The following is a 124,217-nucleotide window of genomic DNA, read 5'->3' as shown; positions in this document are numbered from 1 at the left end:
AATACAAACTTATGGTTACCAAAGGAGAAAGGACAGGAGGAGGGATAAATTAGGAGTTTGGGATTAACACATACACACTACTATATATAAAATAGATAAACAACAAGGACCTACTATATAGCACAGGGAACTATATTCAATATTTTGTAATAAACTATAAGGGAAAAGAATCTGAAAAAGAATTGATATATATATATATACACATACATATACACACACATATAACTGAATCATTGAATCACTGTGCTGTACACCTGAAACTAACACAACATTGTAAATCAACTATACTTCAATTTTTTAAAAAGGAGTATATGCAATTTAGCTGATAACAGTTACTTCTTCTGGACCCAATTTCTACAGAAAGGGGTGTGTGTGTGTGTGTGTGTTAAGTAGGAAGGATGTACCAGGGGGCTCAGCTAAAAGAAACTCTACATTTTAAAAATGTCATTTAGAGAATAGCCTGTTGGGGGTTGCCTGCAGTTGCAGTTGCAGTTTCTAGAATAAAGTCATTGATCACCTGAAGCTCCATCTCCCTTTATTTGAGGGAAGATCTCCAAGATGGGCCCTTTAGTTACCAGAAGGCAAGAACACAACCATTGTCCTTGAAACAGAACTTGAATGCAGATGATGCAGTCTGAAATTTTTCACTGTCTTTAGATTAAAAAGTAGCTGGTGGGTGAATAAAAAGCAACCGGTTGATGAATTCCCTGTAAGGATAACCAACTTTAGTATGGGCCACAATTTTAATAAGCCCACTTGGTTAGAAGCTGAACCCAGAAAACTGAGTCTGGGGCCAAGAGGAAGGAAGAGAGAAGTAAGGTTGCATTGACAGTAAAAAATAACTCAGAGCATTCACTGGCAGGGAGTCCAGTGAGCTTTCAGTGAGGCTGACCCAACTCAATGATATGACAAAACACCTGGTCTGAATCATCCTATGCCTGGCTTCCCACATGGTCACAATATGGCTGCCACTTGCTTCTAGGCCAGGTACTTCGCCATTCACATTCAACACAAAGGAGAGCTTCTCCAGGTACCTTCCACAGAGGAGCTAGGAAGCTTCTTTCCTAGAGCAACCTGCCAACATCTCTCTCATCTCATTGGCTGCAGTTGGGCCATGCCCCATACCTGAACCAATGACAGCCACTAATACATGCTGATTGGCTTAAGCCCACCTTTGGAGGGGGTGGGAGGTGGATTCTGTTTTGCCCCAGGCACAGGAGCTGCCTGGGGAGGGCTGGATACCTGAATAATTGCAGTGCTCTTGGCCAAAAGGAAAAGGAATGGGTGCTAAGGGACCATAACCAGCAAGAAGCGACTGATTAGTAGAAGGTAGGGAGGGGGAGATCTGGGAGGAGAGAAGAGCTTGGTGGGTTGGGGGATAAAGAGATGGCAGGATGCTGTGCGCTGCACATGTGACCCTCACTCCTACAGCACTCTCAGACATGATCTTCAGGAAAGACCACAGAAATTGCGAAGTGCTTGATGTGGTTGAAGTTCTTGTAGAAATTGGTGAAGATGCTGAGTTTTGCTCTGTTTTGGTGAAGATGTTGAACACATGAGAAGCCAGGGACGAATACCAAAGGGATTCAAAAACTGTTAAGCCTGGGGAAGTAGTTAACGGCTAAGCCATATGAGGAGAACTCTGGACTTCCCTGGGATGTGAAAATCAGGAATTTAAGGGACAGAAAGGCAGCCAGCTGACAAAGGGGCTACAGCCATGTAATTTGGGTGTATATTCAGCTATACTGCACTCTTAAGTAAAGGGGAGGGATATTCTGGAGATCCTTGACTGGAATTGGTGCTCTCCAGATGAGCTATTCAAGACTGAATGACTCCCACTTTGAGAAGAGTACCTTAATCTAGCTGCACAGTTCACCCCTAAACTGCATGTGTGTGTTTTGTGAGATGAGAGATAAAAGCCAGGCCCTGACTGAAGGGAATCGATGGGAGGGTTGGTTCCGTCCTCTTGAACAATGTAGGGGCTGCAGGCAAGCCTCGGGAAAATGGCCAGGTGGAAACTGAAGGAGTTCCTACAGCTTAGGGCTCAAGGGATGCTGTAGGGACTCAGAGGCTACCTGCTTTTGGCAGCAACAGGACACGTGGCAGCACCGTCTGGGAAAGGGTCCTTTACTGACCTTCCAGTGATGGAGACCAGGAACAACCTCTGGACTAATACAAAACCCAGAGAGTCTGGGGGACTCTCCAGTGAGGGATGTCCATCTTCTCCCGGGTTGTGGGAGTTATATTCATACGAACACTAAAGGAGATGGGAATAGCAAAAACTAAAATGAAAAGAAAATTTAACAAGAAACATACAAGTTTTATGTGAAGCTCAGTGGCTCAGAGCAAGTATTCTGGCTTGACCCCATCTGTGACCTTGGGTGAAGAAACTCAACTGCTCTGTGCTTTATTTAATTTCTCTTGTCTGTAAAATGGGCATAGTACTACTGTTGTGAGGATGAAATGAGTTAGAATAGATATAATGTCAAGCTGTTAGAATAGTGCCCGGAATGAATGAATGAATGAATACATAAATAGCTATAATAAGGAAAAGGGAATCTAAACGGCACAAACACACTTGAGAAACAGGAGAAAAGGGGGATAAAAGCAACAAAATTGTAGAAGCTGCAAAGCAAATGGGCTGATGGACGAGAGGGATCTGACCTGGTGGACCCACGATATCTGAACCTTTATTCTGAAGTCAGGGGTTCCAGGATGCACACACTTCACACCATGAAAGCCTCTGAAACTGGAGGCTTCAGGAATCTCCAAACGTGGAAGTGAGAGGGGACTAAGAACAAGAAGACCAGACCCCCTCCCCACCCCTATGCTGCTGGTGATGGCCCCTCAATCCTGACCAAACAAAGGATTACTCTATTTTTTTTTTTTTTTTTGCGGTACGCGGGCCTCTCACTGTTGTGGCCTCTCCCATTGTGGAGCTCAGGCTCCGGACGCGCAGGATCAGCAGCCATGGCTCACGGGCCCAGCCACATCGTGGCATGTGGGATCTTCCTGGACTGGGGCATGAACCCGTGTCCCCTGCATTGGCAGGCGGACTCTCAACCACTGCGCCACCAGGGAAGCCCCCCACAATCTCTTTTTACCTCAAATGTATTGAGAAAAATTATTAATGTGCTCAGAGTGGATCAAGAAACTGATTATTTAAATGATTAGTAGGTACTAATTAGCAGCCACAAGTCTTAAAGGTGTGCAGGGTGTTAAGCCCCCAACTGCTCCTGGGCTCTCAGCTGGACCGAGGCTTCCTCACTTTGCCAAATAACTTTATTTTTAAGGACAGAATCCAATTCATTTTCCAAACAACTACCTCCGGAGCCCCAAATGGCGATGGCCGTCACAGCAAGGGGACTCCCTCCCTGAGGTCAATTCTCCATCCCATTTGCTCAGATGCCAAATTTTGTTCCTCCAATACATTATATTTTAGGGAGATTAAAAATTCATATCCCCAACATAGTGAGACAAAGGATCTCATTTTGGCAAAAAGGACCATTTGGAATTATGCCTGGGGGGGATGAGTTGTGAAAAAATCTGTCCTAAAGCAGCAGGTTGTGATGGCCCTGACTACTAAGTTAGCATTGCTGGAGCCTGGAGACTCTCCCAGGGAGACCAGTAATGGTGGGAAATTGCATGTGCTATTAGCCTGTTTTCACACTGGACTTAGCAGCTACTAGAAAGGTGATGGTTCTCTGGAAATTACAGAATAGTTGACTGGATTCTTTTTGTCTCCATAAACCAGTGGAGGAACTGGGATTCTCTCCTTTGCATGATTTCCTGTTACTAATTAGAATATTATAATCTTATGGAACAAAAGGGTGACCAAAGTCTGAGTTCGAAACTCTGCAGTGACTATATTCACCTAGAAAGAATTAGGCAAGGCATTATTTTGAATCCTCAGATCTCAACTGTGTGTGACAGAACATGGAGTTGCATTAGAGTTTTATCATCAGAGTAAGAGGATACAGTCTGGGGAAGCTGGGTTTTATGAGACCCAGATCGCTATGAAAATGTACTACACGTTATTAAATTTTTACCTCAAATCCTCCGAATGCCTGTTTTTCTTTCCTGGACCAATTCCCAGCTCCTCGGTGAACTTGGGTGCCACACATGTTGGACAAATCCATGGAGGATGCTCTGCTCAGGGTCCTCTTCCCACCTGCAGTGAGAGGAGACAAGTGGGCCTCTGCCCTGGGGAAGACAAGGACCGCTCCCTGAGGCAAGCCTCTCCACCATGGAAAGGTTCACTGTGGAGAGGAAAGCGCCTCTCCTGCCAGGAGCTCAGCTGATGTCTCAGACCAAGTTTAAGTGTCTGACAGGAACAATGTTCTCTCCCTGGAAGCCAGCACTTACTGGGTTCTAGGAGCTTCCTGACCAAAGCTCCAGCCTGGCAGCCAACCCCCTGTCTGTCAAGGTGCTGATGGGACCCCTCCCCCCCCGCCAAGAGTCATCTCTCAGGCACCAATGTATTGCACTTTCATTTATCAGGGTTTCCTTGGTGTTATGGGTTGAATTGTATCCCTCACAAAATATGGTGAAATCCTAACCCCCAGTTCCTCAGAACATGATCTTAATTGAGACAGGGTCTTTACGGAGGGGATCAGGGTAAAGTGAGGTCGTTAGGGTGTGCTCTAGTCCAATATGACTGGTGTCCTTATAAAAAGGAGAACTTTGGACACAGACACAGACATGCATTGGGAGAAGGCAATGTGAAGAGACACAGGGGAAAGATGCCATCTACAAGCCAAAGACAGATCCTGGAATGATCCTTTCCTCACAGCCCTCAGAAGGAACCAACCCTGCTGACAGCTTGATTTTGAAAATCTAGCCTCCAGAACGGAGACAATACATTTCTGTTGTTTAAGCCACCCAGTTTGTGGTACTTTGTTATAGCAACCCTAGGAAACTAACACACTTGGCTTTCTCTCCCCCAAGACTAAGCAGGTCAGGAGCAAGGGGGAGCATATCTACATCTGAGTCAGGCCTATTTTGGATGGGATTCAACAGTGGAGTGAAGGAAACAAGCTCAACAAGGGCCAAGCAGTGTTATTAGGAATATTATAAGGGTTCTGGTCCCTCATAGGGGATTGAGTCCTTTGACCCAAAATCTAAATGTAATGGACACATAGACTGTGTGTGTGGTGTCCCATAGGACAGTGGGTGTAAAATGGTTATCCAGAAGCGAGGTCCCCAGAAGGCTCCCACCAGGCTTTGTTCAGGGTGGTGCACAGGTGGTATCATGACTTCCATATTTCTGCCCTACCCAACAGTTCCTATTCAGCATGGTCTTCAGTCAGAAAGTAAACCTCTCTAAGAATCCACCTGTCAATGCAGGGGACACGGGTTCAAGCCCTGGTCCGGGAAGATCCCACATGCCACAGAGCAACTAAGCCCATGAGCCACAACTACTGAGCCTGCGCTCTAGAGTCCGCGAGCCACAACTACTGAAGCCCGCGTGCCACAACACAACTACTGAAGCCTGTGCACCTAGAGCCCGTGCTCCGCAACAAGAGAAGCCACCGCAATGAGAAGCCCGCACACCACAATGAAGAGTAGCCCCCACTCGCTGCAACTAGAGGAAGCCCACGCGCAGCAACGAAGACCCAACGCAGCCAAAAATAAATAAATAAACTTATATAAAAAAAGTAAACCTCTCTGCCAAAATAGCAAAATACAGATTTGTCTATTAAAATAAATTAATGTAAAAATATTAAGCTTCTCAAAAAGAAGTTTCCATAGACATAGAGAGCAGCAGCTTTAGCTGAATTTCATGATCTAAATGATTGATTGCTTCTTCTTAAAATCTGTTAAGAACGCTGATGGCTTGTGAAAAAAGTCACAGACAAGGTTGTACTTGAATTTAACTGAAACAAAGCAGAGATTGGATTTTTTTTAAACCCAGCCAGGTTTTTATAAATGGAATTTAAAATATATAGATAAGAAGACCTTCAAAAGACAAAACAGAAATGAATCTCTCTCACGATGAGAGCTTCACGCATTCTTTCATTCGCCCACACCTTTCCGTTCCTCCCTCCACATAAATTCATTCCTGGCTAGAGTTGCCAGAAAAAATACAGGACACTCAGTCAAATTCGAATCTCAGATAAACAAGGAACACACACACATACACACACGTACATTTAGTATACCAAATGTATATACCTTACACATATATGCATATTTATTAATAAATAGATTTATATATATATTATGTAATATATATTTAGTATAAGTGTTTTCCTAACTATATAATATAAAAATATATTTAATATACATTTTAGTATAAGTATATAACAAATATTGCATTAAACACACTTAAATACTAAAAAATAATCTGTTGTCTACCTGAAATTCAAATTTACCTGGGCATCCTTTGTGTGTGTGCTAAATCTGGCAACCCTGTTCCTGGCCCCAAAGCCAGGCCCCTGACAGCTCCAATGGAAGGTGTGGCGCTGAGTTCTAATGAGGATTATATTTATCCAGGGGGGTGGCTGTATTTCCTCCCTGCTCTAGCGAGAGGCCCTGAAGTTCACGGGGTTACCCCTCCGAGGCAATGACCGTGGGTAGCTGTCGGCCCCCAGGGTGGAGTTTCGGGGCTGAATCCTGGGGACAGTGGGGAAGCCCCCGCCCCGAGGACGGTGCGCCAGGTCTATCCACCTGAGAGACGAACAACGAAAGCGGCAGTGACTCCCTTTGGCCTCCAGGGGTCCGAGGAGAAGCAGCTCGGTCCTGGGAGTGGGCAAAGGGGACATGGTCGGGACTCCGGGTCGCCCGTAGCTCGGGCGTGGCTCCGGCCACAGGGCCTCGCGCCGCGGGCTCACAGGAAGGCGCCCCGGATGTCCCGGCTCCCGACGGCCTGCTCCCGGCCTCCTCGGCCGCTTCGCGCCCCCTGGCGGCGGCAGCTGGACACGCCGCTCACTCGCTGAGTCCGTTCCCGCCTGAATCCCGACACCTGCACTGGAGGTCGAGAGTCCTGGAGAAACTAGTCCTTCGTGGGGCAGGGCAGAAGAAAGTAACCGTTTCCACCGAAGACACCTATTTCAGGGTCTTCAGAGACAAGGGAAGACCTGAGCTCCTGGTAGTAAGTCTCCTAGGGACAATCGCACTGCTCCTGAGAGCATCTTTGCCCTCGTCTTCCCCTCATTTTCCACAGGTATTAGGTAGCTTAATGCTCTGCTGGCCCCATCACTTAGACCACCTTGAGTAAGTGTGATAGGGAATCCATCTTTTTAACTACAAGACTTGCCAACTGTAAGAAAAATACAAGTAGACATCTTGCTCAGTCAAAATTAGTAGTATCTCTTGCTGCAAACGCAAAACAAAAAGATGAAGGTCTTGTGTCTTGTTTTACCTTACTCACGCAATGACGCCATCCTCTCCCCTTCTCACAATGCTGTACAGACGTTCTCTAGGCAGACAGGAAAATCAAGAGACAGATGTTCCAAGTGAAAACCAAGGGCAAGAGATGTCCTTACCGCCAAATGACTGTCTCTCGCCCTCCTTCTCCACCCAATGCAAGTTAACTGACAAACACTGTCAAGGTCTTCATGGTGGGTGTTTTTTTTATGTGTCCGTTTGGCTTGGCCAAGGTACTCTGACATTTTGGTCAAACACTGGATGTTGCTGCGAAGGTATTTTTTTAAACGAGATTAACATTTCAATCAGTAGACTTTAAGTAGATTATCCTCCACAATGTGAGCAGGTCTCATCCAATCAGTTGAAGGCCTCAAAAGGAAAAAGATTCACTTCCCCCAAGGAAGCAGGGAATTCTGCCTCCAGACTGCCTTTGGACTCAAGACTGCATCAACTCTTCCCTGTCTCCCAGCCTGCCAGCAGCTCACTCTGGAGATTCTGGACCAGCCCAGCCTCTACAATCGTGTGAGCCAATTCCTTAAAACACCTCTTTCTCTCCCTCTCTCTCTCATACATAGATATAGACATATCTATATCTGGCTGGCACCCTGCTCAGCCCAGACCCATCCCTCTCACCTACTCCAGAACTTGGCTCCAGCAATACCCCTCTCCTGCCTTATAAGTTTTTCCTCTCCAGTAGATGATTTCCTTCTGCATAAAACATACTGTTATTGCTCTCATCTTTTTTTAAAAAAAATCTTGATTTCATTTCTCTTCTAGCTGCTACTCTCTTTCTTTGGTCATCTTTGTAACAACATCCCTCTAAAGAGTTGTGTGTGCTCTCTGTCTCCAAATCTTTCCTCCCGTTCTCTTTGTTTGCCTTTTTTATTGTGAAATACAACACATATACCAAAAAAAGGGGGAGTGGAGGGTAAAAACAGAACCATACAGCTTAATGATTTATCCAAAACAAATACCCTTGTTACCACCATCCAGGTCAAGAAAAATAGCACGTTAGCAAGAGCACAGAAGTCTTCCTTATGCTTTCTTCAACTTCCTGCCCATCTGCCCCCAAAGGTAGCCACCATCCTAACTTTTATGATCATCACTTCCTTGATTTATTTTATTGCTTTACCTTCTAGGCATGCATCCCTCAACACTGTACTTTAGTTTTACCTGTTTCTAGAACTTTAAATAAGAGGATCAAAAAAATGTCTTCTGTGGCTGGCTTCTTTCATGCAATATCATGTTGGCAAAATTCACCCATGTTGACAAATGTAACTGCATTTCATTTATTTTCATTACTTTATAGAATCCCATTGCATTAGTTATCTATTGCTGTGTAACAAATTATCCCAAGATTTAGCAGGCTAAAACTAATATTAATTATATCACCTATGTCCTGATAGTCAGGGATCATTTGTGGCTTAGCTGGGTGTTCTGGCTTTGGGTGTCTCGAGTAGTTGCGGTCAAGCTGTTGCCTAAGGCTATAATCTCTGAAGACTTAACTAGGGCTGGAAGATCCACTTCCAAATTCACTCACAGGGCTGTTGACAAGACTTGGGCCTCTCCATAGGTCTGCTCATGACATAGATTCCCCAGAGCAAATAGTCCAAGAGAAAAAATGTGAGTGAAGGCGCTCCCGAGATGGAAGCTGCAATGTTTTTTATAACCTAATCTCAGAAGTGACACACTGTCACTGCTGCTGTTTGCTATTGATCACACAGACCATCCTGGTCCAGTGTGGGAAGGGACCACCCAAGGACATGAGCACCAAGAGTTAGGGATCACTGGGGACTATCTTGGCTGCTCCCCACCACAACCTTTGTATAAACATAGAAAACTTTATCCTTTCTATAATCAACCAATATTTGGATTACTTTAATTTTGGGGCTGTTATGAACATTCTTGTACATGTCTATTGGTGTATATGTGCATGCATTTCTGCTGGATAAATACCTAGAAGTGTAATTGCTAGGTCACTGCCTACGTATAAGGTCAAGTTTAGTTACTAATGGCAAACTGTTTTAGGAAGTGATCTACAAAGTTACAACCCTACCAGGAGTAGATGTGATTTCCAGTTGCTGCATGTCCTCAATACCACTTGGTATTGTCAATCTCTTCAAATTCTGCCATTCTCATGAGCATGTACTGATATCTCATTGCGGCTTTCATTTGCATTTCCCTGATGGATAAAGAGCTTGAACAGGTTTTTTTATGTATGTGTTAGGACCTTGGGATATAGTGTTTTGTGAACTGTAGTAGATGTGGAGACATGGCACTCAGCTCCTCCTTCCAGGAAGGACTCGCTGCCCAGCAGCTGAGTGGTCCCCAGACAGCCTCCAGCCAGTGGCTCCTTCAGGGTCAGCCTCAACTGTAGAGAACCACCTTGTCCAAGGTCACGCTCTTCCTGGGGAGCCCATTCTCTGACTGAGCAAGGCAGACTATAAAGGTACAGCCTGACACGGGACACAGGACACATTAATGAGCACCCTCTACCAAGTTAGCCTGGGCTTTGCTGGGCCTACATCGAAGTTCATCTCTTTTCTGTGCCCGATCCTGCTTCCTCCCCCTTTTGTTCACAATAAGCATCTTGATTCTTAATAAACATCTTGCACCACAAACTCCTTCTCAGGGTCTGCTTCTGAAGAACCCAATCTGCGACACAAAGTGTCTTTTTAAGCCTATTGCCCATTTTCCTGTTGAGGTGTCTGCCTTTTTTTTTTCTTACCAATTTTTTGGTGCTTTTTGTTTAGTATGGATACAACTCCTTTGTTAACTGCATGTATGGCAAATATCTTCTCTCACTCTGGGGCTTGCTTTCTTCATTTCTTTATTGTGTCTTTGGACAGAAGTCCTTCATTTGGATGTAATTCAGTTTCTCAATTTTTTTTCCTTTTTAGACATGTTCTTTGTATCCTACCCTAAGGTCATGAATATTTTCTCCTGTATTCCAAAAGCTTTTATTGTTTTGCCTTTCAGTTTTAGACTTATATGCCAGCTGGAGTTAATTGTTGTATAAAGCATGAGACAGAAGCCATGTATCTTTGTTTTCTTTTTTCCCAAATGGATATCCTATTGTCCCAGCATCATATTTTGAAAATGCCTTCCTTTCCCCCACTGCTCTGCAGCACCAACTTGTCACATATATCAAGTGCATGAGTCTATCCACACGTGTGGGGCTGTTTCTGGATTCCCATTCTGTATCATTGGCCTCCTTGTCTGCTCTTGTCCCAATATCACACTGTCATAATTCCCGTTCTGAATTTCAAAGCTGCTTGGAGTGGGGTTTTTGTCTCCAGTTGTTCCACTGAAATGGCTCTTATGAAGATCAGCAACATTTCCTCCTGGTTAATCCAGGGGTCAATTCTCAGTTCTCACCTTTCTTGTCTTCTCAGTGCAGTTGACGCATCACACCAGTGATGATACCTCCTTCTCCTTGAGAGCGTCTGCGGGAACCCCACACTCTTGGTCTTCCTCCCAGCACACGGTGTGCTCCTTCTCTGTCTCCTCCGCCACCTCCTCCTCACCCCAGCCTGGTAGTGTTACCCTTCCTCAGGGCCCAGCCATCTCTCACTTATTTCTTTGTTGATCTCATTCAGTGAGTAAATGCCATTTCAACCCAAATTTCTATTTTGAGGTGGACCTTGTTCTTAAGCTCCAGACATACACACTCAGCTGCCCACCTAACTTTTCATTTGAAGAATCTCAAACGAACACATCCAACACAGAACTTCTAATGTTTCCCCCCAGCTCTGTTCCACGTCTAGGCCTTGATCTTCTCTGCTGACAGCAACTCCATCCTTCTAGTTACTCAGGCAAAAACCGTAGAAGGATCTTTACTCCTCTCTTTCCCTCATAACAGCACATTCACTTCATTAGGAAATCCTGCTGGATTTACCTTCAAGATATGCACATCCCAAATCCAAACACTGCACCCCACCTCCATGGCTGCCGCCCCATTGAGGCCTCCATGCGGACAAAGGGATAGCTATACAGGCATACCTCGTTTTATTGTGCTTCACAGATTTTTTTTTTCCACAAATTGAAGGTTTGTGGCAACTCAGTGTCAAGAAAGTCTATCAAAGCCATTTTCCCCACAGAATTTGCTCACGTGTCTTTGTGTCCCTCTTTGGCATTTCTTACAATATTTCAAACTTTTTCCCTATGATATTTGTTACCGTGATCTGTGACAGTGATCTTTGATGTTACTATTGCAAAAAGATTATGACTTGCTGAAGGCTCAGATGATGATCTGCTTTTTAGCAATAAAGTATTTTTAAATTAAGATATGTATGGTTTTTTAGACATAATGCTATTGCACATGTAATAGACTACAGTATAGTGCAAACGTAACTTTTATATGCCCTGGGAAACCAAAAAAATCTTATGGCTCACTTCATTGCGATATTCACTTTATTGCACTGGTCTGGAACAGAGCCTGCAACATCTCTGAGGTATGCCTGTATAGCATCCATTGCCTTATAACACATGTAAAAATTCCAGGGAGAATTCTGCAGTAACCTTCTAATTGGTCTTCCTACTTCAACCCCTCTCTCCTTAGTCTTTTTTTTTTTTTTTAACATAATAGCCAGAAGTATCCTTTTAAGACATAAAAGGATCAAAACCCTGTCACTCCTCTGCTCAAAACCCAGCAGTGGCTCCCCCTTCACTCAGAGTAGAAGCCGAAGTCCTTAAACTACCTGAAAGACCCTGCCTTCTGCGACCTTGACCTTCGATATCTCTCTGAGCTCATCTCTTGCTGCTCTCCCCTCACTCACTCTGCTCCAGCCGATCCAGCCACTTTGATGGCCTCTTTGATGTTCCCCGCACTTGCCAGCCACTCCTGTCTTACAGCCCGTGTGTCAGGTTTTTTTGTTTGTTTGTTTGTTTTTTGCGGTACGCGGGCCTCTCACTGTTGTCTCTCCCGTTGTGGAGCACAGGCTCCGGACGTGCAGGCTCAGTGGCCACGGCTCACGGGCCCAGCCGCTCCGCGGCATGCGGGATCCTCCTGGACCGGGGCACGAACCCGTGTCCCCTGCATCGGCAGGCGGACTCTCAACCACTGCGCCACCAGGGAAGCCCTTGTGTGTCAGTTTTGCCCTCTGTCTGGAACACTCTTTCCCCAAATATCTGCACGGCTAACTTCTTCACTCCTGCAAGCCTTGGCCCAAATGTCAGCTTGAGATGAGACCCGTCTTGACCACAAAAAGTGAAACCTGTCCTCCATCTGCCTGCCTTGTTTTTCTCTACTTTCTTTTTTCCATCACTCTTATCACCTTCAATCATACTATTTAAATTACTGATTATGTTTATTGTTCATTCTTTTTCTCCTCTTTTAGAATGTACAGCAGGGGTCTTTATTTGCTTTTGTTCTTTTCTGTTTTCTTTGTATCCCAAGCACAGTCTACTGTAAGCTTTGTCCTCCGCCCCTCCCCTCGGCCTCAGGTCCCTGCACCTGGAGCCCATGAGGAACCCGTCAGTGATGGTCTTCCGGGGTAGCCCTGCTGTCGGAAGCAGTGGTTCAAGTAAAGACACGTGGGTTGTACAGTGCAGCCCCTGTGGGGGAAGGTGCCTGGGTCCCAGCTCCAGCTCCGTCACCAACTGTGACAAGTCACTTCTCTTATCTGAGTCTTTGTTTCCATGTCTCTCCCTCACGTCAATGCCTGGCCCTCTGTGGGCGCAGCTGGAAGTGTGATCTACTTCAAACCAGAGCTGCTGAGAAGGGGCCTCCCAGGTTCTCAGCACTTGCATACACGCTGTCATGAACTCCCCACGGTAAGGCCACCCCATGGAGGTGGCACCAAGACTAAAATCCATGGATTTTGTTCCCATACCTACATTCTCTCTGCTTATATTAGGCTGTGGAGAGACTGGGGGACAGGCACTCGGTTCAATCAGATTATAAGTACCTAGCACTAAATGCAAAGAAAATTTTACGAATCATACAGAGGGAGATGGAGGAAGGCTTTTTTTAAAAGATTTTTGTTTCTCGCTCTAAAAATTATTCAACACACTGAAACAGTCACAGTTCTACTCAAAACTCAGTTTTAGTATTAGCAAACCTAAAATCGTCTGAAGTAGAAAGTACTGCCCCTAATGTGTCATTCCTGACGCTCGGAGGGATACCCTGTCATCAAGTCAGCAGACTTGAAAGATGTGGAGGTTCAGTGTATAAAGAAATAATACTGTGAGTCATGACACTAGTTTCGTCTCCAATTCTCAAAAGCACTATTCGGAAGAATCACAGTAATCCTCATAATTTGCATGATAATGGGCCCGGATCAGCATTTTGTGAGTGGGGTAGGGTAGCTGGAGCAAGATCTCAGGACGGTGGAGAAAGAACAACTGCAGAGTCCGGAACCAGGAGTTGGTTGTGGGGAAAACAGCAACTCCGAGACATTTGGAAGGGATGCCCTACTTCCCTTCAACTTGGGGCACCTCTTCTGGTGCTCCCCCTTCTCTCTCTCATATATGTGTTGTCACATCAAGAAGAGGAGGCTCTGGAAAATTTTGGAAAGTTGATGTACAGCACAGCCAGCAACAGGAGTCCCAGGAATATGGCAGAGAATCAAGAAATTATAAAAAGCTGGAGAAACTTTGGATGTGATTATAAAGCAAGTAGACTAATTTTTACAAAGATTTAGATGCAGAGTAATTCATATAAATGAGGGAGGCTAGAGTTATCCCAGTAATATTACTGAATGTCTCCTTGGGAGTCCTCAGATGCACTTTAAATAAAAATCATGATTTTTAAAAAGGCACCCATTGAATTTTAGTCACATGCTTAATTTTCATCGAAATATCAGCAAATTTGACTACCCTCCCAATTCATCATCTCTAAATGACTTTTCACAGTAAAAAAAATAATAAATATTCTCTCAAAGGATGTTCAAATGCCAGCACAACTGTTCAGAAGAATATTTCAGAGGTTCCTCAATTATTTCAACCAAAGACACTCCAAAGACTCCCTGGACTTGGATAGCATCTTAGGAAAAAGGACCCCACTAAAGGAATGGCAGCTGTTCTACAAGGATCCACTCACTTGGAGGCACATGTTCAGTTTGTTGGGAAGAGTGGGATTTGGGGGGCGGGGGGGCAGGACACGTTTTGGGTTGAGGTTTTGGGCAAAGGTACAGAGGCAATTATCAAAATCTTTTATGGTTATAATATATAACAGCTATAGCGCTCATTTTTAGACACCCCGTTTGCACTATCACACTGCTCTGGATTCAACTTGGAAAATCCTGTATTTTTTTTAGTTGGTGCACATGTTAAGTGAACGGTCTTCAGTTGTAACATAAAACTATCTTTGACAATAAAACATTTGCAAGAGGTTTAAATGCACATGATTCTCAAGGAACATGGCCTCACTGGTCCTAACGGTCACTAAATAGAACTCATTCTCTTTGTTTGTTTGTTTGTTTGTTTGTTTTTGCGGTACGCGGGCCTCTCACTGTTGTGGCCTCTCCCGTTGCAGAGCACAGGCTCCAGAGGCGCAGGCTCAGCGCCCATGGCTCACGGGCCCAGCCGCTCCGTGGCATGTGGGATCTTCCCGGACCGGGGCACGAACCCTCGTCCCCTGCATTGGCAGGCGGACTCTCAACCACTGCGCCACCAGGGAAGCCCAGAACTCATTCTCTTTGAAAATAAGTACTCTATACCTCTTTGTAAATAGAAGTTACTATATATTTTGAATTCCAACTTTTGAGAGACAATTTTCTATGAATATCTCATGTTTCTGCAAACCTTGTGAGCAGAGGCACACTGCTTTTGTTCCAGACTATCTTTTTATGAGTGCATAGGAAACAGCCTTGGAAGAAAGAGTATCTCCCTCTTGGGCAGCTTTGCTTCATACTCTTTTTTTTTTTTTTTTTTTTTTTTTTTTTGCGGTATGCGGGCCTCTCACTGTTGTGGCCTCTCCCGCTGCGGAGCACAGGCTCCGGACGCGCAGGCTCAGCGGCCATGGCTCACGGGCCCAGCCGCTCTGCGGCATGTGGGATCTTCCCGGACTGGGGCACGAACCCATGTGCCTTGTATCGGCAGGCGGACTCTCAACCACTGCGCCACCAGGGAAGCCCTGCTTGCATACTCAAAGAGTAAGTTTCCTGAGCTCGAAATTCCTCAGCATGTGCAGCCTCCACCTGAGCTACTCCAATCAGCCCCGTGGAACTTGGGAGACAGAGGAGTAGATGGGGAACAGGAAGCTCACGCAGCCTCCAGTGCCTCTGACTTGGGAGCCTCCTGTCTTCTGCCAGCATCCATGACACTGTGGCAGGTTGTTAGCTTGCACACAGAGTAAAAATCTCAGACCCTTCGATAGTTTTTGACACCTACCATCCAAAAATTAATTTTGTAGATAAAAGGGTTTTTTTGTCCTGACTTACCACCTCTCTCAAGCAATCTAATACATTTGTATTAATAAACGTGGATTGTCTTCGGGAGTTTGTTGCAAAGGGGCTTAATGTTTCTAGCCAGAAAACCGAGAAGTAAATTTAATATGTTAAAGGACACATGTAATAAAGGCTAGGGTTAGACAGGAATACAAAACATTAAAGGGAAGGAGGTAAGCCTAGAAGGTGGCGATAGAAATAAATTATACAGCCATGTCTTTAATTTTGGTTCTTTGTGTCACAAACTAAACCATTCTTTGCTAAAGAAAATTATAGCCCTATCGCCCTCTACCGGAACCAGGCTAGAAACTACAGGGAAATAGTTTTAAAGTTCTTTATGGAATCTGCTCATAATTATCCAGATTTTAAAGTGTACACTTCAGGTGTCCAGTAACCCAACCTGGCAGGTTAATGCTGGACCATCTAGTGCCGAAAAGAGTGGACAGTCCTTCTCATGCTCACCTGTAATTTGTAGCAGCCACTGACTGCAGGGACCACTAACAGAGCTGTAGACTTTGCTGGAAGTCCCTGGAAGCCACACCTAGCACTTCTGCCCTCACCTGTCCCACTTTCCTTCCATGGACAACAGCTGCTTAGAACCCTCCCCTCATCTATTAACCCCATCACCAAACCTACTCTGTTCCACCTCAAAAAAATCACTTTGCTACACAGTGAATGCCAACCCTTCAACTCCAGCAGAGCAGCATCGTTTTGTGAACTCAAATGGTGAGTGCCAAAGGTCCAAACCTTCATTTTTGCTTAAATGGCAGTATAACAACACTTCAAAGCAGCATATCCAAATATTTTGATCATGCATTGAAATCAGAAAAGAATGTATAATGCACCAATAAATGTATTATTTATTTACAAAGTATAGAAGTGTACAATTGTACAATATATTATGTACATTATAAAACACACAAAAATAGAAATTTAAAAGGCTGAGATTAAATACAAACAACTGCTTTAACATTTTCCCAGTGAACTGATAACCTGCATATTCCTGGGATGTACAAGCCCCCACCTGAAACCACAGCCCTAAAGCAGGCCAATGATTGCTAGACTTGAATTTTTAGCTCAAGTTACAGAAAAATGTACAAGATCACAGCTTTTTTTTTCGTTTTGCAAAATAGCTCTAGCATCAAGTTTAAATGTGTGAAGATGCTTGATGCTAACTTTTTAAGACATATTTGGGCTAATCACTGCACAGCTGGTAGGTAAAATGTCACATTATGGTTCACTGATAGCTGTTTCAGTTACCATAAGGCAGATTAAATAGGGGATTTCATGGAGTTGAATAAGAATATTTGGGGAGGAAAATTCTTTAAAGAAACACTTAATAATAAAGGATGAAGGTTTGCCTTTTTCTTTTTTTAAGCCAACAAGTAGCTAGCACCTAAAAAAACTCCTCTGCCTACAGTGGAAAGACAAACAAAAAAAGGCATTCCAAACAATGGTCATTAGCCAATGCAAATGGATTAAAACAGACTGCCACACATCTGCCTGCCCTAATACCTATGAGTCATTAAGAACGCAAATTCTTTGATTTTTACAGCCCTGGTGTCCAATCACAGACCCAGCCACACTGAAACTCAGTAAATATGAGATGAATGATGAACAACCCCTCAAAAAATATGCGAAGTGCTTGCTGAATTACATTTGAAGTAACAATTGTTGCTAAAGACCACTCCAGCATCTGGTTTTGATTGGCTGAAGTGAATAACTGGATAAATGTTATGGTCGAGAATAATATGCTCAGAGAACCTCATTACATTCCTCAACACCCTTGCTCCCTTTTTCCACATCAGTCCATTGGTGTCCACCCGCTCTGTTTCCACCCAGGGCCTGAGCTTCCACCTCGCGGTGAAGCCCTGCAGCCAGACAGGCTCATCATCCTTCTGCACCCCTCAGTGCAAGCTGGGAGAAATAGAATACAGTGATGTTCTACACAGAAAACCTTATTTAATGTACTCAATTTAAAAAAAATATTCACAAAAAAATTTTTTTTAATTTTAAAGGACATGAACACCTTACTTCGAGATTGAGATATGCACGTGGGGCCTCAATCAAGTTTCATAACACAAAAATTTACAACTGAAAGACTTTCAATTGTGGTCTCCTCTGGACAAGTACCTTTTGTTTTAATAGGTACTTCACCAATTTAAAGAGAAAAATATTATACAAGAAGCTTAATTTCATAAATAACCAGTTCCACTTTGTATACGCACACTGAATGTTTTCGTCTATATATTCATCTATTCTGTTGACAAAACGTCAGCGTTTCTTGATGGGAACAAAACTGAAACTGCACTCAGTGAAAGTTTCCATTTGATTAAATGCAAACCAGGGTAAATTAGTTATTAAATCTCAATAATAGAGAAAGAAAGAAGGGATGTAGAATTCAGAGACTCGCTGGAAAGATGAGAACTATAAAATGAAGGCTCAATTCTTTCCCTATTGCAATATGGAAAGAGCTCATTAGAAGAAAATGTATTATTTGGTTAGGAAGTACACATGTATCACACAAATGGCAAAGGAAAACAGGCTAGTAGGGTCTCCTAATGAGGTGATGTTGTTTTTTTAAGCACTGTGGTGAGTTAGTGGGTTGTAAAATCGTCCTCTAGCCTTAAAATCAGAAAGAAGCCAGTTGTTTGAATAACTTACAAAGCCTCCTTAAGACAAAATAGCCACTAGAATAGAAATACTTTTCTTGAAAACTATCTTTCAAGAAAACCAGGAGCGCACAGACTACACATTGTTTCATTTGCTCACTTTCCTTTCCTTCATGCCACCTGCGTTTTCTCTAACCTCTCCTTTCACTGGATGCTACAGGCTGGCTCACTCCCTTCCACCTCACTTAGGTGGCCAGCAGCTTCCCAGCAAAACCTGACTCGAAAATTAAACCCACCCCCTACTTATAAAATGAAACAAATCCTCAGTGGCTTCTGCTTCTCAAGGAAGGGTCTCACTAACACCTTTAAAAGAAAAATAGATGATGGAGGTTCCAGTGAAAAAATTGCTTTGACCATATTATAGGAAATATTACATCCTAAATTTAGAACCAAAAAAACCCCCATTCATGTTTTTGGTTAAGTTTCAATTTTTATTTCCAACTACTGCAGTAACAAAATACCAGTGGTAATTCTGCATGGAAAGTGCAACCTTCTAAGTAAACAAGGTCACAAATTAGTATTCCAAGAGTACTTTGGTCTGTGGAGATTTTGATAGGAGAGGATTATTACAATCAGTCCTATAATAGAGACTTATGCTTCCTCTGTATCTAGTAATACCTCAATAACTCAGCATGTACACATTTCTGCTCTTTACACGCACTCCCTTCCAGGTTGTACTGTGTGAGAGTGTGAGGGGAAAATTCCTCCCAATCATGGGTTTTTCTATAGTATACAGAAATAGCAATCACTTCAGCAGTCATGTACATTATTATTAAATTTTTAGTTGAAAAATAAAAGAATGAGTTATCCTATCATATCCCTTTCTGGGAGTAAAAAGACACACCATTACAAACGTAAAATGAGTCAAACTTCTATTTTATTGACAGGAGTCCAAAATGAATACAAAAAAATGCCTCGTTTGCATGTTATAGTTTTCCTTAAAAGGCTTCTGATAGAGTCAGGTAGATTAAAAGCTAAGAATGTATTTCAGCTTTTATAATGAACCTTTTAAAAAAGGTTTAATAACATAAGTCACCAATATCAGAGAACATATGGTCCCACAATCATTTTTAGATCTATAGCTTATAAAAAGAATTAGATCCTGTATTGATCTGCTAAAATAGAGGCTTAAAAATGTTTTAAGCCATTAAAAGCCATTTTTATAATCTGATAACTCTGGGCAATTAAAAAAAGGAAAATCCCAAAATGTAGCCCTCTATATTATGTGGAATGTGACAGAATGCCAACTTACGACCAAGATAGGCAAAAATAAAATGTTTAAAGCTATGAATGGAGTTGTTATAAATACTCTTGTATCACTGCAAAATGTCAATAAATGAACAGAGCTTACCAAGAGATTAAAACTTGAGCAGATGTTACTTAAAACATTTGTGGTGTTTATCATACTTTAACGTTTGTTAAAACTAAAGCTAAACAAAGAAAAGTCGCTCATTTGTAGATTGTTTTTCATGTACCTTTACTTTCACTGGGACCATAAATGATCAGATAATACATAGCCCACACTTCTGGACAGTTATAACATAGGGTTTATTATCGTTTGCAGATGAAATAAATGCACCATCCCATACTTGAAAGGCTTTCACAAGCCTTAAGCATTTTTCAGACTGTACCAAGGCACCACCACTGCCTAGTTATATTATGCACCCATTTCTAGTAAAGAACTAACACCTCCTTCAACATCAGTTCTGCACTGTTTCTGGTTTATTACACACTTCCAAAACAGCAAAAATCTGCAAATATGTGCAAATATTGTGGTCCATTCATAGTACTGCTTAGTCATCATCTTCCTCCTCTTCTTCCTCTTCCTCAAAGCTATCTTCAAAGCCCTCGCTGTCCTCCTGGTCTTCATCCCCCTCTATTGCTGTATCCCACTGTGGGTGATTTTCTGGCACAGGCTTAGCCTCATGAACTTCCAACTATAAAAAAGAATTAAATGTAGACTTCAGAAACTTGGGGAGGAATAATGGGAGAAATACCTGGTAAAGAAAAGGTTTTCTTTGACTGCAGCAATTATAAAGAAATAGATTTTATGCTTTTAACTCTGAATTTAACATACTTAGAACAGATATTCATCCCAGGAATAAAAAGGTGAATCTACTAACATGTAAGTATAGTTAAATTTCTAATGTAGTTTGATAGTTTGATTTTAGGAGCTTATACTATTTATTCTGTGGCATGAAAGATGAATAACTGTGATTCTTGAGCGAGAACACTGAGTAATGTCTTAATAAGTCTTCTGCTGATGAAGAAAAACTCAAGTGTGACTTCCAAAGAGGTATTTTCAGCCTCCAGACTCATGAAGTAACATTCTACAGCCAATGGAAAGAAATACAGTATTCTCGTGGGGGAAAAAAAAAGGTATGTCTTTGCTGGCTCCCTTCTCTTAGGTCTCCAGTATACAGTGCAACAATACTTCTTCAGCACAATCTCTCTAACGCAATAGCATGCCTCTTATAAAAAGCTCAAGTGAAATGGTAAACACTGATGGGAGTGTGCTTCAAATGATACACAAATGTATACTCTAAAATGATCAAAAACAAATTAGTTTTGGAAATCAATAAACACTACAGTGGAATCTGTGGGAAAACACATGTGCTTTTTAAAGAAAACAGAACCCATGTGGTGAGGCCCTGTAAAGTTACAGCATATTACAGCACATTAAAATGTATCACGTAAGTTATACTCAAGGTTCTAAATCATTATACTCTAATACAACTTAAGTTTATTATTGAAAGAGTAGTCCATCAAGTATATTACCTAAAAGTATGAGATGACCTCTTTTTCTATTATTCTACATTTCAAAACTAGAAAAGCTTCCCCAGTATATTAAGCACTTATTCAAATAGACAACCATATGTACTGCATAGTCATTATTCTTACCTTCAATGGTTTAATCTGATCCAAACCCATATAGGAGTCTGATCTTAGAAACACTGTATATTGATAATTTCCAGGCTTTCCTGGTGCAGGAAACTTCAGTTCTACCTAGAATATAAAATCAGCACTTAAAATCTGTATTTTGAGGAGCGGAAGAAACAACAGCTCACTCCTAAAATATTTAGACCAGAGTATTTAATAGCTAGGGTTTACTCAGATGACACAGGAGGTCCTAATAAATGTTACAAAAGTTCTAACAACAACAAATATATACATATATGATGTTTATGTCATATATATACTATACAAAAAGAAAACAAAAAGAGGCAGAATTGATGGGGTTAATTTCTATCTCCACAATTCAAGAAAGCATATTTAAAGCGACCAAGTTCTATGTTGACCATCACATCTTGACAACTTGAAGAAATGAAGTTGGGTATAAAAGTAAAATAAATGAAATGGACTAAAATAGACTTCACCAGAGAGGAAATAGTTCTTGCCCAATTTTCTTATTTCTACGACAAATGCTGTGAGATAATAGAAAATATATATATTGGTCTCTGCCCTCAGTTCCAGGCACAGAGCTCTTCAAACCCCTGTAATTTCCTAAGTGATAAGAGCACAAGAAGCATCTTTTGTTCTAATATTTGGTCTTTGACTCTGGTTCCTGACACTGAGCTTATAAATCCCTTGGAATTTCCTGGGTAAGAATGAGTTCTCTTCTAATGAGGTGGCTCTTGGTGGGCTCCTAGATGAGGACTGGTCACCAGAAAGCCCAAACCATGATTAGAGGCTTAGAACTTTTAGTCCCATGCCCCCAGTCTCCAGAGAAGGGCTGAAAACTGAGTTAATGATCAATTATGCCTTTGTGATAAGGCCTCCATAAAAATCCCCGAAGTAGGGGTTCAGGGAGCTTCCGAGTTGGTGAACGTGTGCAAGTGCTGGGAGAGTGGATTGCTCAGAAAGAGCATGGAAGCTCCATGCCCCTTCCCACATACCCTGCCCTAGGTATTTCTTCCATCTGGATATTCATCTATATCCTTTATCATATTATTTTCATAATAAACTGGTAAATATGTTTCCCTGAATTCTGTGAGCCTTTCTAGCAAATTATTGAACCCAAGGAGGGGGATCATGCGAACCACGATTTACAGCCAGTTGGTCAGAAGTATAGGTGACAACCTGGGACTTGTGACTAGCATCTAAAGATGAGGAGTGAGGGAACAGCAGTCTTGTGGGACTGAACCCTTAACCTGAGGTAGATATCCAGGTAGACAGTGTCGGCACTGAGTTAAACAACAGGACACTCAGCTGGTGTCACAGCGAATTGCTTGGTGTGGGGAAAAGCCCACAAACTGGTATCAGAAGTGTTGAGAGTGCGGCAGTAGTGTTAGAGTAAAGGAGAAACACATGGGAGAAATACGTTTTTTCTTTACAGATGTCCAATGCCTTACAAGGTCAAAAAGATACGTTATTTCCTATCATATACTAATGAACTTGAAATACAAAAATTTACGAACTCTTAGAAGTTTCTATTCCACTTGGACAGAGGAAGAATACATTTTTATGATGACATTTAGATGTTCTGGTAGTCTGCCTCCACTTTCCAAAATCCAGATTTTGTTGGCAAGATTATATATTAAAATTTGCCATTAAAACAAACAAGCTAGAAAACATCATGGGAGACTTTTTTTTAAATTAATCTCAAAGTTTGGCCCCTCTAACTATAACATCAAACCTGCAAATCATAAAAGAAAAAGACTACTAAATCATACCATCAAACACCCAAATAAACCAATGGATAAACAAATGAGTAAATATTTCTATTTTTGCTTGATAAAAACAGCCACAATAGTAAAACAAACTGGGGAGAAATATCTGTAACACACATCACAAAGGGCTGATTTCATAATATTTAAACAAAAATAAAGTCCCCAAACCAATTTAAAAGACCAATAACCCAACAAAAATGAACAATGGTCACAAACAGACACACAAAGAAATATGATTCAAACACACTGAAAGATGTACAGTTTCCCTCTTAAGAGAAATATAAAATTAAAACTACACTGAATACAGCCAGCATAGTAAAAATTGATTCAGGCAGGAATCATCAACATATGCTAAAATGAGTGGGTTAAAGACTATTGGAGAACAGGGTATTCACATAGTGTCCAAGTATCACCTCACAGATTGGAGGAAGACATACTTTTTAAAACAGAGACAAGCCTTAACTAAATGATCAACCATAATATATTACCAATATCAGGCAAACTAATATAATGTGCCCCTGATGTGATGTACTAAGAAGATTATTACATCATCTACGCAGTATTTTTGCCAAAAATATTTGAGAAGAATGTAAGTGTGAGTAACCAATAAGACAAATTCAGATTAAGGGATATTCTATAAAATACCTTGCCTGGACTCTTCAAAAATGTCAATAGCTGGGACTTCCCTGGTGGCGCAGTGGTTGGGAGTCTGCCTGCCAATGCAGGGGACACAGGTGTGAGCCCTGGTCCGGGAAGATCCCAGATGCCATGGAGCAGCTGGGCCCGTGTGCCACAGCTGCTGGGCCTGCGCTCTGGAGCCCATGAGCCACAACTACTGAGACCACGTGCCACAGCTGCTGAGGCCCGCGCACCTGGAGCCTGTGCTCCGCAACAAAAGAGGCCACCGCAATGAGAGGCCTGCGCATCGCAGCGAGGAGTGGCCCCCCCCGCAACTAGAGAAAGCCCGTACGCAGCAATGAAGACCCGACGCAGCCATAAACAAACAAACAAACAAATAAAAATTTTAAAAATGTCAATGGCATGAAAAAATAAAAAAGAAAGAGGTCAAAACTCCTAGATGAAGGGTCTATGGAGGCATAATGTGCATGCCACGTTTTTATATGTCTCACACACTGAGAGGCAATGGACACACTTGAACATTCATTCTCCCTATGGAGAAATAAACATTTAGCAATATCTATCAAAATTACAAATGTGCAGAGCCTCTGATTCATTAATTCCACCTCTATGAATTTATCCTATAGATATGTTTGCACATGTGCAAAATGACATGAGGTTATTCACTGCAGCAAAAGAAACATCTTGTAAGTCCACCAAACAGCTGAGTGCTGAATAAATTAACTCCCACACAAAAGAATATCATGCAGCTATAAAAACAAATGAGGAAGCTTTTTCTGTATTAACAAAAATTAATACAGAAATTAATTTGCACCATAACTTGGTGCAAATTCCAAGTTATGTCACTAAGAGAAAAAGGTAAGGTGCAGAGCATGGTATATGCTACCTTCAGTGCGAAACTGGAGAGAATACACCTACATATTTCCTTGTAATTTATATACAATACCACATGAAGAATAGATAAAAGTTTGATAACACTGATGGTCTCCAGGAAGTGGAATGGGTGACTGAGAGACAGGGATACAAGATGTTTCAGTGTGTGCACTTTTGTATATCTTCTGAAATATTAACTAGGTGAACGTATTATCCATTCAAAAATAAGTAAAATTTAAATTTAAAAAAATGTAAAAATTACTCTGTCAAAAAATACCCTTAAGTTGGTACCAACTCTAAGTGTCAGATAAACAAGAAACTACTTCATACATGTACTACTTGGTTAGAAGGGTGGGAAAAAACTTTTTGGATTAAAAATCATCATCACAGATCTTGAAATTCAAAGCTTTGCTCTTGTCCACCAAGTCCAGGTAGACAGAACCTTCTTCCTAGAAAAATAACATAAAAAATCAAGAAAATCCAAGGGCAAAATATGTTCATCACAAAGCTATATTAGTGATGTCACTGACAGTGGACTAAGCAATGTAACAAAAAATTTCACTCTAAAAAACGAATCACCAGTTCTTTTTTTTTTTTTTCTTTTTCTTTTTTTTTTGCGGTATGCGGGCCTCTCACTGTTGTGGCCTCTCCCGCTGCGGAGCACAGGCTCCGGATGCGCAGGCCCAGCGGCCATGGCTCACGGGCCCAGCCGCTCCGCAGCATATGGGATCCTCCCAGACCAGGGCACGAACCCGTATCCCCTGCATCGGCAGGCGGACTCTCAACCACCGCGCCACCAGGGAGGCCCAAAATCACCAGTTCTTATATTTGTTTTTTAAGACAAAAGGTATATATATCTGAGCACTAACCCAAAGAGGATAAAAATCATAAATTTTTGTAAAACATAATTAAATTCTGGAGATAAGGTAAGGCATGTGTTCTTAGACAGTAACAGTGAAAACTCCCCAAAATAAGTTGAGAACAAGGTTTTAGAAGACTACCAGGTTATAGTTCAGTACTTCATAAATTTCCAATGAGCTCCCTCCAAAAGATGTCAGAGAACAGTTATAAAATGTGTCTTAAATAAAATGTAATAAGTCAAATACGATAAATTGATTTCTATACTGTTTTCTATATTTAAATAATGTTGTTGGATAATTACCTCTTCCATATCTTTTAGTGTGCACACATGATATGGCATAGATATTAATGTCTGTTCCTTCCTATCTGCGATATAAAGCCACCACCATTCTTGTTTTTCCTGCAAAGAAAAAAAGAGTATAAATAACCAAAAAGAGTTAGAGAAATACAATTTTGCCTTGTCTCATTTTAGTGGTATGGTTATCCCTTGGTACCTAAGGGGGACTGGTTCCAGACACACGCCCCCACACCCACAATGTGGACACCAAAATCCATGAATGCTCACATCCTTTATATAAATTGGTGTCGTATTTGCATATGATTTGTTTCATCTCTAGATTACTTAAAATATCTAATACAGTGTAAATGCTATGCCAGTATCCAGCAAATTCAAGTTTTGCCTTTTGGAACTTTCTGGAATGTACCCCCCTAACATTTTCAATCCACAGTTGGTCAAATCCACGGATGCAAAACCCACAGATGCAGAGGGCCGACTGTATTTTCCTTGTTTTAATCGTTGCGTATCCCCAGCACAGACTCAGTGCCTGGTACAAAACAGATGTCAATAAATATTTACTGAATGAATAAATTGTTCTTAACCATTTGTAGATCCGCTCTCCACAACACTTTTGTATGTAATTTTGGTGTTTCAAATGGCCCCTTAAACGCTATTGATGAACCTCTGTATTAAAAACCCCTGATTAATTGTAAATGACAAAAGATAAGCTAAAAAAGAAAACAGTATGAACTATTACAATATCATTTAGCAAATAATCTTAGTAATGCTACCCAGTAATAAGCAAAAGCCAGAAAGTAGGAGTGAAATGGACTTGGGAAACAATATCAGAAATTAATATATTAAAACACATTACTCATAAGAGAGCATCTCAGATTCTAAGAGCCTGTTTATACCTTTTACTGCACATGATTTTTTTTTTTTCTTTTGCGGTACGCGGGCCTCTCACTGTTGTGGCCTCTCCCGTTGCGGAGCACAGGTTCCGGACACACAGGCTCAGCGGCCATGGCTCACAGGCCCAGCCGCTCTGCGGCATGTAGGATCTTCCCGGACTGGGGCACGAACCTGTGTCCCCTGCATCGGCAGGCGGACTCTCAACCACTGCGCCACCAGGGAAGCCCCCATGGTACTTTTAAAACCAATCAATGAGTGGAATTTATTCGCTTGATTTCAGGAGCTTTGGTGTTGGCAGACTACGCTGCAATGGGCAAAATGCCCCTAACAGATGGGCTATAGCTCAGGACATGCCAGAAGATCAGTGCACACAGTAAGATGAAATCCTGGGCTGACTTCTCTCCAACTCAAAACAAAAGTCTGTGCAGAGCCACTCACTTATTATTAGGAGAGCCAAATCACTTAGGAATTTGCCTTCAGCAGCCCCCAGCAACTAGAGATTGATGTTCTAGAGCAGAAAGTAGATTTATACATGAAATCACCTGCCAAACATGAGTGGTAAGCGCAAGGTTCTGTGGCAAAGCTGCAAGACAGTCTACGGAACAGCTTTGCTAAACTAAGAGGCAACCAGTCCTTGATCTCTAGCCACAGACAAAATCATCCACAAATGCAATACATCAAGCAGATCCCAAATTCATGTGAAAGACAAACAACACAGCGTATAAAAGAGATCAAAAGTTGAACAGGCTACAGTCACAAAGTAAACAAGCACAAGGAAACAAACAGCACTGCAATGATCTGTCCTGAGCTTGGGGCTTGGCTCCTACTGAACTTAGTGGGTCCCTCAGCCATGGGCTTGCCTCTTCCCATGGACCAGGGCAATTATCGGAGCAAGTCTAGTGGCTACAGGTGGCCAGTAGAGAACCCTCAGAGAAAACCCATGGGGAAAACTTAAGAATATTTTCATCCTATTTAAAACATGACAGAAGTGTGAGATTCACAACGGCCATATAGTCATAGGCAAAATATGTATTTGTCCAACTAGGACTGCCTGAACTGCTAATGAAAAATCATCATTAAGCACAACTCTCAGTTATCTGGGTGCAGAAAAGACAGAAGTACTTAAAAAGTTAGCAACCCTCCTTTTAAACAACACATTCACTAAAAATGATTTATGTTGAAATATAGACTTCAAAAATGTGGCCTATCAAGAATAGACCACATTCAGCACATTTGAGCCAATACACACTACAAAGAGATAAAAAGCAACTAAGAAATATCTGAATAGAATAAGGAAAACACTAGGCTGTGTATAACTCACCTCAGGAAAGTAAAGACTATAAACAGGATGTGTTATCTTTGATTTGGTCTCCAGTAGAGCTCGCTCCTTTCGCTGTATACTTTGTTGTAATTCTTGCCACTCCTGTAAAGTGAAAATTAAATCTTTGAAATCAAGCATGTTTTCAATCATTTTCAGGGGTGTCTGTCTTCTTCCAGATGTTATTCCTGACAATGCTAACTACTACTGAGTTCAGTCCCACAGATCTGATCATTTCCCTGCCCCAGGCTTACAATGCTTCTTTTCATAAATCAACTCTAACCCGCCTAGTATGAACTACACAGCCAATCATGACTTGACCTGGACCTGTCTCCTGTCACTGTTTTCCTTTTCCTCCCTGCACTTTTTCTTCTAGTCATTTCCAACCACCTAGCCTTCTCTGACCTCACCAGCTATTTCACTCCTCCTAAACCCTGTTTAGATTTTTGTTTTCTTTTTTCTCTACCTATTAAATTCCTACTCATTATTCTTTCAGGAGCAGCTAAAGTCTAAAGTATGAGTTCCTGAGTCCCACAGATCGTCCTCTACCCCAGAGCTGAGTTGATCACTCCTTCCTTTGTGCCATTACTGCCCCTTGCACAACGGGCACAGTCTCTTTGGTACTATAATGCTTACTTACAAGTCTGCCTTCTCCATCAGGCTACTATCATTCAAGGGCAGAAACTACTGCACATTTGGCTTTGCATTCCTATCATCTAACACAGTGCTTGCAGTGTGACAGATAATGAGTAATTATCTGTTAGTTGTATAATTATTTGTCAACTGAATGAATGTATTTTCTGGTTATCTGAAGAAACTAGTTTATCAAAACCCTACTAACCTAGTCACCTCTACTAACCCTAATACAGTCAGAAAGAAATATGTCAACTCTTTCTCAAAACAAGGGTGGGGGAATAACTTCTTTGATAGGTTTTAATTTCCTGGCAATCAACTTAATTCTCAAAGTACAAAAACACTCAGGGGCCAGCAACCGCTAAAAACAGTCATCCTTATTTTTCTCCCACCATTCCCAAGGGCAAGTACATTATTTCTGTATACCTTTATCCTTTGCCCTTTTCCTTTCCTTTTTTTGGCCTCTGCTTTTGCTTCAGAGGCTATTCAGGGAATCTCTTTTAAATTCCTAAACCATAAGGGTTACTTTTAGATCAATGGTCCAGTCAAGAACACCACAAACATAAAGAAAATGGCTGATCAGGTTACAGTTAATTTACAGTGAGCCTCTAAGGACCGTTATTTGTCCGCCAAATATTCTTTTCTACAGCTTTCTCATAAGTCATGTGCAGCTTAATGCCATGCCATGAGATTTTTTTTCTATTCCCTTTACCCTCACAATCTTAATTCCTTAGTGATAGCCCTTTCCTTAATGTCTTATATACCTCTTGAAACGGGGTGGTATTCCGTAAATGTTAGCTTTTACCTTAACCAACTTCTTGACGTTACAGCCCACAGTAATGTTTCTTCACCCTAAACATTTCCTGGAACTTTTGAGATCCTCTTCCAAGTAACTGCTACCTATTTCATAATCCACCTTTCCTTACTCATATTTCCAGATAACACAGAAAATTGCTTTAAGAGAACAAACTGACTTCACCTCAGACCCAGGTCCTACCCCATCTAACAATTTAAGATTTAAGAAAATTAGGATTTCCAATCTTGTTAGAAATAATTTTTCTTTATAATTACAACTACCATCCCTCAAAAACATTATAAGATTATAAAATATTGCTTAAGACAAGCAAAAAAAGTAAGCAAGCAAAGGAAAAACAACAGAAACCAAAACTATCATCAGAGGTATAATTCCAATTATTTAAATTTATTAGTCTTACTGCTTCATCATCCTTATTTTGTTTTTCATCTTGCTCTCTATCAGAGTCTCTGTCACTACCATCATCTTTTTCACTTTGAGAGTCTCTATTGGTTTCTTCTTCCTCAGAGTCACTGCCTTTGTCAGAAACTTCTTCTTCATCTTCCTTTACTGCAGCTTCCTAAAAGGAAAAAGCAACCACAAAAGCTCTGAATATCTCAATGAATATACCATTCTGAGTCCCTGAAACTAATTTACTGTCATAATAATTAAACTGGCTCAAGATTATAATTTCACTATTCATGCAGAATTTTAGAGAATTATAAACATTTTTATGTATAAATATGTGGGAGTCAGATTGAAGACTTTTAACATTTGGCTTATTTGTCTTTTTGTCAGTTATTTTATTCAGTCTTCATAGTTTGTAAAACAAAAATATTTTATTTCTATTCGCAAAATATACTACCACAATGGCTAAGATGGCTCATCTTTCACAAACACCAATTATACAATATATTTTATTTGAGAAGGAGAAATGAGAAGTTTATAGTACTGTGTTGGGAATTTAATATCATCTTCAATAAGGAGTATAATGCAGTTAAGGAAAGTCACTGTCCCAGACAAAATACTTACTAGTCCATTTCAAGAAGCAAGAAAAAGAATAGCAAATTAAATGCAAAGAAAGTAGGAGTGAATAATACAGATCAGAAATCAATTAAAGAGAAAGCAGATATGCAAAAGGGAAACCCAAACAAAACCAAACATTGGTTCTTTAAAAAGATTAATAAAATTGATAAATTTTATTAGGCAAGACTGATCGAAGAAAAAAAGAGACAATACAGATTACCAATATTAGGAATAAAAGAGACATAACTACAGATCCAAAAGAGATTAAAAATAAGGATATTATGAATAACTTTGTCAATAAATTTGACAACTTAGAGGAAATGGACAAAGTCCTTGAAAAACACAATTTACTAAAACTGATATAAGAAAAAAAGTGGAATATGTTAAATGAATGGACTCTACAATTAAATCCCTTTTCAAACTCCAAGCCCATATGGCTTCTCTAGGTAATTCTTCCAAATAAGAAACAACCTAATCTTATACACCCTTCCAGGAAAAGGAAAGAGAGAATAATCCCTAACTTGTTTAATCAGGCCAGCATAAACGTGATCCAAAACCTCACAAGAATATTACAAGAAAGAAGAATGACAAACCAATATTCTCTCATAAAAATATATGCAAGAATCCTAAACAAAATAGTACTAAATCCAGATAAATATTTAAAAAATACTATGTTATGAGCAAATGAGATTTGTTCCAGGAATACAAGGATAGTTTAAAATTTTTTAATTCATCAGTATAATTAGTCACATTAACAGAAAGGAGAAAAATCATACAATCATCTGATGATAAAAAACCAAACTGGGAATAGAGGGAACACCTCCTTAACCTGATAAAGAATATCTACAAAAACCCTATACCTAACGTCATACTTAGTGGTGAAATAATGTTTGCTTTCTCCATGAGATCAACAATAAGAAAAGGGTGACTGCCATCTTCACTTCTACTTCTAATCAACATTACACTGAAAGTTCCAGCCAGTACAGTAAGGCAGAAAGGAAGAAACCACATAAAGATTAAAGTAAAGCTGTCTTTATTCCCAGATGGCATGATTGTGTATGTAGAAAATCTTTTTCTTTAAATATCTACAAATAGTTAGAATTACTGTCAATTCATCAAGAATCCTTGATATAAGGTAAATATTTAGAAGGCAACTACACTTCTATACACCAGCAATAAACACTGAAGAATGAAATTTTTTTAATGTTATTTGCAATAGCACTAGAAAGGATCAAACACACAGGAGTAAATCTAATGAAAGATGTGTCATATCCTCTGCCAATGGAAATCACAGAACACTGCTGAGAAAAATTAAGGAAGAGCCAGTTAATAAAGATAAAGCATAATTATGAATAAAAAGAGTCAATACTGTTAACCTGTGAATTCTTCCCATACTGAACCACAGAGTAAACACAATACCAATCTAAATTCCAGCAGCTTTTTTTGGGTGGAAATTCTCAAGCTTACTCTAAAATTTTAGCTGGAAATGCAAAGGACCTAAAATAGTCAAGACAATTTTGAAGAAGTAAAATAAGAGTTCGAGGACTTACATGACCATATTTTAATACTTAAAATAAAGCCACAATAATTAAGACAGTGTGGTACTTACTGGCACAAGAAGAGACAAATAATCAATGGAATGGACTAGAAAGTCCATAAACAGATTTGCGCATATACACTTAACGGCAATTTTTTTTACAACAAATCACTATTGCAATTCAGAGAGGAAAGAATGATCTTTCCAATAAATGGTGCTAAAATAAGTGGTCCATAATCCCAATCTCACATTATTCACAAAAATCTAAGATATAACACAGAGCTAAATTTAACAAGTAAAATAATAATACTCATAGGAGAAAACAAAAATATCTTCCGTTCCTTGTGTCCTTGGGATAGGCAAAGATGTCTCTAACAGGACACAAAAGCACTAACCATAAAGACTGATGAAACAGACTTTATTAAAATTAAGAACCATCAAAAGCTCCATTAACAGAGCTAAAAGGGACTCATATCCAGAATACATAAAGGAATCCTACAAATCCATAAGAAGAAAAACAACCCCAAAATAAAAGAGGATATCCAAATGGCCAGTATGTACATGAAAAGGTGCTCAATATCATTAGTCATCAGGTAAATAAAACCACATACAGGAAAAACACATACACACACACACACACACACACAGATACCACCATGATCCATCACAGTGGCTAAAATAAAAAAGAATGGTAAAACCAAGTATTGGTGAGGGTGGAACGGGACTCGTATTTTGCTGGTAGGACCAAAAAATGGTACAACTTTAGAAAATGGGCTCTTTCAACAAGTTAAACATACACCTATTTTATGACCCAGCAATTCCACTGCTAGGTACATACCCAAGAAAAATGAATGTCCACAAAATGACATGTACAAAAGCAGAACATCTTTATTCAGAACAGGCAAAAACTAGAAAAACCCATAATGTCCACCAATCACAGAACAGATAAATTGTGGTATATTCATATAATGGAATCTCTCTCTCTCTCTCACACACACACACAGCTGCTGCTACACACTGTACAGATGAATGTCAAAGACACTACGCTGAACGAAAGCAGCCAAACAATTCCACTTACAGGAATTTTAAGAACAGGCAAAACTAATCTATGGTCCTAACAGTCAGAATAGTGGGGAAGGCCGTGGGGGTGGATGGAGGGGTCACTGACTGAGAAGGGTACAAGAGAGCCTTTTAGGGTGCTGGTAAGGTTTTATATCTTGCTCTGGGTATCATGGGTACACACAACTGTAAAACTTCAGGAGATGTACACGTAAGATTTGAACATTTCAGTGTATGTTAGACCTCAATAAAGATGATAATAGCAATAATCTTTACATAAGATAATAAACTTACACTCCCAACGACTCCATTAGCCTGCTTTTGTTTCTGTTGCTTTGGTTGTGATAAGGGCACAGGTGTAGGTTTTTTTTTTAAAGGTTTCTTTTTTTTTGACTTAGCAGTTTTCTTGGGTCCTTTACTCTTCTGTTGCCATCCTCCTTTTGTTCTGTTCTTGTTAGTATCACCCTGCTGTAAATCACAACACACATGCACACTCAGAAGTTGCAGCGCTAGTTTCATTTGGAAGTCAGAGTAAGTTTTAGATGGAAATGGCTGAACTAATAAATGTTGTAGTAAAGTGAATTACTCTCCCACAGCAATATAAATCAATCGAGAACTAAACAAAACAGTTCTTTCACCATGGAAGATAGATAGGAAAACTGAAGTTTTTACCCCATCTTCTGCTGGCTGTTCCTCTGCAGCACAGATGGACTGCTCCTTTTCAAATACTTCCTACAGGTAGCGAGAAGAAAAATATAAAGCCTGTCAACCTATATTTATCTTTCCGATAAAGCAATCTTTCAATATATATTATCAGTAAGTTTTTTAACTGCTGACAATTGCAGGGGGTGGGGACAAAACCATGGATAGACAGGAGACTTGAAGCAATTACTAAATGATGTATGTGTGCAAATTTAGCAATCACTAAATGACGTTTGTTTTTTTTTTTTTTTTTTGCGGTACGCGGGCCTCTCAGTGTTGTGGCCTCTCCCGTTGCGGAGCATAGGCTCCGGATGCGCAGGCTCAGCGGCCATGGCTCACGGGCCCAGCCGCTCCGTGGCATGTGGGATCTTCCCAGACTGGGGCACAAACCCGTGTCCCCTGCATCGGCAGGCAGACTCTCAACCACTGCGCCACCAGGGAAGCCCTAAATGACGCTTTAGAAGTTACCTTCTGAAACATCTCACATCTGTCTTGAATATATTTTGAGAAGTACATTCTACTTAAATTTATAAATGCAATGCCTTAAAATATGTAAACTCATAAGTCAGTCATATTTCATAATTTAAATTTTTACTTTTATTCTAATAGTAATCAGACATGACTATTTTAAAGTTATGAGAATTTGAATATATTACATTATTCTCTAACATTAAAACTTCATGAGACCAATATTAGTTTATTTATGATTGTAAGTGATATTGCTGATATAACTGATATAACTCAGATATAACTAAGAAGTGGAACACCAAATCTACATATCCTAAAGACATACCCACCCACCAAATAATCCATTTAGAATCAGTGCAGAAGCTATAAATTTAGGATTTGAAATCCAGTAAGAATTTAGCAAGAATCTATATTAGAAGATGACAAGTGATATGGGTTGTGTTTCATAAACTCCCTAGAATTATTAAAACTAACAAGTGAAAACAATAACTGTTGGGCTCAAACTGTTGGCCTAATGCATCGGTCAGCAAACTATGGCTCACTGTCTGCTTTTTTTTTTTTTTTTTTTTTTCTTTTTTTTTTGCTGTATGCGGGCCTCTCACTGTTGTGGCCTCCCCCGCTGCGGAGCACAGGCTCCGGATGCGCAGGCCCAGCGGCCATGGCTCACGGGCCCAGCCGCTCCGCGGCATATGGGATCCTCCCAGACCGGGGCACGAACCCGTATCCCCTGCATCGGCAGGCGGACTCTCAACCACTGCGCCACCAGTGAGGCCCTCACTGTCTGCTTTTTAAACAAAGTTTTATTAGAACACAACTATGCCCATTTGTGAGTTCAGCAGTTGCTACAGAGACTGTATGGCCTGTAAAAACTGGACATATCAATATTTTTTAAAATTAATTAATTAATTTCTTTTTGGCTGCATTGGGTCTTCGTTGCTGAGCGCAGGCTTTCTCTAGATGCGGTGGGTGGGGGCTACTCTTTGTTTTGGTGCGTGGGCTTCTCATTGCTATGGCTTCTTTTGTTGTGGACCATGGGCTCTAGGCGCACGGGCTTCAGTAGTTGTGGCTCGCGGGCTCTAGAGTGCAGGCTCAGTAGTTGTGGCTAACGGGTTTATTTGCTTCGCGGCATGTGGGATCTTCCTGAACCAGGGCTCGAACCCATTTCCCCTGCATTACCAGGTGGATTCTTAACCACTGCGCCACCAGGGATGTGCTGAACATATTATTTAATAACTGGACCTTTATAGAAAAAGTCTGCCAGCCTCTAGCCTAATTCTATCATCTCTACTTCATTTCTTCACTTATTAGTTGGGTTCTAATGCTTAATTATGCTGAGATACAACTGATGCAAGAACTGAAAGATAAATACTTGATTCTTTCCCTTACTCCAGGGCACTTTTTCTTTTTCTTTTACTAATTACCTGAGAAGTGTCAACAGCCCAAGGCCAATTTTGTGCTCATTTCTCAGGCTGGGAATTTCAAAGCCTGTGGGCAGTGTAAGTCTAGATTCTAAACCCAATCCGGGCCACTGGCTTAGAGCTTCCTCTTCTCCCAGGAGGCACCTCTCATCCAGAGTCCATGATACAAATGCTTCCTTACCACTTGCTACCATAAAATCAGTATCTTTGATTTGATATGTCCTACTACAGAATATGCTTTTCCTACCAGAGGTTTTAGACATGGGTTTTAAACGTAGCATAGGTTTCCTACAGATGCCAATAGATCTCAGAGTAGAATAGGCTAAAATCTACCACTGGCTGAATAAAACTGAGCTTAAATACTACAGTCTATTAAAAATGAGTTACGACTATAGTTGAAACATGGGAGTTATACTTGGCTTGGGAGGTAATATAAATATGTAACAGAAACTGAGAAAAACAAGATGCAGGAAACATATACATTATGACTGGATTTAATGAAAAAGAATGAGAAAAGCACAAGTATACATATACATGCATGTCATATAGGCACTGAAAAGGTCCAGATAGTAAACATGAGCATGGAGAAAGATACAAAAAGATTTACACAAGACTGAATTCTGGTCATCTGGGTATGACAAGGAGGTTTCCTGAGGGAGCAGGGGTGAGATAAGGGATCCATGATAAAAATATCATTTAACTCTGTGGGTATTCATGCTTTAGGCTAGCTAAAGGGATGACCATCAAAACTGATGATCTCAGGGCTTCCCTGGTGGCGCAGTGGTTGAGAGTCTGCCTGCCGATGCAGGGGACACGGGCTCGTGCCCCAGTCCGGGAGGATCCCACATACCGTGGAGCGGCTGGGCCCGTGAGCCATGGCTGCTGGGCCTGCGCATCTGGAGCCTGTGCTCCACAACAGGAGAGGCCACAACAGTGAGAGGCCCACGTACCGCAAAATAAACCCCAAAAAACAAAAAAAACTGATGATCTCAGAGAGGTAGAATTTTAGGTGATTTTAATTTCTTCCTATACTTTTCTGCATTGCCTAAATTTTCTCCCCCACAGAGCATGAATTTTTCACATAATTAGGGGGAAAAAAGCTAATTTTACTGTACTTTTAAAAATAAAAATAAAAGGGGGTAAATTCTCAAGAATTGACTAAAAAGAAGCAGGTAGAGGGCAGACAGCGGAAGCAAGAAGAACTACAATTCTGCAGCTTGTGGAAGGAAAACCACATTCACAGTAAGACAGACAAAATGAAAAGGCAGAGGACTTTGTACCACATGAAGGAACAAGATTAAACCCCAGAAAAACAACTAAATAAAGTGGAGACAGGCAACCTTCCAGAAAAAGAATTCAGAATAATGATAGTGAAGACGACCCAGGACCTCGGACAAAGAATGGAGGCAAAGATTGAGCAGATGCAAGAAATGTTTAACAAAGACCTAGAAGAACTAAAGAACAAACACCTAGAAGAATTAAAGAACAAACAGAGATGAACAATACAATAACTGAAATGAAGAATACACTTGAAGGAATCTATAGCAGAATAACTGAGGCAGAAGAACGGATAAGTGACCTGGAAGAGAGAATGGTGGAATTCACTGCTACGGAACAGAATGAAGAAAAAAGTATGAAAAGAAATAAAGACAGCCTAAGAGACCTCTGGGACAACATTAAATGCGACAACATTCACATTACAGGGGTCCCAGAAGGAGAAGAGAGAGAGAAAGGACTCGAGAAAATATCCGAAGAGATTATAGTTGAAAACTTCCCTAACATGGGAAAGGAAATAGCCACCCAAGTCCAGGAAGCACAGAGAGTCTCAGGCAGGATGAACCCAAGGAGAAACACGCTGAGACACAAAGTAATCAAATTGACAAAAATGAAAGACAAAGAAAAATTACTGAAAGCAACAAGGGAAAAATGATAAATAACATACAATGCAACTCCCATAAGGTTAACAGCTGATTTCTCAGCAGAAACTCTACAAGCCAGAAGGGAGTGCCATGATATATTTAAAGTGATAAATGGGAAGAACTTACAACCAAGATGACTCTACCCAGGCAAGGATCTCATTCAGATTCGACAGAGAAATCAAAAGCTTTACAGACAAGCAAAAGCTAAGAGAATTCAGCACCACCAAACCAGCTCTACAACAAATGTTAAAGGAACTTCTCTAAGTGGGAAACACAAGAGAAGAAAAGGACCCACAAAAACAAACCTAAAACAATTAAGAAAATGGTCAGAGGAACATACACATAGATAATTACCTTAAACGTGAATGGATTAAATGCTCCAACCAAAAGACATAGGCTCGCTGAATGGATACAAAAACAGGACTCATATATGTGCTGTCTACAAGAGACCCACTTCAGACCTAGGGACACATACAGACTGAAACTGAGGGGATGGAAAAAGATATGAAAATGGAAATCAAAAGAAAGCTGGAGTAGCAATACTCATATCAGATAAAATAAACTTTAAAGTAAAGAATGTTACGAGAGATAAGGAAGGACACTACATAATGATCAAGGGATCAATCCAAGAAGACAGAACAATTATAATTATATATGCACCCAACATAGGAGCACCTCAATACATAAGGCAACTGCTAACAGCTATAAAAGAGGAAATCGACAGTAACACAGTAACAGTGGGGGACTTTAACACCTCACTTATACCAATGGACAGATCATCCAAACAGAAAATTAATAAGGAAACACAAGCTTTAAATGACACAATACACCAGATAGATTTAATTGATATTTATAGGACATTCCATCCAAAAACAGCAGATTACACTTTCTTCTCATGTGCGCACGGAACATTCTCCAGGATAGATCACATCTTGGGTCACAAATCAAGCCTCAGTAAATTTAAGAAAATTGAAATCATATCAAGCATCTTTTCTGACCACAATGCTTTGAGATTAGAAATCCATAACAGGGAAAAAAACATAAAAAACACAAACACGTGGAGGTTAAACAATACGTTACTAAATAACCAAGAGATCACTGAAGAAATCAAAGAGGAAATCAAAAAATACCTAGAGACAAATGACAGTGAAAACACGATGATCCAAAACCTATGGGACGCAGCAAAAGAAGTTCTAAGAGGGAAGTTTATAGCAATACAAGCCTACCTCAAGAAACAAGAAAAATCTCAAATAAACAATCTAACCTTACACCTAAAGGAACTAGAGAAAGAAGAACAAACAAAACCCAAAGTTAGTAGAAGGAAAGAAATCATAAAGATCAGAGCAGAAATAACTGAAATAGAAACAAAGAAAACAATAGCAAAGATCAATAAAACTAAAAGCTGGTTCTTTGAAAAGATAAACAAAACCAATAAACCTTTAGCCAGACTTATCAAGAAAAAGAGGGAGAGGACTCAAATCAGTAAAATTACAAATGAAAAAGGAGAAGTTACAACGGACACCACAGAAATACAAAGCATCCTAAGAGACTACTACAAGCAACTCTATGCCAATAAAATGGACAACCTGGAAGAAATGGACAAATTCTTAGAAAGGTATAATCTTCCAAGACTGAACCAGGAATAAACAGAAAATATGAACAGACCAATCACAAGTAATGAAATTGAAAATGTGATTAAAAGTCTTCCAACAAACAAAAGTCCAGGACCAGATGGCTTCACAGGTGAATTCTATCAAACATTTAGAGAAGAGCTAAACACCCATCCTTCTCAAACTCTTCCAAAAAATTGCAGAGGAAGGAACACTCCCAAACTCATTCTATGGAGCCACCATCACTCTGATACCGACACCAGACAAAGATATTACAAAAAAAGAAAATTACAGAGCAGTATGAGTGATGAATATAGATGCAAAAATCCTCAACAAAATACTGGCAAACAGAATCCAACAACACATTAAAAGGATCATACACCATGATCAAGTGGGATTTATCCCAGGGATGCAAGGATTCTTCAATATATGCAAATCAATCAATGTGATACATCATATTAACAAACTGAAGAATAAAAACCATACGATCATCTCAATAGATGCAGAAAAAGCTTTTGACAAAATTCAACACCCATTTATGATAAAAACTCTCCAGAAAGTGGTCAGAGAGGGAACCTACCTCAACATAATAAAGGCCATATACGACAAACCCACAGCAAACATCATTCTCAATGGTGAAAAACTGAAAGCATTTCCTCTAAGATCAGGAACAAGACAAGGATGTCCACTCTCGCCACTATTATTCAACATAGTTTTGGAAGTCCTAGCCACGGCAATCAGAGAAGAAAAAGAAATACAAATTGGAAAAGAAGAAGTAAAACTGTCACTATTTGCAGATGACATGATACTATACATAGAGAATCCTAAAGATGCCACCAGAAAACTGCTAGAGCTAATCAATGAATTTGGTAAAGTTGCAGGATACAAAATTAATGCACAGAAATCTCTTGCATTCCTATACACTAACAACAAAAGATCAGAAAGAGAAATTAAGGAAACAATCCCATTCACCACTGTAACAAAAAGAATAAAATACCTAGGAATAAACCTACCTAGGGAGACAAAAGACCTGTACCTGTACTCAGAAAACTATAAGACACTGATGAAAGAAATCAAAGATGACAAAATCAGATGGAGAGAGATACCATGTACTTGGATTGGAAGAATCAATATTGTGAAAATGACTATACTACCCAAAGCAATCTATAGATTCAATGTAATCCCTATTAAATTACCAGTGGCATTTTTTACAGAACTAGAACAAAAAATCTTAAAATTTGTATGCAGACACAAAAGACCCCAAATAGCCAGAGCAGTCTTGAGGGAAAAAAACGGAGCTGGAGGAATCAGACTCCCTGACTTCAGACTGTACTACAAAGCTACAGTAATCAAGACAATATGGTACTGGCACAAAAACAGAAATATATATCAATGGAACAGGATAGAAAGCCCAGAGATAAACCCACGCACCTATAGTCAACTAATCTATGACAAAGGAGGCAAGGATATACAATGGAGAAAAGACAGTCTCTTCAATAAGTGGTGCTGGGAAAACTGGACAGCTACATGTAAAAGAATGAAATTAGAACACTTCCTAACACCATACACAAAAATAAACTCAAAATCGATTTGAGACCTAAATGTAAGACCGGACACTATAAAACTCTTAAAGGAAAACATAGGAAGAACACTCTTTGACATAAATCACAGCAAGATCTTTTTTGACCCACCTCCTGGAGTAATGGAAATAAAAACAAAAATAAACAAATGGGACCTAATGAAACTTAAAAGCTTTTGCAAAGCAAAGGAAACTACAAACAAGACGAAAAGATAACCCTCAGAATGGGAGAAAATATTTGAAATGAATCAATGGACAAAGGATTAATCTCCAAAATATATAAACAACTCATGCAGCTCAATATTAAAAAACAAACAACCCAATCAAAAATGGGCAGAAGACCTAAATAGACATTTCTCCAAAGAAGACATACAGATGGCCAAGAAGCACATTAAAAGATGCTCAACATCATTAGAGAAATGCAAATCAAAACTACAGTGAGGTATCACCTCACACCAGTAAGAATGGGCATTATCAGAAAATCTACAAACAACAAATGCTGGAGAGGGTGTGGAGAAAAGGGTACCCTCTTGCACTCTTGGTGGGAGTGTAAATTGATACAGCCACTATGGAGAACAGTATGAAGGTTCCTTAAAAAACTAAAAATAGAATCACCATATGACCCAGCAATCCCACTACTGGGCATATACCCAGAGAAAACCATAATTGAAAAAGACACATCCACCCCAATGTTCATTGCAGCACTATTTACATAGCTACATGGAAGCAACCTAAATGCGCATCAACAGACAAATGGATAAAGAAGATGTGGGACATATATACAATGGAATATTACTCAGCCATAAAAAGGAACGAAATTGGGTCATTTGTTGAGACGTGGATGGATCTAGAGAATGTCATACAGGGTGAAGTAAGTCAGAAAGAGAAAAACAAATATCGTATATTAACGCATATACGTGGAACCTAGAAAAATGGTACAGTTGAACTGGTTTGCAGGGCAGAAATAGAGACAGAGATGTAGAGAACAAACGTATGGACACCAAGGCGGGGAAAGTGGCGGGGGGCGTGCTGGTGGTGGTGGGATGAATTGGGAGATCAGGATTCACATATATACACTAATATGCATAAAACAGATAACTAATAAGCACCTGCTGTATAAAAAAATAAAATTCAAAAATTCAAAAAAAAGTAGGTAATGAAATTCTCAACAATAATCAATAATTAATCTCTGTATAACACTTTACAGTTTAAGAATGATACCCACACTACCTTGTAATTATAATGTTTTATAGGGAATTAACAAATCATCACAGGAAGAATTAATGTATTTTTCAACTTTGTGTGTGTGTGTGAAAAACTAATGTGAAAACTATAAAAATTAATTTAAAATTACAAAACAACTAACAGAACCTGCAAAATTAACATTTGCAAATCTACAACAGTTTTGACTTTGAGAATGTATAACTTAGAGTGAGAGAATATAAAAGCCTTAACACATAACTTTTTTTTTTTACAACTTTATTGGAGTATAATTGCTTCACAATGGTGTGTTAATTTTTGCTTTATAACAAAGTGAATCAGTTATACATATACATATGTTCCCATATCCCTTCCCTCTTGCGTCTCCCTCCCTCCCACCCTCCCTATCCCACCCCTCCAGGCGGTCACAAAGCACTGAGCTGATCTCCCTGTGCTATGTGGCTGCTTCCCACTAGCTATCTACCTTATGTTTGGTAGTGTATATATGTCCATGCCTCTCTCTTGCTTGGTCACAGCTTACCCTTCCCCCTCCCCATATTAACACATAACTCTTAAAGCATAAAAATACAGACTACTTACTGCCATTGTTTGCCTTGTCAATTTAACCAACACTGTAACTAAGGATCCTACTGTGATGTTGTTGCTATCTTCATCATCCAATACTATAAGATAAAATAAAAATAAATAAATAAAAATCAAGCTCTATGTCAAGGCAAACAGCAAAACCTAACTTATTCAAATCCATCTGGTATTTCAGTATTTCAAACATACAGAGTTTTAAACCTACTAAATAAAAAATAATTTATTGACTATCTACTCTGTAAAAAGCTCTCTAGTAGATGCCTTCAACAATGTACTCATTTAATCCTTAAATCAGCTCTATGAAGCATTATTATTATTTCTTTAAAGAAGATACTGAGGTTCAGAAATAAAGTAAAATGCCCAAGGTCACAAAATGGCTATATCGACACTGCTAAGTTTCAAACCCAAGTCTTTTAAAACAGAGTATGTTAGGACTACAACAGCTTTCTCTCACAGTGATATAAAAATAGGATTCTGTCACTCTATTAAATTGTACAAACTTTATACTCACAAGATCTTACCTATATGAACAAATGTGTGCCTGTAAGAATAAAATAATTAAAACTAGTATTCTGAGCAACAGTAAAGATATTTTAAGGCAAGAACTTGAAAATATTGTTTATATTGAAAAACACTTTAAAAACATTTTTTGCAATGTTTTTTGCAATTGTTTAATTTTTTAAAACCACATTTGCCACACACATCCCCAAAAGTCTAATAATAAAATAAACTTAACTACAAGTCCTTTAAAAACAGAAACAATTCCTAACACATCCTTGTATTCTTGGTCCCCCAAGAATGTTTTCACAATGGCAACTTAGTAAATGTCAAAGCTCAGAACAATGTCACAATGAAGGAATGGAGCAGAATAATCTCTAATTCTGTCACCATTCTAAGATACTATATTCAGCTCTAAAATGGGAACTCACAGGACAATTATGTTGGTAGAAAAATAATCTCTATTTTTTTTTACTCCAAGCAGACAAAGACAGAAGTAAGTCAAGAAAAACACATAAGTGTGGCACAGAGCATGGTGATTTTCAAGATTTAATTAATATAAACAAGTTAGGTTTTTTAAAAATTAATTTTAGAACTAAGCAGGTATCTTATACTAACAATAGATATATTTCAAATATCTTTCATTACATCTAGAAATTTCTTTCATTCTTTGAAAAGTTAAGATCTTCTTGAAAGCTGAACTACAGAACAGAAGCATCCTCAAACCTAAGCCCATTAGGAGGATAATAAAAGTAGGGTTCTCAAAACTAATAAGTATACAACATCTTCCATCACAGCAAATCTGACAGGTAAACTACAGTTCTGCAACGTCTAATTAAAAGTTATTAAATAAAGTGTTTTGAGGACCTTGAGCCAAATAAACAAAAGCCAATCTATCAAAAGGGAAGCAATGGGAAACCTCCCACTTACCCTGTGATTTTATGTCCATGGTCACAAATGGGAAACTCCCAAGGACAGCCATAACCTCTTCATACTTTTCATCTTCAAGGAAGTGCAATAGATTGTGACGATCTGATTCTTTTAAACTCACCAAATCCTGGATAGTCTTAATTTTGTACTAAATTTAAAAAGAGAGAGAAAGAAAATAAATCCCGAAGTCATATAACTTTACATAAAAGGAAAATTATTAGCATGTTTACCAAAACAAAATCCAAAGACTTTTAGAAAAATGTTAAGATTATATACATTTCAAAGCAGAAAATACAACTTCACTGCATTTCACGGCCTTTTTCTCCAAGGAAATTTAAATTTAAGAATTTTTTTTATTACAAAGTTAATACACAGCTACTTTTTTTAATTAGAAAAAAATAAAGTTAGAGGAAAAAAATAATAACATTCATATAAACTCTTGACCCAAGCAAGAACAACTGTCATTTGATTTGTTCAGTTTGCAGACCTTTATTTTTAATTTTAATGATAAAAACCTTGAAGAGTATGAATTTATGTCCATGTAACAGCTGCATGCACCCTTAAGTTTTACTATGCAATACTCTCATTTTTGTTATTTCTAAATACAGCTATCTGTTATTGCAGTAAAGCCCAGCCTGGCTAAATGGATACTCAGGAGAGGGTTTTTTAATTTCTGAGTATTTGGTGCCAGTTATTAATTTTTACTTTCACCGATAGGGATTAGCTCATGAGGCATGTGAAATGCCTGCTTTTGAATTCTCAAGTTTACAATTATGACTTAAAATGTGATCAAATTTATAAGAGTAACACACTTACTCAAAAGGAGACAACTCTGATGCAAATTTCTAATATATATTTATTAGTTCTACCTTAACACTATCAAATCCAATGTCTATCTTCTGCCTACTTTGTCTAATATCAATATATACAAAGTAATGTTTAAAATCTCCTACCAAAATTACAATTTCATTCCACTTTTTCTTATATTTCCTCAAGTTTTCATTTATATTACATTTCTGAAATATCTTAAGATTTATTATCATAATCTATATACAGATTATATTTTCTAAATAAGAATTATCTGTATTTGATCTACTTATTTTTTGAATGCTTCATTTTTTTTGCTCAGACTCAACCAATAAACTATTACCCAAACTTTAAGCCACGAATGAAATAAATGGAACGTATACAGTGCATTTTTACTTAGTACGTTTATTTTTGGCAACATAAAGAACAAAGAAAGTGTTGACTGCTAAAATGCACTGACCCCCAAAGTAAACCACTACAGTAGTAAAATATTATAACAGCTACCTAATCAAGAAAGTATTAACAGAATCACTTGAGGGATAGTTTTAGAGTTTAAAACATTGTAAATCTAAGTTCATAGTAACCATTTCTAGAAAAATTTTCATTCATGTTACCTTTAAGTGACAGGATAAACTGCTTAAAACTAATTTTAAAGTAGCAAATTACCTTTTTATGATTAGAAACCCTTCTAAGATTGTCTTCTTCAATGTGAGGGAGCTGCAGAAGGGGAGACTTAAACTGCTGAAGGCCTTGCACAGCCATCTGGGAAAGCTTCATGCAGTTTTCCAGGGATGCCAAAGTTGGAGCACGAAACTCCCTTTCTTAGAAAGAACAGAAGAAAAGCAAACACAGGTCTGGACTTTTTATATGTTCAGGAGTACACAATTCATCACAAAAACAAATTCATGTGAACATCCTTAACATCTCAAATTTTATGATCACAGTGTCGAATTTCCTTTAGAAGTTACTGGGTAAGACACAGAAAATACACAAACTTGGTCAAATGCACATACTGATGTCATGCCAAAAACTGACATCATCCATAACAACAAAACACAACCAGTATCTCTTTTTTAAGGGTCTCTCTTTCCATTACTGACCATAAATAAACTCTCTCGTTCTTTTTTCCATTATGTAAAAAACACTACATGTCAGATGAATCATCATCACATCACTTAAAGAATTACTTCAAACTCATTGTTAACCTAATTCTAAAACTACTAAGAGGAAGGAAAAGGGTATTTTAAATCTTTGCAAACAATAAATAACAATAAATAACAATAAAACAATGAAAAATTAAATTCAAAAAACATAAGTCACCATACTTTACATATGAAAAATACAGGAAAGAAATAAGAAAAACCATGAACAAAACTGGGAAAACTGATTCATCTCACAGACAGAATTATACTAAGCACCCAAAAATCTTAAAACTATGAAGTGTAATCTGTATGTGCTTGCAAGAAAAAGTACAACATAATTATGCTTCCTTCTCACCTTCACGGCTCCGGGCCATTATTATTAGTTGGCAGATTACATTAACCATTTCTTGAAGTAGGGCAGGGCATTTTTTCAGCATAAATTGCTGATCTGCAAAACAATAAAACACCTGAAACAAATCATTCTTCTTTTATGATTAAAACATCTTTATCACCTGTAATCCAAGACGAATGCTAAATTTTAGTTGTCACACAAATTTTTCACATGACCTCAGAATATTACAGGTTGAACACAATAGTTCCTCGTCTGCAGCACTATGTCAAAAATCAATCAGAAAAGCCTACCTCAAATTAGATGTTTCAAAGGCAAACTTTTAATATTGTGGTCTTGGGCTTTATAAATTACTCCCTACCTTTTTTTTTGGAAATAGCCTTGATCTTAAATTTAATTATAATCTTACTAATTTAAGAACTTCAAAATTCTTCTTCTTGTGTACCTAAATTCCTATAAGTATAATTATGGATAAGTCCAAAGACTAAGACTGAGAATAAATGTCAACTAAATGGAGAGAGGAGGAGGAGGGAGACAGACACTTTCATTTATACTGCATATAATAGTTAACCATTAAGATCATCCATTGGGGTTGGTACTCAACCTCAAAAAAAATCTGTTCCCTGTTTCTTAGATAATTGGTAAAAATTGAGATGGTTTCATATCTGTACAGAACATTAGGAACAGAATTACTAGTTAACTTGCAACTTCAATAAACAATGCCTAAATAGCACTCCTTGATTCCATCATAAGCAGCCTATCCTATCATTAATCACTGAGCATCAACTGACCTTGTTTTCAAAGGCATTTGATTGCATTATCGGCTTAAAGTCGGGTGGGGGAGGGGTGGTGGTTCATTCAGAAAGAAAATTCCCTAAGGATAATAACTTTCTTTTAAAACTTCCAATTGAAATAATGCAAGTGAAAAGAGATGACACTCAAATTCATGACATCCCTGGAAACACCACTGTCCCAATCCACTGCTTTTCTTTTAAGTAGAATAGATGGCTTCAAGTACTCATGAAGCTTTAAATAAAGATTAAACAGACATTTCATTGGTAACTACTGCTGGAGTATGATGGTGGTACTGGTGGCGGTGACTGACACATCTGTTGTCAAAATCCATTTTTTTTCTTGCCCCAAAAGGCTTACAAAATCCTTTTTTAAAAGTCACCAGGAATTATTGTATAATCTGCAACTGACTTAACATTTTTCATAGAGAGTATTCTCTCACCTTGAAGTACAACATTTTAACATTTGCCAAAACATCTGACTTACTAATACCTTCAAAGAATTTGTGAAGTAATTATGTATGTAGCTTATAGATTTGTTTTTAAAAGGTCCTTGAGTAATTATCTGATTGAGCAAAAAAGAACAGTGACAAAAAAAACACTGCACCACGAGGTCTAATTAAATCCACCTCTTCTGTACCACTAAAACCCTACAGACATTAGAATCACAAATACCTTCTTCAAGGGTCTCAGGAATTTTCATTCTAGCAAGATGAGACAGTAAAAGAACTCTGGCCTTCAGGCTATATGGGCAGGTAAGTGGCGGCTCATTCTTCTTTAAATTAATGCTGCCAATTTCTCTGATTAGCTAGAGTAAATAAAATCATTATTTTAAAATGTATACTTAAAAAAGCATTAACTTTATATATTTAAATGTTTATCAAGGAATTTGGGAGACAGGCCTAACCTGAGGTATTAGAATATTATCTGTTGGTCTGCTTGTGGCATCCTTGTTATACTGAGGATCAAATTCAGAGGCTCCAGCCAAGACCATGATAAGACCTAAGAAAACAAAAGAAATATGAAGAAAAATAAATTTGCTCACCCATTAATCTGCCTCCCATGATACTTGATTAATCCTAGAGTGAGGCAGTTTTCCAATCACATACAATACTAAAATCATCTGAACTCCACTATCAGTAAGCATTAATCTCTCTCAGAACAAAAGAAATGTCTCACTTTTTAAAATGTGTGCAATATTACCTATCACAAGTAAATAGAAATACACATCAAATTAAGGGCCCAGAAGCAACTAGGTGCATTAAAATCACTACAAATAGCATCTGTTTCTAGACCTAAGCATGTGTTCCACAGAAATTTATAGCAGGAAGTATTCTATGTGATGTTACTAACTGCTTTGTAAAAAAAAGGGGGGGGGGGCTTCCCTGGTGGCGCAGTGGTTGAGCATCTGCCTGCTGATGCAGGGGACACGGGTTCGTGCCCTGGTCTGGGAAGATCCCACATGCCGCGGAGCGACTGGGACCGTGAGCCATGGCCGCTGAGCCTGCGCATCTGGAGCCTGTGCTCCGCAATGGGAGAGGCCACAACACTGAGAGGCCCGCGTACGGCAAAAAAAAAAAAAAAAAAAAAAAGGGGGGGGTGGGCGGGGACTCCATGGCTAAATAAAGCTGAGAAATAAGAGTTAAAAAGAGTTTCAGGTTTCTTCACTTCATGACTCCTCAGAGTCTCGAGTAAACTAAAATATACTGTAATTTGCAGAAATTTTTATTATGGAACCCTGAAGGGTTTTGTAGGAAGTGTTCCTTGAAATACACATGATGTGAGGTCACATATATTAGTGTTACTCTCGTTGGCCTATACAAGTTCTTTAATGACTGGCACTATAGTCATCAATCTTACCTTACAGCAGAAAATACATGCAACATCCTCACAAAAAGCAGGACGGTACAGAGGTTAAGTGCGTAGTTGAATGACCTAGAACAATATTCTTCACCTCTCTGTGGGCCTCGGTTTCTTCATATGTGCCTGACACACAGTCAGCATAGTAATGTGTGTGAGCTATTACTATTACTACCCTCAAATGTTTGAATGAAAACAACTAAGACAGCTATATAAATGGTGCCAATGCTAAAACCAAGGATATATAACCAAACCCACCAGCTAAACAAAGCTTTTCTGATAGAATTAATTGTGAAAGGCCAAGTACCATCCTCAGAAATGAAATAGAGATCAAGATCACTGATCCAAAAAACACATTAAAACAGGTTACAAGCATGAAACAGTTTCATAAGGGAGAATGTTTATATATTAATATTTCGATCCAGTGTAAGGAAGAGTCATACATGTACATAAGGGAAGGTAACATTCAGTCATTCCTCAGAAATAAAAGATCTGCTCATTCTTCAGAAATATAAGATCAGTTCGTTCTTCAGAAACACAAGATCAGCTCACACAGTCATATGATCCTGAGGAATCTCTTTCTCACTATCAAGAAAGGTGGTAAAATTGGCAAATATGAAATACGAAAAAGTCCACTCAGGTTTTGGAACAAAAATGCATCCTCCAGTGAGGCACAATTTAAAACTTACTTTTTTTTTTTTTTTAAAGGAAGGGAAGGGAAATGTGTATGATTTCCACAGAGCAGAGATTCTGAAAGGCAACACTATATATTCCAAGGATAAAATTTATAATGCTAGCTTTATGGGATCAAAGAAAGTTATTTAGGATGGTACTTTTTTTTTTCCATAATGAATTTTGAAATAAGACTCTGGGCATGAAATATTCTGGCAGTTTTCTTTTAACACACCCAAGACCTCTACATACTTTACACGATTAACACAGTATATATGTACTGGTTTAGGGCTTGGGAACCACATTACCTGAGTTCCATCCTAGCTCTGTCACTTACTGTGTACCCTTGGGCTCAGTTTCTTCATCTATAAAATGTGCTTAAAAACAGCACTTATTTATGGGGGCATACAAAGATTAAATGAGTTAATATATGCACAGTGGCTAGCAATGCCCGGCAATGACAAATACTCAAGAAATGCTAGCTGGTATTATTACAAAATTAGCCCACAAGAAGTTTTACCATAAAATTTCTGGAGGGAAAAAAATATGTATTGATATATACATATAGCTGAGTAAAATGGGAATAACAGAACTACAGATTAAGACATATGATAAAAGGTGTTAGCATTTTCCTCCAGCTTTAGCTATAATGAACTGAATATCCCTAAAACTATTAAATGGAATTTCTCCAGTTGAATATATATCAACTCTACATAAATGACTCAGAAAATAATCTAATATCACAGTTACTTAAATTTACTTACGTTTCATATCCATATTTCGGGTTTTATAAACAAAGTATGTATAAATCTGTGTTGTGCGTATTAGAATCTGGTCTCCACTATAGCGTATTGAGCGATACCACCAAGAGCCCTAAAGCACAAAATTAAACCAGAAATAAAGCATAAAAACTACGATAAATGTTAACTTTGATGCAGAATGGTCAAATTTTCTAAATGTTCATAAACCAATAAAAAGACCTGCTCTTTAGAACAAATGCCTTTGTTACATATTTCAAATGATTTGGTAAATATTTATGCTGCCTGAGGCCTAAACACCAACCTACCTCATTACATATATATGATTAAAACATTTAAGTTTCAGCTAGAAATTGTTTAAAGACAAAATAGGAATGAAACAACCCACTGCTATAAGCAACAAGCTGGTTCCTCACACATAGCATGTCTTCAATAAATATTTGACAAATAAGCATAGGAGCAATTTTATAGTTGATATACTACTTTCATTCACATTATTCCACACAAGTGGATTCTCACACAACAATCCTATGAAGAAGGCAAGACAGGTTAATTGTTAGCCTCACTATGGGACCCGTTGGAACCGTAAGATCAGTGAGAACACCACCAGTCATAAGAGTAATAAACAATAAAATCATAACCTTTATGGTACCTCCGTATTGAGGTACTATGCAACTGTTTTTAAAAATGAGGTTGTTCTACATGTTGTACCCCTATATGAAGCAAAAAAGTCACAGAACAATACATATAGTAAGATCACATTTTTAAAAAAATGTGCACATGTATATATACATAATGCATAGAAAAATACCTGACAAGGAAGCAAACTTAGCAGTGATTATTTCTGACAGAGAAATGGAGTTGGGGGAGGTGGTAATGGAAGATTTTCATTTTAAATTCTAAATACATCTGTACTATCTCATTTATGTGTAATTTTTGGATCAGGAGGAGATTCATTTTAACATATAAAGATATGTCACCTTTAGAAGACCTTTAAAGTATAACTGAATATAAGATTCTTAAAATTCAAGGATTAATGGATTATATTCTAATACAAATTACAATCTTATAAGGAGACTCCAAAGCATGCACCGATCCCGTTCCCTAAAAAATGCTAATAAAAAGAGTTGGAACTTACCACAACAACTGGAAGGATAACCATGAATGCCAATCCATAGACAAGTAAAACCTTGAATTGAAAAGGAAAGAAAAAATTATGGCCTTCATCAGGTAAATTATGACAACATCCATGAACACTTACTTTGAGGCTTACATGGGGGAGGCACTATTAAAAGCACTCCTCATGCAGTACTTCATTTAATCCTTATGTTCAAACTCTAAGAGGAAGGTACCATTATTATTTTCCTTTTGCAGATAGGGAACCTGCAGCATATATAGTCATCCCTCAGTATCCGTGGGGAACTGGTTTTAAGGCCCCCAAGGATAGCAAAATTCAGGGATGCTCAAGTCCTTTATATAAAGTGGTGATAAAAGAGTAGGGCCTCTTTATCCATGGATGCAAAACATGCCGAAAGGGAGGGCCAACTTCAGCTGACCCTTGAACAATGTGGGGCTTGGCTCCCCAACCTCCTTGCAGTGGAAAATCCACCTCTTAACTTCAGAGTTGGCCCCCATTACCTGTGGTTCTGCATCCGCAGATTCAACCAACCATGGATTGTGCAGTACTGTAGTCCGTATTTATCAAAAAAATCCACGTATTAAGTGGACCCACACAGTTCAAGCCCCTGTTGTCCAAGGGTCAACCGTATTATATATCCACACCTTGGCAAGTAGTTAGTGCCTTGGAAATAAATGGTAGAAGCTGGTTTCTTTGCCTAAATATCAAACAGAACACATAATGTTCTGTTTGCATGTAATTTCTATCTATTGGTCTTAGATTTCTGTCCTACTGCTTGATCTCAAATCTGGTAGCTAACTATCTTTTCTCTTCTCTAGTATTCCCTGAATAACCCTAAGCATAATAAACATGCTTATATACAGCAACTATATACCCTGGAAAATAACATGTAAATAAATAGCCATAAAATAACACTAAATAGCCATTTTCAAAACAAAACATGGATTTTTTTATTGCTTCAAAGATAGCTCCTAGGGGCTTCCCTGGTGGCGCAGTGGTTGAGAGTCCGCCTGCCGATGCAGGGGACAGGGGCTCGTGCCCCAGTCCGGGAAGATCCCACATGCCACGGAGCGGCTGGGCCCGTGAGCCATGGCCGCTGGGCCTGTGCGTCCAGAGCCTGTGCTCCACAACGGGAGAGGCCACAACAGTGAGAGGCCCGCGTACAGCAAAAAAAAAAAAAAAAAGATAGCTCCTAGATAATTATTTTCAAGAAAGGAGAAGTAGGGAATTCCTGAACAATAGGTTAGGATAATTCCTGACGTTTTCAGAGTTGCAGCCTCTATCACGGACTGAAGTCTGATATCCTACAGTCTCCTGAAGTACCATATGTAATATATATCATTATGTTAGCACACGTTAAAATTAATTTAGCCTGGGTAAATGTGGAATAAAAGATAACTTAAATTTTGAGCGCTACTTAAGATAAATGTAGATACCATAAAAAAACAGTGGTTCCCTAAACCAAGGGTAGGACCCAATCTGAAACCACCTCCACAAGAAATCACCACAACTGTAAGGAATTCCTTAAACAGTGTGCGGGGGAACCCTACACTAGAACATACTGCCCCAAACCAACAACCTAATAATAGGAAACGATTCTTTTCTCCATTATGCAAAAACAGTTTTCACAATACACAGTTAAATTGAAAACAGCATACAGCATTTTCTTTGTAAAGCTCTCTTTATATTACCAAGATATATCGAACACATTATAGTGTCTTATTTAAATGTACTCACCAAAATTGAATTTTTCTGGTCAACTATCCAAGCTGGCAGGGCAATTCCAAAGCTTGTGGCTAAAATAGGAAGAATATTTTTGAAGAGTCTCCATTTCCAGTTTTATTTCTTTATATCCCCAAATTCCGTCTCCCCACCCCCTCCAAAAAAGCTTTAAGATTATCTTATTATGTGTTTCCATTACACAAAAGTTGATGGACATGGTTTATATTTGAAATTTTAAATTTTTCCAGAAGAAAAAAAAATTCTAAGTATGTGAATTCCTTTTTCCCAGAACACTTAAATGCTTTTATATGTCCTAAGTTTATGTAAACACTATGAATATATGAGAAAATGTTTAGTCAGTAAAGAAAAACAGATTTTTTTCATCCAATTTTTATCAACTACTAACTGGAAACGAAGAATAATGACAGTGACTACTTTCCTCATCAAATCAATCAAAGTTCTATCTTTCAAACCAATCTCTAGAAAGAAGAATAAAGTAAAAATTAATTAAAGAGAACTCAATTTACATATTTGTTTAACTCCTTGTGGTTGTAATTTTCCTATTCACAAACTAAGAAAATCAAAACATTCTTTTCAATCTAGTTAACATTTTTATAATATACACATATCATAACCCCAGTATTTTTTAATCATCATTTACCACACCTTGAGGCCCATCTGGATTTCCAAACTCTTCCCAATTTTTCCGGGACTCTTCATCAGTTAAACTAGCATAAAAGGAACAAAGGTGCAAAATTAGAAAGCCATATCTGAAAAATAAGTACTCATATACACAAACTCCATTAACTAACCAACTTACTTCTTAAAGATAATTTCAGAGAATCAAGAAAAGAACTCTCTGAAATCAGAAAAAAAGGGGGAGAGGAAGATAAGAAATTCAGCATTAACAGAAAATGCTAACTATTGAGCCCAGATACAAATTCCTAGTTGGCCCATGGGTTCTCAGGTTTAGCCAGTTCTAGACAGAAGATTTAATTTTAAAGGCTACTACATTTTCTAAGGAGGCAGGGAGGAAGGATTATAGGTTACTTTTAAAAATCTTATACGCTCAGATATTTCCCAAAATTTCTTCAATGGGCATGTTTTTACTTTAATAATGATATATATCTATTTTTAAATATAAACTTAATACATGATTAATAATAATCCCTCCAAAACTGGCACCACATTCTCAAAAAAAAATAATAACACCTATAAAATTCCACTGCTTTGGAAAAGGTCATTTGCATTGTGCTAAGATCACAATTTTCTCCTAAGCCAACTTCCAGCAAGACTAAGAAAATACCTGCTAAAGCAACAGCTTCTTAACCCAAGCAATATGAAAGTGACAGTGATTTTTTAAACACCTAAACATAAATACAACCCCTGACCTAGGCACCTAGGCAATGGCTCAAGGCACAGGGTGAGAGTAGTTTTATTCCAGGTCCCAGTATAGATGTTAAAAAAAAAAAAAAAATGAAAAGAAATTTTCAATTCCTTCAAAAACTTTACAATGCTGCTAAGGAGACAAGGCAGACACATACACACAAAATGACCAATAACATAATAAGGAAGGCATTCTTGCAGACCAATTGGCAAAAGAGTGTGTTTATGTCCAAATCTAATTTTAGCCATATTTCTATTTCCCAGAACATATGCACTTAAGATACAATGAATTTTCTATTCAACAAAGCTCCAATTGAGAGAGAGAATGCAGAAGAACCTTCATAAAATTGCAAAATTTTTCAATGATTTGAAAATATTTTTAAACTTATCAATTTGGTCATTTATGAAAACAAGAACCTTGATGTCTTCAGTCCTTATTCAACTATAACTCCACTTACACTGTTTGACCTAAGGCTGCAGTAAAATACAGGAGCCAATGAAAGGCATTATTAGAGAGACTGCAAGTTAATAAGCAGCGGTGCTAAGATTCCTTTCTGCTAAGGGAGGAATGTTTTTCAAAAACTTTTGCCTTTGTTTCCCTGTACAATTGTCCACCCCACCCAGAGCTTTAGCTATTGTTTCTTTCAATTTTCTGTCTCCTAATCAGAGTCTTTTCCCCAAAATAATTATCTCTGTCCCCTCCTGACTTTCTAATGATGGCAGCACCATAAACTGTTCTGTTCTCTATACAATGCCCTTAGGTTTTGCAAAATAAAGCACAGCTCTCATCAGAGAAGCACTTGATTTTTCAACCTGCATACACACCTGATTAAAATTCCATTAACTCATTCATTAAACCATTTGTACAACTGTTGTGTAACCATCCTGTATACTCAAAGGAATTATCCATTTTTTAAAAAGTCAGTGTAAGAAAGCAACTGATTTTTGGCTACTTATTAGTGCTTCAGTATCCATTCCTAAGACTTAAGGTACTTAAAAGCTATGTGATTTCAGTATAATTTATATATAACAAGCTTAAACAATACCAATGGTGCTAACATAATTTTTTTAAATTCAGTGAGTATAAAGCTTCCTAAACATGATTATACCCCTTGACTTTGGGGGAGGGAGGTTATATCATAGATCCTATTAGGAATCTAATGAAACCTATGCCCCTCCTGCCCTGGAAAAAAATGCACATTTACAAACACACATAAGTTCTGTATACAGTTTCAGGGACCTCAGTTTATAAATCCTAACCCAGAGAATGCTTTCACTAAATTATATGTGAGGGGCCTGAGTTGGCTATGCAGAGCTAAGTTACATATTCATTGTAACACATGAAAACATACTTTTTAAAAATCAAAATATCTTTAAGGATGTAAATCATGCTGCCCACTTGTTATAAAGTAGTTTAAACATAGATTTTACACCCAAAAGCAAAATCCCAACTATATCCAGAAGAATGAATCAGATATCAATAGTTGGTCTAACTCCTCAAAAATAACCATACCTCCTTTCCTTTAAGTTACAATCTGGTCTGAAGAAATAGGAATGACCCAGCTTGTTTATTATAATGAGTGAATAAGGGAAGAGAAACCAGCCTGAATAACCAAGGCAAATTCTGAAAAACTTTGTAGATGATGAGTTTTTTATAACTGCATTCTACAAGTTGCTTGAATTACGTAACTTAGGCTGGTAGAGTTATACATAAGATTGCAGCTTCAATCACTCAGAACCTATATTCAGAACCTATATAACTAATCTAGTTATACTTGTACAAGTTACAATAACTCAAAGTTCCGGGTCCCATAATCATTTTACTTCATTTGTCTGATAGACCATCAACTATTTAAGACATTTTACATACAAAACATTCTACATCTTGAACATGTAACTGAGTTAAAACCAAAGGCCATATATTATTCTTCTGTACTTCTTAGAATAGTGACCATACATCATAGAGTCAGATTTCCAGTAACCTGAGAACAAAATCATGAACTTGAAAGTGTTACAATACCTGAAAACTCGGGGGGGGGGGAATAACTGTACCAAAAGCACTAAAATTAAAACTACTAATTATTTTGGGGAAAAGAATCTGATTAGGAGACAGAAAGTTGAAAGAAACAATAGCTAAAGCTCTGGGTGGGGTGGACAATTATACAGGGAAACCAAGGCTATCTGACTTCCTCTGGAAATCTTCAGTTCTTCTTAAATTACCTGAAGACAGCAACTAAGGCACTGCAATACTTGTGCAACAAGGGTAAATGCTTAAAGGAGACACACTGAAAACAGGCGAAAAGGAGACACCAACTGAAAGACGGCAATCTGGAGGACGTCTGCTGCGAGGAAAAGAAAATGTAGTGTACACTTCAGAAGCTCCTGAAAGTATTGCTTTATTACAGAATCATATTCACATAGATAACAAGCAATCCACAAAGGGGGGGCGGGCTAGGCAGAGAGGAGACACGGTCAATATACTTTTATTAAGCACAAAAATGCGCAAGATATTTCCCAAACTTTTGTCATTCACATTCCACTTTCACAGCCTGCTATTATATCTGCATATCCTATTATTTACTTATATTTTTTAAGTTAGCTTACAAAATTATATACATCACCGAGTCCTCAAAAAACAGATAACATATTGTCTGTATTTTACTCTTTAATTCAACATAAGAGCTGTGTGGGATATATCTATGATTCCTGAAGAGTCCAGCTAACTTTTTAACTCTTGTAATATTAATACTCAAGGAATTACTCCAAATTTTATATACTCTATCTTGTTTCCCCAAAATTAAACTCATCTTTAGTTTACAGTTTAAATGAGACAAGCTACAAGCCAAAATAAAAGAAATAGATCTAGCCTAACAAAAAGCCTAGAAATGAAAACAAGGTGCAAGTATATCTCTTCTAATCAGGATGCTTTGAAAATAGCTCAATTAACACATCACTTATTACTTAATTTAACCAACTTACATGGCAAAAGCACTACTGTAAGTTACTTAAAATTAAGGTTTGGCTAATTAACACTTCAAGGTTGCCAGGTAGTTCCATAAATGATAGACTCAACATATGAGGCGCTTAATAAAAGTGTATGACAACTATTTTATTACTACTTTATTCAAATAGAAAACTATCTTTACCACTCCTAAAAATGTGTAACAGGTCCTATAATACTTACGCTGCATAAGCTTTTGCTATCCTCATGAACATAACTTCATCACCTCCTTTATCTGGATGATACTTAAGTGACAGCAAACGATACTGTTTCTTAATTTCTGCTACTGTTGCCCCCTAAAAGAAAAGGCTTTGTTTTAGTAAAAATAAGCACAATGCTGTAAAAACATAATCCATCCCACTTTGAACTTAAAATATTGAACTACTCAATATTTTCAGAAACAGAAAATGAAGTTTTCATCCTATATATACCTTGTCCTATAAATTTCACCCACATTATTTTTTAAATAAAAATATTCATTTTGTCCAATATATTTTATTTTAGTGAGCACCTAGTATGTGCCACGCAGTACCCTAGGCACCGACGATTTGAGACTGATACTATATAATGCCATTTAAATAAAATAAAATGATAGTGACATTTAAATATCAAAGAATGATCACAGTAAATTAAGTCTGGCTGAAAAAAGCTCAAATCAAAGGTTAACTTCCTTTCTAAGAAAAAAATCTGAAGAATTTCTGGTTTCACCTGCTTGCCAATATTTTAATATTAAGTAAATACTTAATAAGTTTACCTTAGTTGTTTCCTAATTAGATTCAATTTCTGTGAATAAATTTTTCACATTGATTTTTTATGGCATTAAATTGCCCCCAAACCTTTTAATCTTAAAAAATCTCTCTTGATGACCATGATCATCACAATAAGAAAACTCAGATGATATGCAAAATTTTCTTCTACAAAGCAGAAAACTAGAAGATTAACACACTCCTTACTGTGTATCATATGAATCTCTGGATCAAGCCATCTACTGAGGAGAGACTAGAAGTAAAAAAAAAAAAGTAGCATGGGGGAAAAAATGGAAAGGGCACTAGATTCACCTTGGTTACTAAGAAGTTATGGGACCCCAGACAAAACACAAATTTTCCAGGCCTCATTTTCTCCATGAGAAAAAAGGCTAGATGATCTCTAGCATTCATTTCAGTTCTAACTTTCCACTGATTAACTTAAAAGACCAATTTTCTACTGGGACCCATCACTCAAGTTCAATCAAGAAAGTCAGCTAACAGGTACACCAAGATTAACCTGAATTTCTATGACAAAGACACCAACACACTGCCTTAGTGTCAACTAACACAGGGTCCCATCCAACTAACATAAAATACACCTCCTGCTTCTAACTTTGCATTAAACCAACCTTAGAAATGTCTTTTAAAAATATACTAACTTCTCATCTCATCTTCAGATATTTTTACATTTTAGCAATTACAAACCAACCCTTAAGAGGATGGCAGTAAACATCTGTGGCTTAAAAAATATATATGCATTAGAATAATAATGGATTAGGTACCTTTTTTAACTGACCAGAGTCTGATTTCTTTAGGCACAGCTCAATTTCTTTTAGGCTGTGGGCCCAGAGTATTTTCAAGGGACTATATAAAATACTACTTACGGGATCCAAATTTAATACTTCATAAGGATTGTATTCTTGATATTCTCGGTCTGTTTTGGAAACTTTGTATGTAAGGAATAATAACAATGCCCATCCTGCAAGCAGAACTATTTTCCTGTTTAGAAAAAAGATAAGTGAAGCATAAATAGATACAACTATATGGTTTCCTTTAAGATTCTAAAAGACACTATGGCATCTTAAGTGGTCTCAGGTCACGTGCTATTGACTCCAATTCTATAACCACTGGGTTGTAAGACACAGTAAGGACAGCATCTGTTTTCGCCTTTGAATTCTCTAGAATCTAGCAGTGCCTGGCATATAATATTCTCTCAGTTACTATTTGCAGAATTTTAAGTAAGAAGTTAATGTATTCATTAATTTATTGGACCCATTCCATTACATCAAAATATATTAATACTTAGTATTTAGTTAACCATTTAATGTAAAAAAGAATTGCTCTTGACCTTGTAATTACACTTTTAGTAAGATAAACTATGAAAAATAATGGGTCAATTGTGCAAAGATGAATAAGTAGCCTTGTTTATAACAGTAAAAATTTGGAAACAACCTTAATGTCCATTTATAAGAAACTAATTAAATAAACCATTTATAGGAGACTAATTAAATAAACCAAGATATAGCCACACAATAGAACATTTTTAGCTAACAGATATAGAAAGACGTGCATAACAGGTTAAAAAAAGATATAAAAGAACATATATTTTGAAAAAAAACTAATTTCTTTTCTCTTCAATATGTTCTATTTAGTAAAAATATTTAAAAGATTGATATTACCAGTGTTGGAGAGGCTAAGGTAAAAAGGAACTCTCATACATTCTACACTCTGAAGGAATATCTGGCAATAAGGTTATCAAAAGCCCTAAAGAAGTGTATACCTTTTTAACTATCATCTATTCCACTTCAAGAAATTTAGAAGGAAATAAACTAAAATTAAGTTTATAAAGTATAAAAGGGTGGTTACAGGTATAATTAATAGCTGAAAACACACACACATAAATGTCCATCAATAGAGTACTGAACAGATAAATAACAGTACATCCATAGAGAGATACTATCTAGACACTAAAAATATTTGCTGTGGAAGATTATCTACCTTGTACTGTTAAATTAGAAAAACAGCTTTCAAAGCTGTATGTATAATATAATCCTATTCTTTGTAAATAAAAGTTTATTATAAGTAAAAATATAGAAGATAAATCATCTTAATGGTGGTTATCTTTAATGATGAAATTGAATAATTTTTTTACACCTTTTGTATCACAGTTTGTTACATTAGGTAGGAACTGTTAAACAAAGACATAAATGAATCATAGGAGACCTAATCAAACAAAACTGAAGTGACCTATTTTCAAATACAGAAAGAAAACATTCCGTGTGTTTAAGCTCTCTTGATAGGAACCTAACTTAAACGTGTTTATTTGGAGTTTCCAGGATCCAGTTCCAACTTACCTCCTTACTTTTATCACCCTAGTATTTCAAACAAAATAAATCCCCATATCCCACAGTTCCCTAAGCTTTTCCCACCATTATGCTTTTGCTCTCTTGGGTCTTTCAACCTAGAATTCCCATTCCCCATTGCTGCGTATCCAAACTATATTCATCCTTCAAGACTCAACTCAAATTATCTATCCTCCAAGAAGCAATCCTTAACCCTTGTTAAGATGATCAATGGGGAGACCATGGTTACAGTCACAAAGAAGCACAAACCATGACCTTCCTCCTCTGGCTCGTTGCAAACTCCTTGAGCACGTGGACAGGATCTTACTCAGTTCTGACTAACGTCAGAGTAACAAACAGAGATGGCACTCAGATGCAAATTTCTTTCTATCTGGCCAAATTAATGCTCTAAACCTTATTAAGGGCATAATACTGCAAGCTGCTTTCCATACTATCTGTATGTCCAAAGACGAAGAGGGAGGCCTACCTGGAATACTCCCACTTTTACCTGGCTATCTAGGGAGAGGTAGTTAAGAACATAGGCTCTGGAGCAAAAACTACCTGAAGTCAAATCCCAACTTTACCACTTATTAACTTAGAGATCTTGGCAAGCTGCTTAGCCTTTTACAATTCAACTTCCAACTTTTAGGGTGGGTCTGAGAATTAAATAAGATTAGGTATGTAAAGCCCCTAAAAGGTGCCTCACAGATAGTAAACAACCAATTCATGGTAGCTATTTGCTGTTATTAGTAACTCTAACCCAAGTCTCAGCTTTCAACTAGGACCTCACTTACAAGGAAATCTTCTCTATCTCATGCCAGTTAAGAGCCCTCCCTCTGTTCTTTCATGGCATACCCTCCCCGCCCCTTACAACCCTTACTAAACTCTATTATCATCACTTGTTTACTTGTTAGTATGTTACTCACAGTATATCAGCGCCTAGTATAATACCTGACACATACATAGCACACAATAACTACTTATTTTATGAATAATGAAAATAATTTAACAGTAACTTTTGACTCAAACCCAAAGTTTGCTAATACCCTCAATATGCTAAAGAACACTTGAAAATATATTTTATTTCCACACAAACTTAGTAACTCCACATTTTGTTTTGTGAACTTTCCCAAAAGGCTACAAAGCTCAAAAAACAAAGATAAAAGTAAAATTGAAAACCACTAAAGTAAAATTTTAAAGCAAACAAGGGTAGAAGAGAAAGGGAACAAAACACCTAAAACACACTACACCCTGTGTTAGATGCTCTTCATGTAGCGTCTAGCTCTCTGAGCCAAAGAATAAAGGGAAGAGAGAAGAGGTTCATGACAGAATCCCCAGGCTGATGAAAACTACCACAACCAATAAAACCACGCTCTAATTTCCTGAGAGCCAAACCAAAAGTAGAAACATAACAGATTACATCATGCTCTGTGCCCAATTTTTTAAAAACATGTTTGGTTTCCCTTAAAAGACAAACATTTCCCCTACATACAGCTTCAGTAATTAAGTTGAGGTCTTGTGTTTTTTCTTTTAAGCAACTTCCAGAAATTAGAGTATTACACAATGACTACTTAATTTTGAAAGAATGCTTCAAGGTTAAGTAGCAAAGCGGTTTTGATGGTTCCTGACCTTATCTAAAATTCTACCAGTATTATTTAATTCTTCCTTGTTTAAACATCCATTAATCTGTACTTCTATTTAAGTAAATCTCTTCACTAATTATTAAAGAGAACATCACAAAGTTGGGGTTTTTTTTCTTGAGAACTGAGGTTCAGATACCCACAATGTGTTGACCAAAGCCCAAAACAGAAGAGACTGGAAAGCCAAAAATATCTGCCTTGCTGCCTCATAAAAGTTTAATTTAAAATGAGAAGCAAGGACTTCCCTAGTAGCGCAGTGGTTAAGAATCCACCTGCCAAAGCACAGGACATGGGTTCGAGCCCTGGTCCGGGAAGATCCACATGCTGCGGAGCAACTAAGCCCATGCGCCACAACCACTGAGCCTGCGCTCTAGAGCCCGTGACCCACAACTACTGTGCCCACAGGCCACAACTACTAAAGCCTGCGTGCCTAGAGCCCGTGCTCCGCAACAAGAGAAGCCACTGAATGAGAAGCCCACGCACCGCAACAACGAGTAGCCCCTGCTTGCCGCAACTACAGAAAAGCCCGCGTGAGCAACGAAGACCCAAAGCAGCCAAAATAAATAAATTTAAAAAAAAAAACAAAAAATGAGAAGTAATAGCAAGGAATACATAGTGAACATGAAACTACTCTTGTAAACACTAATTTTGCCTTTTAGTTTCACACCATTGAAGAATTCCTAACACCAAAGCTAAGATTTCCCTCCCTCTACAAAAGAACTAAACCAGGCACATATGTTGAAAACTATCATCATCATTTAAACCAATTTTTTTTTTTCTTTTTTTGTGCGGTACGCGGGCCTCTCACTGTTGTGGCCTCTCTCGTTGCGGAGCACAGGCTCCGGACGCGCAGGCTCAGCGGCCATGGCTCACGGTCCTAGCCGCTCCGCGGCATGTGGGATCTTCCCGGACCGGGGCACGAACCCATGTCCCCTGCATCGGCAGGCGGACTCTCAACCACTGTGCCACCAAGGAAGCCCTAAACCAATTTTTAAAAATAACTGGATCCACTTTTACTAATATCCTCTGCTAGGTCTTGTCCTCCTACCTACTGGATAGATATATGTAGGTAATTCACAGGATATAGTCCTCCAATAATGGCAGCTCTTTCACTTCCCCTCAGTTTCATCTGTTACCTGTAAATTGATGACTTAGGGTGAAGGTCCAAAGCCCAGGCTAACCAGCATATCCCACAGCCTCAAAAAACCAAAGACACCTACTCTAATTAAACATGCTAATGGCCTGTTTAAGCAGATGGCCCTGCAAAAATGAAGGGTAACTAGGTCCCTACTCCACCACTTCTTGCTGCAGGAATTTGGTCAAGTTACCTCATCTTCTTAGTCTCAGTTTCCTCATCTGAGAAAAAGCAAAAATATCTACCTTGAAGTTAACATAAAACTAATGAGATAACATGTAAAATCCTAGCACAGCACCTGGCACACAGTATGTGCTCAAAAAGTTCAATCACCATGAAATGCAAACTTGACCCTGTCACCTCCCGTGCTTTCGATAACCTTTTAAAGATTCCTCCATAGTCTTTAAGACAAAATTCAAATCCTGACACAAGATATACAAGATCTTCCTTCAAGATTTGACTTTTCTTTCTCCCCTCGTCCCCCAAGTCAGAAGTACACTCTCTCTCTTTTGAACTTCTCAACCACTCTGTTCAGACTGTTCTCAAATTTACTAATCACATCTTACCCCTACTAAGGTTATAATTTCTTTACAAACACATGTTTTTATTCATCATTATACCCCTATTTTATATGATACCTAGCAAAGAGTAAGCACTAAGTATGTTTTTTATTGAAATCAATTACTTACTTTACTGTAGGAATAATATTTGGCTGAGGTTTTAATAACCGTAAACGATACCACATACATCTTCCATATACTTTTCTGATATTCTTTAATCGATTTTGTTCTGTCAAAAAAAAGAAAAATAAGGTGATAGTTCAACGGTTTCCACAGTGAAGGCAAAACCAGAGTTAAAACCATACTAACCTTCATTATCATGCTAATATTATATTGGAACATCAAAGTACTCTACTTAAACTTTTAAGAAAAATTCACAAGATAGGCTAAATTTTCTACCACTTAGAACAAATGATCTATCTGGAAAATTTTATTCGACTACCAGGCAATCATTTTTCATGTGAGACTTAACTTCTAACTGAAAAAATTAAAAACTGACTTGAACCCAAAATATTTAGTTATATAATCAGTAATTTCTGAGAAATTCTCTCCTCCTTCCCCTTCTGCTATAAAAGTAACAAAAAGTGCAAAATAGTTGGAATGTGCACTTTATTAAGGAAGCCAAGCAGAAATGATAGTCTTCAAATATGAAAATAATTATGTTAAATGAGAAAAGTCACCCAAACCCATAAGAAGTTAAAATAGGTTTATATAAGAGTTATAACAAAAGGTATTATTTTAGTCCCCCTGAAAAATCTGCAATTCAATTAAAAAGGAATTAAACCAAAGCCAACATATCATATACTGTTTTACTAAGCTCACCACAATCACTTGGTTTGAATAACTCTCCCAAGTTTAAAAAAATTTCGCTAAGTTTTAAAATAAAAATCTACCTTTTCATGAAGATGTTATATAGAAAGCAAAGTAAGAAGCCCATGCCACTCCAAAGCCAAAGACAAAAACAAAAGCTTGGAAGGCCAAGAAGGCAGTGCTAAAAAGCATCCATATCCACACACAAAAAAAGAAGATTGCATGTTACCCACTTTCTGGGTGGCTCAAGACACCCCGAAGGCAGCCTGTTTATCCTTGGAAGAGAGACGAGCTTAACCACTATGTCATCATCAAGTTTCCCTTGAGCAGGGAGTTGGTCATGAAGAAGACAGAAGACAGCAATACACTTGGGCTCATTATGAATGTCAAAGCCAACAAGCACCAGATCAAACGGTCTATGAAGCTCTACAACACTGACATGGCCAAGGTCAACACCCTGATCAGGGCTGATGGAGAGAAGAAGGTATATGTTCGACTGGCTACTGACTATGATGCTTTGGATGTTGCCAACAAAACTGAGATCATCTAAACTGAGTCCAGCTGCTTAAAACTAAATAAAAATTTTTTCACAATATTAAAAAACTACAAAACCAAAGTCCTTAAATGAGATCTCAGGTAAGTAAAAGAACTTTGCATATAATAGAATGTTCCAAAGCTGCCATATAAGAAGCCCACCAACCCTGTTATCACCATGCTTCCAGGAAAGAATCCACATGAGAGAGCTATGTGGCAGGAGGTATAAGAACATGTGTGGTGAAGAGCGATTCATGTAGGGGGAGGGGTGGTGGCAGAAAAGGAGACTGGTAATATGCAGGGAGAATTATCAAGTAAGTTAATATATTAAGGATAACTGCAGTCAGCTTTTCACTGTCAGAGAAGGGAGTTACATATGTGAAAAATTAGAAAACATGAATGAACTCTGTGGTATTAGAGTGCAACTGAAGATATGAGTAAGAACTAATTAATATCTTTTAATATAGAAATATAGATGTAGATCCATACACATACATACACATTCCCTAACTCTATTAAGTGAACCTAGGAACAATGACATCTCAATAGCAGTGAGCACACCTAGCACCCAGATCTTGATTTCTAAATAGCATTCTCCGCGAACGGGAACCTGAGATCCAAGTATCTTCCCACAAAATATTACAAAAGGGAAAGAATGATTTTACAGTGGAGAAGTGTGATAGGCTGAATAATTGCCCCCTGTCAAGATGTCTACCACATCCTAAAACCCACAACCAGTGAATATATTACCTTACACGGCAAAAGGGACTTCACAGATGTGACTAAATTAAAGATTTGAGATGGGAAGATTATCCTGTATTATCTGGGTGGTCCCAATATAATCACAGGGGTCCTTATAAGGAAGCAGGAGGGTCAAAGAAAAGATGATATAACAATGCGAGCAGAGGCTGGAGTGATGTTCTTTGAAGATGGAAGGAGAGGCCACAAACCAAAGAATACAGGCTGTCTCCAGAAGCTGGAAAAGGCAAGAATTCTATTCTAAACCCTGCAGAAAGAACCTGCCCTGCCAACACAATCACTAGCCCAGTAAAACCGCCCTTGGAAGTCTGGCCTCCAAAACTATAAATTTGTGTAATATTAAGCCACTAAGGTTGTGGTTTGTTACAGCAATGATAGGAAACTAATACAAAAAATCTGGTGGACAACATCTTATCAGGTGATAAGTGAACATCACCAGCAATGAGACAAAATGCAATCATATACCATCTAACAGAATACAATGAGAAGAACACAGAATCAGTTTTGTGAAATTCTTCTCTAAGATACATAACCTGAAACTAATAATGAGAAAATACTAGACAACCAAAATTCAGGTCCATTCTACAAAATAATTGGCCTATAATCTTTAAAGTCAGGGAAAAACTAACTAAAGAAGTGTTCCAGACTGAAGGAGACTAAAGAAACATGTCAACTAAATGCGATGATGTGTGATTCTGAAATGGATCATTTGCTATAAAGGACATCATTGAGACAAGTGACAAAACTTGAATAGGTCTGAAAATGAAATGGTAGTAATGTAAATTTTCTGATTTTCACAGTTAAATTATGGACACTTTTGAAAACACCACTGGTGATTTTTAAATCTGGATTTCATTAAATTAAGCCTCCACAGTCTCCCACTTTAAGTATGAAACCAAGGAAACATGTTAGAAGAACATGCTGAAGTCTCTTTATTAACCAGATGGCTTGATCTATTCAAGGGAATAATATTCTCCCAATGTTTCTGTCCAAGAGAAAGTACACATGGTTTTCAGTCCCCAAAGTCTTGCACAATGTGTACATGCACCTTGTATGCCTCACTCTTCCAATCCAAAATTTGTATCTTAACCAGTAGAATATTTAAATAATCAGTAAGTACTACGGGGTATAGTTTACACAGTAACACAGTGATATCCAGCACCACTCAATATTCATAGTACACATTCCAAAATTCTATACAAATGACCTCAAGTCAAAGTAACTATCAAAAGTAAAGTCCTTCCACAAGGAGGGACGGATTGGGACTTTGGGAATAGCAGATACAAACTATTATATATAGAATAAACAACAAGGTCCTATTGTGTAGCACAGGGCACTATATTTAATATCCTGTAATAAACCATAATGGAAAAGAAAAAAAAAAGTACTTTGAGAGTTTTTTAAAGACACTTAGAATAAAAAGAAATTCATTTATCAACTTCTAGTTTATAGAATTACTAGTTTCATGGGCAGCAAAAATTACCTAAGTAATATAATTAACTTATAATATAGTTTTAAAAGAAATCATTCACATTTATAAAAAAGGGAAATTACAAGGTCATAAAACAATTCTGTGATTTAAAAAAAAATAGCAACATATGATGATTGCTCTCAGCAATCATGAAGTTTGTATGTCCACAGGAGTAGTCCAGGCTTGGGGGCAGGTTACTATGGTTGTGCTTCATAAGCTATACAGTGCCTTTGCTAAAACAGTCATATCCACCTGTCATGCAGAATGATCTGTCAGTCTGTAGTATAACTGAGTGAACCTTTAGCACCATATTCCTAGAACCTGAAGAGCTGAAAGAATGTTAGCCAGATCCGGTCTTCAAACCTGTGTGCCTGCTTTTAAAAGAATTTTTTTTTTTTTGCGGTACGCCGGCCTCTCACTGTTGTGGCCTCTCCCGTTGAGGGGCACAGGCTCCGGACGCGCAGGCTCAGCGGCCCTGGCTCATGAACCCAGCCGCTCCGTGGCATGTGGGATCTTCCCGGACCGGGGCACGAACCTGCATCCCCTACATCGGCAGGCAGACTCTCAACCACTGTGCCACCAGGGAAGCCCTAAAAGAATTTTTAAAAATCATGTACCCTCTTGTAGAGTTCTAATTTGACCAATCTAACCAATAGATTTCATCGTAAGTTTGAAGAGTTGCAAAAGATGTTGTTTCTGACATAAGTTGATATTTTAAAATAAAATAGTTTCATTGCTTTTAAATGTACCAATGAAATCTAAAAATCATAATAGCAATTTCATATCCACCATCATCCATTTACAGAAATTTATGAACAAGCTCTTCATTCTACTTCCCCCACATAATTTTATCCTAATGTAATATATTTTTATCCTGGTAAGTCATTTCTTATAATACTGACACATACTTCTTCAAATTAATTTGTTTTATTCCCTGTGACTATTTTTACCAAATTTTTATATTGAAAATTTTCAAGCCTTCAGAAAAGTTGAAAGAATATTACAATGAACAATACCCTTCACCTAAATCCACCAACTATTAACATTCTGCAACTCTTGGCTTTATCTCTAGTTCCTGCTTTCCCTCCCTCTCCCCCTTTTTTAGAGTAAGTTGCAGACATCAAGACACTTCACTTCCAAATGCTTTGGCACGCATGACCAAAGAACATCAGTAATTTTACCACAGTGAAGTTTAACACATCCATAAGGTTTTTTATGTGTTAAAATTTCTGCTGCTACTTTTACCCGTATGTGTGTGTGTGCACATGTGTTATCAAGGCAACATAAATATTACAAATTGATAAATTACTAAAAAGAGTAAAATATCCATTACGCTTTCATTTATAAGCAAATTGTAAATATCCCATATGTTCAAAGAGTTGAAACTCTAAACACTGAAACTTAGTTTTAAAAATAAAAAGTACACTGCTGTCAATATGGCACAATGTTAGGTAAAATAGCTTTATCTTTTACCTTAAGTATATTTTTTCAAAACTTGGAAGTTGCAGATTATCTTCAGTTATTCAATTTATAGAAAAAACATGCTCCATAACCTAACTGACAAAGGCAGTCCTCACTGTTAAACCAATTAGGCAAACCAAACTTGGTCCAAAAAAGTCTGACTTCATTTTTCAGTTCAAATAAATATATCAATATATATTTTGATATTTTGAGGATTATAAAAATCACTGAGAAATAAATTTTAGAATATACCTTGCAATATAGATTACTAAAATTAATAAAGCGAAATGATATAGAGATAACATAATTTACTTAAAAGAAAAAAATGTACCACACTTCTTTCCAAAGTTCAGGGCCCCCTAAAAGTATTCCTAAATCCCTAAGGGGTCCAAGAAAATAGTACCAAGAATCAAAAGGTTATATTCAATATTCCAAAAAGTCTAGAAGACATTATATATCAGTTTTCTAGCTACCCAAAGTCTCTCTGCAGCTAGTTGAGAATATATTACCTCAATGTGATGACACTGGCTCACTCGTTGTTGGCACAATTTTGTTCTTTTATTTAAAAAAAACAGGAAAACACGTTTCTCTATAATAGTGCAGTTTGGTTCCAAGAATACTTCAAAATAGAAAAGGCATGAAAATGATAATTTGGAAATGGAAAACTGGGAATTCAGTGCTCCAGACATCCAAAACTATCGCTTACCTAGTCACCCTAATCTCAAAACAGACTAAGAGAAACTAAAGCTTCTGTTATGCTCTTAACCTGAATCTGAATAGTTAGCCATAGTGTGTCATTCTCAAGGCCAGGTCAGAACTGTTTGGATTTGGGATAGATAAGACACTTGACTAAACACTACTCACCATCACTACCACCCAGTGCACACAATCACAGATTACCTATATTAGAAGGATTTCAGAAACTTGGGTTCAGTTGCCACCTACCCCCTATGCATACCCTGGCAACAGAGAAGGAAACCCAGAAAGCAGCTGAAAATGTTTGGATCAGAGTAGAACCACCCCACCAGAACCAAAGTTCATAATCCTCAGGAATGCCTAAGGATTATATAAGTGCAATGTAAGTGCAAACCAATACAAACCAAGTGGTTCAAATAGATTCAGCTGGTGCTTGACTGGACAGCAGCATACAACTATACGATATGCTTACCTACCTCAATTTTATTTTCCCTTTAGAGTACTGAAACGAGTACCATAGAACACAGTTTTTCAGCCTCAGCACTATGGACATTTTGGACTAGGTAACAGTTGTGGGGAGCTGCCCTGTGTATTAGAGTATGTTTGGCAGCATTATGGTCTCTACCCACTAGATGCCAAGAGCACCTCCCCACTGGAGACGATATTAAACACACACACACCAAAACACATGGCTATAGCGGGGTCATGGAAAGCAGCTGAATGATATGGCCTGAAGATCAGGGACACGGAGAAGAAAGGAAAGGTTGGGAGAATAAACAGAGGTGATAAGGCAACAAATTCTCTTTTTCCATTCCCCTACAAGTATGCTTCAGGCAAAGAGAATCACTATATATTTGAGTACTTATGAACACCTTGAGGGAGGGGGAGGTTGGGGAGCTTGATTATTTTAAAAGAAAAAAGCCAGACAACAAAAAAAAGCTGGAGGAAGAAAGCCCACAACAATCTCAATTAATAGTAGTTTAGCACACTTAGAGGTCATGTGAAGGCAAAAATATTCAGATATTCCATAATTATCCCTGGGGGTATATCTCACAATTACAAGTGTTAAGCTGTCATTGTAAGCAACCTTTGTAAAGACCACTTGAAAAATTTAGCAAGTGGCTACATTATGGAGATTAAAAATATATACTTACAGGATGATCAAACACCTAATGTTATATAATGCTGCACTTGTGGCTTGGAATAAAATTTCCAGTGATGGTATCATATTCAGAGCCCAAAAGTGCTATATCACAAACGCAGATGAAACACACACATTCTGAAAAACTGTTAGATGACTCATAAAATAGCTCTGGTGATCACAAAGACACTGAGGTTGAATACATGAGGAGTTTGAAAATAATTGTTTCCTGAAATGTAAGGGGATAAAACTGTATTTTTAAGTACTATATTTTATAGTATATGATTTTTAAATATTTTAAGTAGATACGACTTCATCCTTTAAAGGATATATATCCATGCTGGCCAAAAACCTTTTTTCACCTCATTAAGAAATAGGAGACCTTGTCAACTTCTCTGCTTAGAAACTTTCAATAGCTTCCAACTGCACCTAAAATAAAATCTAAGCTTCGTACCAGGCTTACACACATTATCAGCACCCCAGCTCCTTCTCTGACTTTATCCCAGATTCATCTCCTCACCTGCCACACTCTTGCCACTTTGGTCTTCTCTGTTCCTGGAATATGTCCAACTCTTTCTTCCCTTGAAGACTTTGTACACTGTTTCCCCAGCCTGAAACAGGCTTTTCCACTCAATTCAGATCTTTGAATGGCTGGCTCCCTTTTGTCACTCAGCTTGAAGAAATTTTCTCAGGAAGATTTTCTCTGAATATTCTACTTCTCTACACAGTATTTATCACTATCTGATTTTGTTTGTTTGTTTGTTTAGATGTCAGTCGTCTCCCCCACACTAAGATGTAAGCTTCAAGAGAGAAGGGATCCTGTCTATATTGTTCACTCCCATATTCCATTGCCTAACATAATGCCTGGCAAATAGTAGGTGCTTAATAAATATTTGTTGAATGTTTTAATTACCTCATTTAGACCTCCCAACCACCCTGGGGGTACGTATGTATGGATGGATGATTATACTTCAAAACAAAACAAAAAAACCTGAGGCTCAGTGAGATTAAGTAAGTTGCCCAAAGTTACAGATGGTACCAAAGGAATTGCAAATAACCACTAAAGAATACAGATGAGACTTGTGCCCAGGTTTAAATTCATAGGCCTGTGCACATAATCACTTTAACTGTCTTTCCTAATCAAAGAATAGTTAGATTGCCTTGACAATTCTCAAAAGCAGCTAAAATATATTATGTCCCTATTCTCATTAACTTAACCAGACCAGACTATATCTCCGAAGCAGAAACTGTAATATGAAGAAATTCAAGTCAAAATATTTAAGAACAAGGAGTAGCTAAAAACAACTGATTAGATGACATCTCTAAATTTCTGAAACAGAAGTTTACAGACCAGGGATTCCCTGGCAGTCCAGTGGTTAGGACTCGGCGCTTTCACTGCCATGGCCGGGGTTCAATCCCTGGTGGAGGAACTAAGATCCCACAAGCCATGCAGTGTGGCCCAAAACAAACAAACAAACAAACAAAAACAATAAAAATTTATTTTTAAAAAAGTACTACAAATAAAACCGCCACAAAGACTTCAGTATTAAAGAGTGTGGGACAAGGCAATGTAGCACATAAATTTGAGGGGGAGGGGACCAGTTCTTTTTTGTTTGTTTTAGCTCAATTTGCTATAGAAGTGTCAAGATCCAGAAGAAAAGCAAACCATCCCTCATATCTGTAGGACACAGGGGTTTTTGTGAGCCATTTGTCTCTAAGCCAGAAGATAATACTAAGGAAAGAAGGGGAGTCTCAACTGCAGGAATGATTCATTTCAAGCTACGTTTCTTTTTTTTTTTTAACAGATTTTATTTATTTATTTATTTTGGCTGCATCGGGTCTTAGTTGCAGCATGCAGGATCTTTTGCTTCGGCACGTGGGCTTCTCTCTAGTTGTGGCGTGCAGGTTTTCGCTTCTCTAGCTGTGGCGCGGGCTCCACAGCTCGTGGGCTATATAGTTTGCGGCACACAGGCTCTCTAGTTGAGGTGCACGGGCTCAGTAGTTGTGGCACGCAGGCTTTGTTGCCCCGCAGCATGTGGGATCTTAGTTCCCCGACCAGGGATCTCAAACCCGCGTTCCCTGCATTGCAGGGGAGATTCTTTACCACTGGACCACCAAGGAAGTCCCTCAAATTACATTTCTTAAACTGAACTAGAGGTGCAAGATAGTGGAGAATTCTAAACGAATTATAGTGTACAAGTGGGTCCCTGAGAAGGATGCTATGTCTCCTTAGCATACTCTCAAACATGACCCAAGACCCTACTAAAGGGTCATCTCTACCCTGCCATCTCATCAGCCGACAACACAGCTACTCTGTTAACTACCGTACTCTTCATCCAATCCTCTACCATTACCACTCTATTTTTCTTTTCACCTTTATCCCAAGTGATAATCCACAGCCCAAGTCAAAGGTTAATTATTTCTAAGACAAAACAAGAGAAAAAGGAATAGAGAAACTCAAATACTGTTACAGTAAAGAAATACTAGCTTTAAAAAAAATGGCAATTTAAAACACAGGATGGGGCTTCCCTGGTGGGGCAGTGGTTAAGAATCCGCCTACCAATGCAGGGGACACGGGTTCGAGCCCTGGTCCGGGAAGATCCCACGTGCTGCAGAGCAACTAAGCTCGTGCGCCACAACCACTGAGCCTGCGCTCTAGAACCCACGAGCCACAACTACTGAAGCCTGTGCACCTACAGCCTGTGCTCTGCAACAAGAGAAGCCACTGCAATCAGAAGCCCGCATGCTGCAACAAAGAGTGGCCCCCGCTCACCGCAGCTAGAGAAAGCCCGCACACAGCAACAAAGACCTGATGCAGCCAAAAATAAAAAATAAAATAAATAAAATTTTTTTAAAAACCCACAAGGATGTATGTCCCACTGGGACCTTAAACACTACATACCCCAAAGTAAAAACAATTCACTGAGCTGAAAGGGCCCACAGACGTAAGAGGTACAGAGAATGTCTTCCTCCTTCTATGGCTATGATTGGCTCATTCCATCATAGCCAATCTAGCCAAAGATTCTTTGAATAAGCTTTTAGACATTAATACAAATTCATACAGTAAACTCAGCATATACATAAGAGCAGAAGGAAGAAAATATTCACCATTCTGACACCCAGATAATAATCAATAATAACATTTTAATGTGTTTCCTTTGTAGTCCTCTTTTGGAGAACATCTGGGAAGGAGGAAGGAAGAAAGGAAAGTTGGCAAGGTTGAGGGTACATACTCAGGAAAGACTTCTCTACGAACAAGGAAATTCCAGCAACTAATTTCTAGGGGCAATGTGCTTCCCTCAATCAGAGGGCTGCGGGGCTGCCTCAATCAAGGCCCTCAAGAACACTTCTGCAGTAATGATGACATCTACTACTTCTCCCCAGTGCAGCAGATGCCCAAGAGACAGTTTCTCAGACAGAAGAACAAGCAGGACATACAAATGCGAATTTAAGGGCAGCACTCTATCATGTACCAGCGTACAAACTGACAGACACAAACACATAAAGCTAAAGTTTGTGTTAAAATCACATTACCTGTAATTTTTAATTTTTTAATTTCTAAATGTCTCCCATGTTTAGAAACTCAATGTAAACATCATTTAATGACTACTAATAACCAAATGAATTGACACCATAATACACCTACCATCCTATAATTCGACATACAAATTGTTCCTGATTTTTTGGTATTATGGGCATTTAAATAGGGTGTTCTGAGACTCAATTTCCAACGTAGGGGTGGGGAAGGTCCCCACACCTTCGACGAGTAATTCTTGGAATACCAGCTAGGTGTCTGAAAATTCAACTCAGTTTTGACACCATCTACCCAGAGTTAGCATCAGACTCCACAGGTTGAGGGCTCGGTCCCACAAGACTGCACACCCACGCCCCCCTACTTTAGATGCCAGTCACAAGCCCAGGTTATAGACTGGGGGGTTCCAACCACCTCCTCCTTTGGTTTGATTAATTTGCTAAAGTGGCTCACAGAACTCAGAGAAACGTTTCACTTACTATATCACCGGTTTACTATAAAAGGTTACAAATGAGGAAAAGCTAAATGGAACAGATGCATAGAGCAAGGTTTGGGGAAAGGGTGAGGAGCTTCCATGCCCTCTCTGGGTGCAACTCTCTCCCAAAATCTCCATGTGTTCACCAACCCAGAAGCCTCTCCGGACCCTATCCTTTTGGGGTTTTATAGAGGCTTCATATAGGCACGGTTGATTAAATCACTGGCCATTGGCATTTGAGCTCAATCCCTAGCCCCTCTACCATCCCTGGAGATCAGGGGTAGGACTGAAAGTTCCAACCCCCTAATCACATGGTTGGTTCTCCTGGTGACCAGCAGAGTCCCTTTTCAGTGCTTCCAAAAGTCACCTCATTCACATAACAAAAGATACCTGTATCACTCTTAACACTTAGGAAATTCCAAGGATTTTGGAAGTTGTGGGCAGGAACTGTGGACAAAGGCCAAATATATACAAGAACCATATATCTGGTCATTCAGATGACCAAAATATATTTTTATAAGTCACAATATCACAGTATATCACACAATATCACAATATCTTTCTTTGGTCCTATAAGTATTCAGAACTATATCCTTAGAACAGCGTCCCAGAAGTGGAATTACTAAATTTAAAATTTTTAACATTTTTATAGCTTTCTTCTAAAAAAGGAAGTAGGACTATACATTCTTTTCAGCAGTTGGCATGAATGGCACCACCATTCTTCAGCAGTCAGTATTAAATCCAATTTTTACTAATCTGTACTCAAACTCTTGAAGGCAGACATTGTTGTCATATACATAATCAGCCCTGCGCTTTCCAGGTGCCAAGAATATAACAAGCACAAAATAAATATTTGTATAGAATGTAGAGAACACCTTTATTAAATAAATATTGGTGGGTACCTACTATGTGCCTGGATGTTTCTGGACACTGAGGATACAGCAGAAAACAAAACAAAAACCCCTGCTCTCACACACCATACATTCCAGCGGAGGAGAAAGCAATAAACAAATTAAGTAAACTATATAGTATATTAGAAGATAAGTGTTATGAAGAGAAATAAAACAGAAAAAGGGAAGAGCTTCTTTGAAGGTAGAAAAAAACTTAACAATTTTAAATAAGGTGCTGAAAGAAGGCAACACTGAGAAGATGGTGTTTGAGCAAGGACATGATGGAGATGGGGGAGGTCGTAATGTGGCTACTAGAGAAAAAGCATTCCAGGCATAGGGAGCAGCAACTATAAAGGTTCAAAAGAAGAAGTGTGCCCCATATGCCCTAAGAATAGCAGAGCGGCTAGTATGACTGGAATGGAAGAAACAAGAGAGAAAGTATAAGAAATGAAGTCAAAAAAGCTCATGAAGGACTTCACAGGCCACTCTAATGACTTTAGCTTCTACTGTGATTGAGATGGGAGAGGCTTAAAGGGTTCTGAACAGAAGTGACATGGGCCAGCTTCGGTTCTAAAAGGATCACTGCTACTATTTTGAGAAGAGACTGCAAGGAGTAAGGGTAGAAATGATGAGACTAGTTAGAAGGCTAATGATAATCCAGGCCATAAAACAGGACGGTGGTGGTGGTGGAGCAATAAGAAATGGTCACACTAGATATAATAATTTGAAGGTAGAGCCAACAGGACACACTAAAAGTCTGGAAGTGGCATATGAGACAAAGAGATGAACCAAGAATAACTCTAAGGCTTCTTGACAGAACAGCTGAAGAAACAGATGTGATTAACTGAGATGGAGAAGACTATGAGTCAAGAAGGTTGGGGAGAGGGGAGACAGAAATCACATCAGTATTTTGCATATTAAGATGTCTATTAGATATGCAAATGAAAATGTGGACTCGGAACTTACATATACAGAAGTCTGGAGTTCAAGGAAAGAGTTCTGGACTGGAAATACAAGTGTTGGAAATATAAGTTTTTATGAGTCACACAGCTGATATTTAAAGCCATGAGACCAGGTGAGATCACCATAGGAATAAGTGTGGATGGAAAAGAAGTCAAGGACTCAGCCTCGAGGTATTCTAAAATTAAGAGGTCCTCACTGGTAAACTATGCTCAATAAATTATCCCACAAAAATAGAGACTACCCACGTGTCTAGAGCCAACTGATTTTTGAAAAGGCTATTGTTCATTCAATGAAAAATGAACAGTCTCTTCAACAAATACTGTTTGGACAACTGGATTTCCACCCCTAGGAATATACCCCAAAGAACTGAAAATAAGAACTCAGAAATTTGAATGCCAATGTTCACTGCAGCATTATTCACAAAAGACAACAGAAACAACCCATATGTTCATCAACAGATGAGTGAATAAAAATGTGGTATATCTGTACAATGGAATATTGTTCAGCCATAAAATCTGATACATGCTACAACATGGATGAATCTAGAAAACATTATGCTAAATGAAATAAGCTAAACACAAAAGGACAAATATTGTATGATTCCACTTATATGAAATATCTAGAACAGGCAAATTTACAGAGACAAAAAGTAGCTTAGAGTTTACCAGGGGCTGAAGGAAAGAGAGAATGAGAAGTTATTGCTCAACAGGTACACAGTTTTATTTGGGATGATGAAAAATTTTGGAAAGATGATGGTTGCACAACATTGTGAATGTAATTAATGCTAATGAACTGTACATTTAAAATGGTTAAAACTACAAATTTTATGTTTTATATACATACTACCACAATACAAATTTTAAAAGAAAAGTAATATATCAAGTAATATCTCAAGTATGTCCCTTACCTTCCTATTGCTACCACCATTGTTTGGGCCCATATTATGTCTTGTCTGCTTCTCAATCTCTATACTGTCTCATCCTATGAGATGTTATTACATTAACTTGCATATAGCACAGTTGCAAAAGTGTTCTAAAATGTTCATAATGACACACTGTCAACCAAATCACACATACACTCTTCAGCTGAACATATAAGGTTTTCTATATGACTTAATCAAGTTTTCTGGGCCTTTTCTCACACTTTTTCACTCTGGGAACTCTGCTGCAACTGGTTTGATCTGTACTTTAAACATGTTTCATGCTTTCCAGGCTCTACACTTTTGCTCATGTGATTTCTTCTTTGCACCTCCTCCCTCCATTCCACGCATTAAATCCTTCTCATCCTTTAACAGTCCAGTCAAAATCAACTTACTCTAAAGAGCCTTTCCTCACCTCTAGATACCCACTACCACCCCCAACTAGATGCAAATACTTTATCCAACTAACTTCCATAGCACTTGCTTTCACTTCTCTTACACTTTCTTCGTTGTGTTTTGGATATAATAATTTGTGTATCTGTCTAATCCTAATTCTCCCACCCCAGCCAGATTATAAACTCTATCAAAAGACTATATTTACACTGCATTCATCTTTGTACCATCTGCTGCTCCTAGTACAGGCAAACAGTGAATGCTCAATCAATAACTACTAGATTTAATGAAACAGGCAAAAATCTAAAGTGAAAAACATCTGGAATCTACACAAGAAAATTCCTTCATCCATACTGACAAATATAATTCCAAAATGTAAGGAACACCTTATGTTACCAAACCCAAGTTTGGGTTTGCTCACCTGCCACAGCAAAGCCAATTTACTGATGCTGGGTTGTGGTGAAGGAAAGTACAGCATCTACTGCAGGTGCCAAGCAAGGAGTAGGGTAGCTCATGCTCAAAAGACCCAAACTCCCCGACTGTTTTTAGGCAAGGGTTTTTAAAGGCAGTATCTGGGGGTGAGGGCTGCAGGATACATGGCTTTCTTCTGACTGGCTGGTGGTGAGGTAACAGGTGGTGTCTCAGGAATCTCAATCATCAACCTTCCAAAGTCACCACAGGGTTGGGGCAGGGGGCAGGTCTTAGTTCCTGAAGAACAACTCCAAGAGATCCTTCAGATAGTTCTGTATATCCCTTGAGGAGGAACTAGGACTCTGTTTTATCCCTGAACTATTGTCATTACTTTTCTTGTTTAACTGCTTTTCCTTTGTTTCTGCATTCCCTCACTTCCCTACTTAGTAACTACCTATGCCTACTCTTTGGAACTCAAGGAAGGCCTAGGAGACTCAAGTCTTTTTCTACAAACAAGAAATGGGGGACACGGAGGGGCTTTTGTACCTGGCAGGGTCCTGCTTGGTTTCAATCCCCCTTTCCTTTGATACTCCTCAATCTTGAGGGGAACAGGTACGGAACTGAAAGGGAATAACGTTTTGAATAGAGAGGTTAATCATAAACTCGGCAGAGGAACTCAGGGTTTAGGGGGACTTGGCTTCACTCATTAAGAGAATGAACAATAATGCCTTTCAACAAACAATGTGACGGTGAGATGGTGTAACAACATTTGTCATCAACAGAGTCTGGTAATGGGACTTTTTTAAAAAGGAAGTCTGAGTACAATATGGATATATTTGTTATGACCTGTAAAGTATAATTAAGGGAATGAACATCTGAAAATTTTATTTTATATGAAAGTAAGCCTATCTTTGTCTTTCAGGTTCTCCAAGATCAAGCAAGAATGCAAGATGACCTTTAAAAACAATTTTATAAATGCATTTACTAATCCAATGTCTGTCACTGCATTTATAAAACCTAAATGTTGTACTATAATTCATACTGCCAAGTTTCCTCTATGACGTGGGACTTAAATGTGTATATGCTCACGTCTGATACCTTTTCTGTCCAGACAGAACACAGAGGGAATGACTACTTTAAAATGACTCAAACTTCTCAGATCTCTAATACCCCTTCAAAATCTAAAATCTTAGGAAGACTATATGTTCTAAGTGGAATATGAACATTCATAAAATATACTCCTTTGAACACAAAACTGATAACTAGCCAGTTTTTTCTGTTAAAAAATCCACTCAACAAGAGATTGAGATAACTCTACTGTAATTAGAAATTATCTAGATAAATCAATAGATAAAGCCAACATTTCATTTTAAATAAAAATGTTCATCCCCATCCTTTTCCCTGCACTCAACCCTAAAACTGATAAAAGTTAATATGTTATTATTGGACCAATCACCAAACAGCTTTTAAGAGGAAGAGAAACAAAACAGAAATGAGTGAAAATTCAAAATCTGCACTCCACTCTCTCATTCCCTCCACGGTACTTATATTCCACAAACAGCCCATGCTATCTTAGAATTCTCTTTCTAACCTGCTCATTCCCCTATATGCTGACATCTCAAAGAACTAATAAGCCTCTGAAATGGACTCCTTCTCCATCTAGTTTTTCCCCACTCAGACACCACCACCTCCCACCAAACCATTCTCCACTCAAAGCTCCACAAAAGCAAAACTGACCATGTAAATTACCCTACTTAAAAACCTCCATTATTTACCCAATAACTTATAGGATAAAGTATAAAATGGTTGATTTGCTCCTAAGTGCCAATCACATTAAATCTTTATCACTTACTGAACATCTCCACGCTTTTGCATATGCTTTCCCCTACAACCCATTTACCTTTTAAGACCTATCTCAAATCAACTCCTCTACATTAAACACCCAAATCCCCAAACAGAATTATTCTCTCCTTCCTCTGTGCTCCCACAGCACCTTCCACTTATAATTTTAATACTTATTATAATGTGTTCTAGTAATTACAGGAGAGAGTATAAGGTAGTGGCTAACAAGAGAAGCTTTGGCATAAGATGGATTTCGGTCCAACACTCAATCTTCCACCTAGTAGCAATACAGCTTTAGACAAGTTGGTTACCTTCTCTAGGGCTCAATTTTCTCATTATAAAACTGGGATAACACGAGTCTAGTTTAAAGTGCCATAGTGAGTGCATTCCGCACCACCCATCCTTGAGGCTAGTCAACATTCAACGAACAGCAGCAAAGCTGAGGTGAGGATCCCAATTATCTGTCTAAGACTGGAGGAGGATGTGGGGTCTCCCCCCCATAAGAAAAGGGACTATGTCTAAAGTCATCCCAAGGGGATGCACACACCAAAATGTTTAATCACTTCTGGGTGATTTGGGTGATGGAATTACAAGCAATTTTTGTTCTGCTCCTTTGATCTTTTCTGCATTGAGTATATGCAACTTACTAAGAAAAAAGCTATAAGCCCCTAAATACCTGATCCATCGGCCTTCCTTCGTGGCGCAGTGGTTGAGAATCTGCCTGCCAATGCAGGGGACACAGGTTCAATCCCTGGTCCGGGAAGATCCCACATACCACGGACCAACTAAGCCCTGTGTGCCACAGCTACCGAGCCTGTGGTCTACAGCCCGCAAGCCACAACTACTGAACCTGCGTGCTGCAACTACTGAAGCCCGTGTGCCTAGAGCCTGTGCTCCACAACGAGAGGCCACCACAGTGAGAAGCCCACGCACCGCAACGAAGAGTAGCCCCTGCTCGCCACAACTAAAGAAAGCCCACGTGCAGCAATGAAGACCCAATGCTGCCAAAAATAAAATAATAAATATTAAAAAAAGCTTTAAAAAAAAAAATCTGATCCATCACCTAGAAGCAGCATCTAGCACAAAGTATTATGCTCTATAAATACTTGCAAAATGAAAATTCTACAGTACATTTAGTTTTACAAGCAAGCATGTTTATATGCATTTATTTCTTTGCTTCTCATAATCACTTCTTGGGTAGGTAGGGCAGGTTATTATTATCACCCCTAGAAAATGAGGATGAGAGTTCAGAAACAACTAAACAGGGACTAGGCTGGAACTTAAAACCAAAACTTCTAACTTCAAATACAGCGTTTTTTACTTTACTACTAAGCACTAAAAGTGAACTCCTACTCACATTCCCAAGTCAGAGAGCTAAATCACTTGTACACTATTTGAGAGGGAGCAAGCAAAGAAGAATAAAGGAATGTAACTTTTCTTAAAAAGTTTCATTAATCCTTTCAAACAATGGGGGAAAAAATCTGAGTACATAAGCGTACCAAATCAAATTGTTCCAGAAAGTCTAAGTAACCAGCAAAAACAGCAGGAGCTAAGAGCCCCAATATGTGCCTGACACTAAACATTTTACATATATCTATTTTATTAATTTAATTCTATAAAACAGATAACTACTGTCTCTAGTTCACAACTGAGTAAACTAAAACACAGAACTTAAATCACTTGCCTAAGATAACACAGTAATTGGCAGATCCAGGTTTCAAAACTAGGCAGTTTTGAAAAAGATCAAAGAGTCAAAAAAAAACCTCCAAAATCTCAGGAAAGCAGTGATATATTTTATCTCAATTCAAAGGATCTATAATCCTTAACCTATGGAAAGAATAAAAGCCCTCTCTGGATTATCTGAATTTCTAATAATTAGAAACAGTTATTTTCTCTTGTCAAATATCATTATAAACCTATTAAAGTTGCTTTAATAAAAATATTCTACTTGCAACTACAAGAACTTTACAGCCCGATTCTACAGTAAGTACTTCTTAGCTTTGTAAAATAAAAAAGCTAAGACATGAGGGGTTTTTTTGTTTTCAGGAAAGTGCACATATCAAAAGAAATACACCACCTTCCAAAATGACAACTCCAACAAAAGACCACTACCTACCTTAGCAACACTACTCAAACCTAGTTACAATTTACAATCACATAGGGACTTTTAAAAAACCAATACATAGCAGCCACTCCAGACCAATTAAATCACAATATCTGGTGATGGGTCTAAGTGTTTTTAAAAGGTCCCCCAAGTGATTCTAAAGAGTAGTTAGGTTTAAGAACCACTATTCTAAGGAAATCCAAACCCTCCATATTATTACTTCAAAGAGCTTCTGCCCATAAAGGTCTGAAAAAGTATTGTCATCTTATTCAGCCAATTTGCAAACAACCAAGAGAGTAAGATAAATAGGTCCCTTCAACTACTAAAAGGGGTATTAATTATAAGCGCACTTAGCCCAACAGATTACACAAAAATCAAGGCAAAAGGATTCCAATGATAATGTTTTGGATAACAGAGTAACTTCAATTAACACATCAAATATGCCAATCACCGGGCCTCCCTGGTGGCGCAGTGGTTGAGAGTCCGCCTGCCGATGCAGGGGATACGGGTTCGTGCCCCGGTCTGGGAGGATCCCATATGCCGCGGAGCGGCTGGGCCCGTGAGCCATGGCCGCTGAGCCTGCGCATCCGGAGCCTGTGCTCCGCAACGGGAGAGGCCACAACAGTGAGAGGCCCGCGTACGGGAAAAAAAAAAAAAAAAAAAATATGCCAATGACCAAGCTATTTCTATTTGTCAAACCCTATATTTTCCAATCTGAAATGACGCCATGCTTTCTGATGGACTCAAGAGCCCAACAATTCCAAAACAGCAACATTGAAACAATTGTCACCTTGAAACTGAAAGCCACCAAGTGTGTCATCTTTTAAAAAAGCTAAATAAAGATTAAACTCAACTTTAATGTTGTACAATTGCTGGGTAAATGTCTTTATGCTTTCATATAGAAGATACACCTGAAAAGTCAATATTGCCATAAGAACTCTGAAATTCAAAATTACATGCCTAGATGTTTGCAGGAACATAATTTGGTGACTTGGACTGATAGAAGGCTACTTATAACCTTTATTCATCTCACTTGAAAAAGTAGTCATATTTTGCTGTTGGGATATTAATTTGATTATTGGTGCTGTTTTAGACCTTTAAAGGATTGTTAGGGTAGGTACTATCTTTCTAAAATTTGAAAAACTCTGTAGCATACCTGTCCTCAAGCGTTTTGAATAAAGCATGTGGATCTGTAGTAGTAATTTTGAATAACACAACAGGATATTTTATTTTTTTTTTTTTATTTTATTTTTTTTTTTTTTGCTGTACGCGGGCCTCTCACTGCTGTGGCCTCTCCCGTTGCGGAGCACAGGCTCCGGACACACAGGCTCCGCGGCCATGGCTCGCGGGCCCAGCCGCTCGGCGGCATGTGGGATCTTCCGGGATCGGGGCACGAACCCGTGTCCCCTGCATCGGCAGGCGGACTCTCAACCACTGCGCCACCAGGGAAGCCCCAGGATATTTTAATATTTGATTTTTGAAGCTTATTTAGTTTTCCTGTGAAACTGTAAGTAGCTAAAAGCACTGAAATCAGTCTTAAAGCATAACAAGTTCCGATTTGATTCCATGCTTCACTGGTAACAGTGTCCCCAAAGTACAGTATACCACCTGGACAACCCAGACTCCCACCACACCCAACTTGAGAGAATCTGTTTACTCAAGTTAGCATAGCTCTTGTGAAACAGAAAACCTTCCCTAAATGTTCTTACTCAAAAGCTACTTGTTACTGTTAACGCTACCACAAACAACCTACTAAGGCCTGGCAGTTCTATCAGTTTTAAGAATATCACCTGCCATATATCCTAGTAGAGTGCAACAAACGGAATCCAAAACCCAAACATAAAATGCCTTGCAAAGAATCTAAATAATTCTGTGTTCTAATCTGACGTCGTTTAATGTGAAAAGATTGAGAACTAAAAGCAAACGGACCAGCTACCTCACAACTGGACTACCTAGAAGACTTAATCCTTCCTTCATACTTGCACTTTTTCCGCCATAAACAACAGGAAACTCCAAAGAAACGGAAATAGAGAAAAGCCTAATTTTTCCTAAGGGGAATAACGGCATTGCTTCCAACCCCCCCCCCCCCAGTGTGAGTGAACAAATGAAAAAGCAACGGGGGAAAGGCACGGGGGGGAGGGGCGGTTGGCGAGCTCAGCTGGAGTCCTATACCTGCCACCCAGCTCCGACGGTGCCCGAAACATCTGTAACGACCGCTGCAACAGGGAAACTGGGCTGTGGGGGTAAGAAGACCGTGGCCTGGGGGCTCAGAGTGGAACCTGCACGGTCGGCTTCCTCCTTGGCCAACTCTTCTCTCACCTCCCAATTCCCATCCTCCCTATCCCACCCTGCTCCCTCCATAAAGAAAAATACCCAATAAAACCGGAGGCAGAGAAGACAAAGAGGCAAAACGAGGCTGCAAGGAGCGTCCAGAACAATGGGGGACAGGGTGCAAAGCGAAACTCCCGAGGAGGACAATGAAGGGGGTGTAGAGGAACCCGGAGAGGCACAGAGGGAAACACCGCCGAGCCCGGGCCCCGCCAGCGGCGGACGCCTGGACTCGAGGCCCGACCGCGCGGGAGGTATCACCCCGGGCGCGGCGGGCTGGGCCGGAGCGGGTGGGAGCGGCGCGGCCCGGAGGGGCCGGCGGAGCCTGCGCGGGTCCACGGGCTGCTGCCGGCGGGACTCACCGGCATTCTGATCTCGGGGCCAGAGGTAGTATGTGGCCGGGATCACGATGAGCCCCACGAAGGAGGTGAGGAAGTAAAAGAAGGTGTTCCCGCTGTCATCGTACTGGAACTGCTGCCCCGCCATGGCACCCCCTCCTCCGCCTCCCTCTTCTCACCACCGCCGCCACGACCCCACTCTGCTTTCGGGGTCCCAGCGCCCCGGCCGCGTGTGGCGTAGCTCCTACGCCGCCGCCGCCTCTCCTCCCCGCCCCCACGCTACTCTCACGGACCCGCCGCCGCCACCGCCGCTGCGGTCCCAGCTCTCGCGAGAAGAGATAGCTCCCTCCCCGCGCGGTTTTTCCCTCCTCCGCCCCCCGCCTCTCCCCAACCAGCTCGCAGAGAGAGACGTGGCGCGCGCAGCCGAAGAACTCTGCGAGCTCCCGCCCTTAGCCCTGCCCCCTTAGCCTCAGCTCCGCCCCTCAAGCTCTGGCAGACCCTCCCTGAAGGCCCCGCCCCTACCCCTAAAGTCCCTCCCCCTCCCCTCAGTTTCTTTTCCGAGGCTCGAGGTCCGGGTCCTGAGGGTCGGTTTACAGGGTCCCAGCCGAGGCTTCCCGGTCGAGCAGTGGGCGCGGGCGGTTCACCTGACTGCGACCGGGGTCGCACCCATTCGAAGCAGAGCCGAGGCTTCCTTGCCTCCCCTGTCTCCCATCCCTACCCACCCTGTCCTGCACTCTCACTTTTCAATTTCCCTGATTGATAAGAATGTTTCCTTAAGTTCCGGATCCGCTCCTCCAGTTTGGAAACACTGGTCCGGCAGAACAGGGCGCGGGAGCAGGGCGGTGGGGAGGGATGGTGAGGGGTTTGGCTGTAGGGGTTTTTTGGCAAAACAACGTTTGCTATTACGAGACTGCGATCTACATTGCGCCCATTTTGCAGATGGAGATTCCCCAAGCCGGTAGAGATGGTGACCTACCTATCCCAGAGCTAATAATATTTATAGCATTTTCTTCGACACAGGCAGTAGGCAATTTATTGCTTTATTGCTTTAAATCATTCAATGGTCGACGAACCCCTTGGAATGAATCAAAGCATGCCCGCTCTCCAGATGAGGAAATGGAGGCTGAAAGAGAGTGCCTAAAGTGAAGCACAGTAAGGAAACGTCTGGGGATTCAAACCCAGATCACGCCGACGCCACAAAGCCAGTGCCCTGACCACCGCCTCGTCGCCGACCCTCGCATTTCCCTGAGAGCGGCCGGCCCTCGCGTGCGGAGTGTGGGCAGGAATCCTCACTGAGAGGAGAGACGGCTGGGGGAGCAGTCGCTCTCCCGGGCCTCTGCCCTCGCCGGCTGTGAGATCCCAGAGGCTGGTGTCAGCTAAGCTGGGAGCCGAGGGGGCTGGTGCCCTGATCCGTGAATGACCCCCACGGTCCCGCGGCAGCCCTGGCTGGAGCCTACCCCAGCATCTCCACCTCCCCTCAGGGGACCAAAAGGAAAGGCCCACCAGAGTCACCTCACAGAGTCGTTGTGAAGATTAAAGGGAGTTATAGTGAAAACTGGAAAACCAATGCAATAAACAAATATTACACTGTATTTTTAAAAACTCATTTTAAGGCTATATGGTCTATTTACTAGGTTCCTTTCAATATGCCTTCCAGTGTTGGAAGAGAAATCTGGTCACATGTCATCTTTTATTTCATGTCCTCAAAAATAGTATTTATCATAATCAGTGACGACTTCCTTCATAATAGATTATATTCACATGTATTCTCTCTTCCCTCTCAAATGTCCTAACTATCCATTTTGAAAGGAAATTTCAGAAAATCATTTGCTCTGCATTCCCCTCCTCACTTTTTTCTGTGTGAAGTTTTCAAAGACTGTATTAGAGGGGAAGAAATAAAACAGAGAGGTGAGGGGGAGAAGATTGGACAATGAAGTCAGCACAACACTGTGATCACCCAAGGCTGATATGCCCAAAACAATCTGCCTTGCTTCAGAAATAAGTCTGTCATAAAATTGGCTCAACCGCCTGAAGTTCCTTTTGTTTATGTTGAATTTGTTATTAAGTCTTGTTTTAATAGTGCTGAACTGGTTGTTTTTTATTACCCTGATTATACATTTTACTCTGCATTTGGATAAAGATAATACATCAGTTTTATAACCTTGTGTCAATATAAATTATTCATGAAAAATATTCCCCTTCTGACTTTTTTTCTGCAGGAGTAATCTTTTCACTGCAGTTTGAGGTCATGCATATGAGTGGTTTGTACAGAACTGAACCATGAAACCAAATTTTGAACAAATCACATTTATTTGCTAAACTCCATACCTATCTAGAATATGAATTTTTTAACCAAATTAAAAGATTAAAGATTTGAAAATGTATAAACACAGTCTGTTTTAGAACTTAATGCTATTCATCATAGATAAACTCAGATCACCCAAATATTCCCCAAAGCAAATCTGAATCATACCTTTAATTAATCACAATTTTTTCTGACTGATTTTTTAATTGCTTTTTAAACAGTTGTTTCTTTTAAGATATCATTTCAGTGAAATATTTAATAGTACTGAGTGAATATGGTAGAAACAGAGCTACGAACACATTTTGTTTAGTCTAATAGGACATGTTAAAAGGCATTTTTGTATTTTCTCTATATGTGTCTGTAAAGGATTATTTTAATCAATTTCATTTTAATTGCTAGGTAGATATTTCCCCTCAAGTGTAAAAAACCTGACTATTTTTTGGTTCCTCCTAGTAATTTGCTTTTTCCTTAAAGTGAATCTTTCCTTCCTTGCAAGTCATGCTTGTAACTGCTGGTGTTGACTTAACATTTATACATACCAAAATACATTTGTGTATCTATAGTCAACATGATTTAATTTTCTGCTTATTGTAGTTAGCCTCAAAGAGACTGGAAAGAACCAAATAAATAAGTAGGTACATGCAATTATTTCCAGTCTTTTCCCCCCGTTTCTACCCTACAATAACCTTCCCTGTCAAAGCCTAGCAAATCATCTGTAATGTTATGCCTCTTATTACTTTGTTTCAGTGCCAGGATTTTCTCCATTAAGAGCTAAATCTCTTCTGATACAAAATGAACAATTCTTTTTATTTGATCTTACAGAGATGAAAAGTTATGCCTATCATAATAACAACAGTAACATCAACAAAGTAACCTTTGTACAACATTTATTATTTACAAAAAACTTCCTCAGCATTATTCCAGTTGAAATTTCAAAGCATGACCCACATGTTGGAACTTTGACTAGGTAAAAGGTACTAACCCATTGCAATCCTTTCATTCCCTAGCTTCCTAAGGCCCTTATGACCCAATGAAACCCCAGTCTTACACTTGGAGAGAATGTGAAGGGAGGTATGGGTTAGGAAGACACTGGAACTGGATTATGCTCCACTCTGAAAGCATGAAAACAATGTTAAAAGGGCTGTGGTTTTCTTTAGTGTTGGGATCAGGTTTGCATTTGGGCTCCTCTCTTTTCATGAGTATGTTGGACTTGTCAATATTGTTCTTGTTCTATACCTACTTTTGTGATTACAAAGCTGAGAATTATTGTAATAAAACCAGTTGCCAACAATGTATCAACAAACTTAGGTTATTCCTTTATGAATTAATTTTATGCATTACCAACATATCTAAACTGCTTAAAGAAAAAAATGATTGACATTTCACAGTGAGCCATAAAATAGCACTTAATGAAATTTCCCACCCAGATTGAAATATAATTTGGAAGAGTGACCATAAATAAACAGGAGAGATCACTATGGGCAATTTCAAGTTTGTATATTTGCATAAGGAGAAAAAAAATTTATCTCAATAGAGATTAGAATTTAAGGGAAAACATAAATCATCTTGTTGAAAAACAAATATTTGTGGATCCTGAAGTTTATAAAATTGGGGAGCCTTAATTAATAAAAAATATAAAATTATGATTATAAAATTAGGTACAAAAGTTCATATTCACTATGAACTCTGGTGATAATGATGTGTCAAGGTAGGTTCATCATTTGCAACAAATGTACCACTCTAGTGGGGGATGTTGAAAATGGAGGAGGCTCTGGGGGCCAGAAGAGGGAGAGAGTAGGAAATATATGAGAAATCTCTGTACCTTCCACTCTGTTTTGCTGTGAACCTAAATCTGCTCTAAAGAAAGTCTACTAAAAAATAGCTAATATTTATAATAATCATAATTGCTATAGGTTTGTGTTCTACAAACAAAAGAATTCTAATAAATTCTATTTTTGCATGATTTCCATCAGGATTCTTTTTAATATGGTAACATTTACAATTGTATAAACTGCATATTGAATATATTTCTACTGAGAGAGATTTTTCCTTTTTGACAAGGCTCAATGACAACCAAATTCTCTGCTTACAATTTTAACATCTCATGAGTAGAAGAATTTTCCACAGAGTAGTTTCTGACTCTGTACGTTTCAAACAATATTTCTCCTCTATTACCTACATACTTCAGGTACCAGGCCTAGTGGAATATATTCATATCATGAATCAAGATGTATCACTCTTGGGCCTCCCTGGTGGCGCAGTGGTTGAGAGTCCGCCTGCCGATGCAGGGGATACGGGTTCGTGCCCCGGTCTGGGAGGATCCCATATGCCGCGGAGCAGCTGGGCCCGTGAGCCATGGCCGCTGGGCCTGCGCATCCGGAGCCTGTGCTCCGCAACGGGGGAGGCCACAACAGTGAGAGGCCCGCATACCGCAAAAAAAAAAAAAAAAAAAAAAAAAAAAAAGATGTATCACTCTTTCATGTTGCAATGCTCGGTAAGTTTGCCCCAGGGGTAGAGGTGGAAGAAGTATTCCTGGAAGTGCTAACAACTATACACAGAAGTAACTGTAAACTACATAAAAATATCACCCTAGCTCCAAAATGAATGCATCCCCTTACTTTCAAATATACAGATTATTATAAGGAAGAAAATCAGTCATTCAACATTTAACATTCATTGAAATCACATATACTATTAGCAAGAGTGGGGCGCACAGGAATGTTTAAGACAGGGTCTCTGACCTCTGGAAACTTGCCTACAGTCTAATGAGAAGGGCATACTTTTTTCAATAAGTAACAAAAACCAGAGGAAGGAATTGATAAATGCTGTAAGGAATATACAAATAAAATTATTTCCAGGTTCATAGGAAAGAGTCCTTTCTTTTGGCAGAGAGAATCAGAAGGCTTCAAGGACGAGGTGGCAATTGAGCTAGGCCTTGAAACTTAAATAGAAATTGAAGGAAAAAATCCAGGTGGAATCAGCTCAGAGAACATTTGAAGAATAGCATGAAGTCCAGTCTGGTTGTAAATGGCAATCACAGAAGTGGGAAAATACTTTTTAAGTCCAGCTTCCAGGTTACAGGCAACATGTTAGCAATATTGCCATTTAAGGAGCTTTGTTAAAGGAGTCCATAAGTGGGAGACATTGCAGTCTCCTTTAGATACCTTAAAAAAAAATAGAGAGAAAAAAACAAATGGTTTTAACTAGCATGGTTTAAGTAAGGGCCTGCAGAAAACAAGAGGGTGAACTAGGTCATGATGTCTACTATTTTCTTCTTCCTCCTTTACCCAGCATATAGTTTCCACTCTTTGATATCAATCAAATCTTAACATCTAATACAATAGTTATGTTCCCAAAAAGATTTCTTTGACATACCTTACCTCACTCTGCTGGCTCCTATATTTCACATCCTGTTCACTCTCTACTTCCAATCCTGCTTTCCCACCTCTCTCCTGCCTCACATCTGTTCTCTACGCAGCAGCCAGGGATCCTTTTCTTCTTTTAACTTTCTATTTTGAAATAATTATAGATTCACAAGAAGCTGCAAAAACAGTAGAGACAAGACCCATTTACCCTTCACTGCTGGCCTGCAGAGGGCTGAGTGGTTATGGTCACTGTGGGGTCCTAAGCTCTCATGGCTCAGTCAGATTAGCACGGACTCAGAATAGCCATCCTAGAGCTGACTGATAGCCAGTGAGGAGGTGTCAGCATCAGTAAGCATTTCCAGTTCACCAAAAGTTTGGTGTGTGCCCTCCCTGCCAATGTTAAATAATCAGATCAAGGAAGGGAAACTTTGACCTACAGGCTGACTAGACTCAACCCTCATTTTAACCTCTGATTCACTGGACAGGTTGGCTAGAGACCATAAATATCAAATACATGAATAAACTTGCCTTCCAGGTTCAGTAGTTGCTTTGCTTTATGGGTAGTGAGACAATGGCCAGACCAATCTGACAATAGAACTCTAACGCACAACCCTTACAGCAAGCAATCCAGGAAGCCAAAACACAACCTCTTCAGCAATTGGCCCAGAGCATCAGGACTAGCTTCCCAATTTTTTGCCCCCATTTGCTAATTAGGATCAACAAGCCAAATACGCTGCCTTAATCAGTCATGCAGGATACCCAACTCCTAGTCAGCCTGTCTCTAGCTTCTCCATCAAAGCACACTGAAGCCTTCACTTTTTTCACCGTAAAGCTTCCCCACTCCCCTGTCTGGCTTTGAGTCTCTGCCAAACCCAAGCAATGGTGGCAGAATCTCTTGCTACAGCAAGGTCTGAATAAATAGCCTTTGTTTGTTTTCATTTGGAAGATCTTCACTTATTTCTACATTATGTAAATACTAAATGAATTGCTTTTAACAGTTGTTAGGTATACATAGTGTGACACACGTAGTGGTAGTCTAGCATAGACGTCTTCATGATTTGCCAAGTGCCCACCTCTACTCCCACAAAAACCTAGACACTGAGGGAAAAACAACCAACCAACCAACCTATGAGATCAAACTCTTCCTTAGCAGGGGTTACCAATGTGATCCTTATCATCAGCCCTTCTGTATGCCTATTCACATGTCATTACCTGTTCGTACGGGTAAGAACTACCAAACTTTGGGCCATATACAGTTGTGCTTTTAAAATTGTGTTTGACCATTATTTGTAGCAAGAGATATATTTTACATTACGGCTCAGTACATTACAAGTGTCATAAAAGAATACTTAACCCTCACCATGTGCAATGTGGTGTGATATTTTTCTATCGTATACTATACATTTATTCATATTAAATGTACATGTAATAAACTATACTTATGTGTGAAATGCTTTATTAAAGAAACACTGGGGCTTCCCTGGTGGCGCAGTGGTTAAGAGTCCGCCTGCCGATGCAGGGGACACGGGTTCGTGCCCCGGTCCGGGAAGATGCCACATGCCATGGAGCGGCTGGGCCCGTGAGCCATGGCCACTGAGCCTGCCCGTCCGGAGCCTGTGCTCCGCAACGGGAGAGGCCACAACAGTGCGAGGCCGGCGTAACGCCAAAAAAAAAAAAAAAAAAAAAAAAGAAACACTGAACTACGGTCTGGAAGATTTCTGAAGATGCATAGAAAAGCTCAATCATAGAATACAGAGAAGGTCTCCTTTGACAGTATGTTCTTGAACATTCTTTTATCAGGTGGGGAGCTTCTCATTTAAAGAAATGCTCTAGCACAGTAGTTCTCAAACTTTAGTTGCAGGAGAATCACATAGAAGGCTCATTAAAGCTCAGAATGCTGGGCCTCACCCCCAGAGTTTCTGAATCAGGCTGTGGTAAAGTGCAGCCTGAAAATTTGCATTTCTCACAAGTTCCAAGGTGATGCTGATGCTGCTAGTCTGGAAACCACACTGTTCTAGTGAATCATTTTTATATATCAAATCATCCTTTTGCACAATGAATAACCACTTCCCAATTTGTCTGTTCGTCATATATTGAGTTTACTGAAGCAACATATGTTGTAGTGGTTGGATGTGTGTGACTATAATTTGTGTCTGAGCAGAAGGTCAAAAGTCAGGAATTAAGGGAGACCATCTGCTTGCCGATTCCTTCCTCCAGCCCTCTCCAGAGTTATTTAACCACTCATTCATTTATTTCACAAATATTTGTGACCCTGTGCCAAGATCTGTGCTAGGCTTTAGATTACCATCTGCCTGAGCATTTTATAAGAAAACAGTTCCCTTCAGAAAGCTGTAGAATGGGGACTTCCCTAGTGGCACAGTGGTTAAGAATCCGCCTGCCAGTGCAGGGGACACATGTTCGATCCCTGGTCCGGGAAGATCCCACATGCCACGGAGCCACTAAGCCCATGCGCCACAACTACTGAGCCTGCGCTCTAGAGCCCACAAGCCACAACTACTGAAGCCCACGTGCCTGGAGCCTGTGTTCTGCAACAAGAGAAGCCACCGCAATGAGAAGCCCACGCACCTCAACGAAGAGTAGACCCCGCTCGACCCCGCTCGCTGCAACGAGAGAAAGCCTGCACACAGCAACGAAGACCCGATGCAGCCAAAAATAAAAAACAACTTTTAAATTTAAAAATAAAAAAATAAAAGCTGTGGAATGATGTGAGTCCCTTTTTCTGTTCTTTTATAGCCATTTTGTTCCTGATGGGTGAGGATCAGGTGCCCTTCCAGAAACAGGAAGATGACAAAATCAGGCAGCTGTTGCAAGTTTTAGAGCTCCTGATTCACTGGTTTTTGAAGGAAGTGTTTTCCAAACCTCCTCTCTGAGGAGGAGCAGAGAACCCAGGTGCTAGTTAAAATTATAGCTCCCAGGTCCTTGGCGATTCTGACACAGTTAGCTGGGGAGGAAGCATGGTTGTTATATTTTTAGCAATTACTCCAGGTGAGTCTTAAAATCAAAGAAGTATGGGAAACCTCATTTTAAAACACACTATTACGTATAAAATAGATAACTAATAACACAGGGAACTCTACTCAATACTCTGTGATGACCTATATGGGAAAAGAATCTAAAAAAGAGTGGATATATGTATATGTATAACTGATTCACTTTGCTGTGCCGCAGAAACTCACATAACATTGTAAATCAGTGATACTCCAATACAAATTTTTAAAAAATAAAATAAAACTATCTTTGAATACAATATAGACCCTAGAATTATATTAACTGAAAGAAGAAGGTATTCACGGTAGGTAAGTGGTCCTCAAACTTCGCTGCATGTAAGAACCACTTGGGGAATTTCCAACGCCTAGGTCATTCCCTATATCAATTATATCAGAATTTTCCTTCCTATCTCCCTCGTGAGTCCAATTGGCAGCCAAATTTTAGAACCAGTACAATCAGTTATGTAAGTTAAACCCCTCTTCATACTGAAGCACTTTTCACAGTCTCTTCCTATTGCAGTTGCTTTCCATCATCATGAAAAACTACATCCTGTTTAAATATTGGGGACTTAAGTATTGGGGCAGGTGAAGTATTATCAGGTGATCTTGAGTGCTCTTGTTCTGCTGACGCCAGCAGCCTATTAGCTTTTGAAAGCTCTGGACTAGATCAGGAACTACCCCAAAGCTTGGTGGCTTTCTCATAAAGGAATGCTTCCTATTATAGCTTGAAATATACATAATAGCCCATACTCAAGGCTCTTCCTCCCAGGCCTTTAAAGGTATAACACTTTTCATTCATACAGAGATAAACTGTTGTGGAAAAGGGAACATTTGTCTTGTTGGAGGTTTTCAGGAACTTTGTTAGCAGACCTATATAGATAGCTATAAGAACAAAGGATCATCACATCCTTCCCAGGGTCTGGCCAGCACTAAGAAGTTGGCAACAACCAGCCACAACCCCTCCCTTTTTAGTATAAAAGAAGTCTGAATGCTAACTCCAGTGAGATGGGTTTTGGGGACAGTAGTCCACGATCTTCTTGGTCTCCTGGTTTTCCAAATAAGATCACTATTCCTTGTCCCAACCCCCTGTCTCTCAATTTATTGGCCTGTTGTGTGGCAAGCACTTTAAGCTTGGACTGGTAACAATCCCACAGCAATGTGTAAGGGTTACAATTTCCTCACATCTTCATGAACACTTGTTATAGTCTTTTTTTTTATTTTAGTCATCCCAGTGGGCATGAAATGATAACTAATTGTGGTGGGGGGGTTTGTTTTTGTTTTTTTTGGCTGTGTTGGGTCTTCATTGCTGCACACGGGCTTTCTCTAGTTGTGGTGAGCTGGGGCTACTCTTCATTGTGGTGCACAGGCTTCTCATTGCAGTGGCTTCTCTTGCTGCAGAACATGGGCTCTAGGCACGTGGGCTTCAGTAGTTGCAGCACTGCGGGCTCAGTAGTCATGGCTCGTGGGCTCTAGAGTGTAGGCTCAGTAGTTGTGGCGCATGGGCTTAGTTGCTCCGTGGCATGTAGGATCTTCCCGGACCAGGGCTCAAACCCGTGTCCCCTGCATTGGCAGGCGGATCCTTAACCACTGAGCCACCAGGGAAGCCCCCTACTAATTGCGGTTTTGATTTGCATGTTCCCGATGACTAATGATGTCGATCATCTTGTCATATGCTTATAGGCCATTTGTATGCCCTCTTTAGAGACAAGTTGATCCAGATCTTTTGCCCTTTTTAAAATGGAGTTATTTGTCTTATTATTGTTAAGTTGTAAAATGTCTTTACTCTGGTACAAGTCCTATATTAGATATAGGACTTACAAATATTTTCTCCCTTTCTGTGGGTTGTCTTTTCACTTTTTTGATGGTGTCCTTTGAAACACAAAGGTTTATAGCTTTGATGAAGTCTGGTTTATCTATTTTGAATTCACTTTTGAAATTTCTTCTCTTTAAGGCCAAAGATGATTGATCTTTGTCCTATTGCCCCAAGAGCTGGCATGTCATTCTTGTCAGGAGCTGCTGTGATATAGGCAGTATGACTATATATTCAGCCTCTTTCTCGTGTTCTGTGCCATGAAATGTGCTGCTTCCTTACTTGAAATTCCATCTCTGCCTCCATCTTCTCTGCCTAGCCAGGTCTTTATTGCCCTTGAAGACTTAGCTCAGACATTTTCTCCTCCTGTTTGGGGATCCCCGTTCCCCCCCACTTCAGCAGAGGGAGCCACGTCCCATTCCTCACTGCAGATGGTGTGCAGCTCTGTCTTCCCTCATAGAAGTCATCAAAGGCAGGAATTTGGGTTTATTGTCTTTGTTATTCGGGAGTGGAGTCTAAACAGGTCTGCATTTGAATTTCAGCCCCATAATTAGCTGTATAAATCTGGGCAATGCAATATTTCTGATCCTTGGTCATTTTTACAAAATGAAAATAATTTCTAAACATAGGATAATTGTAAGATTATAGATATAGTAATAAAGTTAAACTATTTAGCTTGGTGGATTCTAATTTTTTTTTTTTTTTTTTTTTTTTTGCGGTACGCGGGCCTCTCACTGCTGTGGCCTCTCCTGTTGTGGAGCACAGGCTCCAGACGCGCAGCGGCCATGGTTCACGGGCCCAGCCGCTCCACGGCACGTGGGATCTTCCAGGATCGGGGCACGAACCCGTGTCCCCTGCATCACCAGGAGGACTCTCAACCACTGCGCCACCAGGGAAGCCCTTGGTGGATTCTTAATAAGTCCCAGCTATTGTTTTTAGCATTATTATTATTATTTCTTTTTAATGTGGGAGCTAACAGTATCAGGCACATGGTAAGTTCTCAAGAAATGTTAGTTTTCTTATTTTCTAATTCCAGCTCCAATAATGGATGTCTGATGGCAAAGAGAACCATTATAGACCTGTCATATCTCCTGTGTGGGCACCTCAGCTACACTCCTTTCAATGTTTCCAGGGAGCTGTTTCCTGATGCATCTTGGAGCATCTGATGAAAACAATGAACCATACCCCCAGAAAATGCACGTTACGCAATAGTTTGTGTATTATTTTGGTGGGATTTCTGAATGCCTGAAGCCCATCCTGGGTCCAGGGACTAAAGGTTAAGTAGATTTTAACAGATATTTACAGCCAGTGCTGCCCACTTAGTCCTCTTAAAACTGAGCAACTTTTACCATACCATCCAACAATGGCACTCCTTGGTATTTACACAAATAAGTTGAAAACTTATATCTACACAAAAACCTGAACACGAATATTTAGAGCAGCTTTATTCTTAATTGTCAAAACTTGGAAGCAACCAAGATTTACTAGATGAATGGATAAATAAACTGTGCTACATCCACACAATGGAATATTATCCAATGCTAAAAAGAAATGAGCTATCAAGCCATGAAAAGACAAAGAGGGAACCCAGATGCATACTACTAAGTGAAAGAAGCTAACCTGGAAAGGTTACATACTGTGTGATTCCAACTAAATGACATTCTGGAAAGGGCAAAACTATGGAGACAGTAAAACAATCAATGGGTTAGGGAGGGATGAACAGATGGAGCACAGGGGATTTTTAGGGCAGTGAGACTATTCTGTATGATACTACAGTGGTGAACACATGTCATTATACATTTGCCAGAATCCATAGATCTTACAACACAAAGAGTGAACCCGAATGTAAACTATTTATCTCTTTGGGTGATAAAGATGCGTCAATTTAAGTTCATTGATTGTAACAAACATACTACTCTGGTGCCAGATGTTGGCAGCGGGGGAAGCTGTGTGCGTGTGAGGGCAGGAAGCACATAGGAACTCTCTGTAAACTCCACTCGATCTCTCAGTTTTGATGTGAACCTAAAATTACTCTAAACAATAAAGTCTTTTTTGTTTTTTAAACAAGCACCTGGCCCTGTAGAGTGATGCCCGGCAGCTGTGCAACCATCTTCCCAGGAAACAACAACACAACGTACAAATATATTTTTTTGAGAGATATGTTCTCTGGAACTTTGGCATGACTCTCTGGTATCACCGTGGGCATGAAAAATACCGTTCTCTTTGGGGTTTCGAGAACTACTTAAACCAAGCAATAACCAGATTGTTGCAATCTTCCTGGGAATTTTTATTTTTTAGTACAGAGGATTACCAGCAGATGGCAATCAAAGAATATGAAACCTGAGTTTATCCTATTCAAGATATTTGACAACTGGTTGAAGAATGGTAAGATGATAGATTGAAGCTGGGCAGACCACTGTATTCGACCTCTTGAATACCTGTTCTCCATAGAGCCACAGTTTCTTATGCTCCAAACAAACAGGTCTTCTTCCACCAGGAATTGAAATAAATGTCTAGCCACAGAAGAGACACCAGGGACAAACTCCTAGATTTTTTTTAGTTAATCAAATGGGGACTCTATGTGAAAATGAATTAGAAGAGCTTGTTGTTTTTATTTAGGCATTGTATTTCCTTTAGATTTTCTGCTTACATTGTGAGACAGGGTAAATGTTCTTTGGTATAAAACTGAACATTTGTGTAAATGAGTTCCTAATGATAGAAAATAGACAGCTGTAGTAGAATGGAGCTGCAAAATCACCAGAGGGAAGGAATTTGCTCAAAACAGTCCGGTGTGTGTGCGTGGGAATGGGAGTGAGAAGGGTTCCTGAGGGTGTTCTTACCAAACTTAGGATTTTACAACCGATTTTACAAAAATAGGAATTTCTTCTTTCCTCCTTTTGCTTCTGGAGATGTACTAGTAAGTAGATTCTCAATTAAATCAAGCATTCTCAATAATGTGTCTATTAAGCATGGAAGACTTTGTCCCTGTTGGGTAAATTCTGGTATTTATGCTTTCCATTTGCTAAACTCACCATGAGTCCACAGAGAGAGTTGCAGTATAGCAGAGCCTACAGAATATGAATATTGTTAATTTGTCTATTGAGACAAAGAAAATTTCGGTTTATAGTTTACAGTTTGGGCATATTTAATGGCATAAGAGAACCCCGTTATACATGGCATGTGGATCATCGCAGAAAATGATTAATCTGTTTTGTTTTGTTTATTGACAATATCTTTATGAAAAAAGCCTCGTAAAGCACTTGAAAAAAATAGACCTGGAGAGTTTGGGGAATATTCAATGTTTAAGAGAAGCAATGAAGAGTAAATAATATTTTTTGGACTCCTACTATGTATTAGGCAATATTATCTCAAGACAGATAAATTATTTAGTCACATATTTACAGATTATGGAACTAAGGTTCAAAGAGATTCATAATTTGCCAAAGTTACATAGCTAGTAAGTAGCTGAGCTGGCATTTGAAGCCAGGCCTGTTTAGGTAAATGTAAGTACTTCCCTACATTGTAATTTTTTATCTTATTCTGACAGGTGATATTAAGCATTTGAAACCTAGCTAATTCAGAAATTTAACCAAATCAGCTGGATAACTGTGAAAGAATCAGAGTCCCAGGTCATTCCCACAGAGATTCTAATTCAGAAGATTGCAGATGGGGCCCAGGAATCTGAGTTTTTAACACACTCCCCCTGCCCTCCTGCAGTGGTTCTGCAGCAGGTAATCTTCTGACCTCAAACAATTGAAGAAAACACAGGCCCAACTCAGTGGACCAACTTTTCATGATCAAAGAACCCTCTGAGGACCTGATGAAAGCCCTGGACAATTTTTTCATAAAAATGCACATTTTACACCCAAAACTTTGCATACAACTTTAGGGAGTTCACAGATACTCTGAAGCCATGGACACTTGGTCTCCTACATGTCCCAATTAAAAGTGGCCTAATAAGAAGCCCCTTCCATTTCTCCACCGAAAGATGTCACTCTTCAGCCTCAAACAGCCTCAAAAAGCCACCCCAAAAGATGCCAGTGTTTTTATTTTTTTTCCTTTCTCCTCAACTACAAAGGGAAGGGTTTCCCAGGAAAATGAGTTTACTGTTTGTAAAGGAGCTTCCCCTGTAAATAGAGCAGACTCTGGTTTGGTGCTTCAAAAAATTAGGTTGAAACAAATGATAATATTTTCTACAATCACAATGAAAGCTGATCTGGAAATTAAGGTGTTGTGATTAAAACCAACAGTAGGAACCACAGATTAATATGGGCACAACCAGAATGAAGGATCATGAACTTTACGTTCCCAAAAGCCCCTTCTCTAACTTCTTTTCAATCTCTAGGTTTTCTCTTAGGTCTCCACCTTAAAGCTAGCTTTTGCATCATTAAGCAACTAAAGACTTATGCAGCATATCTTTTGAAACATGTACATAAAAGACATTGACACAGAGTCCTCAAAAATTTTTACCATTAATAGGTTCTGGATTCTGTAAAATAGGAAAAGCATAAGGAGAACATGTAGCTCTCTGTGTAGGACTGGGGTCTTGATAAACCTATGTAGCTAGAAGTAAGAGGGGAAGTGTCTGCAAACACCCTGATTTGTACATAAATGTCATATGTTTACTATCTTTTCTGGGGAAAGAGTCCATGGCTCTCATCAAATTCTTAAAGGAATCTTTAATTAAAATTTAAAATGTAATCATTTGTAGGAGGAGTCTTGTCTCACAAGACCAAGACAAGCAAACAGGGCGACAGAGCCATGTGGTATGGGCTTGGTGAGCATCTTCTTCAAACATAATGCAATAGTCAAGATTGTATATGAAGTATGGACACAGCATTGTCAGAGCACGTGTCCTTATTTTGGTGCCCTTCTTCACCACTCTACCAGAAGGTCCACTTTCCCAGAAACATGTTTTCCTTGGTATGAGAACAGAAGCATGTATTTTGGATCAGGAAGACTTTTATCAGTGACAACGCAGATTATACGTACCTCTCTGACACTGAATGTACTTGTAAATCAAGAATCATCATTCCTAATTCATCAGGTTACTGGGAGGCAGAAATGAAATAGCATATGTAAAGCTCCTGGCACAGTGTCTGGCACAGAGTAGCCACTCAGAAACATTTGTTTTTGTCCCTCTTGCTCACCACCACACTAAGATATCCCCCATGACAGGAATGCTGAGCTCACACTATCTACTGCTCAGCCAGGGCTTCACCTATCAGCCTGAAGGAAATCATGTTTCCTTAGGAATTCCCACTTTCCAGTCTCCCCTCCATCACTATTGTAAAGGTAAGCAAGGACCTCAGGCACAGAACATGCCTGAGGCTAACAAGAAGTCACAAGGGATGAAAAGATGTCATCCCTCTCCTTGGAGTTGTCAGACCCTAATAGGGCAGACAGTACCAAAAATTAGTTAGCAGAAGCCACAGGGCATGGAATGCTAACAACACACATATAAGCACCAATATTCTACACACATGAAAACAAGTTGTGATCGAAACGACAAAGCCATGTGGAGTTCATTTAGGAAACTGTCACGAAGAAAATAATTATTGAGCAATATTTTTAAAGTAGGAGAAGGGATATAATTTGAGACAAAGAAAGAGGAGGGGAAAAAGCTAAGAAAGGAGGCTAGAGTGCCATAGGGGCGGGCTGAGGAAGGAGGCGGACATGAGGAGAAGCCAGACTGGAGAGCCTGTGAAACGATGACTGCAGTTCTGTGTGGGGGAAGGCAGGCAGCTAATTGGTAGAGACCCTTGAAACCCATGATTAGGAGTTTTAATTTAATTCAAGAGGCAACTGGAGCTATTGTAGGCTTCTAAGAAGGGGAGTGATATGATCAAAACGATGCTTGAGGACAATGGTTCTTGCCGCTGTGAGCAGGGTGGATTAGATGAAGGAGACTCTCAGGCCGGGAGGCTGATCTGAGGTTCTTCCAGGAATGCAGGGTTACAGGCGCATGGCCTAGAGCAGGGCTCTGGGCGTGGGATGGAAGGAGCAGAACTGAAATATATTATGGAGGGTAAACATTCATTCATTCTTTTTAGAACCAGACACTGGGTTAGGTGCTGTGATAATATGGGGAACAGGCACAGAGGCTGGGATGGGGAGAGACAATTAGACAATTATAATATGGTGAGAAAAGTGCTGTGACCATTGAACCAGAGACATATAAGAGTGCATAGCAGGAGCAGCACTTAACAGAGTCATGGGGAGGGATACAGGTGGTCAGGGAAGCCTTCCCTGAGGAAGTAGAATTTACCCTGGCAATTTAATGAAGGATCGGAAATTAACTGACTGAAAAATCACTGGGGGAAATGTTCTAGGCAGGAAGCCTCAAGATGAAAGGGTAGGAGTGGAGCCATGAAGGAAAGGAAAGAATGGTTTCTAGAAAGGCTCAAAGGAGCAAGAAGGGTGGGACCAGACCAGGAAGAGCCTTGAGTCTGCAATATGAACTGTGGACTTTATCCTTAGGGCAGTGAAAGGCCAGGAGAGAGACATGGTTCATTATTCATCTTAGAAAAATCTCTCCAGCAATTGTGGGAGAAAAGGATTGTGATGATTAGGATAGGAGACTTGCATAGTCTAGGCAGAGATGATTGGAAAATAGAGACGGAGACATGTAGATATTTAGGATAGAGAATTTATGGGATAAGAAAGAGATTGAGAGGAAGAGAGTATTAGCAGGATGTCATTAGCCCAGAGAGGGGAGGTCATTCTCTAGGGTCATACAGCCAACCTGTGGAAGCATCAATGTTAGAATCCAAGTCTCCCATTCTTTTTATGTTTTTTGTTTGTTTGTCTGTTTGTTTGTTTTTTGGCCACACCGCAAGGCTTGTGGGATCTTAGTTCCCCCACCAGGGATCAAACCCTGGGCCCCCTGCAGTGGAAGCATGGAGTCCTAACCACTGGACTGCCAGGGAATTCCCACCTGATTCTTTTTAAAATAAGTATCTTTCATATGTCTCCTCATCATGCTCATGTTTTCCTTTACATTGTCAAATATACCTGTATGATTTACAATAGATGTTTTAAGCTCTTTGTCTGCTAATTCCATTACCTCTGTCATTTCTGGATCTGTCTCTACTGGTTGATTTTTCTCCTTGGTGTGGGTCATATTTTCCTGCTTCTTTGTATGGCTGGTAATTTTTATCAGATGCCAGACATTGTGCATTTTACATTGTTGGACACTAGATTTTGTTGTATTCTTAAAGAGTTTGGGACTTTGTTCTGACGTGCAGGTAAGTTATTTGAGTTTGATCCTGTCAGTGTTTTCTTTTAAGATTCTTTAGGGCAAATTTAGAGGAGGCTTTAGGACTTCAGCTTTCAGCCATGATGGAGTAACAGGGACTGGATTTACTCTCCCACTTGAAACAACAATAATGAACCAGATTCAATGTATGAAACATTGGTCATCAGGCAATGAAGGACAGTGATCCCTGAGAGATAGGAAACAAATGAGGTGAGTCCTATGATTGCCCCAGCTTTCTGCCTTGAAAGGTTCCCAGGCCACAGCATAGAAAAGTCAAACTCCTGTGGATCCTGTTGGACTCGTGAATTGAGGAGATGGAGCCGAGAGTCTGGGAAGATAAAGGCAGCTAAAGTTCACAGGACAGAGTGCCAGAGAAGAGAGAGCTGAACAAAGAGAGAACTCCAGAGATTTTCAGAAAATCACCTTCAAATATTCAAGAGTATTTATCAGGGCTTCCCTGGTGGCACAGTGGTTGAGAGTCCGCCTGCCGATGCAGGGGACACGGGTTCGTGCCCCGGTCCGGGAAGATCCCACATGCGGCTAGGCCCGTGAGCCATGGCCGCTGAGCCTGCGCGTCCGGAGCCTGTGCTCCGCAAGGGGAGAGGCCACAACAGTGAGAAGCCCGCGTACCGCAAAAAAAAAAAAAAAAAAAAAAAATGAACAGAGCATCAGTGATCTGTGGCACAACTTCAAGCAGACTAATATGCACATAATTAAAGCCTCCAAAGAAAGGGAATGGGTACAGAAAGATATCTGGAGAAATAATTTCCAAAATTTGATGAAAACTACAAGCTCACAGATCCAAGGAGCTCTAAAAGCAAAGCAAAACAAAAACAAAAAACCCAAGCATGAAAAACATAAAGAAAACTACTCCAAGGCATATCATAATCAAATTACTGAAAATCAGTGATAAAGAGAAAATCGTAGAAGCAGGAGAGGAAAAAATATATACATTATATACAAAGGAACAATTAAAATGACAGCAGGTTTTTCATTGGCAGTTAAACAATGGAACAACACTAAAGTACCGAAAAAAAAAAAACCCAACAAACTGTCAGCCTAGAATTCTACATGCAGCAAAAATATCTTTGAGCAAACCACAAAAAAATGTTTTCAGACAGACAAAAGCTGGAAAAATTCATTACCAGCAGAACTGCACTACATAGGACTCATTGTTGTAGAGTTAATTTAGCCCCTCTACAAGAGCAAGCACTCTATCTGAGGTCTCTATTCTGACTGGATGAAATACAACTACTCCTAACCCTGTGTGGGCTTTGAGCGTTGATCATCCCTACCGTTTTTGCAAGGCTGTTATTCCCAGGCCTTGGGGGGTTTCCTCTTACACATGTTCAGATCAGCCAAAGACTCAAAAGGGCTCCCCTGGAGCTCTCTGGAGCTCTCTTTCTGTTTACCTCCCTCCACTCTGGTACTGTACACCACAAATTCCCCAAACTCTGATCTCTGTCTTTCAACTTGGCAAGATTATCAGGTTGTTTAGATTCCTTCTTCTTGCATCCAGGCAATGAGCTAGAGTGCTGATAAGGCATTCCTTGTTTCGTTCCGTTTTCTTAGGGATTACAATTCATAACCCGTTGTCCAATGTCAGGAAACTGTTTCAAATATCTTGTCTGGTTTTCCAGCTGTTTATGGTAAAAGGAAATTCCTGTAGTATTTAATCCTTCATAGACTGAAACAAAAATCTTTCAGGTTAATTTTAACTCTTCCAATTGTCACTGTGCTCACTGTCTTTGGGATTCAAACTCCGCCAAGTAAAATGCAACTCCAGTCCAGATTACAGGGGAAATCTGGGGTGGGTGGGGAGAATGTTTACCTGGAGGGGGACCTGAATGAATGAGGGGCAGAGAGAAAGCAGAGAAAGAAGTCAGGATGATGTCCAGGTCTCTGACTTGGGTGTTGAGGGGGTAGTCATGCTATTAAAATAGCATGAGTAGAATCTGGGCATGTTGACATTGAAGTTTTGATAGATGATAACTTAAATCTTGGGAAAAGAGATCCGGGCTGGGCTGGAAAAACTGATTCCAGTGTTATCATTGTACAGGTGACCATTCAAGCTTGGGAATAAATGTAATTAGGAAGAGAAATATAAAGGAAAAGAAAAGTAGGTCAAGGGCAGAATCTTGAGTAATGACATTTTGGAGGATAACAGATAAAGAGAGAGGTGTACAAAAAAGAGACTGAGAAAGAGCTTTGGGAGAATTGGAAGAAAACCTGGAAGAGAAAAGAATGATCAGCTCTGTGAATGAAACAAAGATAGTACTGAAAATTGACCATTTGCCTTGGTAGTTATGAGTTCAGTGGTCTTTGCAAGAGCAAAGTCAGTTAGGTGGTCTGGAATGAAGCCAGGCCGGAACAGGTTTAGGAGTGAAAAGACAGAGAGCAAGTGAAGACAATGAATGGAGGGCACTCAGAAAATTGGATGAGAAGGGAAGGAGGGAGATACAGTCACAGCTGGAGGAGATCAAGGACCTCAGTAGGATACATTTTTTTTCTTTTTAACTAAAGAAAACTGGAGTTGTTCGTGGCATGGGGGCTAAGACCCAGTAGAAAGGAGAAGTTTGGAATTGGAGAGAGAGAAGATGCATGATGGGGAAAGTCATACAGAAGCACATAGGAGGACAGAATCAAGCACTCCAGGAACCCTGTGATGACTGCTGTCTGTACAGTAAAATAACAATTTGTAAGGAAAGTCATTATGGATATTCTCTCTTTCCTCCTCTTTCTTCCCCTTTGTGCAACCCCTTTCCTGCTCTCCAAAAAATATACATGATTTATATACTCTGTAAGTTTGGATTGTCATATATCAGGTTTCTTTAAGGCAGAATGGCTTCTATATTAGAGTGCAGGACCCAACACTCCCATTGTGTCCCTCTGAGATTGTTGGCTAGAGCATGGGCTAGACATCCAATTATCTGTTGTGAGTCAAGCAGTGTTTTGGGACCTATTCAAATGTCATATATCCTGTCAGGGAAAGTCTCATGGGCTCAGTCATTCAGTGACTATTCATTGGGCATTGGACACCCCTGGGGTAAGGGGAGGTCCCTGCCCTTGAGGAGTCTACTATCCAGTTGTGGAGGAGATAGGTACACAAAAGACACTAAACTGGCGATGTGTGTTGAGTGTGTATAGTGTGGACATGCTGGAGAGGTGGTCAACAGTTTGGGTGGGTTGTGAAAGGCTTCTCAGAGAGGCAGGGCTTGAGCTGGTCCCTGGAGAAGGGCTTTCTGGGCTGGAACGTCACATGAGCAAGTACACAGAGGTTGTATTGTGTTGCATGTTGAATGTGGTACATGTAAAGGGCAATCACACATACTGTCTGACCATGGCTGTGGGTCCAGAAGTGGGAAGAAGTAATGCTGGAAAGGTGGTTGGAACATTTCTCAAGATAGAGGCAGAAAAAAAAAAAAAGATAGGGGCAGAAGGCAAGGCTGACACCAATTATCAGAAGCACCTGTACTCCTAATTGACACCAATAATTAAAAACAACGTGTTGGATAAGCACTATTCAGCGCCTATTGGAAAGAAATTGCTAAATGATGTTTTACAAAGTTATCTCAATTTGCCCACAAAGGCACGAATTGGGCTTTAAGCAAAGTGAAATCCTTTAAAAATGGGCACATCGGGCTTCCCTGGTGGCGCAGTGGTTGAGAGTCCGCCTGCCGATGCAGGGGATGTGGGTTCGTGCCGAGGTCCGGGAGGATCCCACATGCCGCGGAGCGGCTGGGCCCGTGAGCCATGGCCGCTGAGCCTGCGCGTCTGGAGCCTGTGCTCCGCAACGGGAGAGGCCACAACAGCGAGAGGCCCGCGTACAGAAAAAAAAAAAAAAAAAATGGGCACATCGGAGATTTCCTTTTTGTGTCAAACTGCTGTTAGGGAATGAAGAAATTTGGGAGAATAATGGACATGCTCTATTATGTCTTGATTGTGGTGGTATTTATATGGGTGCAAATATTTGTCAAAACCCATCGAATTGCACACTTAAAATGGGTGTGTTTTATTGGATACAAAGTATACTTCTCAAAAAAGTTTACTTTTAAAAAGCAATTTGCACAATAAAAAATGAGAGTGAATCCAAAATAAACAAACAAATAAACAAATAAATAACTGCCCCTGGAATTCCTTTCTTTCAGCTGAGCAATACCATTTTGGAAATAGATTAGGACTTCTTGAGAGTAAGCAAGAAAATAAAAAGATTCTGAGTTACTAAGATGAGTGAAAACAAAAATTTCCAATGAACTATTATGATTATTAACCAGCCAGCATGGGTTTATGTAATTAACTATCCCAGAGGTTTTATGACTTTCTTTTGCCTTTAAACGTGTTCTTCAATAAGCCAATCATGGGGATGCACTGCAGGTGGTGAGAGGCGTAAATTGCTGGGTGTAATTATCTCCCTTAGACATTGCATTAGGGCACAGATACACTTAAACTGGCATTTTAGAATCTCTCTTTTCCAGCCTATAGTGTTTGTGCTTGCTGTGTTATTTGAGAATATCCAATTCTATTATAGAAGAAAGAAAAACACGTAAGGTGGATAAAACTCATAAGAAGGATTCAGCATAGATAGAAAGTAAATGAGTAGTTTATGAGAAATAAAACTCAGGATCTGATAAGTATACATGAGTGAGCAAATAGCCTATGAAACAGAATTCATAAGATGTGCTAAGTATTAGGTAGTAATTGGTAACTCGTAAAATATGTTATATGCTAAAAAAAGATTAACAAGAGTGTTACTCATAGACAAAAAGGGATAGAAAGACATGTCATATGTTATGGATTATGCTACCTCTAGGCTGGTAGTTATGTCGTCCCTAAATCAGTAACCTTTCAGTGATCTCAGTATCATCCTTTATGGCCCCATGTGTGCTCTTCCCCAGAAATGCAGCTGAAACTCATAGCTTTAGTAAACTAATTGGCACGCTTTGACTCTGTGCGGGTGTACTTGCCCTGTGTCTTTCCAATAAAGCAAGCATGGGGTAGCTCTAGGTGCGTTCTTTTTACTGAACCCCCTACCTTGTCCAAACTCAACTCTGGTCCTTCTAACTACAACACAAGCAGAGAGAGAAGACTGATCTTCCTTCCATGCTGCTTGCCCTCATTCTAAGGATGTTAACCACCACCACCCCATCTATGTCCCCCTGTTTCCCATTCTGTGTTTTAAATAGATTCAATAAATAATGTTATTTGAGAAATTTAATTTGGTCCATGAGCCTTTCTATTCCATGACCTCTAAGAAAGCTTTGCTGGGAGTGAAATTGGAGGCTGTTATTCCTTACAACACAGCCTGATCTGGTGGATAGTTAAAGCAGTCTTAAATTCATTTGATATTTTTAAACATATTTAAGATGCAAATTAAATTTTATTCCTGAGTTTCCAAGCTAAGTCAGTGTTGATCCAATCAAGTCCTTTTGTCACATGCCCTGCCAGGTAGCATGAGTGCTTATGTGGTTACAGAGAGGGGGGAAAAAACAAAACTTTTTTCTGCAGGGAAAGGAGAGGAGGAAGAGGGATTTAGAGGAAGAGGCACATCCCTCCATGACTCTCATTCATTCACTGATTCAATAAACACTTAACGAAGCTCCACTATATTCCACTTATTGTGGGAGGGTGAGAGTGATAAAGAAGATAGAGTCCCACCCTCAGGGAGCACACTTTCTCCAGGAGGCCCCAAAAGCCTGAAACATGAAGAAATAAGTGAGCTTTGTGCAGGAGAGGCATTTGTAAAAGTCTATAGGAAAGAGAGGTGGTTGTGGATGCACCTGCTCAGGTGTGTGTGTGTGTGTGTGTGTGTGTGTGTGTGTGTAAAAGAAAGCAGACCTGGGCTTCCCTGGTGGCACAGTGGTTGAGAGTCCGCCTGCCAATGCAGGGGACACGGGTTCGTGCCCCGGTCTGGGAGGATCCCACGTGCCGCGGAGCGGCTGGGCCCGTGGGCCATGGCCGCTGGGACTGCGCGTCCGGAGCCTTGCAGCGGGAGAGGCCACAGCAGCGAGAGGCCCGCATACCGCAAAAAAAAAAAACAGAAAGCAGACCTCACAGAGGATGTTTCAGTTCAGAACTCTTGAAGGAGGAAGAGGAGTTTGCTTGGTGAACAAATGACCACATTTTGGCACCCAGTAGGAAGGGTTATTATCAGCAAAGACCCAGGCATGTGAAAGAATGTGAGTGTGGGACCTGGAAGAGATGGGTGTGAACAGAGTATAGAATATAGAAAGCGAGAGGGAGCTGAGAGCACTGGAAGGCGGGCCAAATAGAAGCCTGCGATGAAAAGTCCATAGGCCCCTCTCTCTCTCTTCCTCCTGCCCCCTTACATCCATTCTAATAGCAAGTCCTCCTGTTGTCTCTACCTCTACAAGACAGCGAGTGCAGCCACTTTTCACCAGCTGTATGACCCACTAGGCCCAGCTGACTGTCATCCATGTTGGACTGTGGCAATAGCCTCTGAGCAGGTTCCCCTACTTCTGTCCTTATGCAGCCCTCCCAGCTTTCTACTCAACATAGGATAGCCAGAGTCATCTTTTCAAAGCTGAGGTTACATCAAAACCCTCCTCTGCTGAGAATCATTCAAAGCTCCTCATCTCACTCAGAGTAAAATCCAAAGTCCTTACAATGCCCCGAAAATCCAGCGTGATCTCTCCCGACCTCTGCCTCCGATTCCAAGCACACTGGTGTGCTCCTCTCCACCGCAGTGCCTTCCTTCCTCTGTGTTCCCTCTACCTGGGGAGCTTTCCTTGCCCCGGTTTCCACTTGGTTCACTCCCTCACTTCCCCTAGTCCCTCTTCAGTGGCTTTCGCCCAGAAGCCTTTCCTGACCAAGCCAGGATAGCACTGGCCTTCCCTTCACTCGCTCCAGATCCCCCTCACTTGTTTTCTTTTCCCTGTAGTACTTATCACCATCTGACATACTATATACTTACTTGTTTATGTATGGTTTGTTTCCCCCATAGATATCAGTTCCACAAGTGCAGGATTTTGGAGTGTTTGGTTCACTGCTGAATTCCCAGCTCCCAACACAATGCAAGGCACACAGCTCATGCTCTGTAAATATCTGGGGAATGAATGAATGAATAAATGAATGAAGAACTGTGGAAGGATTTTAAGCAGAGGAGTCTTGTGACCATATTTGTGTCTTAGAAAGATCCCTCTCAAGGAGGCTGAGACTTAAGCGGAGAGATGGACAAGAGGTATTAAAGGTCCTGCCACAGAGGACTAGATTCTAGACACAGTTATTAAAAAACAGAGATCAAATGTGTGTTTACAGACTGACTGAGATTAGAGCTACAATAAAGAGTAATTTCATTGTGACCTAGCAGATATTTCGTAAGTATTAACTATAGGCAAGGGATCTTGGGAGGGAGAATGAGGGCATAGATAGGACAGATTCTGTCCCAAGGGGGTTACAATCAGGTGAGTCATGGGCACAAGAGAGGTTTGGTGCAAATGCTGGGAAAGTGGAAGAGGGAAATATTTGATTTTCATGAGTGAGGAAGTTAGAGATGTTGTGCAAGAGGAAGTCTTTAAGCTGGGTCTCAAAAAAATGGGTAGAGTTTTGAAGGCAAAGACTGGAAAGGGCAGTGAGATGATAGATTTTCAATTTCACCATCTCTACCAACACTTACACAACTTTTTTTTTTTTTTTTTTTTTTTTTGAGGCACGCAGGCCTCTCACTGTTGTGGCCTCTCCTGCTGTGGAGCACAGGCTCAGCAGCCATGGCCTACGGGCCCAGCCGCTCCGCAGCATGTGGGATCCTCCCGGACCAGGGCACGAACCCGTGTCCCCTGCATCGGCAGGCGGACTCTCAACCACTGCACCACCAGGGAAGCCCACTTACACAACTTTTGATGGAGTTGCTAATGACTTGAGAAATAGTTCTTTCTATACTGTAAAATAAAATTTTTAAAAAGAAAATGTGGGACACAGAAAAGCAGAAAGGAAGAGTCAGGATAATTCACTATCTGGATAATTTGGAGAACAAGTGAATCATGCCAATAAGATTTTAAGAAAACAGGGACAAAATCACCTCCTTGTTCAGATGTGTCACAAAGGGAACAACAACAAAAATCATCCAAGCGAGTAACTCTGCTGACTCCTGGACTTCGACCTGGGATTTGAAGATCCTGGATAAGCAGGATTCCTACATAAAGGCTGGCAGTCACGCTGGCTTGCAGAGCTTGCCTACATTTTTAAAAAAACTGTCAGATTAAGCAATGCCTGGCTGCAGTATATTATTAATACAAATTCTTAACTGTCAATTAGTTAACTCGCTAGTAGAAAGAACCTGGTTTATAAGATTGCTGCTAATGAATATAATGCTTTGTTCTCAGGCAAAACATCTGCTTTGGATATGTAATTAGAGGAAAGGCCCCCTCCCACACTCCCCATAGGGAGAACATGTGCAGCTTTATTCAAAGGAGCTTATTATACCTGTGAGGGGTCAAAGTCTGTGGATTTGTGGCTTATGGTATTATGACAGATTACAAAATCACTCCATTATGCTAGTCAATCTGTTTCCAAGCACCTAGCGGGGAGCTAGCCGGCACTGGATGCTCTGAAACAAGATTCCCATTGGTTTACTTCCTAAGGTCTTATGATAGGTCAGCTGTTGTTGACATCACCCGACAGCTCACATGTCAGAGCCTTTCTGTCTGACTTCTGCCTCTGTTACTGCCAAGCTCTCCTCTGAGAGCCGGCCTGTGCCTCAGGCCCTAAGAAGAGCTTAAGTGGATTTGAAATCCACGGGTAGCCCCATCATTTGAGCTAATGAAAAGGAAAAGGAAGCACAACACTTAAACCCTATGTGTCCTTTGTTTCTGACTTTTCCTCTCTCCTGCCCTTCCCCCATGCCCCCTCTTTTTATTTTCTATTAGTTCCCTAGCTCCTCATCCCACTCCTCCCATAGGCATATGCCTTCTTATGAAACATATTTAGAGAGGAGAGCAGCTAGTTCCAAAAGCCTTTGTTTCGAAGTCAGTTGTCACATGTACCTACAAAACCATTTCAAACTCAAGAGGTTGAAAGATATTTGATATTTGCCTGATACTCCAAAGAAGTGGTTTGAAGGAAAGTCAATGTTATTTCCTCAGCAGAGTAATAATTACTTTTAAAGGGTTTTCTCCCTCATAGTCTACTTTTCCAGCAGTGCCTTGCCATGGGCTGGATAGTGTGTGCAGGAAGGGAGAGGGTGATTGTCTTCATTCCTACCAACTATGCCCTCCCTGTCTAATTTCTGCAATTGTCCAAACAATCCAGAGTTTACGAAGGTGAAATTGACTGGGGGATGTGACATGTCAAATCATAATATTTATAAGACTTAATGAGCTGGAATAAAACCGCAATTTTCAAGTAGTAACATCTGAAAGAAAAAAATAAAAACCATATCGGCAGGGGCTAGGAGGAATGGAACTGCTTCCCTGAGATGGAGGAAGAGTTTGGCTCCAGTGGGAAAACAGCACTCGCTGTTGCCAATCGTTGGGGAAGTCACACCCCTTGGAAGACACATCTGCTTTTCATCAATGAATACTATTTAGGTGACCATTAGGAACTGAAAATACCTATGCTAAGACAAGACATGAGAGAAACCTGAATGGACCTAGGGGATAAATGCTGTTACCCAGAAGGGCTCTGCAGTTACCAAAGTGGGAACAGAAGCTGAGCCGATTAAGGGTCTTGTATCAGTCACATCTGTAATTGATAGTTTAGTGTTATTTTTGCCCCGTGTCTTCTACGTATCCTTAGAGCTCCTGCAGCCTTATTCAATGGTTCCATTAGTACAGTGTGCCATTGGACTGCACCCTCTTTTTAAGGAAGACTGCCTGGATCTACAGGGCTTTTACCTGGTGTGTATAAGATGTTCTCTAACACGTATAGAGAAGGAAAGTTAGGAAGAGATCCACTGTAGGTGAAAAATGGAGGAACTGGGTCCTGGAATGTTTGAAACAAGAGCCTGTGGTATAGTGCAAGGAACATGGGCTCTGGCACTAGAAACACTGGGATCTGATTCATGGCTTTCACTTACTGGTTGTGTAACCTCGAACCAGTTACTGAATTTTCCTGAGTCTCGGTCTCATCATATGTAAAAATGAGTTTAATATAATTGGAACTACCTTGGGAGAAAAACAATGTAAAAAATGCCCAGGGTAGGGTCTAGCACATAACAGGAGCTCAGTAATGGGTAGCATTTTTTTTTCAAAAAATCATTATTTGTTTTGAAACACTGGGCACTTTTGTGGAGTCCAAAGGATCCTAGGCTTTGAAAGGTGAAGGATTCAGGAACTATTTCAAAATCTCATATTGTAGAACAACACTCCTGAGACTGCTTCATGTACTAATGAAAATTCTGTGGTCTGGGCAATTTACAAAAGACAAAGCCGCTTATGTCTTTACCCCCTTAGAGTATAAGATCTCTCAGGAAAGGGATAGAGGCTTTCTCATCTCTGTGTCTCTAGAACCTCCCAATACTGCTTGGATATTCTCTTATTGAGGAATTCAGACTGATATGTCTTGGGAAACATTACAAGGGACTGTTAGAATGCAGCCTAGTTTTAGGAAAATTCCAATTAGAAGAAATTGCCTTAGGGGTGGGGGGCAGGATGAATTGGCGGATTGGGATTGACATATACACACTACTATGCATAAATAGCTAACTAATGAGAACCTGCTGTATAGCCCAGGGAACTCTACTCAGTGATCTGTGGTGACCTAAATGGGAAGGAAATCCAAAAAAGAGGAGATATATGTATACGTATAGCTGATTCACTTTGCTGTACGGCAGAAACTAACACAACATTGTAAAGCAACTATACTCCAATAAAAATTAATAAAATAAATAAATGAGGCTGGATAGAAGAATGCCAAAAAAAAAAAAAAGAAAGAAAGAAATTGCCTTGGGCTGATGAGTCTGTGTTTTCCCGTCCACAGCGATATTCTTGGAGACTTCATTCCCGGCAGGCAATTCTGAATCCAGTTGACATCATAATTGCACAGCTCATCGCTAGTTGAACATAATTTACTATCCTCCAGCTTGTTTTGTTACTTCGTATATTCAACAAATACTTACCAAGCATCTACACTGTGCCAGGTAGAGATGCTGGGGCTATGTACGGTGAACAAGACAAGAAAATTCTTACAGAACTTACTTTCTGGGGGGAGGGGAGAGGAGGACAAACGGTAAAAAATTAACTCAATTTCAGATTACGGCAGGTCTATGAAGGAAATAAATAGGATCATGGCCTGGAGACTGAGTGGATAGAGGTGGTTCCTGCTTCAGGTACAGTGCCTCAGAAAGGCTTCCCTTGGGATGAGGAGCCAGTCCTAGGAAGGAAAAGCGTTCTAGATCAAGATATCAGGTGAGGACAGGGGCAGGGCCTGGAATTCTGGAACAGCAGCTGGAATTTGAGGAACACAGTAGAAAACAGCTGGGCTGGAGCATGGTGAACAAGGGGAGAGTGGTCAGCACTGTGCTTGGGCGAAGCAGGTGGGGTCAGTGCATGAGGACAATGCAGGCTAAACAAAGTGAGGGGTTTGGGTTGACTGCATGATTCTCTCATAGCCTGTTTGGAGGATGCTTTCCATTAGTGTACACTGGCTCCTCTGCAGGCTACCAAGAGGGCAGTCTGGATCTCTATAAACCCCAGTATACTATAAACATTATTAAGTCAGTCTTTGTCTACCCCATGAGCCACAGATCCTAATGAATTGGGAGCAGCCCTCCCTAGGAATATTTTTATTAAGGATAATCTATTTGATATTTTATTTTTGTTTCAACTTGAATTTTTAATGGTGCACCTGAATAAAGAGACATTGAATAGATACCTTTCAAACATCCGGGAAGTAGTCAACAAAATCCATGAAAAGAAAGTAAAGAAACAAGTAAGGCTTGTGAGAGAGTTCTAAGCCTCTTGCATTAGTCTAGGGCTAAGAGTCCCCGTGGCTCAATAGAGTATGATTAGAAGGACATTATCAGAGTTTTGAACTTAAGAACTACTGGGCAGCTAACTAGTGAACTGGAGAAACAAATCAGAGCTCTAATAATAAACTTCTACTCTAAGTTTTTTGTTTTTCGTTTTTTTTTCAGTACGCGGGCCTCTCACTATTGTGGCCTCTCCCGTTGCGGAGCACAGGCTACGGATGCGCAGGCTCGGCGGCCATGGCTCACGGGCCCAGCCATTCCGCGGCATGTGGGATCCTCCCGGACCAGGGCACGAACCCGTGTCCCCTGCATCGGCAGGCGGACTCTCAACCACTGTGCCACCAGGGAAGCCCTGATGAGCACTTCTGAGATCTACTTTCTTAGCAAGTGTCAAATATGCAATACAGTACTATTATCTATAGTCACTGTGCTGTACATTACATCCCAGAACTTATTCATGGGCTGTCATTTTTGAACCAAGGATTACCTGCTCTGCCTATGGGTAAGGGTACTTGGGGCATAATGACCATATTTTATGGAGGTGAGTACTTCCTCCTCTACCTCCTCTAGTCTAGACACACACCCTCCTTTAAAAAAAAAAAAAAAAAAAAAAAAAGATTTTATTCTGGTGCTAGGAACCTGAGGTTTGGTGGAGAATTTTCCCTGAGTTGCTCCTGACTATGTCTTGACCTAAAAGCCTGTATAAAATCTGTCTCACATGAAATGGCTTGTGGAAGTGACCACCATTCCCCCCCCGCAAAAGCAGCACCTCACCTCCGGCCCCTAAGCCCACCACCCTTGAGGGAGGGAACAGCTGAAGCTTCCAAAAAGCTGCCAGTCTCTGTGTCTGGAAAAGGAGAAGTTGGGATAGGTAGAATTTCATATTCACAGAGAGCAAGGAAGAGAAAGAGACCATTGTCTGCCTGAAGCCAGGTTTTCTGATCCGATTCCCAGAAACCTCACTCTTCTCCAAATATCCAAGCCCAGCAGTTCCTTCCAAACCCATCTTGAGGAGCACCTTTAAAAAAATCACAACCATCAGTTCAAAAGAATTTGTACCTAAAAATGTTCTTCATAAAAAATTTTTGTCTCTACATATGTGAACACCTACCATTCACTTAGGATTTAAAAGTTTTGAGTTACAACACCAGTCCTGAAGAAGATTTTAACTGGTCTCTACTTCTTTTACTGAAATTAGAATATGCAGCCACCAAGTAAACTTGGTTATCCTTATATTATCCATAAGATCGGTTAATCTAGAGGGAAATCATCATGTGTTTATAGCCAACTTTGCTTTTCATATAAAATTAAAACAGCCAAAGAAACAAAAACCACTTATTGAAAAGGATATACAATTTTAAATTTTAAATAAAATATAATTGCCTACTATAACTAAATTCCAGTCTCCCTGCTCTTTAATAGTTAGTAATCCCTGGTTTTCTTACCTAGGGCCTGCCTGATTCCTGACATTGGCATTCTCATTAGATCAAGAACTCTGTGAGCTCAGGCCCATGTCTGTCTGGGTCACTGCAGGAGCCCCAGGGCCTGGCATACTGCCTGCCTCGCCTTAGGGGGCCAGAAATATCCCTTCAAAGACTGAGTGAGTGGACACAATCCAGCACCAGGGCTTTAGAATAAGCTGAATATGGTTGGATTATTTCTGGAGTGTCTGGAAGGAGACAGATAGAATTTAAGGGGTAAATGTGAATCAGAGCAGAGGAAGGGAGCCAAGACCAAAGGATTATCAAATGTGTTTTGGTTTTTGTCTCCCCAAGCCCTCCCTAGGGAATTTTTATGAGGCCAAAAATAAGAGATAAGGGGAAAGTTCAGGCAGAGGACGTCAGGAACTTCTCAGGAACTCAGGTGTGAATAGGGCAAAGAACAAAGCAAGGGTCTTGGATGTCATTCTTGCTGGTGCTTGGGCATGTGACCTAAAGGCCAGTTTTACTTAAAGATTCGATTTGGTTCATTGAAATCAGACTCTTCCTGGGATGGCTTAAAAATTTCAAAACAATTTGACAACAAAAATCTTTCCAGTGAGTTATACTGTAGTTAGGGGAACTTCAGTTCAAGGCCACATTCCCCAAAGTATATTTTTTTGTCTTTTCTTAATAATTTCAATGGGGAATTATAGGGTTTTGTTGAAGGAAAAATAATGGTGAGTAAAACAAATGTTAAGCAGATTACTTTCTTGCAGTAATTCTCAGAGCTTTTAATATGTTAATGTACATTATGAGTCTGAGAGAGAGAGAGAGAGGCATCTCTGAAGACCACAATTCTGCAGAGCCTTTTTTGGGGGGAAAATATTGACTTAGTGAGTAATTCCACCTTCCTCTTAAGTACTCTTTGCTAAAAGAAATTCCCCATCTATGTCAACACTTTTCAGAGGGCTTCATTTTCTTTTTTTGTGGCATGGAAAAGCCCAAATGAAAATGTAAAGACCAGAAGTATATATTTTTCAGTAAGAAAGAAATATTTTTTTCTCCTAAATTTTGTTTTTTTGCCTATTGAAGCCAGAACTGGTATTATTACTTTATATAAATATAATAGCCATTTAGTGATCATGACAAACAGAAAAATATGACAAAACTGCTTTGTGAAAGAACACAAAGTTAGAAAAATGATCTACCAAAATATAACTTTAAAAAATACTTTAAAAATAAAACAACCATAAAAACAGAGATGTAATGTGGTTTTATTACCAAGTATTTGAAAAGTAGAATGACTCATTATTTCTGTAATTCCTAAGGGTACAATTTTATAATTTGCCCAAGGATTTGATTTGATTTTCTAGTGGCCCCAAAGGTGGCAACATCTGCTTATAAAAGACTTGATTTGGACTGTGTGGGCTGCTGAAGTTTTTTCAGACTTTTTCTCATTGAAACAAGATTGTACGGTAGTCTGGCAGTGTCACTTTCTCACTCATGCTTCCCAGAGGCTTAAGTGGTCAGAATTTACCTTTTCCTTTTCTTCGCAATACCAATTTTGTTTCATAGTTAATGGGTGTAAAATATCCTCTGAGGAGAAGCTACAGAGTTTAGAATTTTTCCTTTTTCAGAAGTCAAAAGACAATAGATTATCAATTTATTTATCCTTCATTTCCCACCAAATATTTTCTCACAGATTCCCTGCACCGCTCTTACTTCCTTTTAACAAAAAATTCATAAATAATATGAAGTAAACACAACTGATAGTGGTACGGGCCTTGGCCCATCATTGCTTACCATTTAAGAGGTGTCTACTGCAGTTGGAAACTAATTTTTGGTTCCTGTGGATATAATCTCCATGGATTTTCCAAAAATAAATGACTAGACTGGGCCCAAGTAAAAAATATGTCTTAATCATTGAAGCAGCTTTTTGTCTGACCATCATCTACTCACTTCTTTACTCTGACAGCTGCCTCTCCTCCTGTGGCATGAAGGAATACAGCACTAAAGGCTGAGACTGTCCTAAAGGATGGCTGGAGAGGCTACATGGAGGAAAAGAGAACCCTGGGACTGCAGGGCTGAACTGCCTATGCTGCCCTGAAGATTCCCTGCAGCAGGGTTATCCTTGCAAAGCAGGGTAAGAAAGGGAGTGGATCCTGAGCTCTGAGAGCTGCTCTCAGTCCTGTGGGATTTTTCCCTCAAAGAATTGCCCAAAGAGTCTGTTTTCTGGAAAAGTCTGAATGATGGCTGGATTACAGAGCTGTTGTAGCTCATAGATGGACGGTGCTGGCTGTAATTCCTCTGCTTGCCTTCCTGACCCATTCTCCAACCTTCCCAGCCCTGCTCTGTGCCCAAGGAGACTGACCCCTTCTGATGAGAGGGCAAGAGGAGAGAGCGGTCAGGCTTTATTCTTTGCCCTCCCACCTTAGTAGCTGCGTCTCTGTTGATAGCTGTGATGTTCCACACCTATGGCTCCCCTCAGGGAGCTCCAGCTCTCACCAGGCTCCAAGACCACTTTTTCTTCCCCTTCAGCCCTAGGGGAATGAATGGCTTCCTGCTGGTGCCAGACTCTGGGTGCCTCAAAATCCTTCGTTCATTTCCTTAACCCCGCCCACACCTCTGGAGGCAGTCCCTTTATTACAGTCTCCCCATTGCACTAACAGTCTTACCTGTTGGGATAAATTCTGTTTCCTGTGGGAACCTGGCTGTTACACCAACTGGCGCTCATTTTAACATGAAACTGTTAAAAGAGATCTCGATTTTGTAGAATATATTTCTTCACAACTTCAGAGTATTGCTTAGAAGTATGGGTGTTGGGGTCATGCAGATCTGTTATTAACTGTGTGATTCTAGGTATGCTTAATCCTTCTCTCCAAGTGTCAGTTAAGTGTCTCTAGGTATCTCATCCAGAAAATGGAGCTAAAAACAGTATTTAATTCAGTTAGCACATAAATTGTTGTTAGGATTAAATGAGATAATGTTTATAAATTACTTAGCCTAGCACAGCGCTTAAAAGAGAAGACTGCCTGGGCTTCCCTAGTGGCGCAGTGGTTGGGAGTCCGCCTGCCGTTGCAGGGGATATGGGTTCGTGCCCCGGTCCGGGAAGATCCCACATGCCGCGGAGCAGCTGGGCCCGTGAGCCATGGCCGCTGAGCCTGCGCGTCCGGAGCCTGTGCTCCGCAACGAGAGAGGCCACAACGGTGAGAGGCCCGCGTACCGCAAAAAAAAAAAAAAGAGAAGACTGTCGATAAGTTGGAGTGCTTCTTTCTTATTACTATTTAAGTATATTTCAATTTTCAAATTGTGATACTGCAATTTCTCTCTATTAATTGTTCAGTGTTTCTTACTTGTGAAACTAAAAGCCAAACACATTATAAAACATTATTATTAGTTTACCAATATGGACGTTGAATGCTCAAGGGATTTGCACTGGTTTAAGGTTAAGGACCAATAGCAGAGAAAGAAGGGAGTTCAAAAGCCTTGGCCTTGGCCTTGGCCTAGGCCTTGGCCTAGGGGCTTCCCTGGTGGCGCAGTGGTTGAGAGTCCGCCTGCCGGTGCAGGGGACATGGGTTCGTGCCCCGGTCCGGGAGGATCCCACATGCCGCGGAGCAGCTGGGCCCGTGAGCCATGGCCACTGAGCCTGTGCGTCCGGAGCCTGTGCGTCCGGAGCCTGTGCTCCGCAGGAGAGGCCACAAAGGTGAGAGGCCCGCGTACAGCAAAAAAAAAAAAAAAAAGTAGCTTAAGCAACATGGAAGTTTATTCCTCCTTTACATAAAATCTGAGTGGGCAGGCCTGAGTTGGTAGGGTGCTCCATGGTGTCAAGGACTCAGGCTTGTTACTCTGCTATGCATGGCCCTTGTCCTTTTCTTTCAAGATGGAGCTCCAGCCATCACAGCCACTTTCTAAGCAGCAGGATGGAGAAAGGGGAGAAAGATAAAGGGCCTTGTGAAATAATAGAAAATATATATTGGTCACTGCCTCCCAGGTCCGGGCACAGAGATCTTAAAACCCTTGTAATTTCCTAAGTGATAAGGGCACTAGGAGCATCTTTTGTTCTGATATTTAGCCTTTGACCCCAGTTCCTGACACAGAGCTCCTAAAGCCCTTGGAATTTTGGATGATAGGAATTTTGTTATTCTAATGAGGCAACTCTTGGTGGGCTCTTGAATAGCTTCAGGATGGGGGCTGGTAACCAGAAAGACCAATCCATGATTAGAAGCTTGGAACTTCAATCCCACCCCTATCCTCCGGGAAGGTCTGGAAAGGGGCTGATGATTGAGTTAATAATTGATCATACAAAGCCTTTATAAAAATCCCCAAAGTATCGGGGGTTTGGAGAATTTCCAGGTTGGTAAACACATCCACGTGTGGGGAGGGCGATGTACCCCAAATCCACAGAGACAGAAGCTCCTGAACTCAGGACCCTTCTGGACCTCTCCTCTTCATCTGGCTGTTCATCCGTATCCTCTACCATATCCTTAATTATATAATAAACTGGTAACTGTGTTTCCCTGAGTTCTTTGAGCCATTCACAAGGAGAGTGTCATGGGAATCCCAATTATAGCCAGTCAGTCAGAAGTATAGGTGACAAGCTGAAACTTGTGATTGACATCTGAAGTGGGGGTGGGATCTGAGGCTATCTCCAGGTCGTGTCAGAGTGGAGTTAGATTGTAGGACACCCAGCTGGTGCCAGAGAGTTGCTCGATGTGTCAAACCCCACACACCTGGCATTAGAAGTGAAGTGTAGTAGTAGTGTGAGAGTAAAGGAGGAACGTGGAAACTCACCTACACCAGTTCTCTCTTAGAACAAGCGTCCTAGAAGTTGCCATTCAACACCCCTGCTGTGAGCCTGTGGGCCACTAACCTCAGTTGGATGCCGCTCCTCTCCCCCACTTCAGGGAGGCTGGGAAATGTCATCTTTATCCTGAGAAGTCAGGCGTCCAGTGCAAACTTCTGTAGCTATGGAAGAAATGAAGAGCAACCACTGGGGGCAACAAGCAACTTCTGTAAAGACGTCTTCCTCTCTACCGCTCTCCTTCCTCACCACAGTCAATAGGAAAAGAAGGCAAGGAGATTTTTTTAAAAAAACCGGTGCCATCTTGACAGTAGAAGAGGGCATTTTATAGTGGTTTTCAGCTTCTCAGAAGAGGTATGGTGTGAAACTAAAAGAAAACCAGAGGGATTTCCCTGGTGGTCCAGTGGTTAAGACTCCATGCTTCAACTGCAGGGGCCACGGGTTTGATTCCTGTTTGAGGAACTAAGATCCTGCATGCTGCTGTGGTGAGGCCAGAAAAAACAACAAAAACAAACCAGAAAGCTGTACCGTCTCATTCTGCCCCACCTTGAACTCTGCTCAGAGCCTGGTTTCCAAACATGAGCAATCAGTAGACTTTGTCTTAGACTGTTGCCACTGCCCAAACATACCAAGCAGTCAGAGCACAAATCTGGATAAATATAGCATTGACTGTAACTGGAATTACAGAATACATTTCATATCTGAGATGTGGAGACAGCCTGCCACGCGACATGCAGGACCTTAGCTCCCCAACCAGAGATGGCCCAGCCAATCATAGCACCTCATTTTCCTGGGCACAGTGATTGGTCCAGGGAAGGGCATGTGCCCCAGTCTGGGCCAAATAGAGCCCTTTTCTGAGACCAGGTTGGAGCTGGAGGAGAAGGGGTCTTGCTTTTTGGAAGTATGTCAATGGGGACTGCCGGCAGCCATATTTTTTTTCACTACATGAAGAACACCTGTCTGCAGTAGGAAAGAATGAAGACAATATAGACAAATGGGTAGAGGGCACAGGTGGCAAACTCCCTGCAGTTCCTCAGTCCAGTCAAACCCGAAGCTAGATCAATTTCTGGACTTCCCAGTTAGGTAATCCAATAAATCTCCTTTAATGCTTAAGCTAGTCTGAGTGGATTTCTGTCACTTGTACAAGTCTGAACTAAAAAAAAAAAAGTAAAAAAAAGTTAAACAACATGCTCTTTCTATTAGAGATACACTTAATAAACTTCTATGAGTCCACAGTAAGTTCAGCGAGATGAATGCTTAAGCAGGTTGGTATCTAAGAAATATTCGTTAGCATACTATGGACAAATCAAAAGTGTTATAGGAGAATGTTGAGGAAGTCAGTTTTGCTCATTTTTGCTGTCTTCCTTCTTACACTGGTAGTTTTTGCTTTTGAAATTGTAAGAAGAAAAACAGTGAGTCAGTCAAGAGAGAAGGAATAGATAGAGAGGCAGTAAAAGGAGGTATGGGAACAGAGTGATGGAGAAGGGAATAGTGAGAGATGGCACGGAGTATCAGAGCTCCAGCCTGGGAGTCAGGGGACCTGGGTCACAGCCCTGGCTCTGCCACTACGGCTCTATCTGCTTGGGTGAACCACTTTGGCTAGTTGTAATTTCTACACCTGAAAAATAAGGAGGCCTGGAATAGAGGTGATTAAGGTCCATCTTGGCTCTAATAGCCGATCCTTCTAGTATATTCTTATTTCTAGCAGGAAAATGAAGGACGCAAGGGAGTAGGGTGCATCACTATTGGATTCACTGCTGTCAAGAGCATGACCTCAGGTTTCCCAAGAGGTCTAGCTCAGAAGGCAGCTGTTCCAATACCCCCAAACCAGCCTCAGATCATCCCAGGCAATTGAGGCTCTGGCTTTTCCCTGGAAGGGTCAAAACTTGGTCAACAATTATTAGACTGGGGGTAGAGGTATATCCAAGACTGAGCTCCTTGTTTATAATTCATTAAGGAATTCATCAGACGCCCTGGGCAGAGAGGGCAGAACCCACCTAATTGCCTTCTTCCCTCCCCACCCTCTTCCTGCCCACTGAGAAATACTGATCCATATTAGATCCTATACAGAGGAGCATGCTGGAACTCATCCAACATAGCAAGCACAGCCTGCCCAGCAGAGACCTGAGCAAACCAGTTTCACACAGGAAAATTCAATTGCCTGCTATTGTCACAGCCAGGGAGGCAGGGGAGGAGCACTCCTATCCATCACAGCAATTTAAGGAGGAGGAGAGATGAGAATGGGAAGAAGTGATGAATAAACACGGGGAAAGAAAGCTCTACAGAAGTGTGCTCCTGCTCAAAAGTTGGGGTTGTTGGGCTTCCCTGGTGGCGCAGTGGTTGAGAGTCCGCCTGCTGGTGCAGGGGACACGGGTTTGTGCCCCGATCCGGGAAGATCCCACATGCCGCGGAGCGGCTAGGCCCGTGAGCCATGGCCACTGAGCCGGCGCGTCCGGAGCCTGTGCTCTGCAATGGGAGAGGCCACAACAGTGAGAGGCCCGCGTACCGCAAAAAAAAAAAAAAAAAAAAAAAGTTGGGGTGGAAGGGTAGTGTCTGAGAAGAAAGGAGTTTTCTTCTAGCTCTTTTAAACCATTTCCCCCATTTCAGCTAAAATAGCCAGCAAGAAGTTTCTCAGTTCTTAGAGTGCTGACAAGTAAGACTTAGCACACAGCAGGTGCTTAATAAATCTTTATTGAATGAATAAATCAGTGAATGGATGAAAAAATCTGTTGGTCACCATTCTGACTCTCTTTGACGAACCACAAAAATGGAATATGCTCCACGGAAGAGAAGGCATGATGAGGATGGGGCTCCTTGCAGGCTCAGCTGAGGCTAATGGTCCCCTCTCCAGACTATCCAGGCAGAGTCATAATGGGTCACATCACACAGAGGTTATTTCCTTCAGTCAAGGAGCAATTACTGGGCCCTTCTTTTGGGTTCAGGACCATATAGACGTTAGTCCCTGACTTCTGAGACCTTGCAGTCTAACTGAAGAGACAGACTTAGCCCATATATAGAACAATGATATGAATCATATAAATCACTAAATAATCAGTCTTAAGTAATGTAGGGAGAACTATAATTGCAATTAGAGTCCAAAGAAAAGAGATGAGTGGGGCTCAAACAGTCTAGAAAGATCCACTGAAGTGGGATTTGACCTTGATGCAGAGAACAGACAAATGTGCATTCACTTGGGGAAAACTTGGGTTAATTTTCTGGACTCTGATTCCACCTGAGTCACAGTGCTATTTTCCA

At 39.9% G+C, this 124,217-nt stretch overlaps 1 protein-coding gene across 1 annotated transcript; it reads right to left on the bottom strand.

Moving 5' to 3' along the window:
* Positions 1–19,289: 19,289 nt before the first annotated feature.
* SEC63 (SEC63 homolog, protein translocation regulator) lies at positions 19,290–85,347 on the bottom strand. Its single transcript, XM_082634000.1, has 21 exons — positions 85,096–85,347; positions 64,134–64,233; positions 59,212–59,326; positions 57,765–57,877; positions 53,861–53,922; positions 53,210–53,268; positions 51,473–51,523; positions 50,341–50,449; positions 47,952–48,046; positions 47,720–47,852; positions 46,260–46,352; positions 45,429–45,583; positions 43,956–44,103; positions 42,525–42,607; positions 33,701–33,760; positions 33,323–33,496; positions 29,828–29,986; positions 27,984–28,085; positions 25,775–25,873; positions 21,332–21,436; positions 19,290–20,367 (listed from the first exon to the last, which is right to left on the bottom strand). Exons 1-21 carry the CDS (start codon positions 85,217–85,219, stop codon positions 20,224–20,226), a joined length of 2,283 nt encoding a protein of 760 aa, XP_082490126.1. The 5' UTR covers positions 85,220–85,347; the 3' UTR covers positions 19,290–20,223.
* Between the last annotated feature and the right edge of the window lie 38,870 nt (positions 85,348–124,217).

Source organism: Mesoplodon mirus (genome assembly GCF_964341445.2).
Source record: "Mesoplodon mirus genome assembly, chromosome: 10".
In the NCBI taxonomy this organism is placed as follows: domain Eukaryota; kingdom Metazoa; phylum Chordata; class Mammalia; order Artiodactyla; family Ziphiidae; genus Mesoplodon; species Mesoplodon mirus.
This window is presented reverse-complemented; position numbering and strand designations above follow the sequence as displayed.

Bases quoted from the DNA above. Each gene is read 5' to 3' on its own strand.
- SEC63 (XM_082634000.1), bottom strand. From the start codon at position 85,219: ATGGCGGGGCAGCAGTTCCAGTACGATGACAGCGGGAACACCTTCTTT. The intron at 53,923-57,764 runs GTAAGTATTATA...CTTTTATGCTAG, and splicing joins ATAGCAAAAGCTTATGCAGC to TTTAACTGATGAAGAGTCCC. The intron at 25,874-27,983 runs GTGAGTTATACA...TTTTCTTTGCAG, and splicing joins ATAGTCTTTACTTTCCTGAG to GAAAAACAAGAATGGTGGTG.